General features: G+C 44.2%; 1 protein-coding gene across 6 annotated transcripts; it reads left to right on the top strand.

Moving 5' to 3' along the window:
* The first annotated feature begins 20,175 nt into the window (after positions 1-20,175).
* Positions 20,176-104,898, top strand: NF2 (NF2, moesin-ezrin-radixin like (MERLIN) tumor suppressor). 6 transcript variants are annotated; one of them, XM_003419073.4, is made up of 17 exons: positions 20,186-20,683; positions 52,449-52,574; positions 54,532-54,654; positions 56,909-56,992; positions 64,358-64,426; positions 65,311-65,393; positions 67,297-67,372; positions 69,832-69,966; positions 73,542-73,616; positions 76,314-76,427; positions 80,219-80,341; positions 81,036-81,253; positions 84,619-84,724; positions 87,557-87,684; positions 89,700-89,865; positions 91,278-91,322; positions 101,732-104,898. In XM_003419073.4, exons 1-16 carry the CDS (start codon positions 20,570-20,572, stop codon positions 91,311-91,313), a joined length of 1,776 nt encoding a protein of 591 aa, XP_003419121.1. In that variant the 5' UTR covers positions 20,186-20,569; the 3' UTR covers positions 91,314-91,322; positions 101,732-104,898. The 6 variants fall into 6 exon arrangements, 4 of the variants coding, with proteins under 4 accessions (XP_023415022.1, XP_003419121.1, XP_010597054.1 ...); XM_023559254.2 differs by lacking the exon at positions 101,732-104,898 and having other exon boundaries at positions 20,184-20,683; positions 89,700-89,881; positions 91,278-93,016; XM_010598752.3 differs by lacking the exon at positions 91,278-91,322 and having other exon boundaries at positions 20,187-20,683.
* The last annotated feature ends 217 nt before the right edge of the window (positions 104,899-105,115 follow it).

Raw genomic sequence — 105,115 nt, 5'->3', positions numbered from 1 at the left:
GGGCAGAGAGTCTGCAGGCCCCACATCTGGGGGCCCAGGCCCTCATCGCTTCCAGAGGGGCAGGTTGCATGCACAAGCCCCAAAATAATGCCCACCCGCTGACCGGGTGACAGGCTTGCATTCCCTGATTTGTTCAGCAGATACTGAGAGTCAGCCTGGCCAGATCCTGGGCTAGGCTGTGAGACACCAACCCAAACCCAAACCTGTTGCCATGGAGTGGATTCTGACTCCCAGACACCCTGTAGGACAGAGTAGAACTGCCTCATGGGGTCTCCAAGGAGCAGCTGGTAGATTTGAACTGCTGACCTTTTGGTTAGCAGCTGGAGCTCTTAACCATTGTGCCGCCAGGGGGTCTATGAGACAGCAAAGTGGGGCAGAAAAAACTCCTGGCCTTCTTGGGGCTTCGGGCCTGGTGGGCGGACCAAAAAAACAAAGAAACTCCTTGCCCTGGAGTCAATTTCTGACTCATATCAACCCTACAGAGTCAAATCATTGCTGACTGTCAGCCCTCCAGAGCAGAGGCCTTAGCCTCTTGCGGGAGCCTGAGGAGTTATAACGGGGGCGGGGGGTGGGGGAGGGGGTAAGTGGAGGGAGAGTCCTGTACAGATTGAGGAAATAATCTGTATGAAAATGTGAGCTTTTAACTATGAATTTTTTGTGTGTGTTTTCTAAAGTTGCTACCAAAAAAAAAATGTAGTATTTGTGTGATTTATTTAAAAAGGAAACTGCAGATCATCATAATAGAAAAGCAATCAATTATCATAAACAGGTGATGCCAGGAAGATAACTGCAATGAGAGAACACAGTGTCACTGCTGCGTTGTAGTTAGGGCTCTGAACTGGGGCCTGCTCTCTATGTTAACAAAGATGAGCCGTTAGAGGGGGCTAGAGACGCGACTGGACCTGTGCTTACCCTTTACTCCTTGGGCTTATCGGAGGGATCAATAGAGAGGGAGTGCCTCCTTCTGGAAGTCAGTGTGATTTCCACAGGATCCCCACTCAGGAAAAGCCTGGATGCGTAGATGGAGTAACCACTCGTGACACAGCTCCCACTGGTGTCACTGGGTGGGAGCTGTCCTTCCCTTTGGAATGGAGTGTGGCGAGCATGGGGCAGTGGAACTGACCACCCGCTCCAGGGCCTGGAAGCAGGCCTGTCTTTGGAACTGAGCTTGAATGGATGGGTAGGAGACTTTGCCAAAAGACGGAGGAATGCCAACCAGATGGACCAATGTATACACAGGATGTAGAAAGCCACCAGGAAGACATAGGTTGGAATCGGTCAGCATGGTCATTGGGGGTGAATATAATCAAAGGATGGAGATTATGTGAAGGCAGCGTATTGCTCAGTACAAGGAATAATTTTCTAACAGTGGAATGGGCTGCCTTGACGACCTGTTACGCCAGTAGAGGCTGCATAGCAGTTCATTGGCCATGTGCTCCAGGGCATTCGGCAATCTAGCCGAAGGAGGCCAGGCTGGGGTGAAATCCACGGATAAGGAAGGGTTGGGGAGGAGCTGGTCCAGGATCTCTCACCCTGGTGTTTCTCACTGCCTCACCCTTCTCCCCAGACTGAGAGAATGAGGGAGAGCTGACCTTCGGCCTCTTCTTGCTGGTCTTGGCATTTCCAAGGACACTTTTCCCACCTCCCTCCACCCAAGTGGGGCGAGAGGGTCAAACAAGGTGGATCTAGTAGCACCCCTCAGCCCTGAATCCATGCCCTCATTAGGAGGGCAGCCACAAAACCCCTCGCTCACCTAGGGTGACCAACTTATCTCAGCTTACCTAGGACTTGCCCAGTTTTAGCACTGAAAGTCCCACGGCCCAAGAAGCCCCTCAGTCTTGGTCAAACCGAGATGGTTGGTCATCCTAATTTTGTCCCTGTCCATCACCCCAGGACACATATTCACCCAATCCCAGAACTTCTTGCTTAACCAAATCCATTTACCCTGTTTGAACGAGAAAATTGTGTGTGGGAGGTGGAGGGGAGCTCTTTTTGTGACAAGAAGTGACATGCAATGGAGCAGTTTGTTATCTGAGCAATTGGCATGAACTGGCTCCTACCCCCTTGGACTGTCATTCTGGTCAGCAAAAGAGATGTTAGACAAAAATTTCCACAAAAAAGGAATTGGGCCAGTTCCAAATGGTCAATGTGCAAAAGAAGAGTCTCATTAGTTGTCTATCACAGGGGAATAAATTACTCCCAAAGTTACCAACTTAAAGCAATGAATATATATCTCTCACACAATTCCTATGGGTCAAGAATTCAGGAGCAGGCAGTTAGCTGAGTGGTTCTGGCTCAGGGTCTTCTATGAGGTTTCAGTCAAATGATGGTGTTATGGATTGAATTGTGTCCCCTAGAAATATGTGTTATAAATCTTGAGTCAGTATCCACTCGATGGCACACAACAATAACAACATACCTGTGGGTGTAATCCCATCTGGGAATAGAGTTTTCTTTGTTATGCTAATGAGGCCATATCAGCGTATGGTGTGTCTTAAGCCAATCATTTTTGAGATATAAAAAGAACAGAAAGGTACAGAAAGAAGGAAGCACAGGTGGGGGAAGATGAAATCACCAAGGAACCAAGGAACAGAGGCTGAAAAGTGACAAGGACTTTCCCCCAGAGCTGACAGAGAGAGAGCCTTCCCCTAGAGTCGGTGCCCTGAATTTGGATTCTAGCCTCCTAAACTGTAAGAAAATAAATTCTGCCCATTAAACTACTCACTTGTGGTATTTCTGTCATAGCAGCATTAAGAACCTAAGGCAGTCAGCCTGGGCTGTGGCCTTTTGAAAACTTCATTGAGGCTTAGGGATTCCCTTCCAAGATGGCTCAGTCACCTGCCTGGCAAGTTAGTGCTGGTTGTTGGCAGGCCTCAGTTCCTTGCCATGTGGCTTCCCTAGAGATCTGCTGGAGTGTCCTCACACAGCAGCTGACTTCCCCCAGAGGGAGTGACTCAAGAGAGTAAGCAGGATCTACAATGACTTTTACAACCTGGCCTTAGAAGTCACACCCTGTCATTTCCACAATACGCTATTGCCTACAAAGTTCAGTGCTATTCATTGTGGGAAGGTACTACACAAGGGTGTGAATACCAGCATGTGACAATCGTGGAGCCATCCTGGCTACCACAATTAAATTTTGCTCTGTTGTTAGCAGCCATCAAGTCAGCCCCTGACTCATGGTGACCCATGTGTAACAAAGTAGAACTGTTCCATGGGGTTTTCTTGGCTGTAATCTTTACAGAAGGAGCCCTGTGGTGCAGTGGTTAAGCACTCGGCTGCTAACCGAAACTTTGGCGGCTCCAACCCACTAGCCACTAGCCACTCTGTGGGGAAAAGATGTGGCAGCCTACTTCTGTAAAGATTATAGCCTTGGAAACCCTATGTGGCAGTTGTACTCTGTTTTTAGGGTTGCTATGAGTCAAAGCTCCCACATGTCGGTCAGTTTGTTGTACGGTGGGGACTTGCCTTTGCTGTGATGCTGGAAACTATGCCGCCGGTATTCAAATACCAGCAGGGATGCCCATGGAGGATGGGTTTCAGCTGAGCTTCCAGACTAAGGCAGACTAGGGAGAAGGACCCGGCAGTCTACTTCTGAAAAGACTTAGCCAGTGAAAACCTTATGAATAGCAGCAGGACATTGTCTGATATAGTGATGGAAGATGAGCCCCTCAGGTTGGTAGGCACTCAAAAGATGACTGGGGAAGAGCTGCCTCCTCAAAGTAGAGTCGACCTTAATGATGTGGATGAAATCAAGCTTTCAGGACCTCCACTTGCTGATGTGGAACAACATAAAATGAGAAGAAACAGCTGCAAACATCCATTAATAACTGGAATGTGGAATGTATGAAGTATGAATCTAGAAAAATTGGAAGCCGTCAAAAATGAAATGGAACACATAAACATTGATATCCTGGGCATTAGTAAGCTGAGATGGACTGGTATTGGCCTTTTTGAATTGGTCTACTATGCCAGAAATGACAACTTAAAGAGGAATGGCATTGCACTCACCATCAAAAAGAACATTTCAAGATCTATCCTGAACTACGATGCTGTCAGTGATTGAATAATATCCATACGTCTGCAAGAAAGAACAGTTAATATGACTATTATTCAAATTTACGCAGCAACCATTAAGGCCAAAGATAAAGAAATTGAACATTTTTACCAACTTCTGCAGTCTGAAATTGATCAATCATGCAGTCAGAATGCATTGATAATTACCAACAATTGGAATGTGTAAGTTAGAAACAAAGAAGAAGGATCGGTAGTTGGAAAATATGGCCTTGGTGATAGAAACGATTCCAGAGATCGCATAATAGAATCTTGCAAGACCAGTGACTTCTTCATTGCAAATACCTTTTTTCACTGACACAAACAGCGACTATACTCGTGGACCTCCCCAGATGGCATACACAGTAGTCAAATTGCCTACATCTGTGGGAATAGTCGATGGAAAAGCTCAATATCATGAAGTCAGAACAAGATCAAGAGCCGACTGCAGAACAGATCATCAGTGTCTCATATGCAAGTTGAAGTTGAAACTGAAGAAAATTAGAACAAGTTGACAAGAGCCAAAGTATGGCCTTGAGTATATCCCACCTGACTTTAGAGACCATCTCAAGAATAGATTTGACGCTTTGAATACTAATGACTGAAGACCAGACGAATTTGAAGAAAGCAAAAGATCATTAAAAAGACAGGAAAGAAAAAAAGAAGACCAAAATGGATGTCAGAAGAGACTCTGAAGCTTGCTCTTGAACATCAAGTAGTTAAAGTGAAAGGAAGAAATGATGAAGTAAAAGAGTTGAACAGAAATTTTCAAAGGGCAGCTTGAAAAGTCAAAGTAAAATGTTATAATGACAAGTGCAAAAAACCTAGAGATAGAAAACCTAAAGGGAAGAACACGCTCGGCGTTTCTCAAGCTGAAAGAACCGAAGAAAAAATTCAAGCCTCTGGTTGCAATATCGAAGGATTCTATGGGGAAGATATTAAACGACTCAGGAAGCATCAAAAGAAAATGGAAGGAAAACTGTCACTATACCAAAAAGAATTGGTCGATATTCAACCATTTCAGGAGGTAACATATGAGCAAGAATCAATGGTACTGAAGGAAGAAGTCCAAGCTGTACTGAAGGCACTGGTGAAAAACAAGGCTCCAGGAATTGATGGAATACCAACTGAGATGTTTCAACAGATGAATGCAGTGCTGAAAGTACTCACTCGTCTATGCCAAGAAATTTGAAAGACACCTACCTGGCCAACCGAGGACGAGATCTATATTTACGCCTATACCCAAGAAAGATGATCCCACTGAATGCAGAAATTATGGAACAATGTCATTAATATCACAAGCAAGTAAAATTTTGCTGAAGATCATTGGAAAGCAGCTGTAGCAGTATATCGAGAGAGAACTGCCTGAAATTCAAGGCGGATTCAGAAGAGGACACGGAACCAGGAACATCATTGCTGATGTCAGATGGATCCTGGCTGAAAGCACAGACTATCAGAAAGATGTCTACTATGTTTTATTGACTACGCAAAGGCATTCGACTGTGTGGATCATAACAAATCATGGATAACATTGAGAAGAATGGAAATTGCAGAACACTTAATTGTGCTCCTGAGAGATCTGTACATAAATCAAGAGGCAGTCGTTAGGACAGAACAGGACACTGTGTGGATTAAAGTCAGGAAAGGTGTGCATCAGGGTGATATCCCTTCACAATACCCATTCAATCTGTATGCTAAGCAAATAATCCGAGAAGCTGGACTATATGAAGAAGAATGGGGCATCAGGATCAGAGGAAGACTTATTAACAACCTGAAATACGCAGATGACACAGCCTTGCCTGCTGGAAGTGAAGAGGACTTGAAGCACTCACTGATGAAGATCAAAGACCCCAGCCTTCAGTATGGATTGCACCTCAACATAAAGAAAACAAAAATCCTCACAACTGAACCAATAAAGAACATCATGATAAATGGGAAAAGATCGAATTTGTCAAGGATTTCATTTTACTTCGGTCCACAATCAACACCCATGGAAGTGGCAGTGGTGAAATCAAACGATGCATCGCATTGGGCAGATCAGCTGCAAGAGACCTCTTTAAAGTGCTGAAAAGTGAAGATGTCACCTTGAACACTGCGGTGCACCTGACCCACGCCCTGGGGTTTTCAATCTCCTCATATGCATGTGAAAGCTGGACGATGAATAAAGAAGACTCAAGAAGGATTGACACCTTTGAATTGTGGTGTTGGAGAAGAATATTGAATATACATACCATGGACTACCAAAAGAACAAACAAATCTGTCTTGGAAGAAGTACGACCAGAATGTTCCTTAGAAGCAAGGATGAAGAGACTACCTCTCACATATTTTGGACATGTTGTCAGGAGGGACCTGTCCCTGGAGAAGGACATCATGCTTGGTAAAGTAGAGGGTCAGCTGAAAAGAGGAAGGCCCTCAGTGAGATGGATTGACACAGTGGCTGCAACAACGGGCTCAACCATAACAATGATTGTGAAGATGATGCAGGACCAGGCAGTGTTTCATTCTGTTGTGCATAGGGTCGCTATGAGTCACAACTGAATAGATGGCACCTAACAACAACAACATGAGTCAGAATTGGCTCACCAGCAATAAGTAATCTTTATGGAAGCAGTTTGCCAAGCCTTTCTTCTGCAGAACCACTGGGTGGATTTGAACTGCCCACCTTTAGTTTAGCAGCTGATCGCAAACCACTTGTGCCACACAGCTTCCTTATGTTTTGCACTAAGCCCCATTCTAAGAGCAGTCCTCCCCCATCCATTGCTCTTTGTTCTAGGATCTCTCCTCTTTCCCTTTCCTCTCTGAGGTCCCTTCCTGCCCACCGAAGAGTCTGTGACATCTCTTTCCCCTGATCCTGTCTCCTGTACATCCCCATCCTCTCTGCAGAGAGTGGAGCCATCCTCTTCCCCTCCCTTCCCAAAGCAGCCCTCACAGAGACCACCGTCATAACTCTTTGCCAAGGCCTGCCGCCCAATCAGGGGAAGGAAACGAGAGGAGCCAGAGACAAAGACAGATGGGCAGAGCTGGGCGGAGAGGAGCAGGTAGATTCATAAGTGTAAAATATGGACAAACCTGCCATCATCTATTCCCTGGGACAAATAGATCATCACCTCACGGGCTGCAGAAGAACAAAGAGACAAATTACCCGGCTGTGGCAGTGTTACCCACTCTTTATCGATGGGCTTTTATGCTCAGGCCCAAAAGCTCTGTGAGAATTGCATCTCTCAGCTCCTGTGGGACCCCAAGCAGGAGTGACAGGGACAAGAAAGCATTTATGTCATAGCTGGGGCATGAGCCACACTGCTAAGTCCTGACCTTTCTATACTATGCATCATATTGCAGATAAGAATTATGTGACTTTCACATAATGCCACATTAAAGCATTGACTAAGAGCCACTCTATGTATAAATTGGAAATAATACAAATACTAGGGGAAAAAATTTTGAATCGGTAAGTATTCAAGAATTTCAAAACAACCACAGAGAAATGAATTATAAACTGTGCTTTTGCTATCGCTAAAAGGCGGCACTGCTTTAGCTAGAAAACAAATGGCCACGTCCTTGTCAGTATCTAGAGAATCACTCTGTTGTTGGTGTAGTTTGGACTCCAGCTATCTTAGTCATCTAGTGCTGCTATAACGGAAGTACCACAAGTGGATGGCTTTAACAGAGAGAGATTTATTATCTCACAGTCTGGTAAGCTAGAAGTCTGAATGCAGGGTGTCTGCTCCAGGGGAGGTTTTCTCTCTCTGTCGGCTCTGGAGGAAGGTCCTTGTCAGCAATTTTCCTCTGGTCAAGGAGCTTCTCAGCACAGGAACCTCAGGTTCGAAGGACATGGTCTGCTCCCAGTGTTGCCTTCTTGGTGGTATGAGGTCTCTATGTCTCTCTGCTTGTTTCTGTCTTTTATATCTCAAAAGGAATTGGCTTAAGACACTATCCCATCTTGTAGATCTCATCAATATAATTGCCACTAATCCATCTCATGGAAACCCTGGTGGCATAGTGGTTAAGCACTACAGCTGCTAACCAAAAGGTCGGCAGTTAGAATCCACCAGGTGCTCCTTGGAAACTCTATGGGGCAGTTCCACTCTGTCCTATAGGGTCACTATGAGTTGGAATCAACTCAACGGCAACAGGTATTAATCTACCTCATTACATCATAGTGATAGGATTTACAACACATAGGGAAATCACATCAGATGACGAAATGGTAGACAATCACACAATACTGGGAATCATGACCTAGCGAAGCTGACATATTTTGGAGGGACACAATTCAATCCACGACACCAGTTTTCTATGACTATTGACCTGTTATTTTGCCATTCACTTTATTACAAACCACTTAAAGAAAACTATAACAATATCATTCAAGCATTCATGAAGGAGAGATGCTAGTATTGTAAAACACTCCCAGTATTCAATACCTTTGGAGTGGATATTCCTGTTGCCGTCAAATCAATTCTGACTCATAGTGACCCTGTAGTAACCTTATAGGACAGAGTAGAACTGCCCCATAGGGTTTCCAAGGAGCAGCTAGTGGATTCGAACAACCGATCTTTTGGTTGGCAGCCAAGCTCTTAACCACTGAACCACCAGAGCTCCAACGACGTGATAAAATGTTGTGTAGGCTGAACCACCTCCGTGGTGGTGCTGTTGATCAGGAGAGTGCCTGTGGGTAATTACAGATAGTACTGAAAAATGTAAAGCAACATCAAAAGCAAAAATGTGGTCTGATGGCTGTAGATTTATGAGCTATGCTAGTGCATCTCATTACATACTTTACGTTCATTCCTATGGTGAGAAATCAAAGGGTTTTTGAATATAAGGCTTTGAATTATGTAAAGTTCACAGGAGGCACCTGTTGTGGGTTGAATTGTGTTCCCCAAAAATATGTGTTGTAAATCCTAACCCCTATACTTGTGGTTGAAGATCCCTGGTGGCACAGTGGTTAAGCACTCAGCTGCTAACCTAAAGGTCAGTGGTTTGAACCCACTAGCAGCTGAAAGAGGGAGAAAGATGTGGCGGTTTGCTTCTGAAAAGATTTATAGCCTTAGAAGCTCTATGGGGTAGTTCTCCTCTGTCCTATACGGTGGCTATGAGTTGGAATCACTTCCAGGGCAACAGGCTTGGTTTTTATCCTCTTTGGATTTTATACCAAATCCTATTTGGTAATGAGCTTTCTTTGTTATGTTAATGGAAGTATTAGTGTAGGGTATGTCTTAAATGAGCAGATTAGGTACAGAGAAGAAAGCAGAGATGGGGAAATATAGATGCCATACCCCATGAAAATCACCAAGGAACCAAGGAACTAGGACCTTATCCAGAGCCAACAGATAGAAAGAAAACCTTCCCCTAGAGCCAGCACCCTGAATTCAGACTTCTAGCCTCCTAACCTATGAGAGAATAAATTCCTGTTTGTTAAAGCCACTTGCGGTATTTCTAGATACCTAAGATAACATCCTTCCTGTAAAACGTGACTGCCCCAAACCTCCTCCTGTTTTCCTGGCATAAATATGGCTGTTGAGATCCAGACCTGGGAAAAGACGTCAGCTCAAGTCCCAAAACTATCTACCACAGTAAGGGACACAGAAACAGCAGCAAATAGCAAATTAGGAAAGAGCAGGAGTTACAGGCCCGAAAACGTACTTTTCAGCATCCTACAGACAAGGCCCTTTGCTACGGGCAGCTCACTGTCCTGGAAAGACTATGGCCATGAGCCGGTCACCTGGGTTTAAGAGCCAGGCTCTACCTCTATTAAGCTATGTGGTCTTTGCCCAGTAACTGGCTTCTGGGCCCTTCAGTTTTCTTATCTGTTAACTGGGAATAATAACTTATTTTTTATGAGAATTATGAGACTAAGCATTCAGTAAAATTCAATAAAATGTGTGCTTTTAGGCTGCTATTTGCAATGTCTCTGGTCCCTGGGTAGTTCAAAGAGTTAATTTTCTTGACTGCTAACTGAAAGGTTGGAGGTTCAAGCCTATACCCAGAGATGCCTTGAAAGAAAGGCTTGGAGATTGCGGTTCAATGAATTACTTAATATGGCCCTTCTAGCCGTAGTTTTTGTGTTTCACACACATTGATTGAGTGGGACTATTGATTTAGGAGATAATATTGGAGCCATTATTCCCTGTCCTAGAATGTGACCCAGCTGGAGATGAACTCGCAAGGACACGTCAACTGGGCCCTGAGGTATAAAGACAATAGCTAGGACAATCTTGGAAAACATCTCTTAGGGAAACTTTCACATAAACTAATTACAAACAGCACAAAAGACCCACATACTTTCCACTCTTTTTTTTTTTTGGGGGGGCTTTAGTGAATAGTAAGGTTTGTCAGACCAATGAAGATCCTCCTAACTGTCCTTACTAAAATTTGTACCAACGATTATCAAGAAAGGCAATTCAAAATGTAGAATCATGGAAATTTAGCAGTGGTTAGCCAATCTGTGAAAAGGTGAAGCTTTCAATGGTTTTGCCCATTTGTTATGTTAATATATACTGATTATTCCTTAATGTCTCTTGGACTCAGGCAGACAAGGCTCTAGCATCGTGCTTGTCCATTTTTCCACTCTTGTTTGTTGTGTAATATTCCTCAGACTTGACGGCACTAGGTTTTTGGGGTGGGCAGACATGGCTGTGGCAGCATGTTTGTCCATTTTCCCATTCTTGCCTGTTCTGTAATATTCCTTGGACTTGGCAGACATGGCTCTAACAGCATGCTTGTCTGTTTTCCTACTTTTGCCTTTTTGAATATATGCTGAATAAAACTTTTCTTTTTGCTGTACTAAACTTCGTGATGTTTTTACCCTACAATACTATGCAAATAAGGTATACGAAACCCTAACAAAAGAGACTGATCAGTTTTGCCATCTTTTTGGGTTTAAAATGAGCCATCCCAGAGGCTGGAAGGGAGGATCTCACCACCACCAAGAAAGAAGAGCCAGAAGTGGACTATGTCCTTTGGACCTGAGATTCCTGCACTGAGAAGCTCCTGGAACCAGGAGACTAAGAGAGAGAGAGAGAGAGAGCTGTAACTCTGAAGATGGTGAGAAGCGGTGGCAACAGAGGCAGGAAATGGTGCAGTGGGCTTCCTGGCCCACAGAGCTAGAAAGCTGAGTGTCTTTGGGCAGGAGGCTTGCTTCTGGGGTGGGGTATCACTGGGCACTTGGTAGAGTTAGGTTTGTCGACTCACTGAGCTAGGGATGAGCACCTCCAGGCCGAGGCTTACTGGCAGAGTGGGGCATCTCTGGGTACTTATCAGCAGAGCTAAAAGAGCTTTGTAACACTTGCCCCAGCAGGGCAAAGGCCTACAAGCCAGAGAGAAGCATGTCTGTGCTCACGGCTGAGTAGAGGCTGCCCTGATGGAAGAACTCTGTCCTGAGTGTCCCTGAACCTAAAGTGTAACCTGTTAGTTCCTTAATAAACCCCATAACTATGAGTATGGTCTGTGAGTTCTGTGTGGCCATTGCAATGAATTATCGAATCCAGCAGAGAAGTAGAGAGTGCTGTGGCAGGGACCGCTGATGTCAGAATTGTAAAAAGGTTGGAGAGAGGAGGTCCATCTGACCTCTGCCCCATAGGAATCAGCCTCGGGCTGTTGATCTTGATTCTCCTTCCCTCTCGTGATAGATATTAGGCTGAGGAGGTCAGACTCCATCCCCACACCATTTTTTACGGACATCCATTTCAGAGAGGAAACCCTGGTGGAGTAGTGGTTAAGAGCTATGGCTGCTAACCAAAATGTCTGCAGTTTGAATCCACCAGGTACTCCTTGGAAACGCTATGGGGCAGTTCTACTCTGTCCTATAGGGTCGCTATGAGTTGGAATCAACTTGATGGCAACGGGACTTCCAAGAAATCAGTCTGCAGAGCACCGCTCCACTCTGACTCACATGGGGTTGCGTGAGTTGGAATTGACCCTATGGCAAATGGCAACTATTCTTTTTTTGCAATTCCATTTCCTATTCCCCCCCATTTTAAGAATAAGATGGTAAAAACATCTCTGCAGTCACACAGCTGGTGAGTGGAAGCCCCTTGGACATAGATGACAGGACACTGGCTTTGTGCTAATGTGCAGTAAAAGTAATTCTGCAAGTGGCCAAAAATGATGGGGTCCAGTTTTCTGCAGAAGGGCCACAATTGTTAAAACCTAAATGCACAGAGAAACACCAAAAACTAGTGTAACAGAATATATTTATTGTGAGTAGATACAATTTGAATTGGGCGGTGTCTACCAGGCAAGTATCAGGAAGGTGCTCCAAAGAGAGGACAGTGAAAATGGGGTACATTGGTCATTGTCATGTTAATTTCTCGAGGTAGCATCGGAACACCTGCAGGGCTCCAGAGTCAGTGGGTTATAAAACAGTCACTAAGGACATACCATACATTTTCCAGTCAGACCCTGGGGTTCCTGCTCCTGGCTGCACATAGATAAATCTCTAAAAGAGCCCAATGCCGAAGGCCAAACCATCTCTGCTAAGCTGCTTACTAAGCTGTTGTTTGACTTGAAGGTGACTTTAGTAAAGCAGTTCCTTAAAGGCTCAAGGTTTAAAAGGACACCTATAGGCAGATGGTCTGAGTGAGTCACCCCAACTCCATGAACCCAGAAATCTGGATTCCAGGTGAATTAAAATGATTCGTCACAATGTAGAACTCACATGTAGCATCCAGGACAAGTTGATTTCGTCTGGAGTTCACAGATGTGCTTTGGAAGGGTCTTTCTGTGAACCTTCTGAAACCATATGCAAAATTATGTGTATGTGTGCATTCCTTTGTGGAGAAGATCTACTGGTTTCATCAGATTCTCAACAGAGTGATTTTGGCTCAAAAAGATTAAAGGATCACTGCTCTATAGAGCAGAGTTTCTTTATCTTGGCATGATTGACATTTAGGGCTGGGTAGTTCTTTGTTGTGGGGGGTGGGGTTGTTCTGTGCACTGTAGGATGTTTAGCAGTATCCTTGGCCTTTATCCATAAAGGCCAGAAGCACCCCCAGTTGTGACAACCAAGGCAGTCTCCAGGTATTGCCAGCTTCCTGGGTGGGGGGCAATACTGCCCCTGATAGAGAACCACTATTCCAGAGTACACTGAACATGCATCAGGATCACCTGGAGACCTTGTTAAAATACAGATCCCTGGACTCCACACCCGGAGTGTTTGGTTCAGTCTTTCTGGGGTGGGGCCTGAGAACTCGCATTTCTCACAAGTTCCCAGGTGATACCATTGCTGCTGGTCCAGGGACCACACTTTGAGAATCACTAATCTTCTGGAAGAATGGATGAACGAAGTGTATATCAGGTGAGATCTGGATTCAAACAGTCCTGGATGCAAATCACTGCTAATTATGATCTTGGGTAAATTACCTCATTTCAGCCTTCTTCAGTTTCCTCATCATAAGCTGGGGACATAAACCAAAACCTGTTGCCATCAAGTTTATTCTAACTCATATGGGCCCTATAGGACAGAATAGAACTGCCTCATAGGGTTTCAAAGGCTATAAATCTTTGCGGAAATGGACTGCCATATCTTTCTGTCACTGAGCAGCTGGTAGGTTCAAGCCACTGACCTTTCAGTTAGCATCTGAGTGCTTAACCACTGCACAACCAGACCTGCTTGTGCTAGGGATGTAATACCTACAAAATAGGGTTTTAGTAAGGAAGAAAAGAAATAAAGCGTGAAAGGACTTTGCAGAGTGCCTTAAATGGTAAGCACTTAATATTTTTATTGTTTCCATAATTGAGACCATAAGTGTGTCCTCATGTCCTTCACCTATTCATTCAACAAATATTTATTGGCTGGTGTCTGTGTGCCAGTCTTTCTCAATGTGCACTACCTGAATTATTTCACTGTATCCTCCTCAAACCCTTATCTGGCAGATACTATTACCATCTCTGTTAATTCTTTGTGAGTGGCACCTTTAATGCTTGCGTAATATTCCATTGCATCTATTTTTGTTCCTTGCTGTGGCCTTCCTTCTGAGATCCAGACTTATGTATATTTATACCTGGATGTCCCCTCAGGCATGTTAAACTGGGTATGTTTGGCCAATTAGTGCAGTGCAGAGCACTTAGTAGACCCTCCATTAATATGAGGTGTCACTGGCCCCCAGTGTTATTTTTTAGCCCCTGCTGTCTGGTCCTCAGTGAGTTTCATCAGTCACTTATTTTCTGCCAGCAAACTTGGCCCTGGGTTAAAGCCCTGATTTGTTGTCCCAGTGGGGAGCCTACAGGACAATCCAGCCTGGTTCTCCCACCTGCAGAGAAGAACTGAAGGAATGAAAATGAAGATATTCCTACTGCCCTGAACAATCAGTCTGGTGGGGAGAATTTACAGGCAGTACACAGGACATAAAGTTCCCCCATTGCATCCCCACTGGGTGTGCCAGTAAGTGATTCCTGGGGCCTGGCTTGCAGTGAAGAGCTAGATTTATGCTATTGGTATAGTTACAGCATCAGTGTCTGTTGAGTGCTCCAGAACTATAGTTCATGTTTCTTTCTTGAAGATGCAACAAGGAGCAATTTAGAAGCCACAACATGGGAAGCAGGGCAGGACAGGCAAGCTCTGGGTGGGCTAGACCTGGGTTTGAATCCCAGCTTTGCCACTTACTATTATGAAGATGACAAAACCCTGCCTGCTGAAAGCGAAGACGCCTTGAAGCACTGATGAAGATCAAAGACTACAGCCTTTAACATGGATTGTACTAACAAGAAGAAAACAAAAATCCTTACAACTGGACCAATAAGCAACATCATGATAAACGGAGAAAAGATTGAAGCTGTAAAGGACTTCATTTTACATGGATCCACAATCAATGCCAATGGAAGCAGTGTTACAAAACAGGGCTTCCCAGCTCAGGACTAAGCCCGGCTTAGGTTCTTACTTTCTTCTGAACAAGAATGACCAAGAGAGGCTCAGAGATTCCACACAAACAAAGGTTTATTAGAGACAGAGTAAAAGGCTCGCAAGGGAGAGAGGGAGAGGGGTTTCCACCTACACTAGCCTCCAGTCTCTCACTGGACAAAGGATCCTCTAGGGCTTATAAAAGTTTTTAGATAGGAAAAACGCATTATCTTTATTCATTAGATGGGTGGAGATTTCCAGGGGAAGGGGAGGGATTATGAAAATTAAATGCATGTGCAGTTAGAATTCAAGATGGACTTCCTTGCAGAGGTTGCTGGAACCAAGATGGAGTCTGTTACAAAGGCTGCTGGGAGGTCGAACAGGACTTATTCTGGGATGTCATGCATGCGTGATGCCTCTGGATCTTGGTTCAAGGCCCGGCGAGGGGTCCCTGTTCATTTTTGTCTCATGTGGAAGGTCATTCATGGTCCATGTTGATCTTTACTACATATGCTCTGCACATGGTGAGGCCTTGAAAAACAACTCAGGAAGATTATCAGTAATTTATAGCTGGTCAAGCACACAGGGCCCTGAAATGTAGTCCCTTATCTTGTCTAAGCACCTAGTTTGTTAACTATAAGTAGTTTTCGGGTGCCAGCAGCAACAGTTATATGGTGGTTTGCACTTAGGTTTAGATTCAGAGACTATTTAATTATAGCTGGTCAAGCACACAGGGCCTTGAAATGTAGCCTTGATTTAATTCAGCCAGCAGCTCCATCTCTTGCCTGTCTCGGCAGCAGTCAAGAAATCAAAGGACGTGTTGCATTGGGCAAATCTGCTCCAAAAGATCTCTTTCAGGTGTTAAAAAGCAAAGATGTCACCTTGAGGTGGTACTAAGGTGCGCCTGACCCAAGTCAGGGTATTTTCAGTTGTCTCATATGCTTGGGAAACCTGGACAATGAATAAGGAAGACTGAAGAATTGATGCCTTTGAATTATGGTGTTGGAGAAGAATATTGAATATACCATGAACTGCCAGAAGAATGAACAAATCTGTCTTGGAAGAAGTACAACTAGAACGCTCTTTAGAAGCGAGGATGGTAAAACTTTGTCTCACGTACTTTGGACATGTTATCAGGAGGAACCAGTCCCTGGAGAAGGATATCATGCTTGAAACAGGGTCAGTAAAAAAGATGAACACCCTCAATGAGATGCACTGACACATGCCCACAACGATGGGCTCAAACATAGTAATGATTGTGAAGATGGTGCAGGACCAGGCAATGTTTCATTCTGTTGTACGTACGGTTGCTATGAGTCAGAACTGACTCTATGGCATTAACAACAGCATCTGGGTGAGCAAGTGACTTTATCATGCTAAAAGTCTCATCTTCTTCATCTGCAGAGTGGGGGTAATGCTGATGATGGTTAACACTTATGTGTGATTAAATCTTCTCTACTGGACAATTAAAGAGCCCTGGTCAGAATCGACTTGATGGCAACGGGCTTGGTTTGGTTTTGGTGGCACTGTGGTTAAGAGCTCAGCTGCTAACGAAAAGGTTGGCAGTTCAAATCCACCAGCTGCTCCTCGAAATCCTATGTGGCAGTTGTACTCTGCTCCATAGGGTCACTATGAGTCAGAATTGACTCTATAGCAACAGGTTTTTTTTGTTTTGTTTTGTGGCGCAACAATTGGGTGCTTGGCTGCTAACCCAAAGGTCGATGGTTCAAACCTACACAGCGACTCCACAGGAGAAAGACCTGGCTATGAAAACCCTATGGGGCAACTGAGTCCAGCACAACTAGATGGTGCCTGGCCACCACCACTGACTGCTCTGACAAGGATCAAAATAGAGGGTCCTGGACAGAGCTGGAGAAAAATGTAGAACAAAATTCTAAATTTACAAACAAACAAACAAATCAGACTTACTAGTCTGACAGAGACTGGAGAACCCAGACAGTATGGCCCCTGGACTCCTTTTTACCTCAGTAGTGATGGCACTTCTGAGATTCATCCTCCAGCCAAAGATTAGACAGGTCCATAAAACAAAACGAGACTAAATAGGCACACTCGCCCAAAATAATATGTGTATTAATTGTTTAATGAGAAACCAATTTGCTCTGTAAACCCTCATCTAAAATGCATTAAAAAAAGAAAGAAAAAAACTCCTATGGGGCAGATCTACCCTGTCACATGGGGCCACTGTGAGTTGGAATCAACTCTCCGGCACATAACTACAACAACAACAATTCAACAATTAAAATAATTTAAAAATAAAATCAATTTTGACGATTAGAAATTATCTTAAAATTTATTGTTATATGTAGGAAACCCTGGTGGCGTAGTGGTTAAGAGCTATGGCTGCTAACCAAAGGGTTGGCAGTTTGAATCCACCAGGCGCTCCTTGGAAACTCTATCGGGGTCAGTTCTACTGATAAGGTCGCTATGAGTCTGAAACGACTCAGTGGCACTGGGTTTGGTTTTGGTTTGGTATATTTACAACAACAGCAACAAAAAAAATTATTATTTTTTTAAATACCAAAGCCAAACCAAACCCAGCGCTGTGGAGTCGATTCTTACTCATAGCAGCCCTATAGGACTGAGTAGAACTGCCCCATAGGGTTTCCAAGGAGTGGCTGGTGGATTTAAACTGCTGACTTTTTGGTTGGCAGCTGAGCTCTTAATCACAGCACCACCAGGGCCCCCTTTATTTATTTATTTTGTTGTGCTTTAAGTGAAAATTTACAGCTCAAGTTAATTTCTCATTCAAAAATTTATATATATTTTTTTTTGTGACATTGGTTGCAATCCCCACAATGTGACAGCATGTGCTTCCTTTCCTCCCCAGGTTCCCTGTGTCCATTCATCCAGTTCCTGTCCCTTCCTGCCTTCTCGTCCTGCTTTTGAACAGGAGCTGCCCATTTGGTCTCCTATACTTAATTGAATTAAGAAACCCAGTTCCTCATGTGTGTTATTCTTGTGTGTGTGTAATCTTTGTCTGAAAAGTGGGCTTCAGGAATGGTTTCAGCTCTGGGTTAACAGAGCTTCCGGGGGCCATAGTTTCAGGGGTTCCTCCAGTCTCCGTCAGACCAGTAAGTTTGGTCTTTTTATGTGAATTTGAATACTGTTTTACATTTTTCTCCTGCTTTGTTTGGTACTCCTTGTTGTGATCCCTGTCAGGGTGGACGTTGGGGGTAGCTGGGCACCATCTAGTTCTTCAGGTCTTAGGTTGGTTGAGTCTCTGGTTTACACGGTCCTTTAGTCCTTAAGGATAATATTTTCCTGTGTCCTTGGTTTTCTTCCTTCTCCTTTCCTCTGGGTTAGACAGGACCAAAAGATGTATCATAGATGAGGGCCCTTTTCAAAAAAAAAAAAAAAAACCAAACCAAACCCGTTGCCTTCAAGTCAATCCCAACAAATAGCAACCCTATATTTTTAAACACAGAAAGGTATAATTCAACCCCACACACACATCCATTATAAATGTAAGGAAAAATACAAATTGAAAATAACAGGTTTCAGTTCTTTTAATGGCAGAATCTTCCTTTGACTTTCTGAAAAGTATATAAGTCAAGGATGTTTCCTCAGTGGTCTCAGAGCCATTTGATTTGAAATGTAATCATCAAGAAACCTCACACCTTAGACCTTAAACCAAAAACATCCCCCGAAGACATCTTAAAACAATAGTTTATCTTAACTAGTATAAAACGTCTGCCTTGAGCATTATGCTCTTTTAAGAGGTATCTATATGGGATCAAGTTGACAACAGCAACTTGAAAAATTAGACAGGAGCCTTAGGGGGCAGTGGGTTTATGTTAATGAGAGAGGGACAACTCAGAAAAGGAGGGTGAGAATGGTTGCACAACTAAAAAGTAATTAATGTCACTAAATTGCACATGTAGAAACTGTTAAATTGGTGTTTTGTTGTGTACATTCACACACACACACACACACACACACAAAATCTCCCATCCCTACCACCCAGTTTCCTGGAAGATGAGCATAACTTTAGGTCCCCTGACATAGATACTGGAAAGTTAGCAATTTTGTCTTAAACTTGGTTGTACTGAGTTCTATCCCCTCAGCTATGTAAAAGATAGGAGCTTTGGTGGCCACAGTGGTCAAGAAGTCGGCTGCTAATCAAAAGTTTCGCAGTTGGAATCCACCAGCCACTCCTTGGAAATCCTATGGGGAAGTTCTACTCTGTCCTGTAGGCTCGCTACAGTCGGAATCGACTGGACAGCAACGGATTTTTGTTTTGTTTTATATAAAGGATAAGGTTTCTTTCTGTTCTTGCAATCTCTGTAGTGGATTCCCTGTGATGCATCACATTCTGGTTTAATGCTTATTCAATAATCAAACTTTTCTTTCTGTCGTTTTTGTGGAGAAGTTTTCTGGGTTGAGAGTAGATTCGTTTCAATTCCCTCCCCCCAGCATAATCCTTGATGATATTAAAACATAAATAGGAAGCATATATGGTTAAAAAATGAAAATCATAAAGTACAAAATGAAAAATGAAAATTTTCGAGCTTTTTTGATCTACCAAAGCAACAATTTCATTGGATCCAACCTAGTATGTGCCGGCCACCGTTTTAAAGCTTTATGTGTATTAACTCGCTTAAACTCCTGAACAACCCCATGAGGTAGGTGCAATTATAATCTCTCTTTCACAGTAATTAGTATCACTTCTAATGCGAGGCTGAGGAATCCGGCGGGACAATGTCAGCAACCAAACAGGCCTCCACAAGTGTTTTAAAAGTCGTGAAACACAGAGGTCATTGAATGTAGTTAATTGAGAGCCAAAAAGGAACATCCGCCTGGCGTCTAAAATACACCTTCTGAGGCGCCATACGCAGGGCGTGCTCTGTCAAAAATGCAGTTCCTAGCTGGACTAGGAAGGAACCCAACTCGTGCGCTCAGGAACACGCCCGGACGTGGATTCCCGGGAGAGGCGCGCCAGGCTGCGCCGCCTCAACCAGTCTTGCTAGAGTAGGCGTACACTCACGAACAAAAGCATTCGGAGTGACTGCCGCTACAGCTATTCAACGCCAAGCCCAAGCTCCCGCCTACAGCTAGAGCGGAACTTTCAATTGGTGGAGCTAATCAGAAGCAGGCGGGACGGAGCAGAAAATCCCCGCCTCCCTTGGAGTTGTCAGCCAACCCCGGCTTCTGGGAGGCAGCCGCCGGGTTGCGTTGCGCCGTGTGTAGTCGTCTGAGGGGCCTGGAGGCGGGGCGGGAGCCGGTCGGGCGCAGCAGGGAGGGGACGCTTGCCGGGGGCGCGCGGAGCGGGAAGGGTGAGAGGCACGCGCGCGTGTGCGCGCCCAGCTGTAGAGCGTCTCCGCGACCCCCGTGGGCCGCTGTCGTCTTAGCCGCCCTCTTCCCCGGCGTCCCCAGCCCGACTCCCTCCAGTGCCGGGCCGCGTCCGCCCCGTCGGTCCCGGCTCGCGTACCCTCCCCGTGGCCAGCAGGGCCCGCCCCCGACGCCCCTTTTCGCTTCTGGGCAGGGTCCTTGCGGCCCATGCGGGCCGTAGGGGGCCCGCGCCGCCCAACCCGCTCCCGGACCGGCCGGCCGGCCACCATGGTGGCCTTGAGGCCTGTGCGGCTCCTCCAGGGGGGTTAACCGGTCCAGAGCGCAGGCCGCGGGGGCACAGAGGTCCCGGGCCCGAACCCCGCACCATGGCCGGGGCCATCGCTTCCCGCATGAGCTTCAGCTCTCTCAAGAGGAAGCAGCCCAAGACGTTCACCGTGCGGATTGTCACCATGGACGCCGAGATGGAGTTCAATTGCGAGGTAACCGCCGGCAACCTCGACGGGCCGCGGCGAGGGCCAGCCCGACCGAATCCCTGTTTACCCGGCCCTGTCCCGGATCCGGCACTGACCTGGGCGCCCCCGCCGTGGGGTCAGTCGAAGTGGAAGCTTGAGGGATTCTCCTTATATCATCATCTGGGTATAGATAAGAGACGGGTGGAAATGGAAGGGGTCGTCTAGGCCCAAATCCTCATGTTGAAGATAATTGCTACTTTTCTTCATAGGGCTTTTGGGTTTGGAAGCACTTCCTGAAGATTTTCATTCATTGTTATTGGAAGGGGTTGGGGGCGTCCATGGTAAAGAATTCTCGTTTTCAGTGTCAGGCTTAAGTTCTGGCTGGGTGGTGGCGTAGTGGTTAAGAGCTACGTCTGATAAGGAAAAGATCGGCAGTTCGAAATCATCAAGTGTTCCTTGGAAACTCTATGGGGCGGTTCTACTCTGCCCTATAGAGTTGCTATGAGTCTGAATAGACTTGATGGCAATGTTTGTTTGTTTTTTGGGGGGTGAGTTTTTAACTTTATTAGGTAATATTGTTATGCACCCCGGGTATTAAAAGCAGCGTCTTGTATATTGAAAGTTTATACTTGTTTCCTGTTTCCGAAGCTTAAATTTTTCTGGAAAAGACTTTAAGAAAAGACATGCTGTCTTATACCTTGATGATAGCTGTCATTTGTTGAATACTTAATAAGTGCCAGACAGTCCTACATTTAATCCTTACAACAGCCCAGTGAGGTAGATACCATTATTATCATTCCCTTTCTCAAAAACTTTATATCTAGTAGATGGCAAAGTGAGGTTTTGAACCAAGCTCTTAACCCATTCAGTACTCCTTCTCAAGTAATTTAAATTCTTGCTACTCAAAAGTGTGGTCCGTGGACCAGCAGTATCAGCAGCAGTGACCTAAGTTAGGGGTTGGCAATCTTTTTCTGTAAAGGGTCAGACGGTAAATATTATTGGCTTTGCAGGCCATGGAGAGTCTTATTGCCACTACTCAGTTCTTCAACCCTACTGTTATAATGCAGAATCAGCCTTACACAGGGTCCCTAATGGCGTGACAGCATGAGGAGTTCTACTTACCTGCTCCTACTGAAACTGGTGAAAATTATAAAAACAACAGTTACCACCATTGAAAACTTCTTGAAATGGTCCTAAGGGAAAACAGGAAATGAGGAAACATCTACTCAAGAAAATCCATGAAAATTGGTAAAAAAAAAAAAAAAAGTCTGTGATATTTAAATCAAGACCTCTCCCTCCCTCAGCCCTTCAGCTCAGGGAGGTGGAAACTCCAATCCACACTGCTGCAATCAAGAACACAGGGCTCGCTCTTCCCTCAGCTTCCAGCCAGGGGACTTTCTTCCCAGGAAGAGCAGGACTTGCATGTTTATCATCTTGCACCAAGTTACTTGTTACCTGTGGGCTGGGGCAGACAAAAGGTGGGGGCTCTCTTCTTCTCTCCAGCCCTACTCATGGATGGAGGCTCTACCTTGGATATGGTGAACTGAGAACACTGGGGTGCCAACTCTCCTCGTGCCTTGGCTTGCGAAGCTATGGTTCCACACCAGGAGAGACAAACCAAGAAGACCCCAAGCTACTGCCCCCCCTCCCCAAGTGCTCAGCTCCTAGATCAGGGGTGCCACTCAGAGAGAAGCTTGCCTTGTTCCTACCCACACAGCTCCAGAGCTTGGCTCAGAGATTTTGCCAGGAGGAAGAAACAGGCCATGGAACAGATACCTCCTAATATCTTCCCAAAGAAACAGACTTCATTTGCAAAAGCTCTTGGAGAAGTTCATGGCTAAAGGTGCTCTTATGAACAGTTGGAGCTCAGGGCCATGATAAATGGACCCTGATAGCATGGGAGAAAAAATGTGAAATAGAACCTCAAATTCCTAAAAAAAAAAGCCAGACCTACAGGACTGGTTGACACCAGAGGACTCCCTAAGACTGTTGCCCTGATATACTCTTCAAACCTTGAACCAAAACTAACCCCTGAGGTCACCTTGTAGCTAGATAACAAATTGGCTCAAAAGATAATATCACCCTTAAGTACTGTGATTTTTTAAAAATCTCCTATTTGAGACCAAATGGTAAGCAATTACTTTAAAACAAAGATAAGAATGTAGGAGGGCAGGGAAACTAGATTAGTGGAAACAGGACAACCAGAACAGACATAATGAGAATGTTCATGCATTGTGAAAAATGTAACCAATGTTGCTGAACAACTTGTGTAGAAATTGTTGAATGGGAACCTAAACTGCTGTCCAAACCTTCACGGAAAACACCATACAATATTATTAAAAAAAAAAAAAAAAAGGGAGGCGAAGCCAAGATAGCAGAGTAGTCAGACGCTTCTGGTGATCCCGCTTACAACAAAGACCCAAAAAAACAAGTAAAACGATTATATATATGACATGCTAGGAGCCCTGAACATCAAAGGCAAAGTTAGGAAATCGGACTGAGCAGCAGGGGGAAGGAGACACAGTTCAGAAGTGGCAAGGAGTTGCTGGTCCTGAGTTGGTGGGATCTGTCAGGCACGATCCCCTGGAGTGACCGCGGCAGGGCTGGAGGTAGCGTTCAGGATGCAGTTTCCTCAGGGAAAGACAGTGAGTCACACAGTCTACTCACACCTCCGGAACCAGAGAAGAACAGCGCTCTCAGCAAAAGCTAAGTACTTGCTTTTATTTTAGCACACCCCGAGCCCCAAGGCCATCTTCACTGCCTGTAGATTTCCCAGGGCCTGAGACAGGTCCTGCTGTGTGCACTGAGCCATTCTCTTGGCCTTGGAGAAGGAATAAGTTAACAACTAGCGGAGAAGATAATCTGCTACCTCCACTGAGATGGGGAGCTCGGGACAGAAGCTGCTCCTGTCCAGGCACAAATGGTCTGTGGACTTTGAATACCTTTCACCCCTGCATGGACCTGTGTGGGCCCATTTCAGGAGAATAGGCCCTTGTTGGCAGACTGCAACTGTGTATTTGCTTGAGATCTGAATACACTGTTTCACCTGTGCAGTGGAGAGGTGGGCTTTTAATGTTTGACACCAGTTTGACAATTAAACAGGGTTCTCACCTACCCACATCAGGGGCCTGAGGACTGGTGGCCCCACCCACGTCACCTAGCTACCTGTGACAGGGGTCCAAGGATAGTTGGTGCCTCCCAGTCCTTACAACCAAAAGCATTGGGTGCCTATGGTCCCTCTGCAGAATCCACCCACCTGTGTGCTCTAGTATCTATACAGATACTTGGGGGAAGGTTGTCAGCCCCGTGCCTTGTTCAGAGCGTGACCCCCTGCTGCAACCAGATGCCTGTGCCTACTCCAATCACCCCTGCCCCTCTAAGACTGTAGGACAGAACCGGTACCACACACTTGATGACCAACTACCTGGACACCTGAGCTGAATCCATAAAAGAAAAGTGAATGGACTCCTAGGCTCATATACCTTGTAAGAGCTCTGACCATCTGGTGACAGGTCATTAGAGCTTCAAAGGCACAAATAATCAAGCAAGCTCACTCAAGCAACCTCTTTGGGCATATCAAAACAAAACAAAGCAAGAAACTAGGATACAGTAAGCAAACATAAAATAAATCAATACAATAATGTATGGATAGCTCAAAGCGAACAGTCAGTATCAAATCACATGAAGAAGCAGACCATGATCGCTTCAACAAGCTCTCAAAACAAAGAATCAAGGAATCTTCTGGATGAAGATGTCTTCCTGGAATATCCAAATATAGAATACAAAAGATTAATATACAGAACTCTTCGAGAGAACAGGAAGGAGATCAGGCAAAACGCAGAACAAACCAAGGAACACGCAGATAAAGCAGTTGAAGAAATTAAAAAGGTTATTCAAGGACGTAGTGAAAATTTAATAGGCTGCAAGAATCCATAGAGAGAGAGCAATAAGAAATTCAGAAGATTAAAAATAAAATTAAGGAACTAGACAACTCAATAGAAGTCAGAGGAGCAGAACTGAGGAAGTGGAAGACAGAATTGGTGAGATTGAAGATAAAACACTTGGCACTGATATATTCAAAGAAAAATCAGATAAGAGAATTTTTAAAAAATGAAGAAACCCTAAGAATCATGTGGGACTTTATCAAGAGAAATAATCTACAAGTGGTTGGAGTACCAGAACAGGGAAGGATACCAGAAAATACAGAAATTGTTGAAGATTTGTTGGCCGAAAACTTCCCTGATATCATGAAAGATGAGAAGATATCTATCCAAGATGCCCATGAACCCCACAGAAGGTAGATCTCAAAAGAAAGTCACCAAGACATATTATAATCAAACTTGCCAAAACCAAAGATAAAGAGAGAATTTTAAGAGTGGCTAGGGATAAACGAAAAGTCACCTGCAACGGAGAGTCAATAAGAATAAGCTCAGGCTTCTTGGCAGAAACTATGCAGGCAAGAAGGCAATGGGATGACTTATATAAAGCATTGAAGGGAAAAAAATGCTAGCCAAGAATCATATATCCAGCAAAACTGTCTCTCAAGTATGAAGGTGAAATTAGGACATTTCCAGATAAACAGAAGTTTAGGGAATTTGTAAAAACCAAACCAAAACTACTAGAAATACTAAAGGGAGCTCCCTGGATAGAAAATCAATAATATCAGATATCAACCTAAGACTAGAACACAGGACAGAGCAACTAGCTATTGACCCAGATAGGGAAATCACAAAAATAATTCAAGCTAAAAAAATGGTCAAAATAGGGAAACAGTGATGTTATTATGTAAAAGATGACAACATTAAAACAATAAGAGGGACTAAAAAATGTAGTCATGGATCTTTCATATGGAAAGGAAGTCAAGGTGATAAAAAGACATAAAAGTTAGCATTAAACTTAGAAAAAGAGAAGTAAATATTAAGGTAACCACAAAGGAGACTAACAGTCCTACTCATCAAAATAAAATACAAGAAAAACATAAAGACAAAGCAAAAACAAAATCAACAACAACGAATAAGAGAAAGAGACAATATATAAAGATAAACTACATAGCACAAAAAATAAAGTGAAAAAAACTGTTAACAACGCACAAAAGAAGAGATCAAATGACAGCACTAAACTCATTCCTATCCATAATTATGCTGAATGTAAATGGACTAAATGCACCAATAAGGAGACAGAGAGTGGCAGAATGAATAAGAAAAACATGATCGGTCTGTATGCTGCCTACAACAGACAAGCCTTAGACTTAAAGACACAAACAAACTAAAACTCAAAGGCTGGAAAATATATCATGGAAACAACAATCAGAAAAGAGCAGGAGTGGCAATATTAATTTCTGTCAAGATAGACTTTAAAGTTAAATCCACCACAAAGAATAAGGAAGGACACTATATAATGATTAAAGAGACAATATACCAGGAAGATATAACCATATTAAATATTTACACACCCAGTGACAGGGCTTTAAGATATATAAAACAAACTCTTAACGGCATTGAAAAGTGAGATAGACAGCTCCACAATAATAGTAGGAGACTTCAACACACTGCTTTCGGTGAAGGACAGAACATCCAGAAAGAAGCTCAATAAAGACACTGAAGATCTAAATGCCACAATCAACCAACTTGACCTCATAGACATATACAGAACACTCCACCCAACAGCAGCCAAATATACTTTTTTTCTAGTGCACGTGGAACATTCTCTAGAATAGACCACATATTAGGTCATAAAGCAAGCCTTAACAGAATCCAAAACATCAAAATATTACGAAGCATCTTCTCTGACCGTAAAGCCCTAAAAGTAGAAATCAACAGCAGGAAAAGAAATCAAACACTGGGAAACCGAACAATACCCTGCTCAAAAACAACTGAGTTATAGAAGATATTAAGGATAGAATGAAGAAATTCATAGCATCCAAAGAAAATGAAAACACTTCCTGTCAGAACCTTTGAGACACAGCTAAAGCAGTGCTCAGAGGTCAATTTATAGCAATAAATGCACACATCTAAAAAGAAGAAAGGGCCAAAATCAAAGAATTATCCCTATAACTTGAACAAATAGAAAGAGCAACAAAGGAAACCCTCAGGCACCAGAAGAAAGCAAATAATAAAAATGAGATCAGAACTAAATGAAATAGAGAACAGAAAAACAACTAAAAGAGTTAACAAAACCAAAAGCTGGTTCTTTGAAAAAATCAACAAAACTGATAAACCATTGGCCAAACTGACAAAAGAAAAACAGGAGAGGAAGCAAATAACCCAAATAAGAAATGAGATGGACGATATCACAACAGACCCAACTGAAATTAAACGAATCATGAGATTACTATGAAAAATTGTACTCTAAAAAATTCAAAAACCTAGAACAAATGGATGAATTTCTAGAAACACACTACCTACCTAAACTAATACAGAGGTAGAACAACTAAATAAACCCCATAACAAAAGAAGAGATTGAAAAGGTAACTAAAAAAACTCCAAACAAAATAAAAGCCGTGGCCCTGACGGCTTCACTGGGGAGTTCTACCAAACTTTCACAGAAGAGTTAAGACCACTACCAGAGCACAGAAAAGGATGGAATACTCCCAAACTGATTCTATGAAGCCAGCATATCCCTGATACCAAAACCAGGTAAAGATACCACAAAAAAAGAAAATTACAGACCTATATCCCTCATGAAATTAGATGCAAAAATCCTCAATAAAATTCCAGCCAATAGAATTCAATAATATACCAAAAAAAAAAAATCAATATGACCAAGTGGGATTCATACTAGGTGTGCAGGGATGGTTCAACATTAGAAAAAGTCAGTGTAATCCATCATATAAATAAAACAAAAGACAAGAATCACACTATTGTGTGAATTAATGCAGAAAAGGCACTTGACAAAGTCCAACACCCATTCGTGACAAAAACTCGCTCATCAAAGTAGGAATAGAAGGAAAATTCCCCCACATAAAGGGCATTTGTACAAAGCCCATAGCCAACATCATCCTAAATGGAGAGAGTCTGAAAACATTCCCCTTGAAAACAGGAACCAGGCAAGGATGCCTTTTATCACCACTCTTATTCAGTATTGTGCTAGAGGTCTTAGCCAGAGCAGTTAGGCTAGATAAAGAAATAAAGGGCATCAAGATTGGTAAGGAAGAAGTAATAGTATCTCCGTTTGTAGATGACATGATCCTGTACACAGAAGACCCTAAAGAATCCTGAAGAAAACTACTGAAACTAATAGAAGAGTTTAGCCAAGGATCAGGATGTAAGATAAACATACAAAAATCAGTTGGATTCCTCTGTACCAACAAAGAGAACGTCAAAGAGGAAATCACCAAATTAATACCATTTACAGTAGCCCCAAGAAGATAAAATACTTAGTAATAAATCTTATCCAAGACGTGAAAGACCTATACAAAGAAATCTACAAGACACTACTGCAAGAAACCAAAAGAGACCTACATAAGTGAAAAAACATACCCTTGGTCATGGATAGGAAGTCTCAACATTGTAAAAATGTCTGTTCTACCAAAAGCGATCTATAGATACAATGCAATTCTGATCCAAATTCCTATGACATTTTTTAATGAGATGGAGAAACAAATCACCAACTTCATATGGAAGGGAAAGAGGCTCAGATAAGTAAAGCATTACTGAAAAAGAAGAACAAAGTGGGAAGCCTCACATTACCTGATTTTAGAGGATATTATACCGCCACAGTAGTCAAAACAGCCTGGTACTAGTACAGCAAATATCTAGACCAATGAAACAGAATTGAGAATCCAGACATAAATCCATCCACATATGAGCAGCTGGTATTTGACAAAGGCCCAGTCAATTAAATGGGGAAAAGACAGTCTCTTTTAACAAATGGTGCTGGCATAACTGGATATCCGTCTGCACGGAATAAATCAAGACCCATACCTCACACCATGCACAAAAACTGACTCAAAATGGATCAAAGACCTAAATATAAAATCTAAAACGGTGAAGATAATCGAAGAAAAAATAGGGACAGCACTAGGAGCATTAATGCATGGCATAAACAGTATAAGAAGCATTACTAACAATGCACAAACACCAGAAGAGAAACTAGACAACTGGGAACTCCTAAAAGTTAAGCACCTGTGTGCATCCAAAGACTTCACCAAAAGAGTGAATAGATTACCTACAGACCGGAAAAAAGGTTTTAGCTATGATATTTCCGATCAGCATCTGATCTCTAAAATCTACATGATTACTCTAAAAACTCAACAAAAAGACAAATAATCCAATTAAAAAATGGGCAAAGGATATGAACAGGCACTTCACCAAAGAAGACGTTCAGGCAGGTAACAGATACATAAGGAAATGCTCACAATCATTAGCCGTTAGAGAAATGCAAATCAACACTACAGTGAGATTCCATCTCACTCTAACAAAGCTGGCATTAATCCAAAAAACACAAAATAATAAATGTTAGAGAGGTTGTGGAGAGATTGGAACACTTACACACTCCTGGTCGGAATGTAAAATGGTACAACTTCTTTGGAAATAGATTTGGTGCTTCTTTCAAAAGCTAGAAATAGAACCACCATGTGATCCAGGAATCCCACTCCTTGGAATATATCCTATAGAAATACAGAGCCTTTACACAAACAGATATTATATACACCCATGTTCATTGCAGTACTGTTTATAATAGCAAAAAGATGGAAGCAACCAAGGTGCCCATGAACTGATGAATGGATAAATAAATTATGGTATATTCACACTGTGGAATACTATGCATCGATAAAGAACAATGATGAGTCCGTGAAACATTTCATAACATGGAGGAATCTGGAAGGCATTATGCTGAGTGAAATTAGTCAATTGCAAAAGGACAAATATTGTATGAGACCATTATTATAAGAACTCAAGAAAAGGTTTAAACTCAGAAGAAAATATTCTTTGATGGTTATGAGAGTGGGGAGGGAGGGAGGGAGAGGTGTATTCACTAATTAGATAGTAAACAAGAACTGTCTGAGGTGAAGGGAAAGACAACACAGAATACAAGAGAGGTCAGCGCAACTGGATTAAACGAAAGGCAAGGAAGTTTCCTGAATAAACCGAATACTTTGAAATCCAGAATAGCAGAGGTTGGTGTCTGGGGACCATGGTTTCTGGGGACATCTTGGTCAATTGGCATAATAAAACCTATTAAGAAAACATTCTGTATCCCACTTTGGGGAGTGGCGTCTGGAGTGTTAAACGTTAACAAGCGGCCATCTAAGATGCGTCAAATGGTCTCGACCCACCTGGAGCAAAGGAGAATGAAGAACACCAAAAACACAAAGTAATTATGACCCCAAGAGACAGAAAGGGCCACATAAACCAGAGACTACAGCAGCCCGAGACCAGAAGAACTAGATGGTGCCCAGCTATAACCGATGACTGCCCTGACAAGGAACACAACAGAGAATCCCTGATGGAGCAAGAGAGAAGTGAGATGTAGACCTCAAATTCTCGAAAAAATCCAGACTGAATGGTCTCAATAAGACTAGAATGACCTTGGAGGTCATGGTCCCCAGACTTTTTGTTAGCCCAAGTCTAGAATCATTCCCAATGCCAAGTATCGAGACAGGGATTGGACTGGACTATTTTTTTTTTTATAAGATAGAAAATGATACTGGTAAGGAGTGAGCTTCTTGACTCAAGTAGACACATGAGACTATGTGGGCAGCTCTTGTCTTGATGGGAGATAAGAAGGTAGGGGTGGACAGAAGCTGGCCGAATGGACATGGGGAATACAGGATGGAGAGAAGTGTGCTGTCTCATTATGGGGAGAGAAACTAGGAGTACATAGCAAGGTATATATAAATTTTTGTTTGTGAGAGTGACAATGTGTAAACTTTCACTTAAAGTACAATAAGAAAATAAAAAATAATCTGCTGGAGGTTGTGGTGTAGGACAATTGGGAGGAGATTCGCAGATTTGGTGAAGATACAACCTAATCTATAGGGTGGGTAGTGTGTAGGGAGAGCCTGAAAATAAAATAAGCGAGCTCAAATCCTTCCACATTAAGACACTGGAAAAAGAAGAGCCAGGCAGAGGGAAGGAAATAGTAAAAATTAGAGTGGAAATTAATGAAGCAGAAAATAGAAAGTCAATGAAACCAAAAGCTGGTTCTTTGAAATCAACAAAATTGACAAACCTTTAGCTAAACTCATCCAGACAAAAAGAGAAAATACTCAAATGACTAGAATCAGAAATGAAAGAGGGGAATTACTACCTACCTTATAGGAATGAAAAAGATTATAAAGATTAGATAACTTGGATGAAATGAACAAATTCTTAGACACAAACCACCAAAACTGACTGAAGAAATAGACAACCTGAATAAACCTATAACGAGATTGAATTAATAATTTAAAAACTACTCACAAAGAAAAACTTGAGGCCCAGAAGGTTTACTGCTGAATTTCACCAAACATGTAAAGAAAAATTAGTACCAATTTTCACAGACTGTTCCAAAAAATAGAAGAGGAGGGAACACTTTCTAGCTCGTTGTATGAGGCCAGTATTACCCTGATAAGGAGCCCTGGTGATGCTCCAGTTAAGCGCTCGGCAGCTAACCTAAAGGTTGACAACTTGAACCCCCCCAGTGGCTCTGCAGTAGAAAGATCTGGCAATCTGCTTCTTAAAGATTATGGCCAAGAAAACCCTTTGGAGCAATTCTACTGTCACATGGGGTCACTGTGAGTTGGAATTAACTGGATCAAACAACAAAACATTACCTTAATACCAGACAGAGACATCGCAAGAAAACTATAGACTGATATCTCTTGTAAATAGTATGCAAAAACCCCCAACAAAATACCAGCAAACCAAATCCAGCAACATATAAAAATAATTATTCACCATAACCATGTGGGATTTATCCTAGGAATGCAAGGTTGGTTTAACATCCCAAAATCAATTAATGTAACGCAACGTATTATTATAATTTTTAAAAAATTTTACATGATCTCTGTAGACACAGAAAAAAAGAATTTGGCAAAGTTCAACACCACTTTTTAATAAAAACACTTAACAAACTAGGAAAAGAGGGGAACTTCCTCAACCTGATCAAGGGTTATCTGTGGTGATGAAAGACTGGATACTTTTTCTTCTAAGATGAGGAATTAGACAAGGATATCCACCTGTCACTTTTATTCAATATTGTACTGGAGCTTCTGGCCAGGATAGTTAAACAAGAAATAAATGGCATCAAAATTGGACGGGAAGAATTAAAATTATGTCTATTTGTCAACCAAACCAAACCTGTTGCTGTGAAGTCGATTCCAACTCATAGCAACCCTATAGGACAGAGTAGAACTGCCCCATATGGTTTCCAAAGAGCACCTGGTAGATTCGAGGTGCTTACCTTTTGATTAGCAGCCGTAGCTCTTAACCACTATGCTACCAGGGTTTCCTCTCTATCTGCAGATGACAAAATTTTGTACATAGAAGATCCTAAGAAATGACCTAAAAAACTTTTAGAACTAATAAACAAGTTCAGCAAGGCTCCAGAATATGAGTCAATATACAAAAATCAATTGTATTTCTATATACTTGTAATGAACAATCAAAAAATGAAGTTAAGAAAATAATTACATTTACAGTAGCATCAAAAAGAGTGAACTATGTAGAAATAAATTTAACAAAAGAAGTGCAAAAATTAAACTCTGAAAACTATAAAATTTTGAAAGAAAAGAAAATCTAAATAAATGGGAAAACATTCCATGTTCATGGATTGGAAGATAACATTGTTAAGATGACTGAAAAATACCCCCCTGATGCCATCAACTTGGTTCTGTCTCATAGCAACCCTATAGGACAGAGTAGAACTGCCCCATAGGGTTTCCAAGGCTGTAATCTTTAGAGAAGCAGACTGCCATATCTTTCTCTCTGGAGCAGCTGGTGGGTTCGAACTGCCAAGCTTTAACCAAGCACTTTAACCACTGCACCAGCATGGCTCCTTGTTAAGATGGCAGTACTCCTCAAATTGATCTACAGATTCAAGGCAATCCTTATCAAAATCCCAGCTACCTTTGTAGAAATGACAAGCTAGTTTTAAAATATGGAATTGCAAGGGACTCAGAAGAGCCAAAAGCAATGTCGAGAAAGAAGAACAAAATAGGAGGACTCACACTTCCTGATATTAAATACAAAGGAACAGTAATCAAGACAGTGGTATTGACATAAGGACAGACATATAGATTTAATGGGATAGAATTCAGAGTCCAGAGAGAAACCCATACATTTATGGTCAACTGATTTTCAAAAAGTATGCCAAAGCCATTCAGTGGGGAAAGAATAGTCTTTTCAACGAATGGTACCAGGACAAAGGGATACCCCCAAGAATGAAGTTGGATCCCTACCTCACACCATATACAAAAAGTAACTAAAAAATGGATCAAAGACCTAAATGCAACAGTTAAAATTATAAAACTCTTTGGAGAAAACGTAGAGGTAAATCTTCATGACCTTGCATTTGACAGTGGATTCTTAGATATAACACCAAAATTATGAGCAACAAAAGAGAAAATAGATAAATTTGATTTCATAAATCATAAAACTTTTGTGCATCAAAGGACATTCTTAAGAAAGTGAAAAGACAACCTACAGAATAGAGAAGATATTAGCAAATCATGTATCTGATAAAGGACATATCTAAAATATATAAAGAACTCTTAAAACTTAAATAATTAAAAGACAGATAATCCTATTAAAAAATGGGTAAAGGATCTGAATAGATACTTCTCCAAGGAAGACCCACAAATGACCAATAAGCACATGAAAAGATGTTTGACATCATTAGTTGTTAGAGAAATGCAAAGCACAATGAGATACTGCTTCATACATAGTAGGATGGCAGAAATCAGAAAATCAGATAATAAGTATTGGCCAGGATGTAGAGAAATCAGAACCCCTGTGCACTCCTGGTTGGAATGTGAAATGATGCAGCTCTGTGGAAAACAATTTGGTGTTCTCAAAAAGTTAAACATAGAATTACCATATGACCCAGCAATTATACTCCTAGGCATGTACCCAGTTATACTCCTAGGTATATGCCCAAGAGAATTGAAGATACGTTCAAACAAAACTTGTACAGAAATGTTCATAGAGCATTACTCATAATAGCTGAAAGGGGAAAACAAGCCAAATGTCCATCAACTGATGAGTGAATAAACAAAATACGGTACATACACACAATGGAATATGATTTGGACGTAAAAAGGGACGAAGTACTGATACATACTTCTATATGGATGAACCTTGAAAACATGTTAAGTGGAAGAAGCCAGTCACAAAAGACCACATGTTATATGATTCCATTCATATGAAAGTCCAGAATAAGGAAAATTGATATAGACAGAAATAGATTAGTGGTTGCTTAGGGCTGGAGGGGTGGGTGGAGGGATAGGGAGGTGATAGCTAAAAGGTACAGAGTTTTGATGTGATGAAAATATTCTGATCACTGTGGTGATGGTTGGACAACTCTGTGAATGTAGTCAAAACCATCAAATTGTACACTTTAAATAGGTAAATTGTATGGTATGTGAATTATATCTCAGTAAGCTATTAAAAAAAAAAAGCACCCTTAGACAAAATATAAATGGGCATAACCATGTCTCAATAAATCTTTATTTAAATGAACATTGAAATTTGAATTTCATGTAATTTTCACAAGTCATGATGTATATATTTTTGATGTTTTTCAACCATTTAAAAATGTAAAAACCATTCTTAGTTCTCAGACCACAGAAAAACTGAGAGTATGTTGGCTTTGTCCCACAGGCCATAATTTCCTGCCTCCTGATCTAAGTTACTAATTTGATAAAGGTTGTGAGACATTATGAGAACGACCAGCCCATAGGGAAAGGGGATTTGTAAGACATTTCTTCAGCCATAATTTTGCTATGAAAAGCTCTTTATTCTTCTTTAAACAGATGCTAGACGCAAAGATGAAGAACAATATTATCACCTATCAGGCTTTCTCAATGATGGCACTGTAGATATTTCGGCTGAATAATTTTTGGTTGTGGGGAGCTGTCCTGTGCATTGTAGGATGTTTAGTAGGATCCCTGGCTTCTACCCACTAGATGCCAGTAGCACCTCCCAGTTATGATAATCAAAAATGTCTCCAGATATTTTCAAGTGTCCCCTGGGGGGGAAACATCCTCTCCCCCATCACATTGAGAACCACTGATCTATAGAAAGGGATAATAGTGACATTCAGAGAAGCAAAATGGTTATGTCGTCAAACTTTTAAGGAGCGAGTGCATAAATGACCTTGGGATCTTGGTAAAATGTAGATTCTGATTCAGGAGGTCTGGGGTAGGGCCTTAGAATCTGCATTTCTAACACTTTCAGGTGATGACGATGCTGTTAGTCCAGGGACCACATTTTGAGAGCAGAACAGTAGGAAACATGCACGGGCTTTGAAATCAGACAGACCTAGGCTCGAATTCCAGCTTGACTACTTCTACCTTGAACAAGATACCTGAGCTTTCTGGTGTTCGGTTTCCGTATTGGTAAAATGGCGCTAATAATACTGACCTTGCAGGGTTGTTACAAGGATTCTTAAGAGTACTTAGTGCCTGGCAGAAAGGAAGAAAAAGAAGGAACTATAATTGGTGTAAAGTAGGAGGCTCGGGTCATTATCTGTCCTATCACAACTGTCCTGTTGTGATTTATCAAGCTGTTGCATCTGGTTGAACCTCAGATGTCCAGTAGAAATACCTGTTTGTAAAAGTTGCTTGAATATTCTGTTGAAAGTAATAGTAGTTTGATTTACGATGATAGAAGCCATTAGTCTTACTCTCTTGCCCTGTTTTCTATGTTGTATATTAACTGAGCAAGGTGCTAATGCAAGGAGATAGCAAATGCATTTTGAAGAAAAGAGATGATACTTGTGGAATTGGCTTCATTGAGGTCAAATATAGGTAGCTTTCCAAGAAGGACTAAATTTCAGAACCAGTGGTAGTTAAAATATGAGTCATGTTACTTTATGCTAATAAGTTCAGAGTTTTTTGCTGCAGAGATAGGGAAAAAAGATCTCTTTCTTGCACTACTTGCTGCAGTGCGCAATTGGCTTGATGCTTTGGAGAATTTTTCCACTGGAACGACTTGATATTTGTCACTTTGAGAAAGTGGGTGCTGAACGTAATTTGCCAGGAGGCTAAATGGTTATGTTGTTTCTTATCCAGGGTGGAATTTTACTCTAATAACTCAATCTATCAGTAAGAAGAGACAGATACGAAAAATTGCCCAAAATTGAGTTGTGAGAGATTCTAATACCATCTTTGTTGAAAGCTAAGCCTCCTTCTCTTGTTGGTTGGCGTCCTAGATGTTTTCACATACTCTAGTGGGAATATGATTGTATTAAGTGGTAACATTACAGATCTTTCCAACATATAATAAATGGACATAAAGTTGTCTTTGACAGAAGGAGCTTTCAAGAGGGAAAACAGAACAACTCTTGTATTTTCAGTAAAATGTTAAATCCTGGGCACTCCAAGATTTAGGCAAATCATCACCTTCTCAGATATAAACTTGAGAGGGCAGTGGTGGTTATTTCAATTGCTAAGTTGTACACAGTACTCTGTATGAAGGTGCTTAGAAAGTTTTATTTTTACTTCAGAAGAAAGGCAGTCATCCTTATCAATGGGCTCTCTCATATGGTTTAAGCAGTGGTTGTGGATGGCACGGGCGCCACTGGTCAGGGTCTAAGGCACAGGCAGGCATGCGTGAATGGTGAGCATGCGTGTTGGTGAAGAGGAGTGAAGAAGGAAGCAGTGTGTGTGCTGGCTAGTGCTGCCATCCCCTAGACTCCAGGCCTGCTCCTGTGTGGGAGGAAAGGCTGGGGAATAGCAGTTACTTTGTGCCAGGTACGGTGCTAAATCCTTTAAATGCACTATCTCATTTGTTACAGCAGGAACAAACTAATTTATTTGTTCTGCGTATATTTACTGATTGCCCACATGGGCCAGGCAGTGAACCAGACCTAGCTGTGAACTAGACCTACTTAGGACATAGGTGCTGCCATTGTCCTGATTTTTAGAGGGGGAAATGGAGGCTCAGACAGGGTAAATAGACTGCTTAGCCAACCAGTGAAGCCACTGTCTATTCTGAAATAAAAGCAAGGTGACAAGAACGGGTAAGTAATAGAAGACTAGATGGGCACACAGCTTATCTTAATAACAACCAGCAAGGCCTGCAACTAGCCTTTCAAGTAGGTTGGGTAGGCTTAGCTCAAGTTCTAGTTTCCTTGTTGGGACCACTGAGGCATCACAGCCTAGAGGTTACAGGCTTAGGCACCTGATCCTTAGCTTTGCCTCTAGTGTGCTGAGTGACCTTAGACAGTTACTTTGACCCCTGAGATGCCTCACTTTCCTAACCTGTAAATTGGGGATTGTAGTAATATCTCCCACATAAGGGTGTTACGGGGATTAAAATTGGTAATAACTAATAATTGATACAGTGCTTAGAATAGTACCTGGCACAAGGTAAGTGCCATATAAGTGTTGTTACATAAAATTGGGGACCGCTCATCATTTTGCTCCCTGTTTCAACCTCTCCTACACATGCCCACATACCCTCTTTGCTTTGGGCCTATTGTCCTGCTTATTCTTTCATGAAAGTACCAAGCTCTTTTTACACTTCTCTGCCTTTGCATAGGCTGTTCCCTCTGCCTGGAATGTGCTTCTCACCTGTTACCTGGCACAAGTTCCAATCCTCCTTATAGACTCTGCTCAAGTGTTTCCTTCTCTTTGTGTCCAAGGTCACTACAGAGCTGGTAAGTGGTGGGGCTGGCGTTTGAACCCAGGTTCTGTCTTCCAGGCCAGCCCTCTTTCTACCATACTGTGCTACCCAAATAGTAGTATTCTAAAAGTAGAAAAAGGAGAGAAAAGGTTAGCATCCTAGAGAGACCTTAAGGATGTGATAAATAGGGACAAGAAAGTGCAAATGAAATCTTTCAAAGGATTTCTTGACTCAACAGCTATTTGTCGATGGCATGATTTGTTGCATTTGTGTAAATACCATTTCAAAACCATTTTTGTGAACTTGCCAGTGGGCTTAAATTTTTTTTTTGGAGGGGGGGCTTAAATTTTTGGCTGGTGAATGACGTGACTATCAACCACTGCTACATTGCCTCCATGGTCTAGTTTGTGTTTCTCAACCAAATCGCCATTTCCATGAGTGAATCCTTTTCATTTGCCATGATCTACTTGGAATTCCTTGGCTTTGACCTAAAATGAAACCTATTTTGCAACAATTAAGTATTTTCTAGTTGCATATTTAACATGCTTTATGGTTAGAATGTGCTTCCGTGTCCTCAGCCAGATGTCTTCTTGTAATATTTGGTATGTTCACATGCGTAGCAACATCTCAGACCCTTTAATGTACTTTGGAAAATTTTAGGTATCTGTTTAGACTGCATTGTCCCATTTTCTTTAACTTGTTTAAAGTCCTCTCCCTACCCCACCCCCATAGTTCAGTTTTGGACCAGCCAGTATTTAAAGCATTGGAGCCCCTTGAGGACTAGGTTAAGGAGTTTGTATTTATCAGATGCAGTGGGGAGCCTTAAGATTTTGTTCTAGGAGAGTGACTTAAAGGGGTTGGCGTGCAGAATGTTTTAGAGTGTGTGGAGGTGGGGTGGGAGTTAGAAAATGAGTGCTTTGGGCCAGGAATCACACTGAAGCCTCAACAGTGGTGGGACTGGCTGGGGACTGGGACAAAATTAGGTAGATGGTGGGTCTGGTGAATGCAAAGGCCTGGGCACTGTGAGATCAAGGCCAGGGCCAGGGTCTTCTGTGATCAAGAGTGAGCAGGAGACCTACTAGGCCCAAGATTCAGGTAGCATCGTGGTCCAGAGCCAGTCGTCAAGCCCTCAGCCCAGCCAAGCAGGAGGCAGTTCTCAGGGGTTGGTGTGGCCAGTCAGGCTCAGGAGGTTTAGTCCCTGTGCCATCAGGGTTATTGTGTAGACCTGTCGAGAGCCCAGAACTGGCTGTCTAAACACCCTGCTTCTACCTGGATTTCCTCTGTGTGACCTTGGGCAAGTACTTTCTTTCCCAGGCCTCAGTTCTTCATGGGAAAAATGAGGGAAAGAACTTGATTTTAAAGACCCTCAGCTTTAACATCCTGTTTTAGGCGGTCTTGGGACAGAAGATGCTTACTGCTCTCCTCTATCTCCTGCGTAGGTAGGAGGTCATCTTGGAATTTTAGCACAGAGATGTTAAAAAAAAAGTGCTAGAGGACAGCAAGAATACTGCTTAGGGGACAAGAGCTGGTGTCCTGATATAAGAGGTAGGCTGGCCTGGGTAAAACCCTGCCACTGCTACTTACCCCAGGTGATCTTGGATTTACCTCTCCAAACCTGAGTTGCCATGTGTATAAAATGAGGAGAATAATAGTATTTTTCTTGTAGGGTTGTTCTAAGGAGTAAATGAGGTGGACCTTTATAGGTACTTAACCCAGGACCGGATTCATTGTAAGCACTTTGTGAATATTAGCTTATGTTGTCACCAGGGTGTGAGTGTGGGGACCAAGAGGAAGGGTCTCATGCTAAAGACATTGTGAATTTTCTCCTTTATTCTCTCCTTCATTTCTTTGAACCTTCTTCAAGCTAGCCATAACTTTATAGTTGTAAGTGCCTTAGACTCTACAATTAGTCTAAATATAACAAGCTTACCTTATGGCTGTGCTGTATTCCTGTTTAAAGATCTTCTTGTGTGTGTGTGTGTGTGTGTGTGCGTGCATGCTATATAGTTGATTTCCGTTTAACTGGATGTCCACTGTGTTAGCAGGATTCTTTTCTGATTTCTACCATGTTAATTATTCTCCATTTTTTTGTCCCCAATGTGTCACTTCGAAAATTTTTCTCTTTTGTTTTTGATGCTTCTCCAATTATTCATTCTAATTTTGCATTCTTGCTCAAGAACACTTTTGGTCCTTGTCTATTTTTAATTTCAGAAGTTAAAGCATTTAAGGTCGTTGTTCTAAGTGTCTTAAAATCCCAGAATTGAGTTTTCTCCGAGCTACAAATCTTTTTAGCCAGCTAGCGACAAGGCTTCTCTGGTTTGTGACAGGATGTGTTCCCTCCTCCTGCCTGTACTTTGTCTAATTTAGATTCTAAATCCACATGTTTTAGTATATTTTCAGCACGTAAGAATTTATTTCTACAGTCGTGCTGACTTCAGGGAAAAAATCCCTAATCAAATCTTCATTCACTGGTGCTGAGACTCAAGGTGCTTGCGTTTGTTTAAGAATCTCTCTGGCCACTAGATGGGGTCAGAGCCATAATTTCTCAAGGCATTGAGCCTTTCTCTTGACCAGGACTTCCCTGTTAGTCTTTTTTTCTTCTTCTTTGCAAAATTTGGATCTCACTTTTGAAAACTCACAAAAATTTTGTTAGTGAGTTATAATACTTGTGGTCTTCTTATCCACTTTGCCAATTTTAGTCTTATAGTTGCAGTAGTTTTGATAGTTTGACTTTCAGATAAAGCTTAAAACTGAAGCCCAGAGCAATCACTAAACTGATAACTCATCTGTGGCTTTAGATTCACCAACAGTGTATTTATCTATCATCCTTCTTATGCTGACTTTGAGATGAAATCAGTCTCATAAATATGTTCAAAAAAGTCTTCAGCCCACAGTAGTTCTTATCCATCTGTAGGAATTTTTACCAGTCCTTACTCATCCCTCTACCTTCTGATATTGTTAAAGGCCATGTCATTGTCATTGACAACCATGAAATTTAATCACAAGGTGGAGCTAGAAACAGAAGGAGAATGTTTAAAATTTCATTCTGGGCTGGGGTCTGGGTTCTGCCTCAGCTAGTTTTCCTTGGTGGGTGTTATGCTCTAGCTCTGTCGTGCTGAGAACTTTTCTTGAAGGGATGCATTTTTAAAGTATAAACTATAATTTTTTTTAGAAGCCTAGAGCAGAAGCAGTTAATCAGCGAGGTAATACTTCATCACGGGCTATATTTCATAGTCTGCTGGTTTGACCTGATTTTTAGGCATGTGAAATTTAGCCTGCACTGAACTTACTATTGCATCCTACCCGTAGCTCTCTGCAGAATCATTGTACTCAGTATTTCAAACATTAGTGATCATTGATAATTGCAGAGCATCAACAGCACGCTAGGTGATTAAAAAAAATTATTGCTCAGCAGCATAATTACTGTGAGAGAGTTCATTATTATATAGTCAACTCATGATAGCCAAATGTGAGTAAGGGACAAGAGTGTGGAAACCACGCATATATCCAATGTTATGTGTCATTTACTTCCCTGAAAATGATTTTAAGATATAGAGTGGAATGTTAAAGCATTAAAAGAAAAACATTATAGCAATGCAGAAAAGCACTACATGGATTACACAAAACCACCTCAATCCCATGGACTCCACCCCAACTCCCGGTGCCGTCATAGACTTAGAGGGTGTTAATCCTGAAAGACCACTTGATGGCTGAGAAAATGGAGACCCCAAGGGGTTAAGTGACTTACCCAGCACAGCAGGTTTGAGTGTTTTATAGTATTTGACAGGGCTGTGATTGCTATCGGTTGTGAGCTAAATTCCAGGATGGATATTGCCTGCTTTGCTTTTGGGGGGCTGTATTGCTTTTATAGCACCATAACTGTGTTGTTTCCTTTTGCTTTATCATCTGCCAGCTGACTTGCAAGAGCCTCATCTTCTTTGTTCATAGCATCATAAAATCTGGGCATCACACAGGGCAAAAGAGATTTACAGATGAAGAAACTGAGGCTCATTTGAGCTGTGTGACTCACCCAAGGTCATGGGCTTGCTTTTGGTGGTGGGAGGGAGTCTAGGATACAGATCTCCGCTCTGGGTTCAGGTCTGCTCCCATAACCCCTCTCCACTTCAGCAGGAAAGATGCCAGAAGCTGCAAGTGTTAGGACTTTTTTTTTTCTTAAAAAACTGTAATTCATCCTGTTTTGAAAGACTTATCAGAGTTCAAAACCTCCATTTTGTGGCTTCCCAAGGTGTTGTGATTTGTTTCTTACTAGTCTCTTTTGTGCTGTGGAAAATTTTCTTATTTGGTTCTTTGAGATTTGGATTTCCTTGCCAAGGTATTTTTAGAGAGAGGAAATCAGTATGTGTCACCAAAGGGGGAAAATATACACCTTAAGGCCTAATTATGCAATTAGAATTTTAATAAGGAGCGTCATAAATTCTTGCTTCGTTGCAATCATTTTTTAGAAGACTGCTCTCCTCAGAAGCCTCATCTGGTTTTCCTTATCATTATCATCAGCATCAGCCAACCACAAGCATTATCAAGTGTCCAGGGATTATGCAGCACTTGTTTGGTATTTTAGCTATCTAGTGCTGCTGTAACAGAAACACAAGTGAGTGGGTGACTATAACAACTGGAAGTTTGTTCTCTCACAGTTTAGGAGGCTAGAAGTCTGAATTCAGGGCACTGGCCCTAGGGAAAGGCCGTCTGTCTCTGTGGGCCCTGCGGGGGGGAAGGTCCTTATCTCTTTGCAGCTTCTGTTGACCAGTCCATTGGTGATCTTCATGTGGCCCGGCATCTATCTTCCCCATCTTTGCTTGCTTAATCTGCTCCTTTTATATCTCAAAAGATTGATTTAAGACACACCCTGCACTAATACTGCCTCATTAACAGAAAGAAAACCCATTCCCAAATGGGGTTACACCCACAGGTATAGGGGTTAAGATTTACAACACATATTTGGCGGGGACACAATCCATAACACTTGAGTTCTGGGAGACTTAAAGTGTGTGTGTGTGTGTGTGTGTGTGTGTGTGTGTGTGTGTGTGTGTGTGTGTTGTAGCCCTTGCCTTCAAGTTTGTGATCTGCAGAATTGGAGGAAAGGCAGGAACCTGGGGAAAGACAGAGACTTCATTTTTCCATATATGTAAAGTATGTACTGACTCGTGTATCTGCTATTGTTCAGGGGTGGGAGAAACACTGAGATAAGGAATCAATCTTAAAAAGGTCTGGTCACACATAAATGGCACCATGGAGGTTTGCTGGCCCAAGTGGGCACAGGCTGGGTTACAGCAAGGCAGGCAGAATTTCAGCCACATGGAATTGGTTGAAGGAGGGAGGAAGCCATTTGTGGAGGGCCTTGAAACCAATACTTTAAATAGTTTCATCCCAATAACAGACAATTGGAGGATGGGGAGAGGAAAATGATTTGCTGTGGTTGATTATGGTGGCTAGAGTTTGGAGTTGGGCTTTTTTGCAAAGACCAGGTTTCAGGTTTGTGAGATTTTGCTCAGATTTCAATGAGGGATAAAGGAATTGGGATTGGTAGAGAAAAATCAATCTCTTTTGGGGCTAAGATTCTCTTTCTATTTGGAAGATCCCTCTTCCCCCTATGTTAAGAAATAATGGCTGAGTAGGAGTGGTATTTCCTTTAATTGCAAAAGGAAACTGCAGGATGGTTTTGCATTTTAAGTTGGTGAGCCTGCTTTGGTGATGTGGTGATAGCACACTCTGAGGCAGGGGTCAGTTTTACCCCAGCGTTACTGTAGTTTCTCATCCTCTTTGATTAGTCGGAATAAAATTTAATGGAACTCATTATTCACTTGCTGCAAAGCAAAATAATTTTTATAACTCTTTCCATTGTATTTGTCTTGTCAATGGAGATATTTGACATCTATTTGTTCAAAATGGACAAATAGATTTGAATTTGGTCCATCAGCATCTTAAATAAATTCTCACTTTTATAAATCGGTTCTCATTGCCAGCCATGACTGCAAAAGTCAGTTATGGGTAAACATTGGGAGGCGAAATCACAGTCATCCTCGGTTTTCCATTTCTGCAATAACCATAAACATGCGGCACACATCCTGAGCCTGGGTGCCTGGGGGGGTGCGGTTCTGTCTGTTGTTCAGGTCTGTAAGGGAGCTAACCTTTTGGCAATTTTCATGGCAACTGCTCGGGCAGCTTGTGAGCTAATTAGAAGAAACCCTGATAAGGGAGTGCTTAAAAAGACCTGGGTTTGTGGGTTCTCTTTACCTGCTGTGGAGTAGACAGCCAGATGGTCAAATAACATTTCTTGTGTGGCTGATATCTAGGCCTGCAGGCCTCTATGAGATGGAACGTTGCTTCTCTTTCAGCTTTTTCCAGAGTCAAGTTTTCTCTGTGAGTTCTAAGTCTTAGACATTTCATATATAGCAGCTGTCTTTGCTACCTAGCTGCTGTGACACAAATACCACAGATGAGTGGCTTTAAAGGCCAGAAATTAATTTTCTCACAATATGGAGGCTAAAAGTCCAAATCAGAGTCCCAGGCACGTCGATTCCTTTCTTGGCAGTAGCTCCAGGTGTTCCTTGGTTCTTTGGCTTGTAGACAATCCTCACGTGGCATCTGTCTTCCTCCTTGTACATGCGTCTGTGTCTTCTTGTTGTTGTGTGATTCTGACTCATAGTGACCCTATAGGACAGAGTAGAACTGTCCCATAGGGTTTCCCAGGCTGCAGTCTCTACGGGAGCAAATCACCAGGTCTTTTCTCCTGTGAAGTAAGTGGCTGTTGGGTTCAAACACTGACCTTTCGGTTAGCCCCTGAATGCCTAACCATTTCTCCACCTGCCTCTGTGTCTAATGTGCTCTTTTTTTATAACTCGGAAGTGATTAGGTTTTCCACACACACTACTCTGATATGGTCTCATTAACATAACAAAGAAAACCCTATTTCCAAACAGCATTACATCCATGAGTATTGTTGTTAGTTTTCATTGAGTGGATTGACCCCACGTGTGTAGAGTAGAATTGCTCTACACAGCTTTTAGAAGCAAATCTTCAGGCCTGTCTTCCGAGGTGCCTCTGGGTGGGTCCAAACTGCCAATGTTTTGGCTAGTAGTCCAGCATTTAGCTGTTTGTACCACCCAGGACTCCTTCCACAAGTATAGGGGTTAGAATTTTTACGGAAGTTTTTGGGAGATAAAATTCAATCCATAACAGCAGCCAAATTTAGTCCTCTCTCAAGAAAGTTGTCCTTTTCTAGCTGTGGCTCCATCCCAGCATGTGGCTGGGCTCCTACTTACCCTGCATTGTTGTCTCAGCAATCATAGGGATTGTATTGTCGAGGGCTGCGTGGCCCAAAGAAAGCAGTGGGAGAAATGAAATGTGAAAGCTGCTAAGCAAAAAACAAATGGCAGTTTTGGGGCTGAGTCTAAAACTGGCTGATTGTAAAATGGCTGTCAGTTGACATTATTCATAATGCTTACCTGGTTCACAGACCCCAGTCAGCCTTGCAGGTTATTGGGGCCAGTTGCTTCCTACAACAGAAAAGTGCTACTTTCCGAATACGTTCCTGCTGCAGAGGGTAAGTGCTTAGTGCTATTTACTTAAAACATTCTGAGTTGATAAATTACAAGCACTTCACTCTGGGTGAAGCTCGTAAATTCAGCCCCTGCAAAAAATAACAAGCTGACAGCACTTAGTCCTGTTTATAAAGTTCATACACATCTATTTTTGATACAGGCGCAAGTATATATCTATGAAATAGCGTCGCAGCGTGTTAAAGTAATGGGAACGCACAGCCACTAAGGCAAGAAGCGTTGTACTTGTAGGCTCACTACCGTTAGCCTCTGTGCTTGAAGGACATCTTGAGGATGAGGCCTGTGGAGGGGGAGCATGCATGTAGTGGAGTCCAGATTCGTGTTCCTTTCTGCTCTCTGCAAACCACCATTCTCCCACCCTCCCCCTCTTTTTCCCTCTTCTTCGCCAGGATGAGATGAGGCAAGGGCTTGTAGTGGTGTATGTAGAGCGGTTTGCACACTTTGACCAGGTGAAAGGAGATGGGTTTAAATGCGTATTAATCAGAACCAGGAGTGGTTCTATTTTTGGCAAGCTGTTCGGGAAAAATTGTAAGCCCTAACAAAAAGACCTTTTAGTAGTGTAATGCAAGGCCTGAAAGGCTTACATTCTATCAAGCGTCAGAAAAGGAAATATTTTAACAAAGAAGTACACATAAAACTCATCGCACTGGTCATACACTTCTTCAAGGTGATGGCCAGTCTTGTTGTGGGATGCTTCACTGCTCTGAACCAGTGATGAACAACTTGGCTCTCATCAGTTGTAGAGTCAGAATTGTCACACAGCATCAGGCTGAAACTGCATATTCAGGACGGCATTGAACATTCAGTACTAGAGATAGGATAATTATGCTGCTTGTCAGATACTAGGGAAGTGCGAAAGACGTTCCTTTGCTTTGCAACAGCTTGGACCCGAGCAGCAGACATGCTGTTCCCTCCGGCTGGCATGACCTCCCTTTCTTCAGCCCCTTCACACAGGCTCTCAAGACCTAGCTCAAATGAGTCTTTCTCTGTAGAGCCCCTCACTCTCCAGGTCCTGGGTTCCCAGGCCCCAGTTGTGTTCCCATGGCATTCTGCCTTGATGGCATTTACCAGGGTGCACTTTTGTTATCCATTTACTTGTCTTCCCTGTCAGACATGAATAGGGACAGTGTCTCGTCTGGAATTCATCATTTATCTCTTGTACCGAGCACAATGACCAGGACGTAGTGGGTGCTCAATAAATGTTTGTCGAATGAGTGATAGTATGGTTACTGTGATGAGAATTGATGGTGCCCTTTCTGATCTGTCATCCATCATCCATGGAGCGAAACAGGACTGGGAAGGTTTAAACAGCACCTCTTGCGGCTGTAGGAAGAGGCAGGGTTAGAATGAATAATAACTACCCTTTATTAAGTATTTGCTCTGGGCTGGGCACTGTTTTAGGCTTTTAACATCTATTAATACACTTCATCCTTAGAGCAACCCCCAAGACAGGTTCTGTTTATTATCTCCATTCCAAAGCACAAGGAAGTTCAATAACTTGCCCAAGGTGACAATAACTCTGCCCAAGTGACAGAGCTGAGATTCATAGGGATGCTAGATACCCGTAGCCTAGCTGTCCTTTTAGACTGGTTTCTGGGAAGAATTAAGCCCTATTACCCTGAGGCATCCATTGTGTGTAACTACTTCACTTCTCTCCTGTTGATCTAGAATGGCACTAGTTATGTTCTATCCTTGGGAGAAGTGGAGAAATTAGTCACTCAATAACTGTGTTCTGTGGTTGAGGTAAGAGAGGCAGAGATAGACTGTTGACAAATAACTGGTTTTATTTATCCTCTTTTTTTTTTAAGTAACTGGTTTTAGATGGTAGTTTTGGTCCTTTTGGAAACACATCAGTAGATAAGCTATTCTCCAGTCAAATTGACCTACAGTTACTTTAATTTCCTGCAGGGCCATGAAAGCTTTTTTTTTTTGCCTCTGGACCTTTGTGTATGCCCTTCACTCTGCCTGGAACATACTTCCCTGCTCTCTCCTCCTTCCCCAAGCCCAGCCTTCACTTGGCTTCTCTTTCCCACCAGTCGGTTTAGATGTCATTTCTCTACTTCTCCATATTCCCTAACCCTTTCTAGGGGTCTCTATAGCCCTGGGCTGTCCCTCTTGTGGCACTCACAAGTGTTGTAGTGCTAAAATGACAATAAACCTGGAGTCTATTCTTGGGGTGACATTAGGGAGGGTGGTTACCTGTTCTTGACTCGTTCGTGCTCTACACCTGTTGCGTGAGAGTAGAGACTTTTCCCCTGCACCCTGTGCAGTGCTTAGACACAGTGTGTATTCACTGAATATTTGTTGACAGTGAATGAATGGTGGTTCATTTCACTTGAAGTCTTTGAGCCTTGGGTGTTTGAAGCTGTCAAGTCAGTTTAGTTGACTAATACTGCTCTTGTTCTGAGGCGTCTGCAACCTCCGGAGACATTCAAATGACTGTGAACCACTGAACGCTGTCAGCGCAGTGTAGCGGACCAGTGATAAGACCGGAGACAAGCACGGTCATGTCCTTGTGAGCCAGCCAGCCCCCGGGAAACCCAGGCTGCCACCCAAGACCTCCTCCTGCAGGCTGTCTTGAGAGCTCCTGGGAGCACTACGACCAATAGCTCTTGTTTGTAAGGAAGTAAAAACTCAAATCAGAAAGACTAGTAAGCAAGCCTCACACATTTGGGGAAGAACATGTTGAAAAGTACAACCTCATGGGTGACGGGATGAGTAGATTCAATGAAAGAGAAAAACATTTAATTTATAAACAGGGCTAAGGCTTTAAATCAGAGGCGCCCTGGTGGCACAGTGGTGAAGTACTCAGCTGTTAACTGCAAGGTCAGTAGTTCGTTCGAACCCAACAGTGACTCCATGGGAGAAAAGACCTGGCTATCTGCTCCTGTAAAGATTACAGCCTAGGAAATCATGTTAGGCAGTTCTACTCTCTCCTGTAGGGTTGTTATGAGTTGGAATCGACTCAACACAACAACCAGGCTGTAAATCAGATATATTTAGTACATCTCTACCTGTTTCCTCAGGCTTCTTAATATATCTTGTCTAAACTTAATCACTCATCTATCTTCCCAAATACATTCTTCTGTGTTCCATCTCTCTCTTAGTGGAACCACCGGTGCCCAAGCCAGAACTTCGGGAGCCCTCTGATTCTTTCTCCCTCAATCCCCGCAGGCCTTCAGCACCCATTCTGTGACTCTGCCTCCTTTCCATTCCCTCAAGCTGTCCCCCCTACCCCTTCATCCCCCCCACTGCCTTTAGTATGGCAAGAGTTGCCCTCTTTTCTGGTCTTCTTGCATCCAGGTTCCCTTCCTCCAACCCATTCTACACCCTGTCATCAGAGCCCATTCCAAAATGCAGGTCTGATCCCATCACTCCTGCCTAGGAGTCTTCAGAGACTTGCCACTTGCCATGGCTTTCAGGCTGAAGGCAGCCACCTGGCCCAGCCTCACGCCCCCTACTGCACCATGCTCCTCCTGAGCTCGGGCTATCTTGTTTTAGCTCTACCAAAGAACTTGCAGTTCCCTGTCAAGATCATGAATTTCTTTTTTTTTTTTAATTTATTTTCTTCCCTCCTTCATCTAACTCTTACTTGCTCCTGAAAACCTTCTATGACCTTAGTCCTTGCCTGTATCTCCTGCAGGGACAGTGGTCACCCCATTTTGTATCCTCAGTGTCCAAGATTACTTGGCCCTTAGGGAGTGGTCTAGAATACTTGTTGAAAGAATAAATGATGTACATATTTGTATATGCTGCAGATAAAAAAAAAAATGCTGCAGATACATTCATTTATTTACTAGAGCACCTAGGGGGCACAGTTAGGGAAACTTCCTAGACGTATCCTAACACCCTGTGGGACTGAGTTACTGGGTTTGAAGGCTCAGAACCATAGTCTCAGGGGACATTTAGGTCAGTTGGCGTAACAATAGTTCACAAAGATAAGGTTCTATATCCTAGATTGGTAAGCAGCATCTGGGGTCTTAAAACCTTGGGAGTGGCCATCTGAGATACAACTATCTGTCTCCTGTCTGGAGCAAAGGACAGTGAAGGAAATCAAAGACTCAAGGAAGCAGGTAGTCCACAGGACTAGTGGCCCATACAAACCACACTCTCCTCTAGCCTGAGACTAGAAGAACTAGATGGTGCCTGGCTGCTACTACTGACAGTTCTGACCAGGGACACAATAGAAGGTCCCAGTTAGAATGGGAGAAAAATGTAGAACAAAACTCAGATTCATTAAAAAAAAAAAAAAAAACTGGCCAGACAGAGACTGGAGGAACCCCCGAGACTATCACCCTAAGACACTCTGTTAACCTGGAACTGAGCTCCTGGAGGTCACCTTTCAGCCAGATAATAGATTGGCCCTTTAAAAAAAAGAAAAAAAAACCACCCATGAGGACTGTGCTCTTCAGAACAGTCAACTGTATGAGGCCAAACAGGCAACATTTGCCCAAAAGCAAAGATGGGAAGGCAAGGAGGGGCAGGGAAACTGGAGAGATGGAAACGGGGAAGGAAGAAGAGTAACGGGGAGAGTGCTTGACACATTGTGAGCACAGCAGCCAATGTCACAAAACGATTTGTGTATGAATTGTTGAATGGGAAACTTATCTGCTGTGTAAACTTTCACCTAAAACACAATAAAATGTTCAACAACAACAACAACAAAGAGAATAAATGGGAGGTAACAGATGCTTTAGTTCACATTGAGCTATAGATGAGCATTAGTTGGCCCTTCTGAAAATGGGTTTTGGTTCAGGGTGGGAAAGAGTGTTAAGACACCGGATATTTACCGGAAAAGGCGACTGGGGAGTGCTGGTAGAGAGCAAGAAGGAGGGAACCCCACAGAGCCGGGGCGGGAGCTGGTTTCTTAAATCTGTCAACATCGAGCCGATTCTTACTCATGATGGCCACATGTGTATCAGAGTAGAATGTGCTCCATAGGGTTTTGGAGCTGATTTTTCAGGAGCAGATTGCCAGGTGTTTTCTTCTGAGGCACCTTTAGGTGGATCCACCCTTTCGGTTAGCAGCCAAGTGTATTAAGACCAGTGTCTACTTTGGCAAGCTGCTAAAGAGTTTACGTTTTGGCTTCTCCATTTGTATAAAAAGATGATGGGGCTACAGTAGGTGCTTACTCAGGCTCATTTCCAGTTCTGACATTCTGCAATGATTGTTTGATGCTTTGAGTCAAAGTTAAAAATCTAAGTAGGGCATTCTGAGTTGGTGTGAGAATTTTTCCTCTCTCATCACTTCATTGCAAGCTCCATGGGGGCAAAGACATTGTCTTTTTTGCATTCAACAAAGATAGTTTTGCATTTTAAAAACAAAGAAGTAGAGAGAAATACAGGAAAAGGGCATTAATACAATATTATGTTTGAGAATTTAAGCTCCCAAGTCAGGAAATTGGCTCATCGTGCCTCAGCAGCTTTTGTTTAGATGCACTGCACATTCCACCCGCAGACAGTCCCAGCTGCCAGCGGCCCGCCCGGCCAGTGTGCGTTAAAGGGGACTGGGAATCCTTACCTTGATCTCAGCCCTTGGGTGTTTAACTTCTCCCAGTTAATGTCTGTTCTCCAGTGTTACTTTATCTTGTAGCAAGGTAGTCATTTATAATTTATATACTACGTACTGGCTTAAAATAGAGACAAGAGGGTAATCAGCATCTCAAAGCTTCTAGTTTTCCAAAATAACATTTCTTCATGAAGTCTGCCTGTAGGAATTGAAACCTGCCATGAATTAAAAAACACTTTGTTCCTGTTGTCTAACTGGGAAGTAGGTATGCTAGCCAGCATTATTGAGCCTTACAAAGGGGGAAGGAGATCTTTTTTTTTTTTCCTTAATAAAACTCTTCATTTTCTTTTATTCTATTTTAAAGACCTCAAGCTTTGTCGTGTTCCAGGGATGCCACTGTAGTGACAGAGAGGGAACAGAGGCAGAGGCGGAGGACAGATAGGAAAAAGGGCCCCGGTGAAGGACAGAGCTGGTGCACACCTCAACCACTTGTCTGCTGCGGTTTTGGTGTTCTTCCATTTAGCTTGCTGCTTTGCTCAACTTTGACAGCAAACGCAAGGAGAAGGGATGGGCTTTCCTGTCAGGTTCCCCGTACAGAACACACTGTACATTCACATCTCTTAAAAACGAGGCTGACTGGAAAAATCTCCTGTAGAATCAGGTTTTAGGAAAAGCCAAGGAGAGATAGCAGAGGTCTAACTTATTTTTTCCTTCTTGCTTTTGTAACCAGTCTCTGAAACCCGAAATTTTGGTTCCTTATTCCCTGTCATGATGCCTCTTCAGTGTGCCAGGACTTTGGGTAGGGGTTTGTAACGAGGGCAAGAGAAGGAGAGGTGTTTCTGCGGTGGAGTGGTCTTGTTCTTCCTGTGTCTTGTGGCCTTGTGTTTGAATCCCAGGGTGGTTCTTACTGTGGCCACCGTTTCTGTGATGTGTCACATGTGACCATAACTGCTCCCGTGTGTGCATTGTCCATGAATGCAAAGGTGCCCCTGACATTTGGTGTGGGGGCAGCAAACAGCGGCTAAGGGGTAGTATAGCCACATCCTGCAAGAGTTAGCTTGAAAGCCACAAGGTGGCAACATTTTCTAAGCTGCAGGGTCTTCTCTTCCGCCGTTAAGATGTTGAATTTGCCATTCCAGCTACAAGATTGAAGAGCTGAGGAAAGGGTTTGGCAGCCATTACTACAGGTCCTTTTGAACGTGAGGCTGTGGGGTAAACACACTACCGGATATTGTCTGTTTTTCACCTTGGTTTAGATACAGGAATTTGAAATTGCTCTGTGTGACTATGGTGAGTTGTCTCACCTTTAGCCTCAGCTACACATCTGTAGTAGGAAAGAACTGTAATTGGACTGATTGGCCTTTAATGTTCCTTTTTCTCCATGATTTATGACTTTGGTTACAACTTCCTGCCCAGTATTGCTTTAAAAAAAAAAACTTGTAATAAATCCAGCCTTTAAATTAAAACAAAACTATCATAAAAAAAAAAAAAAAAAAAACTAGCTTTTTATCAAAAGGCAGAGTCATGATTAAAAAAATAAATAAATAAAATCCCAAGGCAATTAGTGTCCCTAGAGTCTAGCCATCTCCCTGGGTTAACCCAAGAGACTTGATGGTCCTAAATGAGTTTGCTTATTTACCTGCTTTCCTAAATTAGCAGCTTTGGGGATATTAGGATCTGTTAGAAAGTGTCCAGGGGAGGTATTGTGTATGCTTTGCAATGATTAAGCCATTAGGTGCTAATTGGTATTTTCCCACTCATGGTTTTGTGTAGGAAGCTTTAAAATTATTTGGGATTTCTGTGCTCATCAGCCGTCTTAGTGTCATCTCTGCATTTTGGAATCTGGGAGTAGTAGAGAAGGCAGAGAAAAGGTTTTTGTAAGAGCGGATTATGCTTTTTGCTTACAATGTCCTTCCCTATTGGTTTGTTGTATTGCAGATGAAGTGGAAAGGGAAGGACCTGTTTGATTTGGTGTGTCGGACCCTGGGACTTCGGGAAACCTGGTTCTTTGGACTGCAGTATACAATCAAGGACACTGTGGCCTGGCTCAAAATGGACAAGAAGGTTGGACTGGAATTCATTCCATGAAACCAGCGGAGCTCACATGTTCCCTTCTGCCTTTTCCTTGAGCACACACCTTGCTTGTTTGTTTACCATTGGGGTATACAGAGATGATACAAAGAAGAGGGCAGGTTCCTGAAGGGGGCAAGTTCCTGAATTCAGGAGTGCAGAAGGGGGCCCTGGGGATGCCACAGGTTTCTCTACCCCTCACAGACTCTCCTAGGAAGCAGAGTTAACCGAGATTAAGCTGTTGCCAGCCCTGGTTTATTTATCCATTATCACCAGGCTGATTACTTCTGGCTTTATGCCCTTTAATTTACTGAACCACTAGTTAGACTTTATGAATAAAAACTACAGTTACCTTCATACACACACGAGTGTATGTATACACACACAGACACAGTTTATGTCTTTGCAAGATTCTCCTAGGGCTCATGTTCTTTAATGAATTTTTTAAAAGTGTTTTTGAGAAACACCATGGCCTGATTTGAATTCATCATTAGTGTGACCTAAGGGAGTAAAGACTACCCTGGTTCCTCTGGCGAAGGAAGAATGTTCGTTTTGTCCTCAGGATACTCTGGGGGTTCTGAAACTTTGTAGGGAAGTCTGGGCTCCCAGCCACTCGAGTGTGGTTTGGAAATGGATATGGCTTAGGGGAACAGCCCTCTACATGGGTTCGTATATGCACACAGAGTCACATTTACTTGCTTACCTAACCATGAAGACAGTTGGGGAGCAGGACCATATGCTTTTCAGGGCCAGTAACTCCTGAGAGACACCTGAACCTCAAAGTAAGTCAATGTCTAATTTTTATCCCAGAAGGTACCCCCTGTAATTGCCTACCTGAAGTTATTATCTACTACATGGCATGGTAAACAATGAAAGCCTCCTCTTTTACCACTTGGACTCTAAGTTGAAATGTTCAGATTGTTTCCAAGTGTGGACACGGTCTGACTCTTCACATTAGAATTCCTGCTGGTTGTAAGTTTCACAACTGGAATTCCCAATGATTGAGAACATCAAAATGCCATTGTGTACCGATGTTACTGTGAGTGTCCTAGATCAGGTTTATTTTTGCATCTCCCGGGCATTGCCACCTGGTATTTGGCAGGAGCATGGAGAGTTATGTATCAAAGACAACAAACTTTTCCGTATCTTTTTGGAATTCTCAGCCAAGTAAATTTTAAATCAGACGGGAGTGTTGGCCAAATAGAGCTAGATTGGGGGCATCAGGTGCCATGGAGCCTGCTGCTCAAAGGAAATAAATTATGACATGTGCTAATAGGGCCTCATAGCATGTCATATGGCATGGTTATGTCCTGAACTAAAGTGCGCTCTGGAGAGCAGACGATTCAGGCTTTTCAGGGGGTGGATGAATTTGTTAGAAGATTAAAGGCACTGGTGACTGACTGTTCCAAGCATCCTGTGGGGCATCCACGGAAGCTCCTTAAAATAAAGGGGTGCTGTGATGGACACGTTTCACTTCTGTTGCTTGGTTAATGTTTGGATGATTTCATCAGGATCTGGTTCATCACCTCTAAGCTCTATTCCTACATGGACTTCAGTATGGGAGGTGGGCAGCGAGAAAAAAGAGTAAAAGAAGATTCTATTACATTAGAAAATTAAAAAACCTTCAGTCTTCTATGAAGATAGTGCTTAAAACCTTTGAGTTATAAGTTTTTAGTTTTAACAATTTCTGTGTCCTGAGAATATTTGTGCCTTAATGATCTTAGCTCCACCCACCCCGTGGGGATATTGATTAATTTGGTTCAGAAACACCACATGAAGGAAATGTTGTCTTTTGTTATGCATGACTTTGTGACTGCTTCAGACTAGAGTCACAACCTTTGGGGAAGGTGATGACTTTAGAGGGGCAAAAATTTTCCTATAGCCCCTGAAAAAGGCTTTTTGGTGGTAGCACCAAGACAGCGTGTTTATCTTTTGCACTTCAACTCTGCAGGTGCTGGATCATGATGTTTCAAAGGAAGAGCCAGTAACCTTTCACTTCCTGGCCAAATTTTATCCTGAGAATGCTGAGGAGGAGCTGGTTCAGGAGATCACCCAACATTTATTCTTCTTGCAGGTACACCACTCCATGCTACCTTCCTAATTCCGAGAGAAGTCTCCCAGGCATGGTTGCGGAGTCCGCCGGGGAGAACCCTTTAGTGTTGATTGAACACAAGTGCCTTCACATTGTGAAAATATTCTGCCTCTGGAAAGTCAGTCCCTTTGGTTCTGAAATGGAAAAATCTTCAGAATAGAACTATACTTGAGTGATGAGAATTGGTGTCAGATGAAATTGCAAAAGTGTGATGGTGAAAGAATGGATGCAAGTAGCTACCTAACTTAAAATCTCCTTGAAGATGGAATCTGTTTTCTTCTTAAACATAGTCACTAGTTACAAAGAAAGGTTAAAGAGAGATTCTTATAGAGCACCAGTTCTCTGCCAAGTTCAAAATCTTCACTCGTTGAGACAGGGCTTCTCAGAACCCCAGTGACACTTGGTTTATACCACGTGTGTGGTACTTCAAACATCGTGCTTCATGTACTCTTTGTCTATAATTGTCTTATTTCCCCCCTTACTCCCTCATTCAATTGTAAGCCCCCTAAAGGCAAGGTTCATTGAGTGCACGGTAGGCATTCCATGAGTAATTGCTCAATTGGATTGAGTAATTGCTTAATTGGATTGAAGAAATTAGGAGATCCATAATTATAGGCTCAAAGACAGCTAGTTACTGTCTGAGGGCACGGCGGAGGTGGGTAGTTTGAGGATGCAAGCCCTGTCTGTTTCATTTCTCTTCTTACTGCTTGGTCAGAGCCAGTCCTCAATTTCATGGCTGGTTACAGTGATTGGCGCTGGGGCTGCCCCATGTGCCCAAAAGCCCCTGCTGCCAGTTTAACGTAAAAGATTGTGATGGGGGTGCTAGTTACACGGTTTCCAGAAGTGGATGTGTAACCTGTTGTGTAAAAAACCCCAACCTATAATTAGGTTGAGCCTCAGTATATTGTATTCAGTAAATGTTAAGTTAAATGTAATAAAACCCCTGAAATCCTTTCTTTTACAAAACAAGTTTGCCGTATAGATAATCTTTCCAGCATTTTCAGGTCAATTTCAGTTTTTCTGTAGTGTTGCGTTCTTTTTTTCTTAAAAAGAAACCAAAGGATTTGAAAGTTATACTGTTTCAGAAACATCTCAGGTTTTCATTTTCTCTGTAGGAACATAAAATCAGTTTTCAAACCTGGGAAGACTTTTTGCCTTTGAATGAAATCATAATCATCTCCCTGGGTGGTGCAAATGGTTAAGCACTCAACTACTAATCAAAAGGTTGGTGTTTCGAGTCTACCCAGAGGCACCTTGGAAGAAAGGCTTGGTGATTTGCATAGCCGTGAAAGCCCTATGAAGGACATTTCTACTGTGACACACATGAGGTCACCATGAGTTGGAACTGACTTGAAGGCAACTGGTACTAGTACTGGTAGACCCCAGAATGTCCTAGCCTAGAGTTACAGAAATGGCTTTCTTGTAAAGCTCTTGGGAGCTGTGCCTATCCTTCATGTGACTTTGGCCTGATGTTCCCTCATACTGAAGTATTGGAACGTTTTCGTGGCTGAGTAAGGACCTGGGTGATGTTGACACCTGTGAAGAGAGAATCGGCTTTCCAGCTGTTTTTCAGAGTGCCACCACTTCATGTGGCTCTCCTGCCTCTGTGTCTGCAATATCACACACTGCACCACTCTGAGAAATTAAGGGCAATGAGATATGTTAATTCAGCATTATGGCTTATGAGTTATGTTTCCTGGACCTCATGTGTACTTAAAAGTTTAATCGATCAAACGTTATTGCTTCCTTCTTCCTCAGCATAGGCACATTGAAGTGATGATTTTTTCTGCAGTCATAACTCAGTGGCCTTGGTGACTTTTGTCTTATGTTAAGACTTAAAAGCAGACTCCATTTCCTCTAGTGCTGAGTGTGCTCAGCAGGGGCCAAGGCTGCAGTCACCACCTGAGTGCTCCTGATACTCCTCGCGTTCGCAGCTCTCCTCTGTCACAGCCCAGATGTCAGTCTGTTTTAACCATGAAGATTGTTTTCCCTCTTCAGCATGTGATCATGAGAAGTGATAAGGGGTTTTTATGCGGAGTCATCTTCCCAGTGACTTCTCAGTGACTGAACTCTCAACCTGTCTGCATCAGTAAAAAATTGTGCCCTTTGTCAGAAAATGATTAACAGGCTGGTTTGGCAGCCCTCATTAGAACACCCTGCAGCCATCTGCTGTGCCTGATGTGCAACGCTCCCTTCCACGCTCACAGTCTCATGTCTCCCTTGTTGACCCTTCCAGGTAAAGAAGCAGATTTTAGATGAAAAGATCTACTGCCCTCCCGAGGCTTCTGTGCTACTGGCTTCTTATGCCGTCCAGGCCAAGGTAGGCTCAAAGAAGAAAAAAATGTATTCTTCCTGGGCGTTACCGCATATCATGGGATCACTCCTGTCTGCTGTCTCTTTGTATATTCTGAACTTCAGAGAGACTTGCCCCAGAATGTGAGATGTTATGGGACTTGTGGACTTGGGGAACCACGATAGCGGTCCCACTTCTATATAACCTTGTGTGTGCACATAGATAACATGGTCACTTTTTTTTTTATAAAGCATCTCATTGATGCATAACATACATATAGAAAAGTGCACAGATGAGAAATATATGGCATAGTAAATTTTCTGGGTCATCTCATTTTGCACATGTAATCAGCTACATTCACTGGCTCAACCTCTCTTTTTATTAATTAAAAAAAATGAATTTATGGATTCCAGTTTTGGCTAAACATGGCCTTGAGGTTCTCATTTCAAGCTCATCTGAGAACCAGAGCCACACCCTTAGAGAAAGCCCACTTCATCTCCCCGCCAGGCGTTCCCCCGGGCTTGTAGCTGTGCCCCGCTGATCTGTCTGGTTTTCTGAAAGTCTTCCACAGGGAAATCACTGCAGGCTGGGAATGGTGGAGGAGGAAGGCCGTGGTCTTGTGATTTTGTCCCTTCTGTTTTTATAAGGACCTGCCCAGGGGCTTCATGTTCCTGGCATTTCCCACTTAAATCACATATTACCTTCTCTTTGTCCCCCTGCTCCTGCCTTTCACTGCAGTGTAAGATGTCCCCAGAGTTGGGATGCCTTGATGGCTTTTGTGATTTTGAAACAAGATCTTTTCAGGTATTATTTTCCTTTTTAGCAACCAAAAAACCCAAACCCGTTGCCTTGATTCCAACTCATACTGACCCTATAGGACAGTTTCCAAGGAGTGACTGGTGGTTTCAAGCTGCCAAACTTTTGGTTAGCAGATGAGCTCTTAACTACTGCATAAAGCCATTTCCCTGTGATGCTAGAAAAATTAATAAGATACTCTTGACTTCTTAGCTCACTTTTTTGGATAGATACGATTTAATTTCAGATCAAACCTAGGAAGTAGTTATCCTGCCATTTGAAGGGGAAAAAAAGGTCTGTACCTGCTGGTCAAAACAACAGGAGTCAGTTTAATCATCTAATGACGAGGCTAATACCTGTTGAGTGTTCACCAGCCTCTCAAGGGTCAGAATCTGTCACAAATGTAGACACTAAAGCAGTTAGCTGCCCTCAGTGTCTTGCCCAAGGTCATTTGGGCAATCTTGGGTAAGGCTAAGGGCAGAATCCATGACTTTGGGGTTATATTTTGTGCCTCCCCTGTTTCATCAATGAAATGGATTGACGCAGTGGCTACAACAGTGGGCTGAAGCATAACAACGATTGTGAGGGTGTGGCAGGACGGGAGAGTGTTTCATTCTGTCGTAAATAGGGTCGCTGTGAGTCGGAACCCACTTGACGGCATCTAACAACCGACAGCTATTCCACTGCCCTGAAAAATGAGTAATTGAGAAAACAGAAAATGGGCCTTGACTCAACTAAAACATATGCTTCCTTTTATGCTTTGATTAAGAATATTAATAACAGGAAAAATGTGTCCTTTCAATCAGTATCACCCTGACAATGATGAAGCAGTCGTTGTCACTTTCATTAAATCCAAGCACTTCCTGGCTTGGCGTTGAGTTCCTTTTCAGCACACTTTCTCTCCAGCTAAGAGGAGACCCAAGCTCTCAAGGTCGCTACCTCTCTTGAAGGGCTTCAGTCTGAAAGGCTACATTTTCTGTGCATGGATTTCAGGCCACAAATTCAAACACCACCTGTGTATGTGGGGGGGAATACTTTTCAGGGAACAAGCAGATGTTTGCTTAAACAGATTTAATTGTAGGAAAGCCCTACTAATTTGGAGATGAAAGTGATTCACAGACAGCATATGTGGTTCATATGGAGGAGACTATTGGATTTTTTCCGGTATAAATTTTCAGAATCTTACAAAAAAAGATAACGTGTGGCTTAGAGTCTGTATTCAGGAAACTAAGGATTACTATAACATGCTTCCAGTCTCTTAATAAGATCGTACATGTTTTAGCGTTTTGCTGTTTTATAAAGTGTTATACCATGAATATTTCATAGCCAAGGCTTGAGACTATTATGCCTTTTTTGCACATCAGTAATTTAAGGCTCAGAAAGAATTAGTAAGTTGTCCAAGGTTACAGTACTTGTATGTAACATTATTTTTATGGAGTTTTAGCCCACTTTTTTTAAAAAATTGTTGTGAACATATATGTAACAACGTTTGCCAGTTCAGCATTTTTTAGGTGAACAATTTAGAGTCATCAGTTACATTAACTTTTTAAGGAACTGCCAAACTGTTTCCCACAGTGGCTGTACCATTTTGCATTCCCACCAGCAATGGATAGGTGTTCCAGTTTCTCTACATTTTTGCCAACATTTGTTTTCCTTTTTTGTTTACTTGTTTGTTTTTATCTTAGCCATCCAAGTGGAAGTGAAGTGGTATCTCATTGTGATTTTGATTTGCATCTCTTAATGGTATAACTTCATATCGGAATCAACTCAACGGCAATGGGTTTGGGTTTTTTGGAATGGTACAGCCAAGGAGCCCTGGTGGCACAGTGGTTTAGCGCTCGCTGCTAACCAAAAGGTCAGCAGTTAAACCCACCAGTTGCTCTGTGGGAGAAGAATGTGGCAGTCTGCTTCCATAAAGATTATGGCCTTGGGAACCCTATGGGGCAGTTCTCCTCTATCCTGCAGAGTTGCCACGAGTTGAAATTGACTCAGCTGCACTGAGCTTGGTGTTGATAATGATTTAGCCCACTTCTTGAAGGGCTTGAGGCAGAGTGTAACAAGTGAGTGGAGGCAGGACAAGAACCCTGGTCTTTGGGTTGCCTAACTCGGCACTTTGCTCTTGCCCCACACTGCCTGGTGCGTGAGGGAGGTCTATAGGTAGCACATGCTACTTTTCACAAAGTTCTAGTTTGATTTACATGATCACATTAGTCCAAGCTTTTCAGTAAATCATACCAGTTCCTTCTATTATATTCAGTTGGTTTTTTTCCACAACCTTTCTGGAACAGAAAGGAACTTCAGAAGTATGGAAGGGAAAGTGAATTGAGCTCATTAACACATGGAATGTAATTATGAGCAAATGTATTCATTACAGCATTTCAGCTATTTGAATGGTATAAAGGAAGAAAAAAAATTTTTTTTTCCTTAAGACCCAGTTAATTCCAAAGCATAAAGAAACAATTACCCTCAAAGTATAAATACAAACATAAATCACATAGTTCAGTTAACAAGAACCATATTTCTTGGTTGGAGTTTGAGTTATGTTTGAATCAAAAGTATTGGCTGGGTTTTTTTGGTCCAGTTGCATGAGATACCAAGCCATATTGCAATGTTTAAGCCACCTGTTGGATTTCATATCGATAATTTGTTGCTTGAAACTTGTATTAAAAATGACTTTGAAAGAGAATGGTGTGTAATTTGCCAGTCGTACAATGCTGCCTGCAAACGCCTAGTGTTCAGAAGAGAGAGAGGAGTGGTAAGAGATGAGATATGTGAAATACAGGTGGGGAGTGGCAAGAGTTGAGGCTAGAGAGGTCTGGAGGGGGCCAGATTGTAAAATGTCTTAACCTTATCCTGCGGGTGATGGAGAGCCAGTGAATGGTTCCTAGTTAGACAGATCCCTTTGGTAGCTATATGAAGGACAAGTTGTAGTGAGACAAGTTTCGAAACAGGGAGACCAGTTAGAAGGCTGTGGCGGTTGTCCTTGTTAGAGACCATAAAGTTCAGACCTCGGGCAGTGGTCAGATAAATGCCAGGAGACTGACTTAAAAATATTCAGGAGGTGAAGTTCATATAAATGGTGCTATACTTTGCATATCCTCCTACAAATTGATTTTTTTCTTCTGCTCGCCATTGATTTTGAGATTCACCAGTGTTGTATGTGTGGCTGTAGTTGGTTTTAACTGCTGTATGGTAGCCCACTGACGACTAAACTGTTTATGTATCCATTTCCCTTCTGAGGGAGAGGCAGATTGTTTGCACTTTTTGCCCATGATAGACGGCGCTTTACTGAAAATCCTTATATATGACTCCTTGTGTACCTGAGCAAGAGTTTTTCCCCCCAAGATAGACTTCTAGAAGTAGAATTGCATGAGACGGACAAAAGACATGTCCCTTAATATAACTCTTGAGCTTATAAGAAAAAAAACAAACAGTAGAAAAATGGGTGTAAGAGATATGAACTGGCACTTGATAGAGAAAAAGAGAATGGCCAGTAAATAGGAAAAGATGTTCAATCTCACGAGTAAACAGGAAAAAGGAAAACTAAAGCAATAAGGTAACCTTTCAAACCCATAAGATTGGCAGGGATAACCACAGCGTTGGCACTCCTTTACTGCCTAGGGAATGTGACCCAGCATAACCTCTTTAGAGCGATGGGTGTGGTAGGGGCTGGTCAGGTTGAGGAGGCAGCTTGCCACCCACTCAGTCCCAGAAATTCTATTTCTAGGTGGTTTCTCCAAAGGAACTCCACCTGTACAACGTACCCCTTTCACTGAAAACTGTCAGAATAGCCCGATTTAGTGACCAGTAGGTGGCAGGAATATAACTTTTTTTTTCTGTGTATGTATTAATCAAGTGTTTATGTTTCGCCAAATCCAGTTCAGAGCTTTTGATCTAATTTTCCAGTACCTGTAGACAGAGAAAATGATTTAACACCCAGAAGGAGCCTCTGTTTAACCTACGAATTGACTCCAAGAGTCCTTTAAACGGTAAATTCCCTTCTTGAATTTAGATTTGATTGGTTTATATCAGGGATAAATCCAGGTTTTGTGGGCCCTGGAGTTTCTATAATTTGGGAGGCTGTCTTTAATGCAAGAATACCAAATTATGAATATAAAATTAGGACCAGGCCTGTGCAGGCACAGAGACCTGGAATCCAAGCTTCATTAGCTTCACGGTAAATTCACTGCTGGTTATGTTATCAGAATGCAGTTCTTACATAAAAGGATGGGGAACTGCCATCTTTATCGATGGGATGGTATGACTTTCTTCTATACTCACCAACTACCACAATTGAAGGATTTTTTTTTTCTTCCTTCGTTTTTAAAAGAGACATTTAAGAGCAGATACACACATCAAAGTGGCTTTAATGTTGTGAGTGGGGGTTAGCCCAGTGGAGAAGCTCTTTCAGCAGGGTCTCTGCCCACCTCTGCACTGCTCAGATGTAATGGATTGATTAATGGAGTAGCAGGGAGCTCAGGATAATAATGTGGGGAGTTAATCTTGCAAGCCTTTGGAACCCAAATTTATAATGTTAACTTTGTGTATCTGCTAACTTTTGTATTAGAGTTTGGTCAGCTCTGATGAAAGGTTGCAAATGCAGTTAACACGGCTTTCTGTAGCCTCCTATCCGTTCAGAAATCCGAGAGGCAGATAACAATAAGAGAGGATAACAACAACAATAAGAATACCTGACTTACATGCTCTACCTGGGTGTCTTACTTCATCCTCAGCACCCATATGAGGCAGACACGATTATGACCCCTGCTGTCCAGATGAGGAAGCTAAGGTTTAGAGAGAGGGTGCCTTCCTCAAGGCCTCAAGGCAATACTTCAGAGCCTCTCCTGCAATATATCCTTTAATGCCACTGCTTTCATCTGACAGTTAAGAGAACACAGAGAGGTGATACAACCTGAGTTTTATCTTTGGACATCAGGTTGTATTGAGAGCTTATATGTCAAGCATAGTTTTAAAAATTTTATGGGTATTAGTCCATTTAAAGCCCATAAGAGTTCTATAAGCACTGTTATTATCCCATTTAACAGATGAGAAAACTGAGGTGCAAAAATTTCCAGGGTTACATAGCTAATAAGTCCAAGAGCTGGGATTGGACCTCCAGAGTCACGCTGCTACCCATGCTGTACAGCTGCTTCTTCAAAGAGTACAGTTAAAGCTCTGTACAGTTTCTGGCTTGTCAGCCTCTCAGGACTTCTCAGAGATTGAGAGAAATTGGGCTACTTCAGTTTTTCAAGTGAAAAAAAGCCCAGACGGAGTTACAAAAACTGTGGCATATTTAAAATGTTTAAATTTGACAAATTTCTTTAACTTGCACAAAAGCCAATGCAATATAATTCTGCTGTTCACAGATAATTTTAGGAGATTCATGAAAAATAATAATTCATGAGGCTTTTCCAGGGTGGTATGGTAATAAGGCACGATTTAAAGTTGGTGAACATCTTTCAGTCTTATGAGAGTCTCTCTGTACAGTCTGGTATACAAGTTCATTTAGAGAACATACCAAAAGTCTGACTTGATGCTCTTTGAGAATGAAAGGGTGGGGCAAATTCCTGACTCAATTTGGTGATAGATAGAGCAGACAGCTTAGTGTCTGACCTTTTCTTTCTTTTTCCAGTATTGATGACTACAGGGATAAATGCTTAGAGAAGGTTACGCTACAATACTGAGCTTTGGTATTTTTGGTCAGAAGAAAAGCCACTGATGAATTGTGCATGTAAAAATTGTTGAATTCGCAAATGTTTTGTTACATATACTTTTACCACAATTAAAAAAAAAAAAAAAACCCACAGAGAAAAGAAAAGCCACTGAGTGATACTTGGAAGGGATACGCTTTAATTCTGTATTCTACTATGTTGTGTTTTACAGGTAGTGTGTTTTTAAAAAAATCTTCCTTTTTTATTCGTTCCTGGTCAACCTGAAGTTTTCTAGGCAAGAGAGGAGTTTTTTTTTTTTTTTAATCAGAAAATAAATTTCAAAGTCATTGACCCTGGATGAGGAAATTAAAATGCAGAGCCCCACTAGTGGCTTGCTCTATGACTTTAGGGAAATCAGTTAACTTTTTACTTATGTCTCATATTGACAACAGATTTTCCAAAGCATTTTTCAGAGTTGTGAAAGATACTAAAAATATTGCCTGTATTATTCCCAGCTCTCAGCTAGCAATTCGTTCCAATTACCAGCCACTTAGAAGCATTTGTATCGTAAATAGGTAAGACTCTTATCGCACGCTGCTTATCACAATTTTCACAATTGTGTTCTGTTGTTTCATTTCAAAAGCTAATGTTTCTGTAGTAACTGCTTTCTTTGAGGGTTAGAAAACATGGCCACATTTCTAAACAAATGTCACATTCTTATTAGCACATCACCCTTCCATCCCTTACGGGATTATGCAACTCTGTTCATAGATATAATCAGCTTTGTATTTTCATTCAAGGATAACAAACTAGCAAGGGTGAAATCTTGACTTGTCATCAAAATTGAATTGCTCCTTGGAATGGAGAGGCAATGAGGATCAAGCTATGTTCAGAAAAGGCAGTTAGAGAATCTCAATTGCCTGCTTTCCCTTTCTTCTCCCCCCAGTATGGTGACTATGACCCTTCTGTTCACAAGCGGGGATTTTTGGCCCAGGAGGAATTGCTTCCAAAAAGGGTAAGAAATCAATCTGAGGTCTACTGTAGCCTATAGGGGATGACTTAGCAGATATATGGTATAAAAGAAAGCTAACCGAAGGACTTGAAGGAACAGTGCAAGTATGTGGCAAGAAGATTTTAATAAATATTTTGTAATAAATTTTGAATAAAGAGTATGCAGTCTCTGTTAAGAATATTATAAAGGCAAGGTTCATGGAGTTGGTCTGGGATTGCCAGGACTAGCCTGGCCTACAAATGTTCCCCCCATGTGGTCATTTCCTTAAAGGTGGTTGAGCGTCGTTGATTCCCAGGGAGGAGTGTGCAGCAGTGTGTGTTCAGATGGGGAAGTGAGCTGTTTACAGCTGTGCTGGGTGGATAAAGAAGATGAGTTGGGGGTGGGCGTTGTGGTTTTTAATCATCAGCGTTGTTCATCTTGTTCATTAGCTGCAGAAGCAGGCCCTCCCTCCCTTTTGCTGCTTCCAATTTCATAGCTCCACTCATCTGTCACTGGGTAATAAAGCCTGCTCCTCACTTTTTGCTGACTTTACCTGTTCATTTGATGGCTTCTGTGCAGGCGAAGGCAGCAGCACACACAGCCTGGCCCTGGTGGCCCAGGGATAGTTAGTCTTGCCCCCTGACCACGCTCTTCCATCAGAGATGGTCTCTAGGGTACACAGCCCAGGAAAGAGAGGGAGCTAGGCTTGAGTAATAGTGCAGCTTTCCAAGTTGTTATCCCCTTGAATGGTGCTCGTTTACACACCCACGTCTGACTGTCTCCTGGTGTGTGGCTTTTTAAAAATAGCTGTGTTGTTTTATAAAAACGACACATGATCCTAAAAATGTCAAACAATACCAAAACTTTCTTTGTGTGTGGTTTTTTTATTTTGCTCTATTTTTTGGTAGGTAATAAATCTGTATCAAATGACTCCGGAAATGTGGGAAGAGAGAATTACTGCATGGTACGCAGAGCACCGAGGCCGGGCCAGGTGAGCTGTTGCTTCTTGTTTTACATTTCTTAATGGACTTTTGTTGTTCTTTTTTTTTAAGAACTACAAAAATAGGACATGCTTGTTGAACAAAATGCAGTATAGAAGTATATAAAAGAAAGGGGAGAGCCAGAAGTAATGCAGGCCTTCAGTTTCGTGAGTGTGTCCTCGCAGTACCCGGCTGTTCAGTGGGCCTGCGCATGCGTGCATATTTATTCTTCCTGTCGGGATGTACAGACCTGCGTTTGTGGGTAGTTTAGTTTAATTTTAAGAATGCTCTTGTATGGGTAACTTTTGTATCCATTCTGTTGACGACTTTTTTTTTTTACAAAAAGGTCTGCCATGAACAGTCTTGTATGTCGATATACATTTGTGTGAGTAGTTCTGAGGGTCAATTCTTTAGAAGAAGAGCTGCTGGGTCAAAGGATGTGAGCAGTTTGCATTTTGTCAGGGGCCACTGAATTGCTCTCCAAAAAGATTGTACCTATATATGTGCCCATCAGCCGTGTCTCTGAGTGTGTTCTTGCCCTCCCCCCCATTCTCTCCTGGACTCTTGTTTGTATCATTCTAATATATGTAATATAAAAGGTGAAAATTTATATTTTATTGTTTTAACGAACATTTCTCTGATCACTTTTGGAGTTCAACGTCTTTTCCTTAACCTTTAAAATTTTTTTACTCTTCTTTAAATCAACTACTCTCACGTGCTTTTTTTTTTTTTAATGAATCATTCATGCTGAAAAGTGGTCAAAATCATAAGTTTACTGCTGGGTGAATTTTCACAAAGTGAAAATAGCCCTTGACACCAGGCGAAGAAATAGCACATGACCCCCCGCTCCTTCCCAGTCACCCCTCTTCATTGCTCCCCAAAGGTAACTAAGCTCCTGATTTCTAACTCCGTTAGATTGGTGTTGCCTGTTTTTAAACTTCAGATAAATGGAATCAGACAGTTTCTATTTTTTGTGTCTCACTTGTTTTACCCAGCATTGGATTGGGAGATTTGGGCTGTGCCATGTAGCAGTAGCTTTCTCATTTTCAGTGCTGTGTAGAATTCAAAAACTTTGTGTTTTTGATCTGGGAATATGCCACAAATTATTTATCCGTTCCACAGTTGACACCTTTCCAGAGTGATTATACCAATTTACAAGAAAAGTGTGTGAGATTTCTTGTTGCCCTACCGGCCCACCAACACTTGGTGTTAACCTCAGGTTGAATTTCAAAAATTCATTTGAGAGCATTTTGAGATCAGGAAGAGGACAAGGTCATAGGGATACTTCAGCTTAATATTTCAATATTGTACCAGTTTGGGAATTCCCTGCAAGCCATTGCAGCTTCACAAGCTTACATTAAATTTGCTTGATAACTTAGAAGTAGGTGGCCGGGTATGGGTTTTACAGCCCAGGTATCTCTTGCTGTAATCACCAATAATACCCAAAGAAATAAAACCAGGAAGGTAACTCTCAGGTAGCTTGCAGAGAGAGTTGTTTCACTGCCAAAACCTTCTAGCTGAAGAAAGTACAAGTAGGATAAAGTTGTAACTTAAATACAATTTAAACATCCAGGTACATTTGAGGGGAGAACATAACATGCCGCGTGCTTGTCTTGAATGACTTAAGATGAGTGTCATTATTTACCAAGGGCAAAGTCTGAAATTGAAGCCAGGAGACACTGTAATGAATCTGTGCTCTTGTTTTTATGGGGATGGGAAATAACTGCCTGACCTCGGTGTGTTTAATCAAGCAGGCATTGGGAAGAGCTTGGCCAATGTCTGCTCTGGCTTGTGTCTGCTGCCAGGGATGAGACTTCAGAGGAAGACTAGGTCGCGAAGGCCCGTTGTGGCAAGTGCCGCCCCCACATTCTCTCTTAGCTCTAGTGATGACAGTCTCTTTCCTTCTCCTTACAGGGACGAAGCAGAAATGGAATATTTGAAGATCGCTCAGGACCTGGAGATGTACGGTGTGAACTACTTTGCAATCCGGGTGTGTTGAAGTCTCTCCCTGGACCCTGTTCAATAAAGAGAGACTAAATTAGGGACGGGCTGCTAAAATGGGTTACTTCATCATTCCAGGGCAGATAGCACAGGCGACTCTTTTACAGTTCAGTAGTAAAGAAGAAAAGAGGAAGGGGAGAGAGGTCTTATAGCCTCATTTTCTATTTTGGACTTCAATTAGATAATAGGTAATTAAGTATCAGTTGAGCCTTGAGGGACTGGGGCCTGGTTCTGCGCTCAGCACAAACTTGTTGGAATGCACTGAGTGTAACACTTGATTATTTCTGGTGCTGTGAGATCTTGGCCCACAGGGAGCAGCTGTAAGTGCCTTCTTGCCACAGAGCACAAGGAGAATAAGGGCTGCTTTTATAGATTACTAATTTGTTTGGGTGGGGAATCTTGTTCTCACTGTGAAGTTAATTGTTTTTCTATCTAGACCATTAATAGTCAACAGTCCTCTGGGAAGTCCCTGCACCTGCACCCAGAGACATATTTGGTCCCCGGGCCTCTGGAATGTCTTTCTGCCGTGGGTCAGCTGCTGAACGCAATGTGTGGGCAGCTTTTTCCAAAGGAGTACATGTGATTTGCTGAAGTATTTCATTGCTGGTTCCAAAATGCAGATGGAAGAGACCTTAAAAAACTGTCCACAGTGGTCTGCCTTTCTTATCTTAGTTATAGTTGGCTTTCCACATTTGGGTTCCTACAAATTTCGTATAAAATTTGGATAAATTGAAACATACTTTAACTTAATTCATTTGCTTTCTGAATACAGATTTTTACAGACTACTTTGCATAAAATAAGGTACACTGAAATGTCATGCTATTTCATAAACAAGTGTCTAAAAGATGTTCCATGATAATACAGAAGGTTATTTTCTAAAGTTCTGTGAATTTATATTTGCTTCTTTAAGCTCACACTGATTTAACGCTTTTCTGTGGTTTTTGTCAGCTTGACTCCACTTGCCCTATGTGCCCACCACCTAGATTCTAGAAAACTAGAGTTTTATAGTCCTTAATAAGCCGTTTCTTATTAGGGACTATTTCTCCATCAGCCAAACTGAAATATACTGTAATTTTGTATGTGTGTTTCTTATATTGAGCTATAGACAAAACTAATGGGTGTTTTAGTGTTTCTTGTTTCTTTCCAGAAAGTTTATCATTAACTGAGGAAGATATGTGCTTAAAACATTCTAAGAGTCTGCGTGAGCCCCCACCTCTCTCCTTTTAAGTGATGGAGCCATCATGATAGGAGCAGAGGACAGATTTTTTTTTTTTTTTTTAATACAAACTCAAGTCAGAAACATAATGCGATATCTCTTGTTTTCTAGTATGTACTGTAGATTTTAAAAGGACAAAGCCTTCTTGTGTTAACGCAATGGTTTTAAAAGCTGTGCAGCAAAAGAGAAATCTCACATGGTTTGGTGACGGTGCCTGACCTGAGGCTGTTAGAAGGAGTGAAAAAGATTGTCTTGGAGCACTCACTTCTCCATCCACACCTGCGTTTAGATTGGTCCTTCTCATCCTAGTCAGCACACCTTCTCAGTTTGCAAATCTGTTTCCCTGCCGTTGAGTCTTGGTTCAGTTTCCTTGTCATTGGCAAGGGAGGAGGTGCTGTGGTGTCCTCGTGCAGGCAGCTTCCTTGCATTGCTATAGGCGGGCCGGCCCCCAGTGCACCATGAGAGCCAGCCCAGCACACTTGCTTGCTTGCTTGTTATATTGTAGGTATAACATACATACAATAAATTCATTCATTTTTAAACAGCTTTATTGAGGTCATACTTCACATACAATTTGTTTTGATAATCTACTTTTTTCAACATTTTATTATGAAAATTTGCAAACATACAGAAAAGCTGAAAGAATTTTACAGTGAGCACCCATATGCCCACACCTAGATTCCACAGTTAACATTGTACTATACTTGCTTTATCACGTCAATACTACATTTTAGCATTCAACAAGAGCATTCAACCCCAGCACTTAGTGTTTCTGTTAGTCCAACAACTTTTAGCACAAGAAATAGTGCCACTGATTTTTATCCTGCACTTCTGATAACTTGGTTATTTAGTTAGAGTTTGAGCTTTCTGGTGAATGAATTGCTTCTGTGTAAATCATTTACATAGAGAGAAATGTTCTTTGACATTTCTCTCTATGTAAATGATTTAGAGACAACACTCAGATTCCCCCTACTTTAGCCATCTAGCCAGTGACTGAAGCCCCCAGTAACTGTTCCAAGGGACAAGTGAGTCACAAGAACAGTACAGTTTTGCCTCTGCCTGCCCCAGTTCAGGAAGCTGAGACCCCCTGGGTTATGAGACAGTTGCGACTTTTGTTGGGACCAGTTGAAACTTGTCATATGTAATAGTGTGTGCCAGGTTCTTTGGAAAGTTGAAGAAAATGTCACGCCTCAGCTGGAGCTGATAGTTGCTCTTCTTTTTGGATCTACAGAATAAAAAGGGCACAGAGCTACTTCTTGGAGTGGATGCTCTAGGGCTTCACATCTATGATCCTGAGAACAGGCTGACCCCCAAAATCTCCTTCCCGTGGAATGAAATCCGAAACATCTCATACAGCGACAAGGAGGTAGGACATGTCTGTACTGCAAGTGCCGCTGTGGCCCAGGGACAGGGCAAGGGGTTTTCTCATCTCCCTGCTTGTCTGGAGCTTCCCCAGCCAGGCCATCCTCCTTGTATCAGGAAAGTCCTTGAATTCACAGGCTTTTGGGTTTGGGTTGTTGATTGTTATAGCATTTACAGAATAGTAGAGGCATCCTTATTCACAGGGCATCACTAAAGCCCACCGCTGACTAACAAGAGGCTGAGAAGCTCAGCTTGTCAGGACCAAACCCCCAAAAACAGTACAATACACAAACCAAAAAAGTAGCGTCTTCTTATTACTTGGCTTTCTATTTCTGGTGAGAAATTTTCTTTGTATTTTAAGTTTGGTATATATTCAGCCCCCTCTCTGTGTCCAGAGCTTGATACATGTGGTGGAGAAATATACGTATGTGTGTATGCATGTATGTGTGTATATCTCACCAAAGATGTAAGTGAGATTATAAGGCTAATATGCTTACAAGAATTTGAGAATAATTAAGTTCAAATAACATAAATAAACACTCTTAGAATTCAAATATTTCTGTGTAGGATGATCTTTCCCGAATACTGTAATCCCTCCTTCCCTTCCCTTACCCTCCCCTCCCTTCCCTTCTCTTCCCTTCATCCATCCATCTCTCCATTCATTCTTCATTTATTTAAAAGGAATTACTGCACAATAATTGCCCAATAATCTGCTTTGTGTTGAGTTTCATAAGAGAAACACAGATGTAGAAGACCCAGTCTCAGTCCTGAGGGAAGTTGTCGTCAAGTAAAGATTCAGCCGCGGTGTAAGGGATGAATTAGGAAGATGATGATGTAGTGCTTTTCTGCGCACAAGCACTCTCACCCGGACTCTCTGACTTAATCCTCATAAGAACACTCTCATAATGTGGAGGCCATGTTTTCATTATGTCTGTGTCACATCAGGAAGTGGTAATGCAGAGGGATTAAGTGACCTGGGTCTGGTGAGTGGCCTAGCAGGTGCTGAGAGCCAGGCTAACTGGTGCCACATCCCCTGCTTTCCCAGGGAGCGCAGAGCAGTGGGCCCTCAGGGCACAAGAGGAATTGGCAGGAGGCCAGGCCTCTGGCCTGGGCCTTGCTTGGTGGCTTTTACTGGCTCTTGCACACCCAGGACACAGCAGAAAGTGAGCAACAGTGATGACTTAAATCATCAATTGCAGAGTCCCCACCTGTGAGCAGATTGCCTGTTTTCTCTTTCTTTGTAGCATTTTGAGGAAAGGAACACCAGGCCCCTGGTTTCCAATTCATGGTTGAGATCCATTCAAACACTCTTGAGACAGATTGAGTTTCTTACTTTGAAACATTCTGGCTTTGAAATTTTTCTACGTAGTTAGCCCAGGAGATGAGCTTTTAGGTATTTGTGTTTTAAAGTGCTCACACTCAAAGCTCCACAAGACTGAAGGCAGTAGGTGTGCCACGGTATGGTGGTTTTTCATCTCCAATTTCATAAAATCTGTTCGCTGTACATGCACACATTGTGTGCTAAAGGCTCCCCAAACACTCATTCTTCAAAGAACCCAGGGATTAAAGTCTGCCCTAGAAGGGATTGACTCAATAAACTCTAATATACCCTCTCCAGGGGTCAGGTACAGTCATGTTCTATCATGTCAATAACTCATGCAGTAAGAGGGCCCCAAGCTGACTTGACATTATAGGAAGTAGTCTCGGTAGTTATGCATGACAGCTGAGCTGTCAAAACAGAAACATTAGTTTATTTTAAGTGATCCATTGATTCTTTGTATGTGCTCTGGCATGGCACAGAGCCTGTGGTTTCCCCACTACTTGTGGTTTCCCACTGACAGCTCTGGGGTTTGATAGCAAGGCCAAAAATAAGCTCACAGAATTCACAAATAGCCGTCTACATAAGAGCAATACTGCTTTTAAGTTAACTTTGCACAAAGCTAAACAAAGGATCATTTTTTGCCCTCAGTATGCTAACTTTCTTATTGGACAATATAGCATGTGAAAGAAATGTCCAAGAATATATCTTCCCAAGCATATTTATCTGCTTAGCAAGTCTTTCTTGGAAATGAGTGTCCACTTTTAAGTGCATCATTGAAATCTGGTATCTCACTGGTCCCACCAGGGAAGGTCAAGAGAGGTGGTTGCCGTTTGTACTTTATAGCTTCCTGGTCTAATGGCCTGGCCTTGGGTTCTTCAACTAAGCTACCAAATTATCTATTCCTTTCTCTCCCCTTCAATTTCAGGAGCTCTATTTTTCTTTTCTATTGCAATCAGTTCTTCAAATTTGCTTTATGCCTTCTAATAACAGCTTTCATCCAGTTATCCCTATTTTCACACACATGAGGAATGTGCTTCTTAGTTCAGTCGAGTATAGGAGACCAAATGGACGACACCTGCCCAAAAGCAAAGATGAGAAGGCAGGAAGGGCAGGAAAACGGGACGAATGGACACAGGGAACCCAGGGTGGAAACGGGGAGAATGCTGATACATTGCGGGAATGGCAGCCAATGTCACAAAACAATTTGTGTGTAAATTTTTGAATGAGAAACTAATTTGCAGTGTAAACGTTCACCTAAAGCACAAGTAAAATTAAAAAAAAAAAAATTTTTTTCCCCATGTTCAGAAACTCTAAGTGACTCCTTATGTCCTGTCATGTCAAATCAAGACCCTCCTGACTGTCTTTTATTCCTCACTGTCCCCTGCCTCCACCCCATGTAAACCTGTTTGTTATCTGGGTCCTCTGCTTCTTCCCCCTCAAGTCCTTCTTCTCTCTTTCTCTTTCTCTGTCTCACGCACGCACACACGCAACACAAACACACAGTGTTCATTTCCCCATCTCTGCCTTTATGTCTATTGCTTGCACTGTGCCCCTCCATCCCACTTTTTAATTTCTCTGTCATATTCTTCCCAAGACCAGATTAAGTCCCCTCCTGCTTAACTTAGATCTACTCTGAATTCCCAGGACACTGGTGATTTTGTATCACATACCACAACCAAAACCAAACTCAGTGCTGTCGAGTTGATTCCGACTCACAGCGACCCTATAGGACAGAGTAGAACTCCCCCATAGAGTTTGCAAGGAGCGCCTGGCAGATTTGAACTGCTGACCCTTTGGTTAGCAGCTGTAGCACTTAACCACTATGCTACCAGGGTTTCCTTGTATCACATAACGAGGCACTAATTTATCATGTTATTTCTTGAGTAATTAACTGTTGTTAGTCTGGTGTCAACTGGATGGTGAGCTTCATGAAGGTTCATGCCTTAGACTTGGTGGTGGCCCTCCCAGTGCTGGGCTCCAGGTTGGGCCCACAAGGGTTCTTCTTTCAGTTACCGAGCATCCCTTCCACACACCCGCACTGAAGATGGTGGCAGAGGGCACACATCATAGGATCTGAACTTGCACGGCGTCAGGCATGGCGCTCCTCAGGGGCTTCTGCTTCCCCTTGGTTTAGTGCCTGAGCACCCAGAAGCAAAGACCGGGCACAGCCTTATGCTGGTTCTTTGGCAGTGTGGTTTTTGTGGAATTTCCCATTTTAGGCTGTTTGTCTGAAACTGTTCTTTGCTTCCTCCTTTCAGTTTACTATTAAACCGCTGGATAAAAAAATTGATGTCTTCAAATTTAACTCCTCAAAGCTTCGCGTTAATAAGCTGGTAAGTGAGATCCTGGTTTTTATTACTTAGAACTGTAGTTTTTCTGAGAAATTGAATGCTTCTTTCCAAAGAGTTATCAGAGTGCTATCTTGTGAGGCATAGAATGAGAGCTTACCTGGGGCATGCTTTGCTGATAGGCCTTGAATGACTCTCCTCTTAGCTTAGCCTAAAGAGTCAAAGCTAAATTTTGTGATGAGAAATTTTTTTTAATTATTTATATTGAAGTCCTTCCTACATGTGAAAAGATAAAAATAATGTATATATAAGTATATAAAGGGAACCCGGAAACCCTGGTGGCATAGTGGTTAAGTGGTATGGGTGCTCACCAAAAGGACTGTGGTTCGAATCCACCAGCTGCTCCTTGGAAACTCTATGGGGCAGTTCTACTCTGTCCTGTAGGGTCACTATGAGTCGGAATCGACTCAACGGCAACAGGTATAGGTATATAAAGGGAACCCTGGTGGCACAGTGGTTAAGAGCTCGGCTGCTAACCAAAAGGCTGGCAGTTCGAGTCCACCAGCAGCTCCTTGGAAACCCTATGGGGCAGTTCTACTCTGTCTTACTGGTTCACTGTGAGTTGGAATCAACTCAACGGCAGCAGTGTTAAGGTATAAAGGATAATGAAAACGAATACCTGTGTAACCGCTAGCCAGCTTTAAGAAATAGCATGCTCCTAATACTGTTGAAGAGGAGCCCTGGTAGCACAGTGGTTAAGCACTTGGCTGTTAACTGAAAGGTCAGCGGTTCGAACCCACCAGCCGCTCCTTGGGAGAAAGATGTGTCAGTCTGCTTCTGTAAAGATTTATAGCCTTGGGATTCTACTCTGTCCCATAGCATCACTGAGTCGGAATTGATTTGACAGCAACAGGTTTGGATTTTGGTTTTGGTAATGCTGTTGAAACTCTTCCTCTTAGCACCCTGCTGGTCTTCTCCTTTCCCCTCTGAGCTGTGTTTATTATCCCCTTGCTTTTATCAGAATTTTATTTCAAGTGTACAGTTTAACAACAAGTGTACAGTTTAAGTTTTGTATGGTTTTGAAACTAATATAAATGGTATAAACTGTATTCTGTCACTTATCCTCTTTTTGTTTTATCTATGTTGATACTTGAAGGGATGTCCGTTCATTTTCACTGCTGTATAAAAAAAAAAAATTTTTTTTTTCTATAGTATCCTGATGTACGACTATACCGTAACTTATTCATTCTCTTATTAATGGGCATTTGAGTAGTTTCCACTTCTGTGCTGTTTTAACAAGGCAGCCATGAACATTCTTGTACCTGCCTCCTGGGGCGCATGGGCAATAGTTTCTCTAGAGTCTAGAGTGTATACGTAGGAGTAGAAGTGCAGGACCATAGCGTATGTTCCAATTCAAGATTATGCTGAAGGTGAATCAATTCACAGACCCAGCAGCAGTGGGTGAGACGTCCTTTTTATACCTTCAGTACTTGTATTATTGAAGATATAAAACAAAATTTTTACCAACCTTGTGCATAGAAAATGGTATCTCACTGTCCTTTTAATTTGCATCTTCATAATTACTAATGAGATTGAACATGTTTCTCATATTTATTGGCCAGCCATGTTTTCTCTTATGGTGAATACTTGTTTCAGGTCTTCTGCCACTTTTCTATTGGATGGTTTGTTTGTTTTCTTCATTGGTTATATCTTCTCCTGCTTTGTGACTTGTGTTCTTTTTTCTACTTTTTTAATATCTTGATGAACAAAAATTTTTTATTTTAATGTAGACAAATGTATAAATCTTTTCCTTAGTCATTTGTGCTTTTCATGTCTTGCTTGAGATTTTTCCTTATCTTATGATCATAAATGGATCCTTTTTGGTACAGTGGCTAAAGCACTCAGCTGCTAACTAAAAGGTTGGCGATTCGAACCCACCAGCTGCTCCTTGGGAGAAAGATGTAGCAGTCTGCTTCCATGAAGATTTATGGCCTTGAAAAGCATATGGGGCAGTTCCGCTCTGTCCTACAGGGGCGCTATGAATCATAAGCAACTCAGCAGCAATTAACCAAAAACCAAACCCAGCGCCATCGAGTCGATTCCGACTCATAGCGACCCTATAGGACAGAATAGAACTGCCCCGTAGAGTTTCCAAGGAGCACCTGGCGGATTCAAACTGCCAACCCTTTGGTTAGCAGCCATAGCGCTTAACCACTACGCCACCAGGGTTTCCTCAACAGCAATAGGTTTTTTTTGTTTGTTTGTGGTCATAAAGATATTCTGTATTCTAAATGTTTCAAGGTTATGATCGTCACATTTAAGCCTTTAATCATCCTGGAATTGAGTTTTGTGTGGTGTGAGGAAGGGATCCAACTTATTTTTTTTCCACATGAGTAATTTACAGTTCCAGCCCAACTTACTGAATGGTGTTTCCTGATCTGCAGAGCCGTATGTCGACTTAGGAGAGTGAGATGCATCCAGAAGTATGATAAAGTGTCCCCTATTCCTCTCTTCACTTGTGATTTTTACCTCCTGGCATATCTGAGGGATCTTCATTTTGCATGTCTCCGGAGCATCAAGGACTAGAGGCATTAGTAAAACTTGGGTGTTCTACTCTACTCTTTCCTTTTCAGGTTTACAGCTACCATCAAGAGCCCTCAGACCAAGATGCTGTAGCTGGTAGCTGGTAAGCCAGGAAGTAAATTTGTGTGTTTAACACTTCTCCCGCTTTCTTGGCTGCAGATTCTCCAGCTATGTATTGGGAACCACGACCTCTTCATGAGGAGAAGGAAGGCTGACTCTTTGGAAGTTCAGCAGATGAAAGCCCAGGCCAGGGAGGAGAAAGCTAGAAAGCAGGTGAGCAAGACCTTGTCTGAACTGATGTTGTCGCTGCTTGGTCAGTCTCGGCCTGGGAGGCAAGGAGTGGTTGTGGGTTGGCAGGTGTCATTTGGCCATGGATACACCTGCTTTTATTTTATTCCTGTTGAATCTTATTGGCTGATGCCCAGCTGTAGGATGTCAGCTTTGGAGATGAAGAAGAAACTAATTGCAGATTTAGAAAGAAACCTCTTTAGTTATTTCTGTGCTTAAGTGAAGTTGGGTGTGATTAACACAGGTTTGGGAAGAGGTAGCTGACATGTGTGCATCCATCCATCTATCCATCCCTCTATCTTTCTTTCATTTTTCTGCCTACATGTCTCCTTCTCTAATTTAGATGGTGATAGAATGCCTGGCGTTTCAGTGCTTGCTGCTGGAATGCTAATTATACTCTGGCTGCACTTCCCACTGCAGGCTGCCTAGCAGCTCCTTACCCTCAGTGGGAGGGGCCAGAGTGAGGATCAGCTGACTGGACGAGCTGCATCATTGTTTTGTACTTGTAGACCTTTTCTCCTCACCGAAATCCACACAACTAATTTGACCCTCGCTGCTGAGACTATCAATTGTGTTTTTGAATGAACTATTAGATCGCAGTAGCAGCAGCTGCAGTCGGCTGCCCCCAGGACTTGCAGGCTCAGAAGTGTAATTAATCTGTGTGCTGCACTCTGACTTGTGTGCACTGGCGAGGCTGGCTTCCAGCCCCGGGAGTTAGATGGGAACGTCCGGTCTGATCCAGTATGCTTTCAGCGCTTCCTCTCTTCGCTTTCTGAGATGACAGCCATAGATCCACTCTTTGGGATCCTTTGGGAATGGGGGAATGGGTTTCATCAGACAAAGAAATGCTTCTGCGCCAGCACGGGGTCACAGGGGCACCTTCAAGAAGAGCTCTCTGACCTCCTTTCCAGCAGACAAAGCTTAGAAGTGAGAGATCTGAAAATGACAGGGAACATGTGGGCCGTGGGGCCCTGGCAGTGAATAGCATGAACGCCCCATGGACCTGCCCTGCTGGTAGAACAACAGAGGCCTATCCCCGGCAGCTTGGCGTCTGGGCAGCCACAGGTCAGGAGGCGCCATGGCCCAGCGGGGCAGACACTGATCTCACAGCCAGCTCTGACACTTTGTATGTAACAGTAGTGCATGACTTACCTTCCAGACCACAGTTTTCTCATCCTTTAAGTGGAGCTACTGAGACCTCTTTTCCCTGCCTCAGATGAAAGGGCAGAATGTACCTGGATGTTTTTGTACGTGATAAACTGCTTTGCCAATGGGGTAGAGGTCTCCGGGAAAGGATGACATTGGTAACTGAAGGGCATTGCCTGGTTCTTTTTCAAGTAGAGAATGACAGGGATGTAATAATCCACCTGGAATCCCTGGGTGGTACAAATGGTCGACACACTCCACTGCTAAGCAAAAGGTCTTCCAGTTCAAGTCCACGTAGAGGACTAGGAAAGGCCTGGCGACCTACTTATGAAAAATCAGCCTTTGAAAACCCTGCAGAGCACAGTTCTGCTGTGACACACATGGGGTCGCCGTGAGTCAGAATGACTTCACAGCAACTGGTTTGTGTGTGTGTGTGTGTGTGTGTGTGTGTTATTTCACCTAATGGAAATTAGAAACCAAATTGGCCAAGCTTTTCATTGACCTGCAAGAGGACAATTAGAGAAGAACATAACAGTATTTTATTGCGTGTCTTCGTAGTATTCTTTCAAGTTCTAATGCATTTTTTTGGCCTTATTTAGAAAAAGACCAGTTTTAGAAATCTGGTGTTATTAGAGTTTGGAGTAAGATTGAGCAAGAAATACATAGTTCAGCATGTTTTAATTATTTAAGGAAGAAATAATGCCATGGTCACTTCTGACTTCTGCCTTTTGCCTTCTGAACTCAGTTAGTACCCAAGGATCACAGAGAATAGCACTTGTGCTGTGCTTGTTCCCTTTATTAAGCTCAGCACGTGGCCCAATTAATGCAGTGATCCAAAAGGCAGGGGATGTGGCAGCGGCTCTGTGCTGGTGCCTTCAGGACAGGGGCCTGTGTTCCCTGCCTGGCTCCCTGCTGTCGCAGGCCTGGCTCAGGAGTTGCCTCTGCGCAAGGCTGTGAGATTCTGTGCTGCGGCTGCTGCAGCTTCCCCCTGTGAAATACAATGTGCGAACTATTGATACATCCCAAAGAACCATTCCGTCTTCTCCTGGGCTGAGACAAGAGTGGAGCTATTGTTGATGGAATTAGAGGTGCAGAAGGGGTCTGCAGGAACTAGCAATGTCAAGGGTCTCGTCTGACCAGAGGAGAAAGCTGTCTGTGGGGTGCCATTTCAGTGAGGAAGAAACCTGCATTGTGCCTGCAGGTCAGTCACGTGAGATTTTCCAACTGAAAGGGCACTGGCAGGGTAGCTTTTGCAGCACACAAATGTTTAAGAATGCTGCCTCTCCAAAAGGACAAATATTGTATAAGACCACTATTATAAGATCTTGAGAAATAGTATAAACTGAGAAGAACACATACTTTTGTGGTTATGAGGAGGGGAGGGAGGGAGGATGGGAGAGGGTTATTTACTGATTAGTTAGTAGATAAGAACTACTTTAGGTGAAGGGAAGGACAACACTCAATACTCAGAGAGTCAGCTCAACTGGACTGGACCAAAAGCAAAGAAGTTTCCGGGATAAACTGAATGCTTCAAAGGTCAGCGGAGCAAGGGCGGGGGTTTGGGGACTATGGCTTAAGGGGACTTCTAAGTCAATTGGCAAAATAATTCTATCATGAGAACATTCTGCATCCCAGTTTGAAATGTGGCGTCTGGGGTCTTAAATGCTAACAAGCGGCCATCTAAGATGCATCAATTGGTCTCAACCCACCTGGATCAAAGGAGAATGAAGAACACCAAGGTCACACGATAACTATGAGCCCAAGAGACAGAAAGGGCCACGTGAACCAGAGACTTACATCATCCTGAGACCAGAAGAACTAGATGGTGCCCGGCCACAACCGATGACTGCCCTGACAGGGAGCACAACAGAGAACCCCTGAGGGAGCAGGAGATCAGTGGGGTGCAGACCCCAAATTCTCATAAAAAGATCAGACTTAATGGTCTGACTTAGACTGGAGGAATCCCAGCGGTCATGCCCCGCAAACCTTCTGTTGGCCCAGGACAGGAACCATTCCCGAAGACAACTCATCAGACATGGAAGGGACTGGACAATGGATTGGAGTGAGATGCTGATGAAGAGTGAGCTACTTGTATCAGGTGGACACTTGAGACTGTGTTGGCATCTCCAGTCTGGAGGGGAGATAGGAGGGTAGAGAGGGTTAGAAACTGGCAAAATTGTCATGAAAGGAGAGACTGGAAGGAGGGAGTGGGCTGACTCATTAGGGGGAGAGTAAGTGGGAGTATGGAGTAAGGTGTATATAAGCTTATATGTGACAGACTGACTTGATTTGTAAACTTTCACTTAAAGCACAATAAAAATTATTTAAAAAAAAAAAAAAAAGAATGCTGCCTCTCTTTCTTGGGTAGAGACTGGTCGCCTTAATTTCTTTGTTGTTGTTGTTTTGTTTGTTCATTTACCACTAAATTTTTTTTCAAAAGGCACAGCTTTCAATTTGCCAAGTGGTTTGGAAAGAAAGAGGGTGGTGAGGGACAAGAATGATACTGGCTACCTAAAGTAAAGAGAAGAAAAGGGCCCCCGAAAGGCAGTGCGAGAGACTTGGTGTTCGTGGGGGCCTGTGGCGCCCTAGGCCTGGGGCCCTGTGGTTGTGACTGCTCTTGTTCCTCTCAGATGGAGCGGCAGCGCCTTGCACGTGAGAAGCAGATGAGAGAAGAGGCTGAACGCACGAGGGACGAGTTGGAGAGGAGGCTGCTGCAGATGAAAGAAGAAGCAACGATGGCCAACGAAGCACTGGTGATTCCCGAGGCTAGGGCTCCCAGGAGGTTACATCAGAACAGCCTTGAATTAGGGACATTCGCTCTGACGCACTTCATTTTAGCCTTAAAAAAAAAAGGCAGTGCCTTTCCTTTCCACCTGTTCTGGCAGAAGCAGACTGAGGTTAAGTTTCCGCACAGCACGCTCCATTTTCACTGTGGGCTTGACTTTAGAGCAAGGCTTCTTAGCCTTGGCACTGTGATGTTTGGGGACGAATCACTCTTTATGGTGGGGGTGTCCTCTGCTTTGGGGTGTTGAGCAGCATTCCTGGCCTCTGCCCACTAGATGCCAGTAACACCCCTCCACCCTGGTGGTGACAATCAAAACAGTCTCTAGATATTGCCACATGTCCCCTGGGAGGCAAAGTCATCCCTGTTTTTGAACTACTGATTTAAAGGGAAAGTTGGTTTTCTCCCTTGTAAAGCATAACGCTCAGCTCAAGTGGGTACTCAGAAAGGTGCTCTTCCTTGTTCCCTATCAGTGGAGGCCTGAAAGACCCGTCTAGAAAGTTGGGGGTGTGGCTTGTCATCTGTTGCAGAGATTCACAGGGGGCACTCAGTGGCAGGACCCCAAGGAGTCCGAGACTGGTTTTTTTCTGACCTGTGTGTCCGAAGCCAGGGTCGGAGAATAGACACGTGGTTGCTATTCCAGCTGACAGAACTCTTCTCTGCAGATGCGGTCTGAGGAGACAGCCGACCTATTGGCAGAGAAGGCCCAAATCACTGAAGAGGAGGCAAAACTCCTGGCGCAGAAGGCTGCAGAGGCTGAGCAGGAAATGCAGCGCATCAAGGCCACAGCCATTCGGACAGAGGAGGAGAAGCGCCTGATGGAGCAGAAGGTGCTGGAAACAGAGGTGCTGGCGCTGAAGATGGCTGAGGAGTCTGAGAGGAGGTCAGCAAGGAGGGTCCTCTTCACTTCCCACACCGGCCCAGGGGAGGCACCCTGCCCTGAGTCAGAGCCCAACTACAGCTATCTGAAGCTCTTTCTTTATCTTCTGGGGTAGGGAGAGGGTCTTTCCTTGGTAGGTCAGGGAAGGCTGGGTGTTTAATTCTTTTTGGGGGCTGGAGCTATTAGAAGTGCGCCAGAACACAGCTCTCTTCTCACGTGGACCTTTCTAGTCTTGCATGTGCCTTTGCAAGAAGCCCTTCTCCCGTTGATAACTGTGTTTGCAGGAAAACCATTGAGCATGTCCACAGATTGCTTTAAGCTGAGGAGATGTTAGGAAGTTCTTTTTGCACTAAAAAGTCTAGTTCTTTTACCCTTGTTTTTTGGGGATGGGGACGGGGTACAGCAGTTACTTACCTTTAAAGCAGAAGCTAGGCACCCACCTCCCTGAATCCCTTCCTAATGCTGTGTCTCCTGAGGCAGATGGGAGAGGGGAACCAGCATCCTCTGGCCAGGATGCCCCAGCTCCTGACAAGGTTGAAGGATGGAACTGTTGCCTGTACATTTCAAAGACTGTTCTGGGCTCTGGGCAGTTCTGTCCCTGTAGCCTTCAGATAAACACTGGCACGTTCCCCACAGTACTTGGCTCTGTTGGTGTAGGATACTTGAATTTGGCTTTTAGCTACCCAGGCACATTCATTACAGTTTTCCACTCTGCTTTTTTCTTTTAATTTGCTTTATTTATTTATTTTTTTAATTGAACTTCATCTAGATGAAGGTTTTCGGAACAAACTAGTGTTTCATCAAACAGTACACACATTGTTGTATGACATTGGTTAACAACCCCATGACATGTCAACATTCTTCCTTCTCAACTTTGGGTTCCCTGGTGCATCCCTTTAGTCTTGTTTTATTCCATGGGACTGTTCAATCTTTGGCTGAAGGTTGAACCTCAGGAGTGGCCTCATTACTGAGCCGAAAGGGTGTCCGGGGGCCATAGTCTCAGGTTCTCTCCAGTCTCTGTCAGGCCAGCAAGCCTCGTCTTTCTTTTTGAGTTGGAATTTTGTTCTACATTTTTCCCAGCTCTGTCTGGGACCCTCTATTGTGATCCCTGTCAGAGCAGTTCAGTGGTGGTAGCCGGGCACCATCTAGTTGTATTGGACTTAGTCTGCAGGAGGCTGTGGTAGATGTGGTCCATTAGTCCTTTGGACTAATCTTTTCCTTGTATCTTTAGTTTTCTTCATTCTTCCTTGCTCCTGAAGGCTGAGACCATTGGAGTATCCTAGATGGCCATTCACAGGCTTTTAAGACCCCAGACACTACACACCAAAGTAGACTGTAGAACATATTCTTTATAAACTCTGTATGCCCATTGAGCTAGAGGTGCCCTGAGACCATGGTCCCCACAGCCCTTAGTCCAGCAATTCGGTCCCTCAGGTCCATGTGCCTACAGAGTTACCATGGGCTTGCCTTGTACAGGTTGTACTGGCTTCCCTAGTATTGTGTACTGTCTTACCCTTCGCCAGAGCTACCACTTATCTACTGTCTATTAAGTATTTTTCCATCCCCACCCCTCCCCTCTCTCGTAGCCATCAAATATTGTTTCTTTTTGTATGTAAACCTTTTCGTGAGTTTTTACAGTAATGGTCTCATGCAATAATTGTCCTCTTGTGCCTGACTTATTTTACTCAGCATAATGCCCTCCAGATGCCTCCATGTTATGAGATGCTTCACAGATTCATTGTTCTTTAGCGTTGTGTAATACTCCACTGTGTGTATGTACCACAGTTTGTTTATCCATTCATCTGTTGATGGGCATCTACGTTGTTTCCATCTTCTTGCTATTGTGAACAGTGCTGCAGTGAACATGGGTGTACATATATCTATTCGTGTGATGACTCTTATTTCTCTAGGATATATTCCTAGGAGTGGGATTGCTGGATCAAATGATATTTTCTATTTCTAGCTTTCTAAGGAAGCACCACATCGTTTTCCAAAAAGGTTGTATCATTTTCCATTCCCACCACCAGTGAGTAAGAGATCCGTTCTCCCCACAGCCTCTCCAACATTTGTTATTTTCTGTTTTATTGATGCATGTCAGTAATGCCAGGGTAAGATGGTATCTCATTGTAGTTTTGATTTGTATTTCTCTAATGACTAGAGATCGTGAGTAATTCCTCATGTGTCTGTTGGCTGTTTGAATGTCTTCTTTGCTAAGTTTCTGTTCATTTCCTTGCCCATTTTTTAATTGGATTATTTGTCTTCTTGTTGTGGAGGTGTTGGATTTTCTTGTAGATTTTAGAGATTAGACGTTTGTCTGATTTGTAAGAGCCAAAATTTTTTTCCCAGTCCGTAGGTTCTCTTTTTATGCTTTTGGTGAAGTCTTTTGATGAGCACAAGTGTTTAATTTTTAGAAGATCCCAGTTTTCCAGCTTATCCTCTAGAGCCCGTGTGTTGTTGGTTGTGATTTCTATCCTGTTACGCCGTGTATTAGGGCCTCTAGTGTTGATCCTATTTTTTCTTCTATGAACTTCATGGTTTTTGGCTTTATATTTAAGTCTTTGATCCACTTTGAGTTAGTTTTTGTATATGGTGTAAGGTATGGGTCCTGTTTCATTTTTTTGCAGGTAGACATCCAGTTTTGCCAGCACCATATGTTAAAAAGACTGTCTTTTCCCCATTTGATGGGCTTTGGGCCCTTGTTCCACTCTGCTTTTTGGACATCATACTGGGAGAATTGTTCCTTGTCTGCCCTGTCCCAGGCCCATTTCTTCCAGTATGTGCTCACCTTTCCTGAAGGTGATGCGTGTTGGGCCGGGTGCGCTGTGCCAGATCCTCTCAGGTGTCGTGCCCAGCCTGTGTCCTAGAGGGCAAGGCTCTGCACCAGGGCACAGGTGCCCTCAGGTGAGGGTGCACCTTCTCCTGGTGGTTGAGAGTCAGTCCTCATCCCACAGTTGTAAAGACTCTGCTCCTTCCATCTTCTGCCCTTTGTGATCTAATATAAGACCTTTGGCCCGCTGCACTCTTCCTTGGCCCAGCCCACTCTTAGCCAGAAATGAAGCACAGAAAGCTCTAGCCCTTCCCTTAACTCTCCTTTTGTACCAGTTGCAAAGATTCTTATTTGACTCTTCTTTCCACTGGCTTGCCTGCTCTTCCAGTTTAGATTTACCAGTTGAAATGGATCATATCCAGGAATGTTGTCCTTGCTTTGGAAGCTTTGATTTCATGCAAACGTCCTTACCCCGTGGTTTTTGTTTGCCTTGTGAACTGCATCCTTTGAGTCAGCCTACGACCCTCCTCCCCAGAGTGGGGGTTTCTTCCCTCCACTTTGTCCTCCTCTATAGAGCTGACCGCTCTGATTTTCCTTGCAGGGCCAAGGAGGCAGATCAGCTGAAACAGGACCTGCAGGAGGCCCGAGAGGCAGAGCGGAGAGCCAAGCAGAAGCTCCTGGAAATCACCACCAAGCCCACATACCTGGTGAGCACGGGCAGAGAGCGTCAGCTGGCCTGTGCTGCTGTAGACCTGGTGACCTTCTCTCATTCTTAACCCTTTGGTTCATCTGGTGATACCTTCCAGGATGACCGTTCGACCAAACATGTGGCAGACCAAGTTGTGCGGAGAGCTGGGAGTGAGAGAGCTGGCTTAGAATGTCCCTGGTCTGCCATTTGAACTTGGATTAGTTAGCCGCCTCTCTGGTTGCCTAGATGACAGGCCACAGGGTTTTTTCTAGCTCAGAAATAAAGTTTTCCTAAATACTATAGTCTCAAATTATCTTGAAGAGACTTTGCTCTCTAGCCTCTTAATGCTGAGCTGAATGTCATCTTCAGCTACCAGTGTATACCATATACCATCGTTGTAGTTCTGGCGAGGGGAAGGCTGTGTACCTCAGAGTGAATGACTGCAGTGCAAGAACCAGCTTCCAGCCTCAGTTCTGGGGCAGGGAGGCAGACTGCAGTTAAATGGGATCACAAAATGAATAGAGAAGCCTTTTTCTTTATTTTGTGTGTTCCCTTCAGCAAACTGGTTTATATCCCTGTCCTAGTCCATATATCTACGACAAAGTTACAACAAAGTCTTGTGACAGGTGTGTACAGGGTGCACTGAGTCCGAGGGTAGGAGGCTCTGCTCAGCCTGGAGGGTCAGGAGAGACCTGGGGATGGCACTGGGGTGAACATTGAAGGGCAAATAGGAAAATCCCAGGTGGGGAAGAGATGAGAGGGTATAGCAGGCGAGGGCTCTGGTGTGCCCAGGACTCAGGGCATGGGCACAGAAACGTGTGGTTACAGAGACGTCAGCGGCTAGGTTTGGGGTGGAGGGCAACGTGAGCATGAGCAGTTCGCTATTGCCACATGCTGCGGCTTTCTCTTACTGTGTAACAGTTGCCCCCCCCACCCCCCCAAACCAACCATGTGCTCAAAACACCCATTTATTATCACCTTTCAGGGATGGCGAGGCGCTCTCCGTGGGGCTGGATGGTCCTCAGTTGGGATCTCTCAGGTGGTTGTGGTCAGGTGGCAGCTGGGGCCCAAGTCATCTAGGGACTCAACTGAGCTGGACTCCCAAGATGTGTGTGTTTTCAAAACATTCACTGGAGCAAACTATACATTGTTCTAAGTGTACTCTTCTTTCTTAGCAAAAAATCTCCAAGGAGGTCATCTGTATCAGCTTTTTAAATGTATTTCCTTATATGGATGTATTGTAGTTCATTTAACCAGTTCTCTGTTGATGAGTATTTAGTTTGTTTTCTTTTGCAATTATGAACAAAACTGCTCCGAACAATCTTGGACACAGGTCTTTGCACCTGCATTGGTAGAATACATTCTTATAGATAGAACTGTTGAGTCAAATTTTTATTTTTGATACTTCCCAAAGGTATCAAATGCTCACCAGTGGTGCAGCACCTACGACCCACCTTTTGGAGAAATTGTTATGAAATACGCGTACAGAAGTATAACACACCCAAATTATACCATGCAGCTTGGTGACTTTTCACAAACTGAACACACCACGTACCCAGCACTCGGATCAGAAACAATGTTACCAGCACCCCAGAAGCTCTCTCAACACCACCTTTAGTACTCACGTAGACAGTTGGCCCTAGGCCTGTCACCCTCCCAGTGTTCTGAGCCTTGGCTCTTTCCCAGGCCCTGTCCTGGACTCGGTGAAGGAACCCAGGATAAGAAAGAGGCAGATCCTGCCCTCAGGAAACTTACAACAGTCAGAAGAAGGCTGTACTGCCTTCTTCTCTGCAGAGTGAGATAAGAGAAGTGCCATTACAGAACCACAAACAATGCTGAGACAGCAGAGAAAAGAGCTGTCATCTGCCTGAGAGGGATCTAGAAGGCTTCTGGTGAGAGATCGTAGTATTTCACATGGGTGACAGAGAGATGGAGGATGGAAAAAGGAATGGCATACGCAGAGGTACAGAGATGAGAAAGCAGAGTGGTTGAAGGGATCGTAAATGATCCTATTTGCTATTTTGTAGGACAAATTGTGGGAGAAGTTGGAGAGGTAGGCTGGGGCTGTATTTTAGACTCCCTTTTGTTCTGTGATGAGAAAGTCCTAAAACAAATGACTCCTGTGCTTCAAAACCTACTCTGGCTCCTCCTTCAGAATCCAGACCGCTGAGCATACAGGTGGAGCCCTTTATGGTCTGGTCCAGCCTCCGTCCTGCCTCCTCTCCCACTCCGCTTCCTCATACCCACTGTGGACACCCAGCCTTCTCGAGGAGCACTCAGCCCTCCCCGTGCTGCGCCTGTGCATGCTCACTGTTCCTCTTCCCTGGCAAGCCTTCTCTTTCTGGCACATTCACTGATGCCAGTGGAAGCAGCGTCTCCTCTAGCATGCCTTCTCCAGCTCCTCTAGCCCTGTTCACTCCCTGGCTACAGCATTCACCTTATTTAACCGTGATTTTCTGCGAACTCATCTTTTTCCTGAACAAGACTTTCAGCTGCTCAAAAGCTGGAAACCCTGTCTTGTTCTCTGCATCGTGGAGCATGGGACCTGGGTGTTTCTTAAGTGAATAAGTGAGTGAGAGCTTGTCTTTAATTTGGCTGAGTGAGGAATCGTTTGCCTGGATGTGGACTCTTTGGGGAGGTTCACTTCGCAGTGGCATGTGTGCAGGGATTGAAGAGAGGAGAGGCAGGAGGTGATAATTGGGACAGAAGGTCATGGTAATGGCGGAATGGCGGGGTGCCGTGTCGTGCCCATTTGCTTTTGTAGTTGCCGGAGGGTCAGTTGTTAACACAGCAGTGCCCTCTGTTTTCATATAGCCCAAACCTTCTAATCTGAGCTTTCTCATTAAAATAGCCCATGAACCCAATTCCAGCACCACTGCCTCCTGACATACCAAGCTTCAACCTCATTGGTGACAGCCTGTCTTTCGACTTCAAGGATACTGACATGAAGCGGCTTTCCATGGAGATAGAGAAAGAAAAGTACGTAGCCCTCCTGTGCCCTGCTGTGACACCACCACAGTTCTCAGGGAGTGGGCAGTGGGGAGCTGGTGTGCATAGATTGGGCCCAGGGATAGTAGGGGTCACTGCAGTAACCTGGTGCTTGTTCCTGCACAGGTTGGCTCTGTTCTCATCCACTAAAGGGGGATTTCTTAATCAGAAATTAAGGACAACAGACCTCCCAGTATAGAAATAACACTTAATTAGTGACCTGGAGTTCATAGTAGCTCTAAACCTCACCTGAAATAAAGGTCTAGCTTGTCAGGGATTCGAGTCAGTCAGATTTCTCTTCACATGGTAGTAGCCTGCAGTTGTTTCCCAGTTGTGTTCTCTCGTGGCTGGCAGGACTCCCAGAGATCCGTAGTGGTTTCCATGCCTAGAACAAAGGGAAGATAGAAGACACTCAGGCTCAAGGCTGAGGAAAGCATGCGGCCAGGACAACTGCCCAGGTTGGCCAGCTCTGCTTGGCTGGCTCTCCCTGCACAGCACCTTTATTTAGGGCCAGTGGAAGTAGATGGGAGTCCCTGGGTGGTGCAAACAGTAAATGTGCTTGACTGCTAACTGAACAGTTGGGGGTTCGAGTCTACCCAAAGGCACCTCAGAAGCAAGGCCTTGCAGTCTACTTCCAAAAAATCAGCTGTTGAAAACCCTATGGAGCACAGTTTACTTTGACACACATGGGGTCGCCATGAGGTGGATCAGTTCTGTGGCAACTGGTTGTACTAGTTTAGAAGTAGATCAGAGATGGAAAGAATTCCCACTGCAAAGGAAGTCCAACCAAGATCTCAGAGCCCTAGCTAAATGGGCTGCTGTTTTGTCATAGAGCCTATTGCTGACATCACACTGTTTTTGCCCATTCTCCGAAGAACAGTCACAATAGCGGCCATGTACTGAGTGCCTGTGTGTCAGGGCTTTCTAGCTTTCATCTCATTGGATTCACATAACTGATATCAAAGGGAGGTTTTACTGATCCCATTTTATCCATGAGAATCCAGACTAGAGAGAAGCTCATCCAGTGTCACTCACACAGCTGATGAGGAACAGAGCCAGGATCCAACCTCTGACCTGTCTGACTCTATAGCCTATATGCTTTTACACCTGTAGTATCCTTGGAATAATTTCCTTGGGAAATGGTCTCCTTGGAGTCCAGGTGGGCAACCTGGAGCCAGGCTGTGTTTCCTTCTGGGCTCTCCTACCAAGGGTATAGACAGGTATCCTCGGTAATCTATGTTGTCTGAGTTCTCCCAGCCTTCCTCCATAGTCCAGGCATACACATTATGTGGCTGTGATAGGGGGAGGCCACATCCTGTTCTAGGTCCTGCTTTTTTATAATTTCTGTTTCTTACTATCCCTGCACATGTTGATGGAGTCCATATACTAGCCATTGTAATCACTGTAGAATGTTCCTTTGCATGGCTTGCCTGTCCATGCCCTTATAGTGGGACACTGGGGTGATTTCCAGATTTCTACCATTGTAGGTGTTGTTGCTCAGTGTAGCTACTTGAAGGTGATAGTAAGGGTCTCATGGCCTCTTTCCTGAGGGGATCTTCTTTCTTGTGTTGGCTGAGTGAGCTTCTGTCATCTTTAGGAGATGCAGTCCCAAAACAAGTGGTGTATGGATGTGGCCTATCAGAGGATGTTGCTTGACTGAAATACTGCTCTGAGAAGGATCAAGACAAGGAGATTGTTTTGGGTGCCAGGTGTCTTGTTACCTGTGTTGTTTTGTACATAACTGGTATTTGTAGAGCACTTTTTATGAGAGTTTACAGAGGGCTTGCCTATATTTTATTTAATCCCAATTTTACGGAGGAGGGAGCAGACTCCAAGCAGTCAAGTGACTGCCCCAAGCCCCCAGGTCTGTGTGTGGCAGAGATGTCAGCGCAGGCTTCAGGCCCTGGGCCTCATGACAGGCAGCTCCCAGTTATGGAGCTTCTCAACCGTGATTACGTCTCTCACTGTTGCCAAAGCTGTGATACACGGTGTCCTTTTGCCAACAGAGTGGAATATATGGAGAAGAGCAAGCATCTGCAGGAGCAGCTCAATGAACTCAAGACGGAGATTGAGGCGTTGAAGCTAAAGGAGAGGGAGACGGCATTGGATATTCTGCACAACGAGAACACCGACAGGGGCGGCACCAGCAGCAAGCACAATACCATTAAAAAGGTACCCAGAGCCTCTTGTCTTTTGCTGATCACGACAGTCATTAATGAAATGTGAGGTTGGCATTTGATTTCCTCAGTAGCCAAGTCATTAGACTCTTGTCATTTTTTATATGTACTTAGTTGAGGAAATTTTTTGACTCCTGCCAGAAAGGGAATTTAATCTGGCAATGACTGTGAACCCCTTGGCTTGATGGAAGTGGAGCTTGTGTTAAAAGCTCTGATAAAATGAATCCCTGTTGCGGTATGTGTTTTGATCCGTCATTTAGCAGGAAAGTGGTTCTGTCTTTTAAGCCAAGGGGACTTATGCCCAGGGAGCTGCCTTACTTAATGAGGAAGCAAAATGAAATGGAAGCTATTGAGAATGGACTCTTCCTCTAGTCTTTCGTGTTTTTACGTGGCAAGGACTATAAAATTGTGTTCTTGATTTAGAGACCAAAGTCTGAATTTCTAACTTTTTTCCTACTTGAAAGGAAGTATCAAGGAGAGCCTTCATGTTTTAAAAGATGAGACTTCATTACGTTGATAGCAGTTTCTTATCTTTCTCCACTGGTAGTTCGAGCTCTCAGCATTTTAGAAGAAGTTAAATTCCATACTAATAATCAGCCCAAGAGTCACTTCTCTTATGTTGGGCAGAGAAGAAAGGTTCTCTCTTGCCAGTTGCTGCTCTGCTCTTTACTAATAGCCCAGGATCAGGTTAATACCTGTAATATAGGTGTTGTTAAGATAGGACTGGACATCGAGTTTAGATAATGACTGGTGTGGTTAATTTTTAACTCTTTACTTTGGTCTTTAAAATAGTGTCCCAGTTTAATGAATTTCTCTATTGTCCGTCTTTAAGCCGTATGTGAAGAGAGATCTTTGTTTCCCTCATTGTCGGTGGGTACAGTGGGGACCCCAACTTCCATCTAGACTCAAGTTAGTATCCGTGTCAGATAGACAATTCCTTTTAATAGTGTGACCTAAAAGGAAGGCCTTTCCACGTCTCTGGCTTGTGTAACTTGCTGAAATTCCCTTCCAAAACAAAATTATTAAGCAGTTAGCAAAAGAGGAGTTAAAAAAAAAAAAAAAAACAGGAAGGCCTCACCCAGTGAGCAGAGAAGTAAAACGATGAAGAGGCCAGGAAGCCAGTTAGCTCTTGAGCGAGCTCCCCTCAGAACCACCACCCCTGCCTTATCGTCTCAGCACCAGGGGCAGTTGAATCTTCCTGCAGCTGCAGTGACCTGGGCCTCAGCCACAGCAGCCTGGAGTGGGGAAGACTGGAGAGACCTGTTTCTAAGCCCTAAAAACCAACACACACAAAGTCACTTGTCTTGATTTCAGGCCTGTCTGAGCATTTTGTAAATGGCACATGTGGCATTGTTGATATCACAAGGGTATGTTTTTGTTTTTCTTCATTTTATTTTGCTGGTTTAGCCTCAAGCCCAAGGCAGAAGACCTATCTGCATTTGAGCCCTGAAAGTAGGTTATCCCCAGGTACTCTGTATGTGGTGATGGTACTGCCCTCTGTGATACTAACCTGTGCATGAGCTTGCCTGTCATTGTCCTCGGGCAGCGCCTGAGCCCTCCTGTGGGCAGGTGGCGCCTGGATGCTGGCCGCAGCATGCTTTGAGTCTGAGAGCAGGCATCCGCCCTATGGTCCGGAATGCTGCCTCGTCTGAAGAGCATGTCATGGGGTCATAGGACCAGTCGTCCTTCACACCAGTGTCACTGTTGGGCTGGGGATGGTCATGGCTTCTTGTCCAGTCAGGTGTGTCTAAAAGTCCTTTGTCTTGGTGGTGTACTCCTTAGATAAATAACCCTAGCATGGAAATGGGGACAATCTGGTTGCTTTTATGCCTGGTGTCTTTGACTCATGATCAAGACCTCCATGTGATGATAACCTCTAAAGACTCATGGTCACACCTGGCAGCTTCTGGCTTGATGAAGGGGCTGCCCATTCTCATTCATTCTTCTGCCAAGCCCCCTCTTTCTGTGCACATCCGTTTCCTTCTCGAGGAAAGCAAACAAATAGCACAGGGATCTGAATTGTAAGGAAATCTGAGTGTACCGTTTATTCCATCAGCACTCCAAAGGTCATCTCTGCTTCTGCGTCTCCGCGGCCTGGAGCAGCGTTGTGATCTGAGTGAACTCTCATTAGAACAGAGCAGTCGTGGGTGCACAGTGGCTATTGAGTGAATTAATGGAATGATTGCTGTTTTTTTTTCTGCCACAGTGCATTATTATTCCTGCATTCCTAGGCAGTGGGGAGAATTGACTGTGCCCAATAACAAAATGACATCCTGCCTCTGCTTCTTACCTAATCCCCCATAATCCCCCTGCCAGTGAGGCAGACAGCATCCGACGGTAACATGGGAGTTGCTGTTTGGAGCCCTCACTGCAGTTGCTGCTACTGGAGTAGAAGCAGCACATTGGAAGATTGGAAGCTCATGATCAAATGCTACCCATATTCTCCAATTCTCTCTACCAAATTCTCCGGTTCTCCCAAAAAATGGGACCTGGCATCAGATAGTTCCAATTTGTGGTTGCTATCCAAGCAAGAGAGGTTAGACATTAATGTACCAGACAGACCTCATTATAAGAAGGATTCAAGCTATCAGTTGGTTCCATGGCATGAACCATGATTTGTATGTGACACTCGTTCAGCAGGCTTCAGTTTCTTCAGCTTTCGTACCACACATGGGTGTTGAATATCCCAACAGTGAACAGTGCATGCAGAGCCAGAAATAGGTTGGCTCTGACCAGGGCTGTTATGACCAGCATCGGAATGGGCTGGCCAGGTGAGTCATGGCTCAAGCAGTGAGCCCCTGGGACCCAGCATACTCTGGGGTGGACTCACTTTGGTTTCCTGAGCTTTGTGGTTAACACAGGAAGAAGCAGAAAAGTCCTTTTTTTTTCCATTCTATGCTGTCAGATACTCCTTATACATGACCCTGCTCTTCTCCTTGATAGGATTTCACCTTTCTTCAGAGACCTGGTTCTGGCCATTAGTTCTCACTGAGCTGTTATCTTGAACAAATGAGGTTTGATTTTAATCAAATATGTACAGCTCCTAGGATATATAGGAGAAGTGTATGGTATATGTGTATATACACCCGTTGCTGTTGAGGCGATTCCGATTCACAGCACCCCTACAGGACACAGTAGAACTGCCCCATAGACGCTATGTCTGTGTCTATGGGGCAGTTCTGCTCTGGCCTGTAGCGGCTCTATGAGTCGGAATCGACTCAGTGGCAGTGGGTTATATGTACATGTACAGAAGGTTTTTTCTTTTTTTTTTTTAATGTCTTGGTATGTACTTGTTTTCAAATCAAATGGTGAAGGTCCAGTTAATTAAAAATTCTGCTTAATCAAGGATTAGTAAAAGTGTAGACTTGGCTTTTGATACCAAAAAACAAAAGAAAACCAGTTGCCCTTGAGTCAGTTGTAACTCATGATGTCTCCTTGTATGCAGAGTAGAACTGTGCTCCTAGGGTTTTCAAGGCTATGACCTTTTGGAAACAAATTGCCAGGCCTCTCTTCCAAGGCATCGTAACTATTTGCACCACCCAGAGACTCCTGGCTTTTCATACAACTGGAGGTATCTTAGCATCACTCGATAAAATAACAGTCATTTTTGCTACGCAAAGTTTGATGCAATATCCATTTTCTAGACTTAGCTGTTAGGTCCCTGTGGCCAGTGGCCAGGACTGAGGACCAGTCCCCTTCCTGCGCTGGAATGGCTGGGTGGGACCTGTTGCAGCCTGGGCTGACAGGAGTCTAGCTGAAGAGAAGCCTGCCTCAGGCTTCAGATGGGCAGTACCTGGAATGTCAAGGGCAGAGCTCCATCCCGACAGTCGGGGAGGAGAACTGATGGTGGTAGACCTAGAGAGTTTCTAGTGCCCTGGATCCTCAATAACCTTGGTTCAAACCAGCATGCATTGATTTGTGTTTTGTTTTTAGTGTTTTTTGATCATAGATTTCTTCAACAAAACGATGGTCATCCTAACTCCCACAGTCCAGGCATATTCCTCCTGCTCGTTTTCAGTCTCTTGCTCCAGTCTCAGTGTCTGATGCAGTCTCATCATAGGGATGGTGCAATGCTTGAGCTGCTCCAAGGGCCACTCCCCGGGGTGGCCAGGGGCTGTGGAATAAAGGGAGGATCTGTTCTCTTGGAATGCCGAGAGGCGGTCCAGTTGGGTAACTGAGGCTTGGCCTCATCTCCCTGATGTGGCACTTACTTTCTCTATAGGACTTACTTGTTCATAAGTGTCAGTTTCTTTGCCTGTAAAAGGGGAACAAGGGTCCTCGCCCCACAGGATTGTTAGGAGGATAAAGAAGGTCATGCACAGTAAAAGCTCCATGAGTTTAAAAATATAAAAAGAAATAAAACCACGAGTTAACTTGTGGCTAGGGCTGAAGGCAGGCTTTGTGGGCTGCACTCCTGCATTTATGTATACACTTTGTGATAAGCATGTTTATTAATTATACCAAGAATTAACTTCAGCAGTTCCTTCAGTAGTTCGTTCCCTTGTACATGGGGTTGCTATGAGTTTGGAACCAGTGCAGTGGCACCTAACAACACAGTTGCTTTTGATACCCAATTTGGGTTTGCAAGGGTATATTTTTCTCCTTCTGCTAATCTTAACATTTATACCTTAACAGCCCTACATTTCCATTTTTCCCATGCCCACTTCAGGATTTTGCTCTCATCCCAAGGGATGGCTTTCACTCTCTCTCAGTCCTAAGCTGGCCTGAGTGTCAGCAAACTAGCTATCGTTTTTCGACCATGGTCCCTGAGGGAGCATGGAGTTTCAAAGGCAATAGACAAATGAGAACTACTGGAGGTCATGGAGCTGAGAAAGCTCATTTTATTAGTGGAATGGTTTGAACCCTCAAGGTCCAGCTGTGGGTTTCCGCTGGTGGAGGAATGGAAATAGAGGAGCCCTGACATTTAGCCGAAGCTCAAGCCACCGCTTTTGGATCAGGAAGACATAAAAGTCCAATGTCATCTTCAATTTGTGCAGACTTCCCTTGGAGATGCAGGATGGGTGAAGTGATAAATCACAGGAAGAGATTGGATATGCATGACAAGTATCTCCCACAATTAAAACAAACAGCCAGAGCCTCCTTGGTGACCTCTGGTCTGTGTCGCCAGCCTCGAAGATGCTGCTAAATAGTTTATACTTAATTATGTGGTTAATACGTTCAACCCTCCTGTTGACCCTAGTGGGCCAAGTGTCTCTGCTTCCATTGTCTGGTAGAGTGTCCTCTGCCCTGACGTAAAAGGCAGGCTCCCTGGCTGCAGAACCTTCCCCTTGTTGGAACGCTGCAGTGGCGAGAGGGAAGAAATTACAGTGGCCTGTGGTAACTCTTGCTCTCGGCTCCCGTCTTGTCAGAAGCACAGGGAAGGCCTTGGGAGCTAGGGGCTGGTCCCAGGGAGCATGCTCTTCCCAGACGGGCCACCTTGCGTTCACTCCTACCTCACACACCAAAAAAGCACTTCAATTTCTAGGTGTCTCTTTGGGGGATTGCAGTTTTTTTGTTTGTTTCTGGTAGCTCTCTAGAGAGTCTACCAGCCTGTTTTCCAAAAGACGGTGCTCCAATTGCTGTATTTGGTGGGGAGGCAAGCAGTTGTTCTTTGGGAGGTGCTGCCTTGCCCGCTATGATATTTTACTGCCATTTGGAAGTGCCTGAGGACATTATTTGGGCCTTATTTGATGTAGTAAAACATCTCATTTGGTCCCGCAGCACTGGAGATAGGTTCCAGTGCAGCTCTGCTCCCGGCACCTGATTTGTTACTGCAACAGTGGGAGGGAAGAGACTGGATGCAAACTCATTCTGCGGGCGCGAGGTTCTTTGCTTCTGACCCTTGCCACCATTTCTCATTTGATGTTGGCAATTTAAAAATGACGTCAGTATATCTGGATTTTTTTTCCCTGAGGCACTCGCGCAACCTGCTCCGTAGGTGTCGTTGAGCCTCCAACTGCCCAGTGAGGTGAATCAGGCCAGTTAGTCCATTTTTCAGGTGGTGGAATGACGTGGCAACGGGCCCTGGGCAGGTGCCACTTTCCAGACATCTCTCTGCAGCTACGGGCTCCTAAAGGGTTCACATGTAGGAGGGAGCCCCTGGATTTTCCATGGCAGGTTTCACTCTAGAGCAGATACAGGAGCTAAGACCAAATTGGATTTGTTAATTGGGATGGACTTGGCCTTTAATTCCACCTCTGGTCGGGGATAAGAGTGTGGACAGCTCTCTCCCAGTGCACATCACCAGATGGCATTTAGGTGCAAGCTGTCACTAGCAAGGCTGCAGAAAAGCTTCATCGGCCCATTTCCAGCAGCTATCCCCCCTCAGTAGCCGGTCCCCCTCGACTCTGGTTCGGAAGGGAGGGTGTTTATCACACCCACACCACAGAGTAGGCCGGAATCTGCTGCTGGTGCTTTGGCTGTCACCTTTCCATTCCAGAGTCGGCTTTCTCCTGGTAGATCCCAGGCGCCAAGGAACCTGCATGTCATTTTGCATCTCCTCCCTCTCCCGCTCCCTAATTTTCAATATGCAGTGGCTGAGAGGAAGGGTAACATGATTTTAGGGCTGGCATTTCAATTCCACTGCATTTTTATGGGACAAGCCGCCTCTCAGCGCCTGAAGTTATTAGGTTAGTATCTAAAATGGGCTCAGCGTTGTGGTTCGCACTGTTTAAAATGAATTAAACTCCCCCTTCCCACCTTCTAATTTCTCCTCCCTGGGGATGAGTGGATTGAGGCGAGGCCCTTGGAGACTAGTTGGAGGAATCCTCGTGCTCTGATTAGTTTTGTTCTCCCGGCTTAATTGTAGCACTTCCTTTCTCTGCCCATTGATAGCTGAAGTGGCACTGTGTCCTGCCCACCCCCACTCCACCCTCTTTTGCTGTAGGAACGAGATTATCACAGTGAGGCCTTGTGAATCAATTTTCTCTCTGTGCTGATGGAAGTGTAATTCATTCTTAATCAAGCAGCCTTGCTGCTGCAGGCTTCGTGCTGGAATACATTTAGTTATCCTCCCATCACTTTGGGAAGCGATCCCCCCCAAAAGGACTTTTAGAGGAGAGCGAGCTGGAAGGAGAGTTGGCAGCCGGCCTCGTTCTGTGTTTTTCCAGCAGGGGGCACTCTTGGGAATGACGCTGGAGGAGCCATTGTAGCTGCAAGCCTTCCACAGCCGATGGGAGGGCTCAGCCTTGTGTTCCTCACAGGTTCCTTCCAGGCTTGCTGTCTCCAGGCCCTGGGGCCATTTCTCAAAAGTGGGTAGGTGCCAGATTGGTGTATCTTGATGGGCTGCCTGAAATTCCCAGCCCATAAACAGGAGCCAGTTGCATCTAAGTTTTGCGTATGTACCTGGATTAGGGAGAGTCCGCAGGGTAGCAGGTCCTTTCTAGAGTTTAGAGGAGCCAGCCACTTGTCCTTTTCAAGGAGCCAGATGTGTCTCTGAATCAGCTTGTTTAGATTGGGTGGATGTGTCCGTTTTTGTCATGCCACATGTAGTTTGGATCGCTTGATGAGGTCTGGCTCTGCCAGGTGGCTCCCCTCCTGCCCTTTCACAGCCTGGTGGCTGTCACCAACAACTGGCAGTTAGATGGGAGAAATAGGCAAGAGGTGAGGTGCCTCTGCCAGGGCTGCACTGGGCGGGAAGGAGGTGCCAGGCCCCAAAACCAGATCAGCGTTGTCATCAGGTGAAAACAATGCCGTCTGTATCTGCAGCAGAGAAAGAAAGGACGGTTGTCTTCTCAAGATGGAATTGGATTAGTGACAGACTTGAACAGCCGGTTCAGTCAAGAGAGAACTTAATTCCTCCTGTATTATTCACACAACTGATTTTAATCAGATGTGAAAAGACAGCTGGAAGAGAGAGCGGGTCAGCCTAGTGCCTGGTGAGGAAACTTCGTGTTCTTTAGTCATCTTTGGAGAGCTGGCGAGAGTGCTTGGGCTGGCGGCTTTGGCCGCAGTCGGCCCTGTGGTTTACAGCCCTCCTGAAGGAGATTGGCTGTGTGCTCCCCATTTTTGGCCCTGTCTGGACTCAGTTGTGAGTTTTGAAGGACAGTATATGGCAGCTGTGGTCCTGGTCATGTTTGGGCAGCACTCCACACACTTGTCCTCCAAAAGACTCAAAGAAGTGGATCATATTTGCCAGGCCCAGAATGACTCAGGCATAGTCTGCGATGCCCCTGATATCCACGTCCTGAGGCTTTTATGCTTCACCACCTGCTGAAATTCAGAGAGATTTTCCTGGATAACCTGCGAGGTGCGGCCGTAGCAGTGCGGTGTGTTTGAGGAATTCCCCACTGTCCTCCAGACTGGATGGCTGTGGGCACGCAGACAACTTTGTTTGGAATGTGGGGTGGTAGGTGGGACTCAGGAGACCAGCTTCAATTCTCAAATCACAGGGCCTTATTTGGGTCATCTCCGTGGAACCTTTCGGCTCTTCTAGCAAAGGTGCTTCTTTGCTGTACAGAAAGGGTCGTGCCAGTCACTGAGTAAGAGGACTGACCACACGTCGACACGAGCTTGTCCACCCTCCCAACCCCCTTAGGACATCAGAAAATTGCAGGGAAGCCAGGGAACTGTTGTTTGACGATTTTCACAAGTATAAAAAGAGGGCCCACAGAGGCAGATCTTATTTTAGAAGGGCAAGATTTGTTTATGTTCCTCTCTTTTATGAATACCTCCTGCCTGTAGCTATGCTATAAATGTAACAGTCAGGGAGCCTCCTAGGATGGGACCTGCCATGCACTGCTGAGGTAGCAGGTGTGAAGGCTCTCGCAGGTGAGGGGAGCCTGTGCACCAGGGGTGTGGTGTGAGGCAGGGAGGGGAGTTTGCAGAAGCTGAGGTGGTGCCCTGAGGGGAAGAATTCTGGGCTTTCTTTAGAAAACCTTGGGCCCGTGGGCTTCTGATTCCTGAGTTCCAACCAGAGGGAAAGAAGCTCAGCTTCTCCTCGTAGACCTTCCCCACCTGCTCTCCAGCTCAGGCTCAAGGGAGCACAGACTCTTTGAAGCCAACATTCCGATGTCTGAGATGAAGATCACTGCCAGGATGGAAGCAGGCCGAGGTCATGGTGGCGACTGCAAGGGCTCTAGCTGCGGTGGGCAGGGAGCCTGCACAGTGGTTTCCTTTGAACCACCAGGAACTGTACAGTGAGGTAAAAAGCGTGGGCTGAGCGGGTGGGCCAAGTGGGGGCGGCAGGTGGCACCAAGCCCCTGCTGACCGGCCTAGGCCTCTGTCCAGTAGGGCTGCCTCTCCCTCTGACAGCCTCAGTGTCTTTGGAAGGCTGTGCCCCCTCCTCTTGCCGAGGCCACGTGTCTTTTGTGCTTTCCTCCCTCTTCACAGTCAAGGACATTCAGCTCCCCTCAGTGCCTCTCTTTGGAGCCGAGGAGCAAACTTCTGTTCTTGCAGGATAAGGGATCAGGCTGCACCACCACGGTGCCAGTGTGGGGTGAGAGCTGGGAAGCATGCTGCCCCCTCAAGGAGCACTGTAACGTAACGAGCCCACACTCGAGTAACTGGGATCTGGTGTGGCCGGAGCTGCCAGAACTCTCCCCTGGCACCTCAAGGGTATAGCCAGACAAGCTCCTTGGCTGGAGGAGGATCCAGGAATTCTTGGAGCCAGCATTGTGCAAATGGTCAGAAGGCAGGCTCTCTGAGGCCCCTACAGGGCTGGGCTTCCGCCTGGTGAGGTGGCCAGGCCTTTCGGGGGCATCTGCTTGTCCTGCCTCGGTGGCCACAGAGGCCAGCACCACGCATGACCCTGCCTTTGGCCTCACCCCTTTCTAACTGGCCCTTCTGCTCTGCCCCCCTCATTAAAAGGAGAGGAGCTGGGGCTGGGGGAGGGGAGGAAGTGCGCGTGTGATTAGTAATAACAGCTGTCAAGTTCTCAGCGTGTGCCAGGTGCTGTGGCGCTTACACACGTTTCTTGATTAACCCACACATCACCCTGTGAGGAAGGACTGCTGTCACCCCACTTCACGGCAAGGGACTGAGATTTGCCCAAGGCCACACAGCTAGTGGGTGGCCCAGGTGAGAGCTGGATCCAAGCAGTCTGAGCGGTGCCTGTGTCGTGACTCGGTGCAAGGAGTTGACTCACAGTGGCTTTAGGCAGGGCCCTGTCCCTGCAGGGTCAGAAGACCAGCTGAAGAGGGGACTAAGGTCTTCTTGGAAGTGTGGGAGAAAAATTATGTGGAGACATTGGCTTTCACACCTTTTCATAGAAGCTCTTCCCTGAGAGGATTCTGTCCCAGCAGCTAGTTCCCTGGCCGTTGAATCTCTTTCTTCCCCCACTCCAGTCACCATCCTGGTTCTCAGTGTCACAGGGCACACCATTCCTGGCCCTTCTCCACTGATCGTTTAAGGAGAAACCCATCTCAACTCAGCTGCCTTCTGAAGGGAGTTCCGTGTCAGCACAGAAATGAAATGTTCTCTCCATTCCCATCAGAATTGGGCTTTCCAAAGGGCTTCTGAAACGGGTTCCACTGAAGAAAACAGCTCAGACACCTTCTTGCATTCAGATTGTTAGTCAGGAACTTCAAGGCCAAAAGCTTTGGCAGGATTTAAAGCGTTGCTCTCAAGCTGTCTCGTTTTGAGCACACTAATGCCCGGCTGTCTTTTGATGGTGAAGTGGTTAGTTTGAGCCTTCCTCCCCCTGCCTTGTGTGGAGCTGCATATGGTCCTGAGGACTTTGTAGATTTAGGGGCTACCAGAGGTGTAGAGAGCAGGCCAGACTGTGTAGCCCACCCCTGTGGGTCTCACCCCAGAGGAAAAGGGTGCAGAGAGACCTGTGTCGCTGAGGCTGCACAGCAGCCTTCTCAGCCCCGTCGGGAGTACTCACCTCCCCTTCCACCATCTTGCTCTCATTGCCGTCTACATCTTACTCATTCAGCAGACAATGTTGGAGCTCCTTCCAGGTGCCAAGCACCAAGCTAACGCTCCAGGGTATGAAGTTGCACAGTACATGCCCCCTGCCCTCCGAGAACTCCTGTGGGCAGTGCTGGGGCAGGACATGGAGCACATGGCCTCGCCCAAATGGTGGGCTTCAGGGTAGACCTAGGAGCAGGGATGGCTCTGTTTGGGGAGATGCTGGGAAGTGACCTCAGAGTTAGGAAATTAGGGTTCACTGTCCAGGGGTTCACAGACTCCAGTCTGTATCCCCAGACCAAGTGCTGACCCCCTGCAGGCTTCTGCACCTCTCCCCGCCTCCCATCTTCGCCACCTTCTCAGTGCAGTGTTCTTCCTGAGAGGGCCTGGAGACCAGATTGGGAGAACGACCGTGTTTCTGGACAGAACCTGTCGTCCCTGCCTGAGCCAGCCCCACTTACAAAGCCCAGTGCCTCCCAGATTGTGGATGGAAAGCCCACCTTGGCTGCCGGTCAGGGAACAGTCTGCTTTGGGTCCTCCTGAGGAACTGGGAGTAGAGGAAAGGGCGAGCTTTCCCTCCTCCAACACCCTAGGATGTGAGCACTGAGCCGCTTGTGCAAGCCTGCCTGTCCCCTCTGCACTGGGAGAGGATTCGCCTCCCAGGCTGGCATTGTCGCAGACAACACACCACAGAGACATCCCGGAGACACGGATGTGAGAATCTACAAAAACATCGCTTGTCTGTGATGTGTTGGTGACATTTTCCCACCAACATGCTTTTGCCCACTAGCCATCCCTCCTGGCATGCTCCTCATTTAGCACCTCTAGTTGGAATTCTTGGGCAAACCTGGAAACTTCTTTGGGGTTAACCACCCACTTCCTGAGTATCTATATGAACAGGCTTCTCTTTCCCTCTAAGTCCTTTTCGAGTGAACCTGCAGGCAGGATGGGGACCTGGTGTCAAAGAGCAGAAGCCACATACCCTCAACGTCTTCTCTGTTTTCTTACAGCTCACCTTGCAGAGCGCCAAGTCCCGAGTGGCCTTCTTTGAAGAGCTCTAGCAGGTGGCCGGCCACCCAGGACCTGCCATTGCTGCTCCCGGCACCAGCGGGATGGGTCAGACACCATGGGGACCCACCATAGGTGGGCTGGCTGAGAGCTTCCATAGAAGCTCTAGAACTTTCCCCAGCTGAGTGCAGAGCCCAATTCACTTCATGTGCAATTGCCTTGAACTATGGCCCCGCAGAGATTTCTCTCATGGGGTTCTAGTTCTCCGGACCTGAGTCTTTAATTTTTTTAAGAAGTATTTGTCTTTCCTCTTCTAATGTGGGAACCTAAGCTTTCTTTGTCAAAGTCTGGCGTGTGTCTTACTTACTGTCCAGGGCTGGTTCTCAGCCCGGTCTGGGAAACGGGTGTAGGGAGTGAAGTGCAGAGGCCCCCTGGAAGGAGAGAAGGCCCACGCCACCACCCCCAACCACCTTACCCAGGATTCCAGAATGCTCATCACCACGGATAAGGAGCTGTCATGCAGTGAAGAAGCAGGGCCTGCTGAGCTCAGACCCAGAAGGGCCTGCCTGCCGGCCTGCCAGCCACACATTGACAGTGAGCTGCCCAGGGACCCAACACGAGAAAAAGCCTTGAGCCCAGGCACCGCTGAGGAAGTGCTCTCGCTGCCAGCTGGTGGGGAATGGGAAAGGAAGCTGTATCTGGGGAAAGAATTTAGGCAGAAGCTGTGATCAGGGGCTGGCTGCCAGTGGGGTAGCTTGGAAGCAGGGAGATCTGCCCGTGAGGAAATGGGCACCCGACAGAACAGCCGCCATCCTCCTCCTGCCACCCCCAGACCAGCATCCAAGAGGCAGCAGGGAGCCACGTGTGGTTTCCTGTCTCCCTTTGGCTGTAGCCTCCCCTGCCTGTGGAGGCTGGGGAACTCTCTGGTCTTGTTGTAGTCAGTACCTAGTAACCTGACTGGGACCTGGAGGCTCTGTGGGGCTCTGAGGCCCCACAAGTGCTTCTTGCTGACCCAAATGTCAAGTCCTTCTCTGGTTCCCATTTGGGCTACATTCTCTCCTAGCAAGAAACTGCTGATCGTATCATCTATCCTCCAGGCCATGTGCCACCAAGCCCTTCCCAACCCATCATGGCACCTGGGCCTCATTTTGCCTTTGCTCCTGTCCCTCAGTTGTAGTTAGGTGCTGTCCAGTAGATTCCAACTCACAGCGACACCATGTGACAGAATAGAACTGCCCTATAGGGTTTTCTTGGCTGTAACTCTTAAGGAAACAGATCGCCATGTCTTTTTCCTGTGGTGCCACTAAATGTGTTTGAACCACAAACTTTCAGTTAGCAGCCGAGTGCGTAATCATTTGCGCCACCAGGGCTCCTTTTATTTTCCGTCATGGGGGCCACGTGGAGTCCCTTCATGCCCCTCCCTGCGCAAGACCCTGGAGGGGTATGTCCACTCATCGTGGGCTCTGCATGTGCTGACACATGACCGCCCTCAGTGCCAGGGCAGCAGCGGGTCACACACCACCCTCATAGCTCCGTTGTTCCTGGGTTTGGGGCCACCTTCTTACTCTGTCTTTTCTGCATGGCTGGTGTTGCTGCCACGACCAACCAGAGCCCTTCAGATCCCTCCGATTAGGCCGCTGTGCAGAGCAGGTGATAAGTCTTAATGGGTGGAAAGATGCTTATTTAGCGAAGGGATGTGAGGGCCTGGAGATCTCCTGAGAGCGGAAGGGCTCTGTGGCAATTCTGTTCGGTTATGACAGGCTCATGGGGATCCTCCCTTTTTCCCCACAGTCAGGCCGACCTAGCAGTGTCCCAGACTGGCCGCAGCCTTCTTGGCCCACCTTAAGCTGAGGGAGTCAGCTTCTCCCCATCTGTGTCACTGCAGACCCCTTAGGACTCTGCCTCTGGAACCGGAGCATAGGTGGCTGTGGCTGAGAGCTTCCTTGAGTTTCCCTGTTCTCAAAGGCCTCTTTCCCCCAAGATGTGCTCCCAGCCAGGGGAAGAGTCCTCAGTCGCTGAAGCTCAGGGGTTTGTAAAGTAAGGCCTGGCTCTGTGTCGTGGCTCTGTCTCAAGCTTAAAACCCCTACCTGCATTTCCACCAAGAGTTGTTTTCCTCCCAGCCTGTAAATTTAATCTTTAACTGTGGCTGCGGGGCATAGGAACATGGTGATGGTTTATAAAAACATTGTCGGGCTTTATTTTTTTATTATTTAACTGCTATATGTGTGTGTCTGAAGTGGAAAAATGCCAAGTCCTCAGGCCACAAGGGAGCCGGCTGGCGTCTGAGCTGTGCAGAAGCGCCTTCGGGCCGGAGCCAGCTCATAGGGTCAGCAGAGCCAGCTCAGCCACGCTCCAGCTGTCCCTAGAGGCGAGAACTAGCAGGCACCTCCCCAAAGATGATTAAGGCAGGAAGGATGGTGGCCCTCAGACAGGTCTCGAGCCCCACTGGAAGGAGAAAGAATGAAAAGAGGAGCTCGGTTTTCAGAGCCTTGCACCTGTGTCTGAGGTGACAGTTTTCTTTAAGTGAACATGTATGTGTACGGCATCCGAGCCTGTCAGGTCAGGAAGCCTCGGAAGTCCAACGAGAGCAGCACCCTGGCCGTGATGATTTCATTCACAAGCACTTCCAGTGGTCCCCGGGCAGGAGCACCACAGTAATAAAACCGTTCATGAGGTCAGCGCCCAGCAATACTGCTCTGTGAGGCTGTCCACCTCGTTCATCCTGATCGAGGCCTCACCTCAGCCACAGAGTCGCTCTGACCTGTCATCTCCCTCAGTTATTCATGTATCCGCCAGGCCCTGCTACACAACACTCCATGGCATTGTGTTTTGTAATCTTAGGGACAGGCGTTTCTCTCTTCCCCCTTTTTTTTTTCCAAATCAAAACAGCAAGTCCAGAGACTGACAACCAGCTCTAGAGACTAAGTGTTCCTTGCTGACAGGGCTGGGGCCTGGTGGTCCGTGGGAGCAGCCTTGGCGGGGAGACAGCCCCTCCCAGCTGCCTTGGGGCCAAGCACAGCTCTCCTGGGCTCCCAGGGAAGCTTGGTTTTCAAAGATGTCACATGGCACTCCTTCAGGGGCTGGATCATGGAAGGCTATTTTCTATTCCGGGGGATTGTTGTAATTTAAATGATTGTTTTAATAAAAATTCTAAGCTGTAAAAAGTTTATTTGGGGGCTTCCTCAGTTTACTTGTTGTTCAGTGGTGGGGCTGCCTCTTGTGGGGCTCTCTGAGGAAATAGCACCTCTGTTTCCCTGTTCTCAGGATTGCAACTCCAGCCCCTCGGTCACCTCTTTCTGGTACCGCTTGTTACTCCTGCCCCCCGAGGCTCCCTCCCCTCTTCCTGTAAGGCCTGCCGGGTAGCGAAAAGGGCCCTAGGTGGGTCC

The sequence above is a fragment of the Loxodonta africana genome, chromosome 19 (genome assembly GCF_030014295.1).
Source record: "Loxodonta africana isolate mLoxAfr1 chromosome 19, mLoxAfr1.hap2, whole genome shotgun sequence".
Taxonomy (NCBI): domain Eukaryota; kingdom Metazoa; phylum Chordata; class Mammalia; order Proboscidea; family Elephantidae; genus Loxodonta; species Loxodonta africana.
This window is presented reverse-complemented; position numbering and strand designations above follow the sequence as displayed.

Bases quoted from the DNA above. Each gene is read 5' to 3' on its own strand.
- NF2 (XM_023559254.2), top strand. From the start codon at position 20,570: ATGGCCGGGGCCATCGCTTCCCGCATGAGCTTCAGCTCTCTCAAGAGG. The intron at 56,993-64,357 runs GTAGGCTCAAAG...TTCTCCCCCCAG, and splicing joins CTTATGCCGTCCAGGCCAAG to TATGGTGACTATGACCCTTC. The intron at 69,967-73,541 runs GTAGGACATGTC...TCCTCCTTTCAG, and splicing joins TCTCATACAGCGACAAGGAG to TTTACTATTAAACCGCTGGA.